The 138,233-nt window shown below is 53.8% G+C and overlaps 6 protein-coding genes and 1 long non-coding RNA gene across 33 annotated transcripts; 6 read left to right on the top strand and 1 right to left on the bottom strand.

The window, feature by feature from the left end:
• Window positions 1–29,034: 29,034 nt before the first annotated feature.
• EEIG1 (estrogen-induced osteoclastogenesis regulator 1) lies at window positions 29,035–62,485 on the top strand. Its single transcript, NM_001193094.1, has 11 exons — window positions 29,035–29,180; window positions 52,094–52,214; window positions 52,406–52,435; window positions 54,939–55,055; window positions 56,723–56,769; window positions 56,928–57,079; window positions 59,129–59,233; window positions 59,324–59,519; window positions 59,954–60,075; window positions 60,209–60,278; window positions 61,877–62,485. Exons 1-11 carry the CDS (start codon window positions 29,035–29,037, stop codon window positions 61,920–61,922), a joined length of 1,152 nt encoding a protein of 383 aa, NP_001180023.1. The 3' UTR covers window positions 61,923–62,485.
• Window positions 62,486–64,559: 2,074 nt separating this feature from the next.
• Window positions 64,560–68,041, bottom strand: LOC132346636 (uncharacterized). Its single transcript, XR_009496555.1, has 2 exons — window positions 67,676–68,041; window positions 64,560–66,479 (listed from the first exon to the last, which is right to left on the bottom strand). It is a non-coding gene; the product is annotated as an uncharacterized lncRNA (long non-coding RNA).
• Window positions 68,042–68,154: 113 nt separating this feature from the next.
• DPM2 (dolichyl-phosphate mannosyltransferase subunit 2, regulatory) lies at window positions 68,155–71,209 on the top strand. The gene is given in 4 exon segments (NM_001046268.2): window positions 68,155–68,178; window positions 68,467–68,556; window positions 69,340–69,442; window positions 70,587–71,209. Coding segments are annotated over 4 exon segments (255 nt in total). The 5' UTR covers window positions 68,155–68,175; the 3' UTR covers window positions 70,646–71,209.
• A 2,603-nt stretch (window positions 71,210–73,812) lies between these two features.
• On the top strand, window positions 73,813–82,983 carry PIP5KL1 (phosphatidylinositol-4-phosphate 5-kinase like 1). Its single transcript, NM_001075847.2, has 10 exons — window positions 73,813–73,901; window positions 74,726–74,929; window positions 76,090–76,140; window positions 76,344–76,498; window positions 76,716–76,840; window positions 77,820–77,854; window positions 77,944–77,999; window positions 79,230–79,342; window positions 79,639–79,792; window positions 82,379–82,983. The coding sequence occupies exons 1-10, from the start codon at window positions 73,872–73,874 to the stop codon at window positions 82,644–82,646; spliced, it is 1,191 nt and encodes a 396-aa protein (NP_001069315.2). The 5' UTR covers window positions 73,813–73,871; the 3' UTR covers window positions 82,647–82,983.
• Window positions 82,984–89,036: 6,053 nt separating this feature from the next.
• On the top strand, window positions 89,037–98,207 carry ST6GALNAC4 (ST6 N-acetylgalactosaminide alpha-2,6-sialyltransferase 4). 6 transcript variants are annotated; one of them, XM_015473600.3, is made up of 7 exons: window positions 89,037–89,171; window positions 89,551–89,684; window positions 91,241–91,426; window positions 93,770–94,182; window positions 96,245–96,352; window positions 97,197–97,289; window positions 97,499–97,589. In XM_015473600.3, the coding sequence occupies exons 1-6, from the start codon at window positions 89,135–89,137 to the stop codon at window positions 97,267–97,269; spliced, it is 951 nt and encodes a 316-aa protein (XP_015329086.1). In that variant the 5' UTR covers window positions 89,037–89,134; the 3' UTR covers window positions 97,270–97,289; window positions 97,499–97,589.
• A 106-nt stretch (window positions 98,208–98,313) lies between these two features.
• On the top strand, window positions 98,314–116,518 carry ST6GALNAC6 (ST6 N-acetylgalactosaminide alpha-2,6-sialyltransferase 6). Of its 18 annotated transcripts, XM_059891055.1 has the most exons (10): window positions 103,486–103,610; window positions 104,781–104,835; window positions 105,193–105,227; window positions 106,447–106,534; window positions 106,663–106,812; window positions 108,092–108,276; window positions 108,565–108,744; window positions 111,199–111,605; window positions 114,138–114,245; window positions 115,039–116,518. In XM_059891055.1, exons 6-10 carry the CDS (start codon window positions 108,274–108,276, stop codon window positions 115,226–115,228), a joined length of 888 nt encoding a protein of 295 aa, XP_059747038.1. In that variant the 5' UTR covers window positions 103,486–103,610; window positions 104,781–104,835; window positions 105,193–105,227; window positions 106,447–106,534; window positions 106,663–106,812; window positions 108,092–108,273; the 3' UTR covers window positions 115,229–116,518.
• A 5,743-nt stretch (window positions 116,519–122,261) lies between these two features.
• On the top strand, window positions 122,262–131,884 carry AK1 (adenylate kinase 1). 5 transcript variants are annotated; one of them, XM_059890997.1, is made up of 7 exons: window positions 122,262–122,477; window positions 125,511–125,549; window positions 127,088–127,123; window positions 127,306–127,469; window positions 128,284–128,400; window positions 131,205–131,396; window positions 131,646–131,884. In XM_059890997.1, exons 2-7 carry the CDS (start codon window positions 125,543–125,545, stop codon window positions 131,712–131,714), a joined length of 585 nt encoding a protein of 194 aa, XP_059746980.1. In that variant the 5' UTR covers window positions 122,262–122,477; window positions 125,511–125,542; the 3' UTR covers window positions 131,715–131,884.
• Window positions 131,885–138,233: the final 6,349 nt, after the last annotated feature.

Below are 138,233 nucleotides of genomic sequence, written 5' to 3'. Positions count from 1 at the left end.
ATATTGCTGTGTTGACTTTGGGCAGGTTGCTTCCTCTTTCTGGGTCTCAGTTCTTCCATCTGTGAAATGGGCACTGGGTTCTTATGAGGGTGGGTACCAGACTGTATCACAACACACCCTCCCCTAGCCCACTGATGGGCTGGGAGAATCTGTCTGCTGGTTGACAGGACAATCTGGCATAATGTATTACATCCTTAACACTGTTCCTAACCTTCAACTCAGCAGTTCCTTTTTTCAAAACTTATCCTGAGATGATAATTTAGGACTTGTGAAAATATTTGGCTCAAAGGATGTTCATTAGAATGTTGCCTGCAATGGCAGAAAAATTAGAAACGGCCTAAATGTCCAGCATTAGGGAAGTGGGCATGACACTATTAAAAGTTGTGCTGAAAATTTTCATCTAATGACATGCAAAGGTTTCCACTTCATTACAAAAAATTTTTACTGCAAAATAGCACATCTCACTTTTAAAACATTCAGATCCTAAAGAAAATTATAAAGTAAAACCTGAAGATTCCCCTTCTACCCACCAATTTCTACTCTTGAAAGTTAACCACTTTTAATAGCTTTTTAAATTGTCTTCCAGACTTAGATCGACAGGTATACAAATATATAAACATATATACATACCTATGTGTGTTAAATATCACATACGTAAGATGGTATTTCTTTTTAAGAACATGCATGGTTTTTCTTTCTTTTTTTTCTTTTCTGAGCCTAATACAAGATCTTAATTCCCCTACCAGGGATTGAACCCATGACCCCCTGCAGTGGAAGGACAGAGTCCCAACCACTGGACCACCAGGAAAGTCCCAAGAACATGCATAGTTTCCTAATAAAATACTATCTAATTGCATATACTGTGTTAGATCATTATTGTAGTGGCCCCCAAAGCATCTTGCCTCCCTCCGTCTGTACCTTAGGGTGGGCCCTTCTCATGTTGAATTTGGACCTGATCGTGTCACTTGCCTTGGACAAGGGGGCATTAACTAGCCAGATACAAGGAAGGGCTTAATAAGAGCTTGCACGCTGAGGTGTGTTCTTTTGAAATCCTCACTCTTGGGATCCAGCCACCACGCTACAAGGAAGCTCAGGTTAGATTGCAGAAGGATAGGCAGCCACGTGGAGACAGGCCCTGGAGGATGAGAGGCCACCTTGGAAGTTCCACCCCAGCTTAGCTCCCAGGTGAAGGCAACCACATGAGTGAGCCCTGCTTATGCCTGTTCTGGAGTGGTTTGTTACTGAGAAATAGATGATAGAAACACGGATTGTTCGCAATGGTTTGAAAAATCTTAACAATGCATACATATATTATGAATATCCTTCTAGGTCAGTTCATATAAATCAGCTCATTCTTTTTAATGGCTGCATAGTTTTCCATGGGATCACTGAAGCATAATTTACTCACCTGCTTCATAGTGATGGGCGTTAGGTGGCTGATTCTTTGCCAGGACAAACAACACTACCTGCTTGTCTGGACTGCTGTTGTTGTTCAGTCGCTAAGTCGTGTCTGACTCTTTGTGACCCCATGGACGGCAGCATGCCAGGCTTCCCTGTCCACCACTATCTCCCAGAGTTTGCTCAAATTCCATTGAGTCAGTAACGCTAACCAACCAGCTCATCCTCTGTCACCCCTTTCTCCTTTTGCCCTCAATCTTTCCCTGCATCAAGGTCTTTTCCAATGAGTCAGCTCTTTGCATCAGGTGGCCAAAGTATTGGAGCTTCAGCATCATTCCTTCCAATGAATATTCAGGGTTGATTTCCTTTAGGATTGACTGGCTTGATCTCCTTGCAGTCCAAGGGACTCTCAAGAGCCTTTTCCAGCAGCACAATTTCAAAGCATCAATTCTTCAGCACTCAGCTTTCTTCATGGTCCAACTCTCACATCTGTACATGACTACTGGCAAAACCATAGCTTTGACTATACAGACCTTTGTTGGTAAAGTGATGTCTCTGCCTTTTAATATGCTGTCTAGGTGTGTCATAGCTTTCCTTCCAAGGGGCAAGTGTCTTTTAATTTCCTGGCTGCAGTCACCATCTGTAGTGATTTTGGAGCCCAAGAAAATAAAATCTGTCACTGTTTCCACGTTTTCCCCCTTTCTATCAATATTTGCCATGAAGTGATGGGACTGGATGCCATGATCTTAGTGTTTTGAATGCTGAGTTTTAAGTCCGATTTTTCATTCTCCTCTTTCACCTTGTGTGGATATCTTTGCCAACTGACACTAGAGTGTCTTTAGGATAAATTCCCAGAAGCAGAATTGCTGAGTCAAACGGCATCACTTGAAAACTTTTCGTGGATGTGGTCCAATTACTTCTCCAGAATGCTTGTGCCAGTCGGTGTCCCTACCCGCAGTGGGTAAGCAGGCCAGGCTCTTAAGCCTTCTCTAAGCTTGAAAAAACACTTAAACAGCAATAGGAGGCAGTGTGAGTGTGTGAAAGTGTCACAGAAGTGACTGTGGTGGGGTGAGGCCCGGGACCGTGGGGAAGACTCTGCTGCAGCTGCAGGGAGCAGGGTCTGGGGCCCCAGCCCGACCCCGCCTGGTTCCTTCCTCTTCTGCCAGAGCAGCTGTGCTCAGCACATCCTCTTTCAGTGCAACCCTTGAAGGCGCTTCCCCAGCAGACCTGCCTCGAGGGGAGGTTCAAGTTCCTCCAACCTCAACCCCTGCTCACAGTGACCCTCTAGCTAGGATAAGCCCCGGCCCCAGCCCCCATCTCCTGCAAAGACAGGAGCTCTCCAGATTCAGCTGCGACTCTAGATGAACCTCTGAACTTCTCAGAGCCCATAACTGTTTTGAAAAAATGTTGGATGATAACCATATCAACCTTTGGGTGCTGTTGTGTATTTCTCCAGTAAACATCTCTCTGTATCTATCTATTGCTTCTGCAAGCTTCCTAAAGAAGCATCCTGGCCTCTTGGCTCCCATGGTCTGTCTAGTGGGGGCAGAGATGGAAGTATCTACTGCTGTGTACTGACATGTGGGGGAAGTGTCATCTGAAATCGAGAGCAAGTCCACAGGAATCTGATTTAGCTGGAAGGTGGGCAACTGGACAGGGATTGAGTTGAGGCCATAGAATGAAGATGTTAAGAGGGTGAAAAGCAGAGTAACTGCATTCCTGGTGGGTGGAATGGCTTGTATAAAGGCCCTGAGGTGGGAGGGCCATGTCACAATCACTTCTGATACTGAAAGAATCTGAATACAGACAGCGAAGGGGAGAGAGGACTGAGATAAACTGGAGGGCTTAACAGCATCACACTGGCCTTATCAACCAGGGTTGACCACTGAACTAAGAACCCAAAGGAGCCATTGATCTTGTACATTTCTTTACCTGTAGTTAGGGTTCAACAAGTGTTGTTATTATTATTAGTTTTAAATTTCCTCACCCTCTGGGGTATAAGGCCAGAGAATTCCCTTTGATCCCAAAATGCCCTGACTAGTCTGGGTCAGCTGTGACCCTTGACTGGCAAGGACCCCAGAAATAGCCCTCCTGTTTTGATAAATTAGAGTCCAAAGCTAGGGAGCTTCAGTAACTAGCCCCCAAAGTCACCCAGGGAGACAAGCCTGGGAACCCAGTTCTCCCTTGGTCTTGCTGTTCTCACCATCTTCCCACCCTGCTTGAAACCCCCAAGGGTTCCCCACTGTCTCCAGAATGCACAGTCTGGCACTCGATCTTCTGCTCAAGGTTGTCTCTCTCTGGCATGATTTCACACCAAAGTGAAGGGCACTGTTCAGTGTCGCCCAGAGGCTGCCAGAGAGCCTGCCACCCCACATTCATCAGGTGCTGTCCCCCAACCAGGAAATCGGGGAATGGGGGCACTCCAGTCTCTTCCATGGTTATTCTTGCAGCTCATGGGGCCCAGCTGTCCCCCTATATTAATTTCCTATGACTGTTGTAATAAATGACCACTTAGTAGCTTAAAATAGGCCTCCCTAGAAGGCAATGGCACCCCACTCCAGTACTCTTGCCTGGAAAATCCTATGGACGGAGGAGCCTGGTAGGCTGCAGTCCATGGGGTCGCTAAGAGTCGGACATGACTAAGCGACTTCACTCTTACTTTTCACTTTTCTGCATTGGAGAAGGAAATGGCAACCCACTCCAGTATTCTTGCCTGGAGAATCCCGGGACGGGGGAGCCTCATGGGCTGCTGTCTACGGGGTCACACAGAGTCGGACACGAGTGAAGTGACTTAGCAGCAGCAGCAGCAGTGGCTCAGCAGTGAAGAATCCGCCTGCCTATGCAGGAAATGCAGGTTCAATCCCTGGGTTGGGAAAATCCCCTGGAGAAGGAAGGGTGACCAGCTCCAGTATTCTTGCCTGGAGAATCCCATGGACAGAGGAAGCTGGCAGGCAACGGTCCGTGGGGTCCCAAAGAGTCGGACACGACCTGGCGACTAAACAACAACAGAAAGCTTAAAACAACTCACATGTATTACCTTACAGTTATAGATCCTAGAAGTCCGAAACGGGCTAAAATGAAGGTGGCAGCCTCACTGAATTCCTTCTGGAGACTCTAGGAGAGAACTCCAGCTTCTAGATGTTCCCTGCATTTCTTGGTTCATAGCCTCTTCCAACCATCTTCCAAGTCAGCCCTGCAGGGCTGAGGCCTTCTCACACAGCCATCTCTCTGTTTTTCCTTCAGTCTCTCTCTTTCACATTGAAGGATACTTGTAATTACATTGGATGTAGTCACACTCAGATAATCCAGAATAATCTCCCTATTTTAAGGTCAGCTGATGAGCAACTTCAATTCAGTCTGCAACCTGAACTCCACTTTGCCAGGTAGCCTAATGTACTCACACTAATCCCAGGATTAGAATGGGGACATCTTGGGAATTCCTTGGTGGTCCAGGAGTTAAGACTCAGCGCTTTCATTGCTGTGGCCCCAGCTTGACTCCTGGTTTGGAAAGGACGAACCCGTAAGCCACACGGTACAGCCAAATTAAAAAAAAAAAGATAAAGGCCTTCCCTGGTGGCTCAGTGGTAAAGAATCTACCTGCCGATATAGGAGACACGGGTTCGATCCCTGATCCATGAAGATCCCACAAGCCACAGAGCGACTAAGCCTGAGCACCACAACTACTGAGCCTGTGCTCTAGAGCCCAGAAGCCACAACTACTGAGCCCATGTGCCGCAACTACTGAAGCCCACAGGCCCTAGAGCCTGTGCTCCACAACGAGAGAAGCTACCGCAGTGAGAAGGCCATGCACTGCAACTGAGAGGAGCCCCCGCGTGCCGCAACTAGAGCAAAGCCTGTGCAGCAAGGAAGACCCGGCACAGCCGATAAATAAATAAATATTTTTTAATGATGTTATCCACATCAAAGTATCTGTTCAAAAATAACTACAAAAAAGAGAATATGAACATCTTCGGGGGGCACTATTCTGCCAGCTACCCCTCCCCTCCCAGGCTCCCGGTCCTGCCCTTGTTAACTGTCCTCACCAGGCAGTTGCCCCCAGGGAATAACCTGGGAGGGAATGGGTGTTCTTTGTGGCCTGTATTTAAGTTTGTAATGAGCTTTCACATACTTGGGGGCTAGTAGTATTCGCTCTGCTCCACTTCTGAGAAGTTTGTGGTTGGAAAGTTTAAGTGGCTGGCCCAAGGTCACAGGTCAGAGATGAACATTGCTGGGCTCACCCCCAGGCCTGACCCCAGCTCGACCTTTCTCTCCTAACCCCCTCCCCAGCCAAAATGGTCTCCCCCTCCCCAAACCATCTTAATGATTTTCCAAGGCCACTCTAAGGGAGTTCTGTGGCCAATTTGCCCTTATTTCTGGCTGCTGCCCAAAAGTCATGGGGTCATACTTGAAAGACTTCCTCAAACCTTGCAAGCCCTGGCTCTGGAGATTTCTGCCTGAATTGGAAGCAGGCCTATTTCCTATACCCTGCCAACCGGACTTTAACCAGGGCAGGTTTCCAGGGGAGCTGTCTGTCAATGTGTTTCGAAAGCGTTAAAAATGTGCAATTTATATGATTTCCAGTGACTCTACATCTTTGCCAATCTTTGAAAGGGTCAGTCTTTTTTTTTTAAAAACTATAGCTTCTTTGGACATTATTTTTATAATTGTATTTATTTATTTATTTTTGACTGTGCTGGGTCTTCGTTGCTGTGCATGGGCTTTCTCTAATTGGGATGACCAGGGGCTACTCTCTGGTTGCGATGTGCAAACTCCTCATTGTGGTAGCTTCTCCTGTTGTAGAACACAGGGTCTAGGGTGAGCTGGCCCCAGTAGCTGTGGCTCCTGGACTCTAGAGCACAAGCTCATAAATGTGATGCACAAACGTGGTTGCTCCGTGGCATGTGGGATCCTCTCAGATGAGGGATCAAACCCATGTCTCCTGCATTGGCAGGCAGATTCTTTACCACTGAGCCACCAGGGAAGCACATTGATATAGTCAATCTTTTTAATTTTAGCTATTCTAATAGGTGTGCCGGGAGAAATCTCAATCACCTCAGATATGCAGATGACACCTCCCTTATGGCAGAAAGTGAAGAGGAACTAAAAAGCCTCTTGATGAAAGTGAAAGAGGAGACTGAAAAAGTTGGCTTAAAGCTCAACATTCAGAAAACAAAGATCATGGCATCTGGTCCCATCACTTCATGGCAAATAGATGGGAAAACAGTGGAGAAACAGTGTCAGACTTTATTTTTGGGGGCTCCAAGATCACTGCAGATGGTGATTGCAGCCATGAAATTATGAAATTAAAAGACGCTTACTCCTTGGAAGAAAAGTTATGACCAACCTAGATAGCATATTGAAAAGCAGAGACATTACATTGCCTACAAAGGTCCATCTAGTCAAGGCTATGGTTTTTCCAGTGGTCATGTATGGATGTGAGAGTTGGACTGTGAAGAAAGCTGAGCGCCAAAGAATTGATGCTTTCGAACTGTGGTGTTGGAGAAGACTCTTGAGAGTCCCTTGGACTGCAAGGAGATGCAACCAGTCCATTCTAAAGGAGATCAGCCCTGGGTGTTCTTTGGAAGGAATGATGCTAAAGCTGAAACTCCAGTACTTTGGCCACTTCATGCGAAGAGTTGACTCATTGGAAAAGACTCTGATGCTGGGAGGGATTGGGGGCAGGAGGAGAAGGGGACGACAGAGGATGAGATGGCTGGATGGCATCACTGACTCGATGGATGTGAGTTTGAGTGAACTCTGGGAGATGGTGATGGACAGGGAGGCCTGGTGTGCTGCAATTCATGGGGTCGCAAAGAGTCGGACACAACTGAGCAACTGAACTGAACTGAACTGAATAGGTGTGTAGTAGTATAGTAGTATAGTGTATCTAATCATGTATAGTAGTATCTAATCATGGCTTTAATTTGTGTTTCCTTGCTGACTATGGAGTAGAGCATCTTTTCATGTGCTTATGTGAGGCCATCTTTGTATGCCTATGTTGTCATTACCCCCTTTTATTATTAAACTTTATTACAATAAAGTTTAATGAAACAGAAAGGTCACCTGGCCTTGATTGTCATTTTGAATCACCCTGTGATTAGTCACTGTCTGGGACTACAACATCGGATCCATTCTTTTGCTTCTTTCAGACCCTGTTGATGGACATCTAGGTTGGCTTTGATTTCTTGCTGTTCTCCCTAATGCTGTGATGTATGTGCTTTGCTGCATATTTGTCCATTTCCTTGATGTGACATCAGTGAATAAAAGGGATGCACATTGTTTTGCTTTGGCCACACTGTGGGGCTTGTGGGATGTCAGTTAGCCAAGCAGAGATCAAATCCATGCCCCCTGCAGTGGAAGTCTGAAGTCTTAACCACTGGGCTGCCAGGGAAGTCTCAGTGCAGTTTTAAATAAGCACTAGGGATATAACACACAACATGATAAACATAATTAATTCTGCTGTATGTTATATATGAAAGTTGTTAAGAAAGGAAATCCTAAGAGAAAAAAATTTTTTTTAAATTTTGTAACTATATGAGATGCTGGATGTTCACTAAATTTATTGTGATAATTCTTTCATAATGTATGTAAGTCATATCATTATGCTGTACATAAATTTATACAGTTCTGTAGGTCAAGTGGAAGCACCACCAGGGAAGTCCAAAAGGTGTGTTCTTGATACACTGCTTTTTTTTTTTTTTTTTTAAGGCTGGTTCCAAATGTATACATGGTCTGATGTTCTTTCTGGGGGGGGGGGGGGCGGGGGGGAAGGTGTTCGAGTGTGTGTATATTTCCTGGGTGATGGGATGGAGGTGAAGTACTTTTTTCTCTAAACTTTTCTGCATGTGCAGTAACGCTTTTTAACAATCACACGTTTGCCTTTTTATTGTACAACAAATAAAGCAACTTGAATTTTGCAAAAGGAAAACCAAGCAGGGTCTAGCCCCGCCCACCCATCGGAGGCTCCACCCCCTGCTCGTCCGGAGCTAGGGGCGTGAGCTGACCCAGTCTCAAAGGCTTCCTGAGAACTGGTTCCTGTGCGCAGCGGCCCTCGGGGCAGTGACGAGAGCCGCCCCGCAGATGCTTCCCGGAAAGCCCGAGGGTCAGCTGGACTAGACCAGTAAATCACCCCAGGAAGGGGCCTGAGCATTTCCTCTGCAGAGGGAGGGCCACCGAGGCGGGGAAATGCTTGCAAATTTTGGATGAGTAGAGAGCCCCCACTTTTGCTAGGGTGAGGGATTAAAAGAGGAGGCAGTGCAGCCAAGCTCCCAAGGAACCAAAACAGGGCCCTGCAAAACCAGCAGGACCTTCCTGAATTCTCAGTGCCAGGGGCTCCCCGCTTCAGTCTCTGCCTCCCTGAGCACGTGTCTACCCCTGGTGGGTAGTTCGGCTGCCAGCCAAGACTAGTTGAGAGCCAATTTCCCAAGATAGAATCTGATTGGCCTACCTTGGTCACGTGGCACCTATTGATCCGGCCAATGGGGAGGAATCCAGAACACCAAGATGCCTGCTAAGGGGATCTGAGGGAAGGGGCAGGCGTGGGCTGGGTCTCTCCCCAAAGGCTGCGCTGTAGGGTTCCACAAGCAGAGAAAAATCTGACGGGGTGGTTTAGCCTCCGGCCAGCATGGTGCCTCCCTGTGTGGCAGCTGTCCTGAGGGGCCCAAGTATTAGAAAGACAGCCGGGGCCAAGCCCCCTCCCATGGACTGGATCCCCACCCAGGTCTGTGCCATAGCACGACCTTGGTGACAGCTGCTAAGTCGCCTGCCCCAGGGGAGCAATGGCAAAGTCCTCTGAGGAATCTGAACGAGGCTGTGCGGGGAAAGGTCAGCTGTGTCGCTAGGAACAGGGATGAAGAGATAGGCACTGAGCAGGCAGAGGAGTGATGGTGACAGCTTTTGACCAGAGCAGCAGTACCACAACCACCACAAGCCACGGGAAATCGTATTTCTGACAGGCGTAGCAGTTCGCGTGCAGGAGAACCCTGAATAGGAAGACACACAGACGCTCAGAGGCCCTTGTCTAACCGCTAGTGGGGTTTTCTGTTGTTTTCAGTTGTTGTTTTTTTTAAATACGGCTGTGCTTGGTCTTAGTTGTGGCATGCGTGTGTGCTCAGTCGTTCAGTCGTGTCTGACTCTTTGCAACTTCATGGACTGTAGCCCTCCAGGCTCCTCTGTCCATAGCGTTTGCCAGGCAAGAATACTGGAGAGGATTGCCATTTCCTTCTCCAGGGGATCTCCCCCACCCAGGGATTGAACCCATGTCTCCTGTGTCTCCTGCATTGGCAGGCATATCCTTTACCACTAGCGCCACTTGGGAAGCCCTTCAGTTTCAGCACTCGGGATCTTTGATCTTCATCGCAGCATTCAGGCTCTTCAGCTGTGACATGTGGGATCTAGTTCCCTGACCTAGACCACCAGGGAAGTCACCAGCACTAGTGTTGAATGCTAACATTCGCACTGATCCAGCACCTTCTACAGCGGAGGCACTGTTTCTAAGCACCTCACATACAGCCCTTCATGCAACCCTCCTAACAATTCGAAGAGGCAGGTACTGTTACCCCCATTTTACAGATGGGAAGACTAAGGCACAAAGAGGTACAATAACTTGAGGTGGTTCACAGGGGTAGGATTCCAACCTGGAGAACCTGGCTTTGGTGCCATGCTGGTAGCCACTGCCTCCTCCTCAGTCACTGGCAGGTGCCTGACACTGAGATGCAGACCAAGACACACATCCTACTTGTGGGTCTGGGGAAGATGACCCGGATGTTAACAATGACCCACATCAGGAGCTGTCACTGTTGTTTTTTATCACTGTCGTTTTAAGAGCTATAAGCTCTTGTTGTTGTTTAGTCACTGAGTCATGTCCAACTTTTTTGTGACCCCCATGGACTGTAACCCACCAGGCTCCTCTGTCCATGGGATTTCCCAGGCCAGGATACTGGAGTGGGTTGCCATTTCCTCCTCCAGGAGATCGTCCCAACTCAGGGATCGAAGCTGCATCTCCTGCATTGACAGGCAGACTCTTTACCACTGAGCCACCAGGGAAGCCCGAAAGTTTGGTACCCTAAGAGAATCTAAAAAGGGACCAACGTGGCCTAGAGGAGTCAGGGAGGGCTGCCCTGCAGCACTGATGCTGAGGACCACAGAGTTACAAGGAGCAGGCAGGCAAGGCAGGGAGGACAGAGTCTATGGTAGGAAGAGTCTGGGTGAGAGGCCGCACACCCTAGATGAGGTAAGTGCTGCAAGTCACCCCGGACAAAGGTGAGAAAGACCGCACCCTGGGCTCCAGGTGACTGGCCTGCCCCTCTGTGACCTTGCGCCACTTCCCCACTGGCAGTCACAGTTACACTGAAATGCCCGTGGCTGTCTGAGGAGACAGCAGGACCAATCCGTGGATGTGTTCGATCACTGTTTGCTACTAAATGGCCTGGAAGGACGCTAATCACTTTAGTGCCCCTTTTGTGGGAGTCATGATGATTCAGGGAAAAAGCCACTCACTGGCTTCTGGAAGGGAATTCAGCCAATCCAGCTATCCAAGCAGAGAGATGCTATTCAGAGGCCAGCCTGGGCACTAGTCACCTCAAGAGCAGGGCCCTGGCAGTCTGTGGAGCAGCCCTTGGCCTTTTTCCAAGGGCTTACTGTAGGCACTGCTAGCTTTGCTGTATGAGTTTAAGAGCAAACGATGGGGTTTTTGAGAAGAGCTTCAGCCTCAGGATCAGATGATATTCTCAAAGAGAACAGTCAATTTCTGGACCCCGGCAGCAACAGAGGGAATGTCATCACAAGAGGCTGGGTCACTCTTGAGGGTCAGGCACTGCTCAGCAGGGCGAGACAGTGGTTTGGGCTCATACTGACCAGCTGGGCAGAGGTGGCAGCAAAGAGGTGAGGGCAGAGAACTCACCGTCTCCTGGCCTTCAGGCAGAGCTGGTTTTGCCTTCCTGAAGGGAAGGTTTAAAATGCTCTTGAGGGACTTCCCTCATGGTCCAGTGGCTAAGACTCTGAGCTCCCAGTGCAGGGGGCTGAGTTTGAGCTCTGGTTAGGGAACTAGATCCCACATGCCACAACAACAGCAACAAGAAAAAGATCATGGATGCCACAACTAAGACCCAACACAGCTAAATAAATAAATATAAAATAAAATGCTCTTGACCTTTGGCCCAGAGAGTCCACTTCTGGAAATTATCCCCCTGAGATCTTCTACCAGCACACAAGGAGCATTTACAATGGTGCTCACTGCAGTGGCTTGAAGTAGTTAAAAACCACAAGCACTGCAGGCATGTCCTCATGTGGGCTTCCCTGGTGGCTCAGACAGTAAAGAATCCACCTGCAATGCAGGAGATGTGGGTTCAGTCCCTGGGTCCAGAAGATCCCATGGAGAAGGAAATGGCAACCCACTCCAGTGTTCTTGCCTGGAGAATCCCAGGGACGGGGGAGCCTGGTGGGCTGCCGTCTTTAGGGTCGCATAGAGTCGGACACGACTGAAGCGACTTAGCAGCAGCATCAGCAGCTAGTGTTCTTGCCTGGAGAATCCCATGGACAGAGAAGCCTGGATGGAACTGGCTAAATCTGGTATGGATGTCCTCCCTAGAGACAGCTGTAGCCCCTGAAGAGAATATTCCAGCAAGAGGCAGCCTCTAAGAGTCACTTTTAGGTAAAACAAAACAAAACAACTTGGAAATGACAAAACAATGTGTATTGAATTATTCCTTTTTTTTTTTTTTAAGATGCACGAATGACAAATTTCAATAAAGCTCCCTGAACAGAGTTAGAGAGTGTCTGAACAGAGGTCACCTCTGGGAAGGGGGACTGTCATTCTTTAAACTTTCGCTTTCTAGAGCATAAAATTATGCAATGCTTGAATTTTTCAACGATGAGTGTGCTACTTTTGTTTTGAGATCTTTTTTCATGGTTTTGTCCACGTGGTCTGCGGGATCCTAGTTCCCCAATCAGGGATCGAACCTGGGCCCCTGCAGTAGAAACACCCAGCCCTAACCACTGGACCACGAGGGAACTCCCTGAGATCTTTCTTTCTTTGCTTCTTTCTTTTTAATTTATTCATTTATATATTTAATTTTGGCTGTGTTGGGTCTTCGTTGCTGCGCACAGACTTTCTCTACTTGCGGTGCGAAGGCTGCTCATTGCGGTAGCTTCTCTTGTTGCAGAGCACAGTCTCTAGGGTACACAGGCTTTAGTAGTCGTGGAAGCCTGCAGCGTGTGGAAACTTTCTGGACCAGGGGCGGAACCCATGCTCTTTGCACTAGTAGGTGGATCCCTAACCCCCTGGGCCGCCAGGGAAGTCCTAGATCTTTCTTTTTTAATGTAAGAATTGACTGCTGTAACTTTCTCTCTTAGTACTGCTTTTGTTGCATGCCGTCCCATAAATTTTGGTAGGTTGTTTTTGTTTTCATTTGTTCTCAAGATAGTTTCTCGTTTCCCTTGAGATTTCTTCTTTGACTCATTGAGTGCTTAAGAGTGTGTTGTTTAATTTCCACGTACTTGTGAATTTTCTAGTTTTCCTTCTGCCATCAATTTCTAGTTTCAATCTGTTGCAGAGCATGTGCTACATTTGAAATCAGCAGAACAGTGATTAAAAGAGAAAGAGAAAGTTTGGATAGCACAGTGGTGAAGAGCTGAGGCCCAGGGTCCAGACTGCCTGGATTTGAAGTCAGCTCCATCATAGATTATCCATGTGACCCTGGGCATGATGTTACCTATCTGTGCCTCAGTTTCTTCACCTGTGAAATGGGACATACCTCATGGGACTGTGAAGATTGAGAGAGTCCATATGCTGAAGACTTAGATCAGTGCTTGGGGCACATACTAACGTTTGGGGAAGTTTCAGCTGTGATGATGCGGAGGAGGACGGGCCAGGATCAGAGGCACCGTCTGGAGGGTGTTCCTGCTGAGCCCTGTATGGTGACCACAAGCACGTACGATGGAGTTCCCCGCAAAAGGGCGCCTGAGCCCTGTTGTGATGCTTGCCCCTGAAAGGATTACTGTCAGTAGTGGCCTTTTTTCTTACCTATTTTTATTTATTTACTTCTCTGACAGCACCAGGTCTTAGTTGCAGCACGTGGGATCTTTAGTTGCAGTGCTCAAATTCTTCGTTGCAGCATGTGGGATCTAGTTTCCTGACCAGGGATGGAACCCAGGCCCCCTGTGTTGGGAGTGCAGAGTCTTAGCCATTGGACCCCCTGGGAAGACCCCTTCTTTCCTTTGACACTCATTCACTGGCCTCCTGTTATGTGCTTGGCCCAGGAGGGAGAATGGACAGAAACTCTTTCCTGAAATGGGAATAATGACTGTTTGTTCTTGTTGTTCTAACAAAATATCACAGACCTGGTGGTTTACAAACAACGGAAATTTATTTCTCACAGTTCTGAAGGCAGGCAAGCCCAAGCTCAAGGTACTGGCAGATTCTGTGTCTGTTGAGGGCCTGTCTTCTCACTGTGTCCTCACATAGCATGGATGGGGTAGGGGAGCTCTCTAGGGTCTCTTTTATAAGGGCACTAATCCTTTTTATGGGGACTCCACCCTCATGACCCAATTACTTCCAAAAGCCCTACTGTCAAATACCATCATGCTGGGGGTTAGGATTTCAACACATTAATTTAGGTGCAGGGATACAAACATTTGGTCTATAGCAATGATGGAACTCCGTGCGGCCTATTGGCTTAGGAGCACAGGGCTTAGCCCCAGGCATGTTCCCCCAGGGTGAGGTCAATACCTAGGAGCTGTTATTTAGACAAAGAGAAATGACAGCATCAGAGTATCATGGCCTCCTTGAAAGCCAACCCCCTTGCCAGAGAAGGGTCAACACTGCCCTGCCTTGGGGCTGTGTCACTGGGGATACATCACTGCGTTGATTTCAACCCTCCCTGCCAACAAAACCCCACTGAGATCATGACTCTTGTCTGATAGTTCACACTTGTGCTTACATCAGTGAATGGCACAGAAGGACACTCGGGTTTTGATCTAGTTGAATAGGTACTATTCTAAGCACTTTACAAAAATCTACTCATTCATTACTAATAACATCCCTGGTAAATAAATAGGTAATTTATTTCCATTTTAGAGGTCAGGAAACAGACACACACAGAGGTTACATAACTTGTCTAAGGTTACATAGCCAACTAGTGACAGAGTTGGAATTTGAACCCTGGGAGGTATTTGTTGAAGGAAGGAAGGAAGGGAAAGGTGAGGGGTGGGGCCTGGGGGCTGTAGTTCTGAAATGCAGGATCAGAGAACAGGGTCCACCCTACTCCCCTGTTGTTCTACAAGTGGGAAGTGGGGACCAAGGTCTGGGAGGGTGGGGCCCTAAATCCAACCAGGAGAAAAAAATTCAGGATTCCCAATTCCCGGTTAGAAGTTTGGGATGCATCAGAAAATTCCAAGCATTGAATTCCTCACTGTCCCTGGAAAGACTTTCACAGTGAGTTGAGTAGAAGGGACAGGTTACAAAATGGTGTGATGTTAATATTTGGTGATATTTCATAACATCTTATGAAAAACTCAAGAACTTTTTGGCTACTCTAACAGCTAATATTTGACTAGTGCTTCCCTTCTGCCAGGTAATTTGTGTACATTACTATCTTGTAGAATCCTCAAAAGAATTTCCTGAGGTAAATATGGAAATGAGCTGAACCCATTTTACAGCTCTAAAAGCTGAGGTTCAGAGTTTTCAAGCAACTGGCTCCAGGTCACAGAGCTATCGAGTGAAGGAGTCCTGAATTCACACCATGGTCCCTACTGAAGCCCCTGTCCCTCTCTGATCCCCCAGTGCCTCATCATTAAATTATATGACTGATGATCTTCACATTTAAAAGTAATAGCTAGCTAGTGGGAACCTGCTGTATAGCACAGGGAGCTCAGTTTGGTGCTCTGTCCTGACCTAAATGGGTGGGACAGAGGTGGGGTGGAAGGGAGGTCCAAGAGGGAGGGGAGATATATATATATATATATATATATATATATATATATATATATATATATATATATATACACATACATACATATAGCTAATTTACTTTGCTGTACAGCAGAAACTAACAGGACACTGTAAAGAAATTATATTCCAATAAAAAAAATAATAGCTATCATTATGTATTGAATGGATAAATAACAAAGTCCCACTTTAGAGCACAGGGAACTATATTCAGTTTCCTATGATAAACCATAATGAACATATAGAAAAGAATCAGTTCACTTCAATAGCTCAGTCGTGTTCAATTCTTTGCGACCCCATGGACTGCAGCATGGCAGGCCTCCCTGTCCATCAACAACTTCCGGAGCTTACTCAAACTCATGTCCATCGAGTCAGTGATGCCATCCAACCATCTCATCCTCTGTCATCCACTTCTCCTCCTGCCTTCAATCTTTCCCAGCATCAGGGTCTTTTCCAAGGAGTCAGCTCTTTGCATCCGGTGGCCAAAGTTTTGGAGTTTCAGCTTCAACTTCTCCTCCTGCCTTCAATCTTTCCCAGCATCAGGGTCTTTTCCAAGGAGTCAGCTCTTTGCATCCGGTGGCCAAAGTTTTGGAGTTTCAGCTTCAACATCAGTCCTTCCAATGAATATTCAGGACTGATTTCCTTGAGGATTGACTGGTTGGATCGCCTGGCAGTCCAAGGGACTCTCAAGAGTTTTCTCCAACACCACAGTTCAAAAGCATCAATTCTTTGGCACTCAGCTTTCTTTATAGTCCAACTCTCACATCCACACATGACTACTGGAAAGACCATAGCTTTGACTAGACGGACCTTTGTTGGCAAAGTAATGTCTCTGTTTTTAATATGTTGTCTAGGTTTGTCATAGCTTTTCTTCCAAGGAGCAAACATCTTTTAATTTCATGGCTGCAATCACCATCTGCAGTGATTTTGGAGCCCAAAGAAATAAAGTCTGTCACTCTTTCCATTGTTTTCCCATCTATTTGCCATGAAGTGATGGGATCGGATGCCATGGTCATAGTTTTTTGAATGTTCAGCTTTAAGCCAACTTTTTCACTCTCCTCTTTCACTTTCACCAAGAGGCTCTTTAGTTCTTCTTCACTTTCTTGCCATAAGGATGGTGTCATTTGAGTATCTGAGGTTATTGATATTTCTCCTGGCAATCTAGATTCCAGCTTGTGCTTCATCCAGCCTGGCATTTTGCATGATGTACTCTGCATAGAAGTTAAATAAGCAGGGTGACAATATACAGGCTTGATGTACTCCTTTCCCAATTTGGAACCAGTCTGTTGTTCCCTGTCCACTTCTAACTGCTGCTTCTTGACCTGCATACAGATTTCTCAGGAGGTAGGTAAGGTGGTCTGGTATTCCCATCTCTTGAAGAATTTTCCATTTTCAGTTTGTTCTGATCTGCACAGTCAAAGGCTTCAGTGTAATCAATGAAACAGAAGTAGATGTTTTTCTGGTATTCTCCTGCTTTTTCTATGATCCAGCAGATGTTGGCAATTTGATCTCTGGTTCCTCTGCCTTTTCTAAATCCAGCTTGAACATCTAGAAGTTCACAGTTCACTTGCTGTTGAAGCCTGGCTTGAAGAATTTTGAGCATTACTGTGAGATGAGTGCAATTGTGTGGTAGTTTGAACATTCTTTGGCATTGCCTTTCTTTGGGACTGGAATGAAAACTGACCTTTTCCAGTCCTGTGGCCACTGCTGAGTTTTCCAAATTTGCTGGCATATTGAGTGCAGCACTTTGACAGCACCATCTTTTAGGATTTGAAATAGCTCAACTGGAATTCCATCACCTCCACTAGCTTTGTTTGTAGTTATGCTCCCTAAGGTCCACTTGACTTCACATTCTAGGATGTCTGGCTCTAGGTGAGTGATCACACCATCATGGTTATCTGGGTCATGAAGATCTTTTTTGTATAGTTCTTCTGTATAGTCTTGCCACTTCTTCTTAATATCTTCTGCTTCTATTAGGTCCATATCATTTCTGTCCTTTATTGTGCCCATCTTTGCATGAAATGTTTCCTTGGTATCTCTAATTTTCTTGAAGAGATCTCTAGATATCATTCTATAGAAAAGAATATATATATATATATATATATATATATATATAAAACTGAATCACTTTGCTGTACAGCAGAAATTAACACAACATTGTAAGTCAACTATATTTTCATTTTTAAAAATAGTTTGTTGGGCTTCCCTGGTGGCTCAGTGGTAAAGAATCTGCCTGCCAATGTAGGAGACATGGGTTTGGTCCTTGGTCAAGGAAGATCCCGCAATGCCTTGGAGCCACTAAGCCTGAGAACTGCAACTAGGAAAGGCTGCGTGCCCTAGAGCCCGTGCTCCCCAAAAAGAGAAGCCACCACAATGAGAAGCCCAGAGCACCTGAGCACTGAAACCAGAGAGTGGACTCTACTTGCCACAACTAGAGAAAAGCCCACACAGCAATGAAGACCCAGCCCAGCCAAAAACACATAATAAATAAAATTATATGAATAAAATAAAAAATAGCTGTTGCTGACAGTAGCATCAAGCACTGTGACTAAGAAATCAGAAAAGAAGCAGAGTTCAGCAAGGGCGAAAGGGCTGTGCACATCCCCAAGACGCACCTAAGAGGCCGGGGAACTGACCTGGGAACACCTCTTCTCAGTAAACACGCCCCGTCACCGGGTGAGAGGTGCTGGACTCTTGACCGGTTATGTAAGCTCAGGATCCACCTGCTGATGCCTGGCCTGCTGGCTGGGGGTCTGAAAAGGCTCAGAAGACAAAATCTAGCTCCAGAGTTCCCCTTTGAGGTCACCTAGCACATGGTCAGTCTTCCTGAGAAAGGCCTTGGCGACACAGCCCAGAAATGGGACTTCTGCCCTTCAGGAAACCCCCAGAGGCCCCGTCTGTGGCTTCGACTTGACTTTGCACAGAAGGAATTCAACTGGACTCCATTTCCGGGGTGGCTCTGTGCCACACACTTTCCCTTCATGGTTTGTGTAACTGTGCAAAGGTGTCATTATCTCTGTTTTATGGGTGAGGACACTGAAAATGGTTAATAACTTACTGGAAGCAATAGGGCTGGGATTTGAACCCAGGTCACTTAAAACAAAAGGAAGGCCCCAGGAACTGTGTGCTCAGGACGCATCTTGAGATACCTGTGGCAAGGAGAGAAGGAAAAGTTAAAGAGGCTAAATTCCTTTCTTTCTTTTTTTTTTTTTTCCAGCTCTGCCCCTTGCAGGATCTTAGTTCCCCGACGAGGGATTGAATTCAGGCCCTTGGCAGTGAAAGCATGGAGTCCTAACACTGGACCACCAAGAAATTTCCCAAATTCCTGAATCTTACGGTCCATGTGGGGAACTGGCGTGGAATAATCACATCATCCTCTCTCTAAAATCTTCTAGGCTCCCCATTACCTTTAGCATAAAGCACAATACAACATCATTAACATGGCCTGCAGGGTCTTCCTGCATAGCTTTCTGGCCCTCCCCTTGCCTCTCATTGATCCTGGGTGCCTATCTCAGTTTACAATTTCCTCTCCACCAACTCTCCTCTGCTCTGGCTGACTTCTATCCATTGCTTGGACTCAGGCTTACACGCCATTTCCTTATGAAAGTCTGCCCTGACCACACGTACCAGGTTGGGCCCCTCTGGGTTCTCACTGCTCCCTCGACTCCTCCTGACCCCAGGTGTACCACAGCTCTCATTGCTTGGACCACAGTCACAGAGCAGATGGTGTGATAAATATCTGTGAATGAAAAATGAATCAACCAAGTGCTTGGCAGACCTTGGAAGACTGGGGCCGGGGGCAGACAGAGGGCGAAGGTGGCAAGGCTGTTGGCTTGACCTGCAGGTTGTATTAATGACATTACTGCAAGGGCAGGGCCAGTGCCCAGAGCTGGGAACATAGGCTGAAGTTTGGACTCTGTCCCATCAGCGATCTAGAATCCTGGGCTGAGGGCTGATAGGAGCTGAAGTCCTGGTTTAAGAATATAAGCCTGGTCGTGAAGCTGTAGGGGAAGATGGGAAGCTCTGGGGAAGACCACTCATGGGTCTCTGAACACAGTGGAAATGAGGCCCAGCTGCTGGGAAGGCTCTCACATTTCAACCTGGGAATGTGGCCTGACTTTCCACAGTGTCAGGTCAGTCACTGGGCCTTGGCCTTCACACACTCACTAATCAAATCTGCCCAAAAACCCCAGGAGGCAGGGACTGCTCTGGCCCCACTGGACAGATGGGAAAACCGAGACTTAGAGATGTTGAGTGACCTGCCCCAAGTCACACAAGGACTCGTTACTGCTACCTTAATTAAGCTGCTATATTACAGCTTCAGTTAAGTTCAGTCGCTCAGTCATGTCCAACTCTTTGTGACCCCATGGACTGCAGCATGCCAGGCCTCCCTGTCCATCACCAGCTCCTGAAGCTTGCTAAAACTCATGTCCATCGAGTTGGTGATGCCATCCAGCCATATCATCCTCTGTCATCCCCTTCTCCTCCTGCCTTCAATCTTTCCCAGCATCAGAGTCTTTTCCAAGGAGTCAGTTCTTCGCATCAGGTGCCAAAGTACTGAAGTTTAAGCTTCAGCATCAGTCCTTCCAATGAATATTCAGGACTGATTTCCTTTAGGATTGACTGGTTGGATCTCCTTGCAGCCCAAGGGACTCTCAAGAGTCTTCTCCAACATCACAGTATTACAGCTTACTCAGGGGCTTCTCCCATGGCTCAGATGGCAAAGAATCTGCCTGCAATGCAGGAAACCCAGGTTCAGTCCCTGGGTCGGGAAGATCCCCTGGAGAAGGGAATGGCAGCCTGCTCCAAAATTCTTGCCTGGAGAATTCAATGGACAGAGGAGCCTGGCAGGCTACAGTCCATGAAGTCACAAAGAGTTGGATACCACTACGTGACTAACGCACACACACACAGCTTACTCAGAGGTGGAGGACCTAAACCATCCAGAATTGTACCGTGTAATATGGTAGTCACTAGCCACCTGCGGCTGTTTAAATATTTAACTTAAATAGAGTTTAAAACTCAATTTCTCAGTCACATTAGCCACATTTTTAAGTGCTCAGTAGCCACATGTGCCTAGTGGTTAGCATACTGAATAGAGACAGAACATTTTCATCATTGCAGAAAATTCTATTAATAGTGCTTGTCTAGACCATGGAGGGGCTTCCTAGATGGCACAGTAGTAAAGAATCCATCTGTAATGCAGGAAATGCAAGAGACATGGGTTAGATCTCTGGGTGGGGAAGCTCCCCTGGGGTAGGAAATGGCAATCTGTCTTGCCTGGAAAATTTCACGGACAGAGGAGCCTGGAATGTTACAGTCCATGGGGTCAGACATTACTGAGCACACACAGCACAGACTGTGGAGGTGGATGGATCTACAGAGACCACTTAAATCAAGGCTCTTATTTAGCAGATAGTGAAAGAGGGGTCAGGGACTCGTTCAAAGTCATACAGTGAATCAGTGACAGAGGTGGAACTCAAAACCGGGCTCCTGACTCCTAATTCAGTGCTCTCTCCACTGAAGTAGGTTGATTCTTATCTCTTAACTGGGATTTGGTAAGAGCTGCTGTGAGACAGACACCACAAAGTCCAACGACCACTGATGAAGTGGAGGTAATACTTTAACATATATAAAAGAGGTTGATGTCCATAATACGTAATAAGCTATTACAAATAAATAATGAAAAAATGACTCAAATTTTAAAAAATGGACAAAGGACATAGGCAATTTATAGAAATTCAAAGTGAAAAAAAAAGGAAAAGATGCTAATGAAAGAAAGGCAAGCACAGTAGTAGAGGGTTTTTTGTTTTGTTTTCCAAACAGATTGGTAAAGATGGAGAAAGTATGAATGGGCACTGTCTTATACCACTGATGAGAGTATATATGGGCCCAGCCTTTTTGGCCGTTTGGCAGCATCTCTCAACAGCAAATATGCAAATACCCTTTGACTCAGTAATCCTTGGGGTGGAACCCAGGGCCGCCTGACTCCAGATCTCATGTTCTGAACCATGACTACTCTCCGTGACTGATGGTCAGGCTTGGTTTGGGAAGGACAGAGTTGGCTGATCAACAGGGGGGGATTTGTGGACTTGGACGTGGGAGGTTTAAGTCGGACAGATCACCATGGGTGACTTCTCTGGGGCCTTTATCTTTTTCTGTGACTGGCTCAGATATTAGCAAGGAGCGTAACATGAATCGATACACCCTTGGTCAGCTGCTGGGGTGGCTCAGCTGCCATTCCAGTTCTGCAAATAATTGGAGCCCAGTCACCGGTGAATCAGCACCGACTGCCCTTGGCAAGCAGCGCTGGGAAAATGGCTTGGCGTGGCACTCCATGCTGGCTGTCAGGTGACCGAGAGAGCAAGCCAGCTGGGCAGATGCCCTCAGGGTGATTTGGGCAAGTGACATTTTCCACCTCGACCTCAGTTTCCCCTTTCTTTTCTTCCTTTTATCTTCTCTTCTTTTCTTTCGCTCCTTACTTTTTTCCTCCTGCCCTCCCAGCTCCCTTTCAATGAGTGCCAAGTAGGCACCAGTTGTTGTGATGCAAAACAGAAGGCAGAGCCCTCATTTTCTCTGTATACAGGTTGGTAACTTGGGGGCACAGAGAAGGGAGAGAGTACTGTGCCTGATGTGGGGGAATGGGGTGGGAGAGGAGGCTTGAGTTGAAACCTGACACTTATTAATATTAGCTGTCACCAGTTGGGGAAGAGAACAAGGTCAGGAACTTTGGGCAGAGCTACAGGGGCTGAGGGGGGCAGGCAGGGAAAGGCTGAGCAGTTGATTCCAGAGGGGCCTGAATGCCTGGCTAAGAAATTTTATTTTTTTCTAAGAACCTTTGACTTTATCCAGACCGTGATGGAGAAGCATGGAAGGCCTTCTGTTAATATCCTTATAAAAACTAATATCCTTATAATTATACAGTACTAAATTATAAAATAAATCTATCCTATTACAAAAAACAAACAATATCCCAGAATATTCATTAAAATAAACATTTTCCCCCAAACACTCGCCTTAGTTGGAAGCTTCTGATAACAATTCAGTGTATCCTTTGAGATTCTTTTCCTTGCTGTGGTCAGTCGCTCAGTTGTGTCTGACTCTATGCGACACCGTGGACTATAGCCCACCAGGTCCTCTGTCTATGGGATCCTCCAGGTAAGGATACTGGAGTGGGTTGCCATGCCCTCCTCCAGGGCATCTTCCCGACCCAGAGACTGAACCCTTGTCTCCTGGGTCACCTGTGTTGTAGGCAGATCCTTTACCTGCTGACTCATTGGGGAAGGCCCATTCTTTTCTAGCACACATAAAAAACAAGGTGCTTGCTCAGTCATGTCCAACTCTTATTGACCCCATGGACTATAACCCACCAGGCTCCTCTGTCCATGGAATTTTCCAGGCAAGAGTATTTAAGTTGGTTGTCATTTCCTACCCCAGGGGATCTTCCTGACCCAGGGATCGAACCCATTCTCTTGCACCTCCTGCATTGGCAGGTGGATTCTTTACCACTGCACCACCTGGAAAGCTCCATAAATATGTCCATTTTTCTTGACAAAAGTAAGCTGATCCCTTACATAGCTTTACAAACACATCCTCTGTGTTTGCTTTGCCACAACAGAGTGGATATCTCCTCCTCGGCACACACATCTCCTTCTCAACAGCTGAGAGCATCTCATCGATGATGCTTCCCTTCATTCCATAAATATGTATGTATTTAACACTACTGTGTACCAGGCATTGTCCCAGAAGCTGAGGATGGAGCAAAACACAAAACACATTACCTTCCCTCAAGGCCTCCCTCTTCCTACTGCCAGACATCAGGTTGCTTCCAATATTTTCGAGTAATATATAAGGGTGCAAACCCATCTTACACATCTAATTGAATGCATGTGTGAGTATTGCTTTGGGTAACTTAATTTTTTTAATATTTATTTTTATTTATTTATTTGAGTGTGCTGGGTCTTAGTCATGGCACTTGGGATCTTTAGTTGCAGCATGTGATATCTTGTTTCCTGACCAGGGATAGAACCCAGGCACCCTGCAATAGGAGCTTGGAGTCTTAGCCACTGGACCACCAAGGAAATCCCTGGGCAACTTACTGAAAATGGACTTGTGCATATTGGATTTTGATAGTTATTGACGACACTGAGGAGTTTAAAGTATGAGGTGACAAGGTTAAATCTTCAGTCATCCATCTACTCATCTATCCATGTAGCTATCCATTCATATATGGGGCTTCCTAGGTGGCTGGGTGGTAAAGAATCCACCTGCCAATGTAGGAGACTCAAGAGACATGGGTTTGATCCCTGGGTAGGGAAGATTCCCTGAAATAGGAAATGATGATTCACTCCAGTACTCTTGCCTGGAAAATCCCATGGACAGAGGAGCCTGGTGGGCTGCAGTCCATGGGGTCGAAAAAGAGTCAGACACAGCTAAGCAACTGAACATGCGCATCCATCCAAATATACACACATACATCACGTATATATGCATCTGTCTATGCATAAATTCCTTAGACAACCCTTTCCTGAGTGTCTATCATGTGACAGGCCATGAACTGGATGTGGGGACACCATGAGTGAGGTGTCTGACCCTTGAGGCTCATGCTGTAATGAGAGAGAAGAAAAATACCATCACAAGAGTTTGTCCAGTGTCAGATAAAGGTAGGGATTCTCTAAGGGCACACCTCTTTCTCCAGCTGTGTTTCTGTTCTACAGGCCGATGCCCAGGCAATTCTTCCCATTCCCCTGTATTCCTTCTTCACTCCTATCCCAGTGCTCATGCTCACTTGCTGTTGTTCAGTCTATCAGTCATGTCTGATTCTTTTGCAACCCCATGCTGTAGCCCGCCAGGCTCCTCTGTCCATGGGATTTTGCAGGCAAGAGTACTGGAGTGGGTTGCCATTTCCTACTCCAGGGGATCTTCCCAACCCAGAGATTAAACCCGCATCTCCTGTGTTACCTGTGTTGCCAGCAGAATCTTTACTCGCTGAGCCACCGGGGAAGCCCCGTTCTTTTCTATGCACACATAAAAAAAAGATGCATGTTCAGTCATGTCTGACTCTTTGTGACCCCCCCTGGACTGTAGCCTGCCAGGCTGCTGTGTCAATGGAAATTTCCAGGCAAGAGTACTGGAGAGGGTTGTCATTTCCTACTCCCAGGGATCTTTCTGACCCAGGGATCAAACCTGCATCTCTTGCGTCTCCTGCATCGGCAGGCGGATTCTTTACTGCTGAGCCACCAGGGAAGTGCATATGCTCACATAACTCCTGCCTTAAAGAACCTGGTGGCATTCAGTCAAATTCAAAATCCTGGGAATATTAAAAAGTTCTAGTGGGTAACTTTTATCTCCACTTCACTGGAGTTCCCTCTCTCTTCCTGTTGTTTTGGCTTCACCCTGGTCTGAGCCACCAGTTTCCCGTCGGAATGGCTGTTAACAGCCTCCTCACCTGCCTGCCTGCCTCTGTTCTTGCCTGCTGACGTTCAATCTGTTCTCCAAAAAATGGAAAAAACTGGCAAGAACTTGCAAAAAGGTATTTGGATCTTGTCACCCACCTGCTTATATCTACCAATGGTATCCTTTGGGGCTTAGAATGGAGTCTAAACTCCTTCCAGGCCCACAGGTCTCAAGTGAGCTGATTCCTGCCTGACTCCATACCTCTCTCTCCTCCGTCTATGCGCTCCCCTCTGGGCTCCTCTGTCCATGGGATTCTCCAGGCAAGAATCCTGGAGCGGGTAGCCATTTTCTTCTCCAGGGCATCTTCCTGACCCAGGAATCGAACCTGGGTCTCCCACATTCCAGGCAGATTCTTTACCATCTGAGCCACCAGGGAAGCCCTCCAGGCACATAGAGTCCTGGAAGCATGCCGGCTCTGCCTCTGCTCCCAGAACTTCCTGTGCTTGGGGTCTGGGCTGAGATAACGCCTCACAGAGGCTTTCCTTGACCACTGCATCTAAATCAGGACGACTCCCAATCCATGTATCCTCTCTCACAGTGCCCTGAGAGCCCCTCTCCAAACCACTTTTGTTTGTTTTAATGTTTATTTATCTGTTTATTTTATTACTTTGGCTGCTCTGGGTCTTTGCTGCTGTGTGGGCTTTCTCTAGTTGCAGCCCCGGGGGCTACTTTCCACTGCGGTGGTTTCTCGTCTTGCAGAGCACAGGCTCTAGGCACGTGGTCTCAGTAGTTGTGGGTTCTTATCCACTGCACCACCAGGGAAGTCCTCCAGACCACTTACTTGTCTGAATTATCTTGTTAGGTACTGGTTTCCTTATATATCCGGCCAGGGCCTCAGGGAGGAAGTACAGGTTCTACTTGGGAATTTGGGGGGCTGGAGAAGCGAGGAAGTGCCGGCCTGGAGCTCCCTGCTGACTGCTCACTCAGAGCCCCACATCCTTCCAGGGCTGAGCCTTTTGCAGGCACAGCCTCTTGAAGTCCTCACAACATTCTGGAAAGGTTGGTATTCTTATTCCCAGTTTATAGGTAAAGAAACTGTGGCTCAGTGATGGGAAAGTTTAAAGTGTCTCCTTCAGGGTTCCTTCCTGTGCACAGAAAACTACACCCAAAGTGTATGTGACGCTGGTGGTCAATGTTGTGTCGGCCAGATTTCAGCCCCTGCTCTGCTGGCACCAGGGCAAGCGGTCCTAGCCAGACCATACTGAATTCCCTCTCTATTCAGAGCCCCTGAGCTCAGATGTCTGAAACCAAAGCCATACTACTAATATGCATCAGGGCCAGGACACTAACTCAGGCTCGTCTCAGCCCAAACATGGCATCCTGCCCTGGCGCCTAGCTCTGTCCCAGGACCCATCTGGGAAATGAGGGAAAGGAAACTTCCTGGGTTCCCAGCCTTGACGCGGCAGAGAGATAAATACCCTACCGGAGCTAAGTCTGGCAGCCAGACCCACCCCGCTTCCTGTTGAAGTCCGGGGTTACTCGCGGTCACAGCTGAGAAGTCAGCCAGGGACATCCTTCACTAGCTCTCCTCTGAAATCTCCTCTTGGGATCAGGTAACCACAGGTCCTTCCCCTGTGAAAGGGGCCCAGCCAGGATTAGTGAAGAAACTCCCACCTCATCACAGTCAGCACAGTTTAGCACTCTAGAGTCTGTGCTCTGGGGTCAAGACCCAAGTCAAGTAATTTAAACTCTCCATATCTCAACTTCCCTGGCTGTAAATAGGGGCACATAATAGTACTGGGAGCTGCTATTATCATTTTTCTCCTATCTGGCTAGCAGTGTTTTTGAAATTACAGGATAAACTGGAAAAAAGTAGAGGCTGCCCACTATGCTATGCCTGGGAATCAGGAAGAAATCAGAAATCTGAGTCCTGAGATACATTTCCCAACCAAACTCATCCCCAAGTCCACTTGACTCTGTCTCTTGAATGCCTCTCAGACCCTGGTTTTCCCTCAGTGCTGTGGTTCATTGTCATCACCTCTTGCCTGGATCGCCACAAGCCCCTTATCCCTGTTTCCCATCATCTCTCTTCCACACTCTCTATAGTCAGAGCAAACTTCTTGCGACAAAAAGTAAATCTGTCTGGGTCACTTAAAACGTGTGTGTGGCTCCCCTCCTTATACAAGACTCTGCTAGATCCAACCTCTACAGGCCTTCCAGCCCCACCTCTTGTCCCCTGCCTCCCTCAAAGAGCCACAGTGGAGCAGCATGCAGGTACCCACAGCTTTCTGCAGGCACTGGACTCTCTGGCTGCCAGGCCTCTTGAGGCTCCATCTGCCTGGACCCTGCCTCACCTAGGGAATGCATCCTGCCAGTGGCTAGGATAACTTTGTGAGGCCTTCTCTCTGAGTCCCCTTCCTCTCCACTCCTGCCAGCACTGAGCTTCCCCAGTTCCCTCTGTGTCCCCGATCACTGCCTTCATTCACCAGATTTGTCTCTGCCTGGGTCCCTGTCCGCTTCTCCATCTGATCTTGAGCTTGGGAAGGTTGGAGATGGCGGGTCCACCAGGCTCACTCCTAAATGCCAGCCTGGCACACAGCAGATTGCCCCTGAACATTTGGGGACTGAATCAATGAACTGCAGTGTGGAAGGCCTGGAACCTAAAAAGCTCCCGAAGTGAGTGGTCTCTGCGTCCAGGGTAGTTAATGCAGTCAGGGAGATCAGCCATACTGGGTAAGATGCTAAGCAACAACTAAATGCTTAGATAGTAGCTTGGGACGGGAGAACCTGGTTCTATCACCGGTTGCGTGATGAACTGCTTCAATTCACCCCCTTGGCGAAGGCTTTGCAGGCATTTCCCTCCTGGGTGCTGAGAACTAGGGATGTGAAGCCAAAGAGCTGCTCATGGTCTAGTTCCGGCCACCTCTCTGGGTGTGTTTTCTGAAAAATGAGACTCTGCCTTCCGGGCCTAATCTAGTGGTCAACGAATTCAAGTCTGGGAGGACACTGGAGGGCCACTTCAGTCCTGGGGCTCATTTTATTTCTTCTCTTCATTGTTTCTCCTTTTTTATTTGCTCACGCCCTCCTAGCTTGCATGCCTGTCCCGGCTTCCCGCCCCACGACCTCCCACCGCCTTCCCAGGGCCCCTCTCCCCGTCCCTCCGCTCCGCCCTGATCGAGGAGGCGGGCCCAGATGGGCGACGGACCAATCCGAGCGCCAAGAGGTGCCTCGGCCTCCCGCGAGTCCCGCCCCACGCCGCCATCCGCCAATCACTCCCCGCGGCCGCCCCACCGGGCGGCCCAATCGTGGGCGGGCTGAGCCACCGGCGCCCCGCCCCTCCCGCGCTCGGCAGAGGCTCCGCGGGCGGCCGCACGGGGGTCTCGGCATTCTCCCAGCGGCTCCGCGCAGCGTCGGGCTCGGGAGGCCGCGTCGGGAGCGCGGGCGGCAGCGCTCCTGTTCGTGGGGTGCGGGCCAGAGGCGGCGGGTGAGGCGGGCGCCACCGGCCGGCCGGAAGGGCGCCTCAGCTCCGCCAGGGACCGCGGCGCGGGACCCAGGACCAAAGAGGAGGCGGCGCCCCTGCTGCCTGGAGCCCGGCCGGCTGCCCACCGGGAGGGGGCCGTGGCCGGACGTTCCCGGCCCAGAGCTCCCCGAAGCACCTCCCGGAGAGAGGGGGCCTCCCCGCCCCCCGCAGCGCTCTCGACCGCCCCCTGGGGGTGCCCTCGGCCTCCCCGGACTCACCTGCGCCGCTGCCTGGCACCCAGGTGCGGGGGCGTGGGCGCGGCGTGGGCGCCACCCCCGGCCGCCAGCGGGGCGGGGGCGGGGCCGCCCTCGGCCCTCAACCCTCAACCGGGCCGCCCGTCGCCTTCAGTCTCACCGGTCCGCCCGCCGCGCCTGGTCGCGCGGCGTGAGCTCTCCGGAGACCGCAGCTCTCGGGATGCTGTCCGCCAGCACGGCCGCTCGCGCGCCGCCCGCCATCCCTGCCCTTGACTCCTGGACCATGCCCCAATGTTTACATGGCCGGTGAAGCCCCCGGCCACTCGGAACCCGTCCAAGCCCCAGCTCCCTGAGGGTGAAGCCTGCCGGCCTGCGAACTGGACTGATCGTTCGGACCCGGGGCTTCCGGACTCAGCTCCCCATCAGCTCTGCTGCCTCAACCACCATCTGGGCGGGATCCGGCTCCGGTGTTTTGAGGAGGGGGTGTGGTGGTAGGGAAAAGAACCCTGGGGATTTCTGGTTCCCCCTGCTTTTTTTTTTTTTTTTTGGCCTTCGGGTCTTCAGACTCAGGGAACTCGCTCATGGCTTTCTTGATGAAGAAGAAGAAATTCAAATTCCAAACCACTTTCACCCTGGAGGAGCTGACTGCAGTCCCCTTCGTGAATGGGGTTCTCTTTTGCAAGGTCCGGCTGCTGGATGGCGGGGACTTTGTCAGTTTGTCATCAAGGTAGGAGCTGGGGCAGTCTTGCCTGCATGCGGGGTGGGCGCAAAGAGGGGTGCAAAGCGGGGTTTGAGGAGCTAAATCTAGCCACTTGGCAGGTGTGGAAGTGCCCCTTGGGGCCCACAGGAGTCCTGGAGATTATGCGTGTCTGGGGCAGATTTGCACAAGGCAGGACTGAGTGATCTGGGAGGTCTGGGCCTGAGGGACTGGCAGGGTGCGGGGCACCCACCTGCAGGTGACCAGATGGATACCTGGTTGGGGGTGGGTGTCTGTTCTTTGAGCCCCTGCTCGGGGCCTTGCACACATACAGCCCACAGTAGGCCCATTCTGCAGACTTGCAGGCAGAGCCCAGCGGAGTTTGGCCTTGAAGGGCTGAGAAGGGGAGAGTATTCCAGGGCATCTTGCACCCAGCTGGCCGCTCAGGCTGTCATATGATTTAGAGCCCTTGCCAGCCACAGGTTCCCTGGCACTCCCTGACGCCCGGGAAGGTCCGGCCCCCGGGCACTCCGTGTCTGGCTGGAGGGTGGGGGCTGGATTTTGACCCGTCCAGCCCCCTCCGAGTGACCGTCCTCTTCTGGCTGGAGCTGGACTGCTTTGCATTGCAAATGCCCTTGTCACGGAGGCTGCTGCCCTCGCTGAAAGAAAGAAGCTCGGTCAAGTTTAGTTTTGTGTTCTTCCCAGTCCTGCAGTCCCAGCTGCCCAGCTTGTTGCTGAGAGTGGCCCGAGTTCCCAAGCTGTGCCCACTGCCCGGCACCCCCCCGCTCCGTGGGTCACATCGTCCTGGAGTGTGACAGATGGAGTTGGAGTCTCAGCTCGGCCACTTTCTGGGCCCAGTTACAGGTCTCTCGGTCCCAGTTGTGGAGAAGTTTCAGCAGAGAGAACGTGGTCCAGGGCCTGTGATTCATTGGTTGGGCTGCCCCTTCGCTCCTCAGGCCTCCTTGTGAGCACAATTAGCTGGGGCTGCCCCATAGTTGTGAGAGGGGGTTGCCTGTTACAGGTGGAGAAACTGAGGCCCCAAAAAGAGGAAGTAAGTGGTCTGCCAGGGACCCCACAGGAGGCAGTTGTCGACTAAACTCGGCCTGTTTGGAGACCTATTGGATGAATCTGGTGGTCCAATGTTCCGCTGGGAGGAGAGAGAGGAGGCCTATAGCCTAACCCAGATTTAGGAACCTCCGGTGTGGAACGGGGCGGAGCGCGCCTTCTCTGTGCACTTGGGCCCGCTCGCTGGGGCTGGGAGCTGCTTATCTGAGGAATTCAGACAAGGGCTGCCCTTTGCTGTGGGGGTGGGAGCCTGTGATCCCGCCGGCCACACACACAGCAGCCCAACCTTTCTGGTAAAGAGAATGCTCAGAGCTGGGGCCTGGGGTGTCGGCCCCTCACTGGCTGGGTGACCTAGGGCAAGTTACCTAACCTCTCTGATTCCAGAGACCAGCAAGTTAAGTTATTGGTCCTTTGTACCCTATTTTACTAGTACCTCTCACTTAACCCTTTGATTATGCCATGGAGCAGAGTGGAGGTTGGTTGGTGGGGGGTGCCCTGTAAGATTATTCCCATTTTATAGAGGTGGAAACCGAGGCTCGGAGAAGGAGTAATTTGCCTGTGTTATGGCAGCAGAGGCCAGATTCAAACTCAGGATGCGCTTTTAGCCACTACCGTGTTCTACCTTTGCGCCTTAAGTTTCTTTTTCTGTGAAATGGGAGGTCATACCCACTACTACAGTTGTGACGGGGAATGGATAATGTATGTACCACGTCTGGCCAGGCAAATCGTTGCAGCCGCTGCAGTTACTATGGTAGAGGGGTCCAGACCCCAGGCCCCTCCTCCATCTTGGGGGTACCAGCTGGAGTCAGCAGTGGGGGGCTCTCATCTGAGCTGAGGGTTGCGGGCACAGTCTTGGATTCTACTGAGAAGTCAGTATTCAGCCCCAGGCTAAAGTCTCAGCTGGGCTTCCCAGGCCCTGGGGCCCCTGCCACCCTACCTGTCAGCCTTTCCATTGCCCCAAACCTGCCCCCTCATGTGGGAAAGTCTGAAAAATTCCAGATCTCAGCCTGCAGCATCTGGATTTCTCCTCTCTCTCCCCTTCTTCCCTCTTGGCCACGGGCCATGGATTCCCTAAACCCGGCTGAGTCTCGACAGCCTTTGCCAACCCTCACCCTGGATGAAAGCTGAGTGGGATGAGGAGGGAAGAGCTGGCACTGAACCCCATACAGCTAGGCACGAAGTGGGCTCTGGGTACCTGTTCGCTGCTGGGCAGGTGTGGCTGGAGGGAACAGACATGTTGGGACCTGAGGCTGCTTAGAGACGCTTTGGCGTTTTCTCAGGAGATGAGGGCTCCTAGGTTCCTACCCCATCCACTCCCCTTCCACTCACCCTGGTCTGCAGCCTGGGAGCCCCTCCTCACAGCGCCCCCCACTCTGCCCAGAGGGCCAAAGCCCCATTGTTTTGGAGTTGGGGTGGGGTCAGGGGTATGAGACCTGCTTAGGTGGTCGGTGTACTGCCCCAACCTCAGGGATCCCTGATGTGGTCCAGAAAGCAGGGGTAGTGGCAGCATGGGAGGTGTCTGAGTGAAGCAGGCCTGAGGCCCCACTCCTGCAGCAACCACACTTCTAGCTTAGAGTGTTTCCCTGTGTGTTGGGTGCCATGGCAACAGCCGGGTACACAGCTCCAGCCTGACCCAATTTGAGCAGGTAGAACAGGTGGTTCATTGCACTGTTTCCCCAGCCTCACCTCTCTGAGGCCTCCTTACGAACCGTGATCCTCATGGTTACCAGGTTCTGTGCTGCGTGCCACGCCGAGTGTTTCTGCACACAGAGTGTCTGTTAATCCTCTCGGCCATCCGGAGGCGTCACCTGGCTAGAAATGCAATTGCAAAAATAACCATTTTATCATTAGGGTTTAAGCTGCCTTCGATTGGGCACTGTGAGACGTCAGGGACCCACTAAACACCTAGAATGTGTGATCTGCTGAGTCCTTAAACCCCACCCGTGAGCTGATGAGGAAATTGGGATCAAGAGACCTAAAGTGGTATACCCGCATCACCTCCCTGGGGCCTGGCAGAGCTGTGATCTAGACTTGGTGGCGGAGGGCCAGAAGCAGCTGCAGGCCCGTGTGATGTCCCCAGACCTTGGAAGGAGGTTCTTTCCCCTGGGCTGGGTGCAACAGGGAAATCCAGATTGGGATCGCTTCGAGGCACTGGGCTCGATCTGGTGAGATCTGAGGAAAAGGGGCCTCGGGGCTGCAGGTGGGTATGGGGCCGACGTCGTTGCTGTGAACTCAGTGCCAGGCGTGGGCTGGCACTGGGGCACAGTGGGCATTTGCCAAGGTCTCTGCCCAGAGGCCTTCTAAGCAGATGCATCCGAATGGCATCTGGGAGGCTTTCCCAGGGGTCCCAGGAGGGACGCATCCCAGCCAAGACTTGTGAGCCGGGAAGCTGTGGGCCAGGTCGTGGTCTCCCCAGGGCAGGCCAGGCGCAGGCTTCCAGCCTTGAGCCAATCTGTCTTTCAGGCTGGAGGAATCCCAAACATCCTGAGAGGTCTGTGCGCCCGGCTGGCACCGGGCCTGCGGCCTGCCCCGTGCACGTGTCTGGTGGTGGGAGGGAACGAGAGGGAGGCGCGGATCTACCGGACAGCAAGGCCTCTGTGGAGGGGACAGGCAGAGCGAGCCTCCTGGGCCAGTGAAGTTACTACTCGTTCAGGGTCACCTCGTAGGAGGAGCTCATGGCACACTCTGGTTGGCCCTAACCTCTTCCCGGGTGCCCTCAGAGCCCCTCTTTGCATGAAGGGGCAGGCTGGGCCAGGGAGAGACCAGGGGCTCTTCCTGCTCTGGACCTGGGGCCAGGCTGTCTACAAACAGACACGTGACTTGGGTGGGCTCCCACCCTGTACTTTCTTCTGTGACCGCTTTCAGTTTTCAGTGATTTCTTCAGTGGGGTTTTCACCGGGGCAACCTTTTGAAAGGGGGCACGGCTGCTCACAAGACGGACGCTGCCTTCCTTCCGCGGGCCTGGCCATGAGCAGGCCGGGATGGAAGCCCTCTGAGGGTTGCTTGGTATTTGGAGAGGTCTGAAGAAGAGTCTTGGACAGGTCAGCTCTGCAGCTGGAGGCCGCGGGCCCGGGGAAGCCAGGCCTTTTACACATACACCTCGGGCTTGGTGGGGCCTCGCCCTTCCTCCATGGAAAAGGCTGCAGACGCCTCTCGAACCTGCTGGCCCGCACGGCAGGCTCTCCCGCACATCTTGGTCTGGAGATGGACTCACGGTTCTGTCTCTTGGGCCCAAGGGGACAGGGATGTGGGGGTGCAATGGGACCCCGAGGTAGGCGGGGCCACCACTTCCTTTCACAGACCGGGCGGGGAGGGCAGAGGAGGAGGCCGGCAGGCCCGGGTCCCTACTCCGCATTTACTGAGCACCCTCTTGGACCCGGGCTTCAAGAAGTGACCGGGAGCAGAGAGCCCGGCTCCCGGGGGGTTCCCCATGGCAGGGGCGTGGGGGACAGTGCGTCTGCGGGCCTCACAGACTTCACAGCCAGGCACACCTGGGAAGGGTCCTCCCAGGACCAACTCTGGAAGCCTTTCTATTCGGTCATCTGTCTGCTTGACAGATGTCAACTGGGCACCCACCCCAGGCTGGACATGGTCCTTGCCCTCATGGATCTTATGCTGGGGTTTTGTTGCCCTGTACAGGGGTCTAACAGGTTTTGACAGCATAAAAAGGAAAAAAAATCTTTTAAATCAGTGCATCTGGTGACCGTGTCACGTGACAGCGTCTGGCCCAAGCTGCCTCTTCCGTGGGCTGCCTGCTCTGGGCTCCTCCTGACCCCTCCTCACACCCTTGGGTCCCTGGTGGTGATCTGCCTGGTCCCCAGGGCCCCTGTGGGAGGCCTTCCATGGGCAAGCTGGGGCCTGAGGAGGCGGGCACTGGTAGTGAGACGTCTTGCTGGCACCCGGGTAGTGGCTTCAGGCCAGTTGTGGGCTCCCCTGGGGTCAGACTGCGGCTGGTGCGCTTGATGAGGCCTGAAGCCGTCCAGCCTGTTGCCTGGCCTTGGTGTCTGCTCCCGGGGCCCGGCCTCTGCCGCCAGCTGGCCGCACCATTGGCAGGTGCCACCCTGGCAACCCCGGCCACATGCCTGCCTGCCAGCCTGGCAGTGGCAGAGCCCTGACCTGAGGTGATAGGGCCCCATGGAGCTGGGGCTGTTCTCCGAGGCCTGTGCCTCACATGGAGCTCAGTTCTGGGAAGCTCTCTGGCCCGGGATTTGCAGCAGCGTCCACACCGTGTGTCTGAGGGCCTGGAGAGGCTTTAAACTCTGCTTGCTCAGTACTTGGAAGTCCTGACTTGCATTCTGGAAGCCCTGTCTGGGCTGCTGGCGTATCTGCCCATGGATCCTGGGAGCTTGGGGACTTGGTGTGTGCAGTCTGGTGACCCTGCAGTCGCTAGCCTGCTGCTGAAATGAGCAGTATATCACCCATGGCAACCAATATAGATTTATCCTCATCTCATCGCACAGCCCCGGAAGGTCTGAGCAGGGGAGAGATGTCAGATTCACTTAGAACGAGACCTGGAAGTGATGTGGGCCGCGGACAACGGCTTTCACTCTTCATTATCCACCTGGCCTGGCAAGTGCTAGGGCTTCTGGGGACACCAGACCTGCCCCCAGGGCCTCAGTGTGCTCTGTGACCCCAGGGCTGTCCCCCTGCCCCCAGGCCTTCCAGCTCTCCGTGGGGTTGCACACTGTGCCGTTGGTGGCCTTGGTGAGGCCTAAAGTCACCCAGCCCATGGCCCGGCCTTGGTGTCTGCTTGGGGCAGTCGTTGCAAACCCTCAGCCTCTGCTCTGAGCTGCTTTTGGTGCCCAGGCTTGGAATAGACAGTTCTCAGATGCAGGCCTGGAACCATCGGCCCCTCCATCTGCCCAAATGTCAGTGGGGAGTGGCCAGCCTACGGTTGGGAGAAAGGTGCCCTGCTGGAGGACGCACTTCCTGTTTGGTCCGGCTGGAGGCTTGTCCCCCCAACAGGCCCGGGGAGGACATACCCGTCCTCCTCTGCTTCTTGTCGCCTGTTCGACCCTGGGCATGGGCCTCAGCCCCCCAGCCTCGGGAGCTGCCTGCAGTGTTCTTGGGAGGACGCGGTGAGATAATGACCATCAGAGGTCCAGCTCTTCCCCAGCTGAGTCAAGGCGGTGGGCTGGATGGAGCCACCTTCAGTTGTCCCTCTGGCCGGGGAACTGCCCCAGGGGCCAGGACTGCCTGGGGTGCTGTCTCCGTCTCAGGATTCTAGGGATGGTGTGGGGAAGAGTTCCTTCCGGAGGGCTGGGAGCAGGTGGGCTCCCAAGTGTCTAAGAAGCTGGGCCTCACACTGGAATTCAGGGTCCCCAGTGTGGGGTCTCTGCACTTTCTCGCCTTTGCTGGCTTGAACCTGCTCTGTCTTGCGGGGCTTGGCTCCAAGCCAGGGAGAGCTGGAGTGCTCCCCTGGGTTGGGCTGGGCTAGTGGGGTGTGGGGGCTTCTCCACAGGAAGTGCAGAAGGAGGGAGGGGGCCTTCCGCACAGTCAGTTGTGTGACCCTCGCTGGGAGACAGAAGATTGCTCCCCGCCCGAAGTAGAGGGCAGACTCTGTCGGGGCCGGGGGAGCAGGGGGCGATGCCAAGGTCCCTGGGAGGCCTCCGGGCTGCCTGACTTCACCCCACCTTACTCCTCTAGCTGTTTGCTTCTGCAGCTGCCCTGTCCTCAGACTCCATTTCCCCGCTTTACGTGGCCAAACTCCTGCTCAGCCCAAGAGCCCCCTCCCCTGCAAGGCCTTCCCTGGCCCCACTTTTGGCCTTGTGCACCCTGGTGGACCATGCCTCTTAGCTCCAGCCCCAGACTTGGCGTGGCCTCTGTTGCATTTTAGTCCTGGGGCCTTGTGCCAAGGGCAGGCACTGGCGTGGGCCTGGGACGTTTCTCCCTTGGCCCTGAACCAGCGTGGGCGCTGATGGTGATGGACCAAGTGCCAGTCACCGCCAGCTGCCTGAACCCAGGCCCTCCCCACCCTGGTGCCAGGGGTATCAGCATGTGTCAGGAGCAGCCCTCGCCGCCTACCAGGCAGCTGGGCACTGCCTTGGGGCTCAGAGGCTGCAATTGAGAGGCAGCTGGGGGCACCGGTGGGTTGTGTTGGGTGTGGAGACGGGGGCTGCTCCTCGCGGGGTGGGGAGGAGGTAGAGGCTGGTCCCTGCCCCGGCGTCTGCCCTTGGACCTTGGCAACTACCCTCTGACTCTGTAACCACAGCCAACAGCCTTGTCCGCCTTGTCTGCTCTGGGCTTCCTCATCCATCCAGCAGGGCAGAGGGTGCTCAGGAAGGGGGTAGGAGGGCTTTCTAGATCAGGGCTTACCTGCCTAGCACAGGGCCAGGCACGGGGCAGCTGAAACCAGACTAAACCTGCCAAGAGGGTTGGCGGTGCATGCCTGGCACCTGGGAGGCCGCCGGGGAAGGCAGAAGTCTGGATCCTTCTCGCACGCAAAGGCACCCTTACCTCCCACCACTTCCTCTGCGAGAGCACCCCCACCCCCAGTCCCCCAGGACGAGTTCCTGAGCACCTTCTGGGTGTGGGGGGGCCCGTGCTGCCTCCTGGGGTTACTGCCCTGCCCCCCTGCTGTGTCCCGCCCCAGGCAGAATGCTGGGCTTGGGAGTTTGGGGAGCCATGGGCAAGGGGCCATGAAAAGACGTGAATCAGAGCTGTATTGTAGAACCCCCAGGGGCAGCCATGGGCTTGATCGCTTGGGACTCCAGGTGGCAGGAGGTGAGGTGGCATCAGCTGATAGGAGCGGTTTCCCACCTCTGTCATCATGGAATGATTAAAAACCAAACTCCCAGCCAGCCACGCAGCAGCCGTTGCCACTCACAACAAGTATAGTGCGGCAAACAACACTGAGGGAAGGAAGCCAGACCCAAGAGCATGCCGTGCCGGGCCAGTTATATAAAGTTCAAAAGCATTCTGATTAAAGCCACCCATCCTGATAGGAGTCAGGATAATGCTGGCTTGGGTTGTGGGGGGGAGGTCAGACTGTCTGGAGAAGACTTCTGGGACCTGTGAGGTCCTGCTTCTTAGGTGGCTGGTTACTCAGGATTGCTGTGAGAGCCTGCCAGCTGTGCCCCGGCGTGTGCACGTGTCTGTGTTGAGAAGCGGCCTGGGCATGCCCACCCTTTTGATCAGGCCGGGCACCTGTGAGCCTGGTGGGGGGGCTGGGGGGGATCCTCTGGTCTTTCCAGGGTCTTTTTGGCTGGGCGGCCTGAACCATCCCTGCCTGAGCCCAATAAGCATCAGTTATGAGCCATAACTCCTCCTGGCAGCTGCCAACAGTCTTCTCTGGCTGGGGATTTTTCCTTCCGCCTCTTGAAACCCTGGCAGGGTCGGCTGGGTGTGGGCCTTGGCGGTTCAGATGGAGGGTGGGCTCCCAAGGCTGCCAGACCACCGGATCTCTCTGAGCCTTGCTTTCCTCTTCTGTGAAATGGGGCGATGAGCTCCTTCCTGGTGCTTGGATTAAGTGGGTCACCCACCCTCCCCTGTCCCCATTACGTACGCAGCAGAAACCCTGGCACCGAGTCAGGGCCCTGGAAAGGCTGGCAGTGGTGGCTGTCAGTCCAGGGCTGTTATTGGAGGGGATCCAGGGGTGGGAGCAGGAAGGAAGGGTTCACCTTGCTCCCTCTCTCCCCTTAATTGTTTCTCTTTCTCTCTTCCTGTGCTTCACCCCCTTCAGCAAACATTTGCGATTAGAGCCAGGCTCCTGCCCTGGGCACTGGGCCCAGCAGTGGCGGAGACAGCCATGGCCCCTGACCCAGCGCCCCTGAGCTAGGGGAGGACCATTGGATACATCAGCTCTCCCGGAAGTGCTGAGCACGGGGCGAGAGGGGTGGCATCAGCCACTCCCGCCCGCTCTGGCCCTGACCCTTGTCTTCTCTGGGGGTGGGTCTTTGACTGGGTATTGCCCCTGCATGCAAGAGGAGGCCTGACCCAGGGACCAGGAGCAGTGGGACCACCTGGGGGCAGATCCAGAGGTGGTGATGACCTCTCACTCCTCGAAGACCACCGAAAGCTAGAGTACATGTCCTGACCACAGCTGGAGGCCACTTTCCTGGAGGTGGAAATCTCAGCGCAAGAAGGGTCTAGGGCTCCTTATTGGGAGCCGGACTGTGGATGTCACTGATCTAGTCATCAGAGACCTACTGAGTGCCTCCCTGCGCCATCCTTAGGATGTGAGAAGCATCAGTGAGTGAAACAGAGGCCCTGCCTCCAAGATGCCTGCACTCTGGGATATAGAAGCTTCCTTCCGTTTTCTTTTTTTTTTTTTGATCACAGTGTGCAGCATGTGGGATCTTAGTTCCCTGAGCAGGGATTGAACCCGTGTCCCCTGCGTTGGAAGTGTAGGGTCTTGACCACTGGGACTACCAGGGAAGTCCTTCGTTTTCACCATACGTAGACCCAGAAGGGGAAGTAATGTGTCTGTAGTAGTTTTGAGGAGGGTGCTTTCAGGAAAGGCTCTGGGGCTGGGTAGAGGCTCAGAGGACAGGGACATCCCTGTGACTCACTCGAGTCCAGCTCTTCACGGAACTGAACTCCAGAGTTGGGGATTCCTCCCTCCTGTTTCTTCCCTTCCGTGGGTGACTCAGTCTCCACCCAGGTGTGAGTCAGCCAGGAGCGGCCTGAGCATGCCTGGGCTACCTGCTAGTCCGCCTTCCGGGATGTCCAAGCCAGGTTCAAAGTCTGGGGAAATGTCCTGGAGCATACATGTCCTGGGGTGGGGAAGCAGGGCCTCCATCAGGGGCCCTGCACGCCTGGTCTTCTTGTGGACCGTCTGTCTCAGTTACTTCTGATGGTAATGGACATGTCCCCTTTTGTGTGTGTGAACTCTGGTGTGTGCCAGGCCCTGCTCTCTCATTCAGCCTCTTAGCAAACCTGTGAGACAGGGCAGTGACTGAGGTCCAGAGAGGTCACATGTCCAGTGGGGGGGCAGATCCAGGCCTTGGGCCCCAGTCTGTCTGCTTCCTGCACCCTTGTCTTGTGAACGGTCCTGCTGGGGATCTCAGGGGCTCAGGAAGGGAACCCCCCCCCCACCGCCCACACATAGCTGACCCTTTCAGTCAGTTCAGTTCAGTTGTTCAGTAGTGTCCGACTCTTTGCGACCCCATGAATCATAGCACACCAGGCCTCCCTGTCCATCACCAACTCCTGGAGTTCAGTCAAACTCATGTCCATTGAGTCAGTGATGCCATCCAGCCATCTCATCCTCTGTCGTCCCCTTCTCCTCCTGCCCCCAGTCCCTCCCAGCATCAGAGTCTTTTCCAGTGAGTCAACTCTTCGCATGAGGTGGCCAAAGTATTAGAGTTTCAGCTTCAGCATCAGTCCTTCCAATGAACACCCAGGACTGATATCCTTTAGGATGGACTGGTTGCATCTCCTTGCAGTCCAAGGGACTCTCAAGAGTCTTCTCCAACACCACACTTCAAAAGCATCAATTCTTCAGCGCTCAGCTTTCTTCACAGTCCAACTCTCACATCCATACATGACCACAGGAAAAACGATAGCCTTGACTAGACGGACCTTTGTTGGCAAAGTAATATCTCTGCTTTTCAATATGCTATCTAGGTTGGTCATAACTTTCCTTTAAAGGAGTAAGCGTCTTTTAATTTCATGGCTGCAGTCACCATCTGCAGTGAATTTGGAGCCCCCAAAAATAAAGTCTGACACTGTTTCCACTGTTTACCCATCTATTTCCTATGAAATGATGGGACCAGATGCCACGATCTTCGTTTTCTGAATGTTGAGCTTTAAGCCAACTTTTTCACTCTCCTCTTTCACTTTCATCAAGAGGCTTTTTAGTTCCTCTTCACTTTCTGCCATAAGGGTGGTGTCATCTGCATATCTGAGGTTATTGATATTTCTCCCGGCAATCTTGATTCCAGCTTGTGCTTCTTCAAGCCCAACGTTTCTCATGATGTACTCTGCATAGAAGTTAAATAAGCTGACCCCTTAGCTCTGTTTTTTTACAGTTGAGGGTTCTGAGGGAGGGAAAGTTGCTACTCTAGCCCAGCTGTGGATTCTTGCTTTGAATTTCGAGGGCCTGGGCCTGGTTTGAGATTCCAAGATGAGACAGTTGTGGGTTCAGACCAGATCTCCCGGCCACACCTGGGGTAGGTGGCTTCTGTGCCTTGAATCTCAGTTTCCCTGCCTGTGATGTGGGGATGATGGTTCCTACCTCCCAGGCTTAGGGTGTGGACTCCAGGAGGTCAGGCAGGGAGAGCTGTCAGTTCAGCGCCCGATAAGTAGACAGGAAGCTGACATGAACTCCTCCAGGAACATTTCCCCACTCTCCCTTCCACCCTGGATTGACGAGGTTTGGTCCCCAACACCAGCAGGTCTTGCTTAATAGGTTTGGCCCAGGGTCATGCCCCACTGACCATGCATTCTGACCTCGTGTGACCACACCTCCTTTAGGGTAAGACTGGTCTCAAGACTGCCTCTTCTCTAGTATTGAGATTCATGAAGGGTCAGCCCGCAAAGCTCAGGAATGTTGACGATGCTCCTGAGAACAGCTCTTCTGTCTGGGAGCATTTTCCCAGCAATCCTGCATGGCAGGGGATAGGGGTGGGCTCCTGAGGTAGGGCTTGGGGGTGCAGTTCATCCCTCACCTCTTGAGTGACCTGTGGACTCCCTGAGTGTACGTTTGCTCATCTGTGAAGTGGGTGGTGTCTGTGCCTGCAGAGGGTTCATGCTTGAGCAGCCCCTGGCACGAGGCAGAGTACCCCGGAAACGAGCTGGGCTGGGCCACACTTAGTCGGGGGGGCACCTTCACCCAGGTGCCTGTGTTTGGACCATTCCTGGGTCAAAGCCAGCAAGTTTACTTTGGATCCCTTCCAACAGCCTGCTGTCCTCTTGGGCTCTAAGAGCAAGAGGGAGTGGCCTGTTGCGTCTGCTGAGAATCGCATCCCTGCATGTTCACCTGGGAGCTGCCGAGCTGCCTGCAGAGCCTGCCTCCGGGTACGGGCAAGTCTGGAGGGCAAAGCTGGGAGGCAGTGTGCCCGTGTCTGTAAAATGGAGAGGCCAGCACCTGCCCACTTTGTTTTATAAATTGTTTTAATTATTTGGTTGCGTCAGGTCATGTGGGCTTCCCAGTTGGCGTGGATTCGATCCCTGGGTCGGGAAGATCCTCCTGGAGTAGGAAATGGCAACCCAACTCTGGTATTCTGCCTGGAAAATCCCATGAACTGAGGAGCCTGGCGAACTCCAGTCCAGGGTAGCAAAGAATCAGACATGACTGAGCACACACGCACACTGGGTCATGTAGGATCTTTCGTTGTGGTGCTTGGGCTTAGTTGCTCCACAGCATGTGAGATCTTAGTTCCCAGATCAGGGATTGAACCCACATCCCCTGCTTTGCTAGGCGGATTCTTAACCACGGGACCACCAGGGAAGTCTCCACTTTGGGTTTTTTTGATCCAGCTCAAGGTTTCCGGGCTGGTGAGCGGCAGGATTCAAGGCCAGGGGCATCCGCCTGCAGAATCTCTTTCCTCCTGACCCTAATGCTTTCTCACCGCGCCAGAGTGGCCCGACTTCTAGGAACTTCTTGCTGCCTCGTTGCATCCCAGGAGGAGGGGCTGGCCGTGTCAGAACCACAACCAGCTGCTTCCCCCGCACAAGGCCCTGAATTCCTGGCAGGAGCGAGATGCTGCCTGGCTGCCGCGTGGGCCACGTCACTGGAATGGAGGCTCCACCGCCCTGCAGCCCCTGGACGGCCGCCTTGTCTGCTCCCCCGGGGTGGGCCCCTCCCCAGGCGACTGGACTCGCTGCTCTTCAGGGAAGCAAAGGCAGATGTTGTCGATTTAAATCATTTCCTTATGATTCTCTCGCCTCCCCTGGCCCCAGTCTGGGCTTCAACAGCCGGGAACCTTGATTGCATCACTGCGACCACTTGAAACCAGCCAAGGACAGGAGATCACAGAGCCTGAGTGGCTGGGAGTGCAGGCGGGATGCCGTGACTGCCTGGGGTGGGGGTGGGGGTGGGGGCGAGGGATTCACGTGATGGAGCCTTGCTCTGCTTATCTCTCCTCCTAGGGGCAGAAAGGGAGGGACCAGCCCTCCCAGGAACACAGGAGTACAGTGGGGCTGGGAGCCCGCAGGGTCCCACTCTGTGCTCACTGACGTGCGCTCTCTTAGCCGGGTGCCCAACTCCTGCCTCGGAATTAACCTGGGAGCTTTTCAAAAAGTCCAGTCCAGGGTCTGCAGCAGTGGTTCTCAACCCGGGATGTCTTTGCCTCCAGACAGTTGACAGTATCTGGGGACATATTTGGTTGTCACAGCTGGACTTGTGCTCGTGGTAGGATGCTGCTAAATGTCCTGTGATGCACAGGAGCCGCTCGGCTCTCTGCTGGGCACAAGACAGACAAATGCTTGCAGCCAGCCTGGGAAGGTGAGGGACTGAGGCTGGGTCAGGCTGGAGCCCTTCTATGGCCCCACCCCCACCCCCACTGAGACCCTCTCAACTTTCCTGTGGTCTGTGCTGTGCCTTCACCCCAGATGGCCCCGCTTTGGTCCCTATCTGCAAGGACCCTGTAGATGCGACAGCCTGTGGGCTGTAGCCAGCCTGAGGCCAGGAGGTAGCCCCCATGGCACTGACCCCTTGTCAGCTGCTTGATGGAGACTGGGGGCAGTGCTAAGGCTCTGCTGCTGCTACTGCTAAGTCACTTCAGTCCTGTCCGACTCTGTGCGACCCCATAGACGGCAGCCCATCAGGCTCCACCATCCCTGGGATTCTCCAGGCAAGAAAACTGGAGTGGGTTGCCATTTCCTTCTCCAATGCATGAAAGTGAAAAGTGAAAGTGAAGTCGCTCAGTCGTGTCCGACTCTTAGCGACCCCATCGATTGCAGCCTAACAGGCTCCTCCATCCATGGGATTTTCCAAGCAAGAGTACTGCAGTGGGGTGCCATTGCCTTCTCCGGTTAGTTGCCTAGTCGCGTCCAACTCTTTGCAATCCCATAGATACTAGGCTCCTCCATCCATGGGATTTTTCCAGGCAAGAGTACTGGAGTGAATTGCCATTGCTAAGGCTCTGGGATCTTACATTTTCTGGGCAGTGAGGCTGGTCTGGGCCAGGAGCTAGGGATGTGCCAGTGAGCCACCCTTGGGGAACCACGGAACCCCAACTCTGGGGGTAGGGGGCTCTCGCTGGGAGCCCCATATTTCTCCATCTGAAAGGCTAAGAATGGTGGCTCGCTTCCTGGCCTTTCAGTTGCTGGGAGCCTGGGAAGAAACATTTGCTCCACCCAGGTGTCCACTTTCCTTCCTGCTTTTGAGGGGCAACAGCATGGGGAAGAAGTGAAGGGGTGGCCTTGGGTCAGCCTCTGACCCTGTTCTGTCCCGCCTTGGTTGGGCTTGTTCTGCCCCTCCCTGGATCTCAGTTTCTTCATCTGTGAAATGGGGCCAACACTGGCACATGCCTCCTAGGATTGTGGTCGAAGACCATGCCCGTGTATACAAAACATGTGTTCTGTGGAACAGGCTCAGTGAGAGGGCTGGGTTTTACTGCTGGTTAAAGATGAGCCTGGAGGCAGGAGGACATTCTCGAACAAGAGTCCTGCTCTGTGCAGCTCTTGTTGTGAGCTCCGGGGAGGCAGTGCTGGCCGAGAGATGCCCTGTGCCCCATCTGTGTGGGGCTGCAAAGGTGGTCGGCTGCCTTTCTCTTGGCCCCTGATACACGGTGGGCCGGATGCTAGGATGACAGAGTCACCACACCCCCGCACCCCAGATTGGCAGAACTCTTTGTATCCCCCTTGGGCTGAGCAGAGGAGAAGGGAGCTGGACACAGCCCAGTGGGTCACCAGACAGCCCCACATGGTGGGTGGGATCACCCTTTCATAGATGCAGTCCCGGCTCCCAGTGACGGGCCTCCGGGTCACTCATGCACCTCGCCCTCACCTGCCTGGTCCCGCCCCCCCGGCCTCCTTCCTTCCAGGTGGTCCTGGGCTCTTCCCACCGCCTGGCCCGTCTCCCTGTGTCTTCGTCCAGCCAGCCCCAGCATTGAAGTCCCAGGTGTGGGGTCACTGCCCCCGACCCAGTCAGGCCCCTGATCTCTCCAGCTCGTTTGCAGCCCTTTCCCTTCCTAGGATGCTGGCAACACTTGTCAAGTCACTTTTTGTGTAATTGGGCTTTCCTTGTGGCTCAACTGGTAAAGAATCTGTCTGCAGTGCCGGAGACCTGGGTTGGTTGGGAAGATCCCTGGAGAAGGGAAAGGCTGCCCACTCCAGTGTTCTGGCCTGGAGAAGTCCATGGACTCTATAGTCCGTGGGGTCGCAAAGAGTCGGACACGACTGACTTGCACTTGACTTTTGTGTAAGTGTGTCTCCCCACTGAGCTGGGGGCTCCTGAGGGTGTCTGCTCTGGTTGTGTACCCCCTGCCCGCGTGGGCCTGGCACCGAGCTGGCGCCCACAGGGAGGCTTTGTGGATGCGTAAGAGAGGCCCTGGTCAGGATCTGGGGCCAGGGGAGCTCTGAGGGAAACACCAGCCTGGTAGGGTGCTCTGCTCTATTTCAGGACAGCCCAGAAATAGCTGAATTCTGTCACTGCGAGGGCCACCGGCAGGCTGCGGTGGGTGGAGAGGCCTCGCCCTGCCTCTCTGGGGTTTGGATGTCTAATTGTATATCTTAAAGCTAAAAACGAAACTCCCCTGCAAACCCAGTCTCTGTAATTACCTGTCCCTGGCAGCGTGGACTCAAACCCTGAAACCTCAGGCTAGGGAGGTTCGGGGCCATCTTTGTCTCTTACAAGGGGCTGCCCAGTCCTGCCAGGAGGACGAGTGTTGGCCCAGGCCTTGAATCAGGTAGGTGGGCATCAAATCCTTTAGGCTTTTGACCAGCCCTTCTAACCTCACAGGGCTTCCCTGGTGGCTCAGACATGGTAAGGTATCTGCCTGCAATGTAGGAGACCCACGTTCAATCCCTGGGTTGGGAAGATCCCCTGGAGAAGGGAATGGCTACCCACTCCAGTATTCTTGCCTGGGAAATCCCATGGACAGAGGAACCTGGCGGGCTGTAGTCCATGGGGTCACAGAGGTGGACACAACTGAATGACTAACACTTTCACTGTTTTTCTAACCTCAGACACTTTTCTCATTTTTCAATTTCAAGTTCAATTACAGAAACAATTCTCAGAGAGACATGAAGACAGTGGCCCTGCAGTCCCTCACTCCACATTAGCCAAACCCGGCCCGAGCTCCCTCCTTCCTGCAGCCACTGTCCCTTCCTGCCCCTTTGCAGGTGGAGCGGGCCGCTCAGTTTGGGAACCCACGGCCTAGGGCTCTCGATGGTGTCCTCTTTGGGTTTGGCTCCGTCATCTTTACATTCCAGTCCTCAGCCCGTTCTAAGCCACGTTAGCAGGGGAAGCAGGGTGGGTGAGAGGATGCACAGTCCTGTGAGTGTGTTATTTTTTTCCTTTTAAAAATTTATTTGACTGCACTGGATCTTAGTCACGGCCCTTAAACTCTTAGTCGCGGCACATGGGATCTAGTTCTTTGACTAGGGATCGAACCCAGGCCCCTGCATTGAGAGTATGGAGTCTTAGCCACCAGACACCAGGGAAGCCTCCCAGCCCTGTGTGTTCTTAATGAGCATCTTCTGGATGATTTTTCGTCATAGAAGCTCACTTGTAATTTTTTCATGCTCTCCCTGTTCCCCCACGTCCTGCTCACCGCACCTGGGGAGTCGGGAATGTGTGCAGAGATCCACATTGCCCGCAGAGGCCCCATCCCCGCCCCCGCCCCTTGGGCCACAGTCCATCGACTCATGGCTGGTGTCAGGCGGTGCTCAGCTTTCAGCATCCTGGTTACCTTCAGGGCCCTTGGCAGCCCCGAAGAGGGGCCCTTGCTATTCCTGGGGCCGTGGTGCCTTCTTGGCCCATGGCCTCCCTAAACGTGCCAGGCAGATTCCCACCTCAGGGCCTTTGCACTGACTGTCCCTCATTCCTGGATTCTTCCCTCAGGTGTCTGCATCGTCGTCACTGTCTCACCTCCTTCAGCTTTTTTGCTCAGGTGTCCCCTTCCCATCAACACCTTTCCTGGCCGTCTTGCCCTCAGGCTCCTTCCTCCACAGCACTTCCCACCGTCTGCTGTGTTTTTGCCTCATTTCGTCTGCCTCCTACCTACTGCCAAACTGTAAGCCCCTTGAAGGCAGAATTTTTTTGTTTTGTTCACTGTTTATGTTCTTAGGTCCTTCAGGAGTACCTGACACCTAGTAAGTGCTTCATGAGAGTTTCTTCTTCAGTGAATCAAGCCCTGAGATTTCCTTAAACCTGGCTAAACTCAGCTCCCACCTAGGGCTCCTGGTCCTCTGCTTGGCATCTTAATTCCTGCTTTTTTTTTTTAATGAATGCCCCCATCCCCACCCTGAGTCTATATTCATCTCCCCCCATTATCCCTGGCTGTGCCGTCCCTGGTTCTGGACACAGATGGGCCCCGAGTCAGGACCGAGCTCTGCTCCTCACTGCTCTGTGACTGGGTTTCTCAGCCTTTCTGAGCCTCATTTTCCTCATCTCTGAAGTGGGCCATTGTAACAGCCAGTGCTGAAGAGTTCTGGGCAGCACACAGTAGGCCCTCAGGGAGTGGCTGCTGCTGGGGTGCTTGTTTTATCCTTGCCATGACCTCCCGGGGTGCACCAGGGCGAGGCCCCGCGCTGCTTCCGTGGGAGTGGCGGGACTTAATAGTGTGTGTTTAGAGCCCTGTGGAAACACGAGGGAGGCGCGGGACTGATCCCGTGAGCCCTGCCCCGGCCCACCTTCCCACAGCGGGAGAGGAAGCCGCCTGTCACCCGAGCCTGGGAGGGGTCCCCGAGGCTTTCTCTGGCCAGGCCTGCGGGAACTACGGTCAGGGAGGCTTCCTGGCCCGGCGTTCCCATGGCAGACTCACAAAAGGGAAGGGAGAGAACGCACAATTCGATACCGGCTTTCATTCCCAGACACTAATCCTGATTCCTCTGGGTGTTTCAACACGCCCGGCACTGTGAGCTTCCTCTTCAGACTGCAGCAGCTGCTGCCACTCCTGGGCTGGCTCAGGCTAGTGGAAGGGCTGGCGGGGGTTGAGGGTCTGCTCTGGCACCCTGGCTGCCCCCTAGCTTTCCCTGCTTTCAGGCTTGGGGCCTCTGCCTGATGGGAAGCGGTCTGGTCTTTGTGCCCCTCCACCCACCTCCTCCGGGCTGCCCTCAGCCCGGAATCCATCGTGGCAAGACCGAGGCACCGTCAGGGGGAAGGCTCAAGCGTTCTCACCACGGTCCAGCATGACCTAACCCTGCTCCCTCCACTGCCTCATCCCCTCTGCTCCCCTCCCCAGTCCCATTCAGCCCCTGAACCCCCACGCCGCTTCTCCAAGTTTGTTTCTACCTCAGGGCCTTTGCACTTGCTGTTCATGCGTCAGGACGGCTTTTCCCCCAGCCTTTGCTCAGCCCACACCCTCACTTCACTGCAGACCTTGATCAGACATCACTGCCACAGGGCTTATACCCCCTGCCCAGAGGAGCAGCTTCCCGCTTCTCATCTCAGTCCAGTACTCCCCACCCACCTTCCCTGTTCTCTGTGCCCCATTTTCCTCTCTACTTGAACTACCATGCTTTTGTTTTGGTTTCGGTAACTTGTTCTTTGAGCTGCAATTCACAAACCACACAGTTCACCCATTTAAAGTTTTTAGTATATTCACAGAGTTGTGGCTGTCACCACAGTCAAGTTTAGACTGTTTTCATCACCCTGAAAAGAAACTCCATACCCATTAGCAGTTATTCCCATTTTTTCCCCCAACTCCCCCATCTGGCGGTCATCAGTCTTTCTGTCTCTTATGAGTCTGCCTCTTCTGGACATTTCTTAGAGACTGAATCATGCAGTGTATGCTCTTTGGGACTGGCTTCTCTCACTAAGCAGAATGTTTTCAAGGGTGGTTCACACTGCAGCGTGTTTAGGCGCTCCTTGGACTGCTGAATAGCCTTCCGCTGTTTGGATGTATCACACTTTATGTATCCATTCACCAGTTGCTGGACATCTGGTTTGCTTTCACTTTTTTGAATAATGCTGCTGTGTACATCTGTGTACAAATTTTCGTATGGACATATGTTTCATTTCTCTTGGCTTTATACCTAGGAGTAGAATTGCTGAGTCATATGGTAATTGTAGTTTAACCACTTGAGGAACTGCCAGACTGTCTTCCAAAGTAGCTGCACCATTTTACACTCCTGCCAGCAGTGCACGAGTGTTCCAGTCTCCCCACATCCTCATCGGCACTGGCTGTTACCCACCTTGATTACAGCTGTTCTGGTCAGTGTGAAGTGGTCGCTTGTTAGAGTTTTGACTTGTGTTTCTCTGATAGTTACTGATGTTGAGCATCTTCTCCTGTGTTTATTGGCCATTTGTATATCTTCTTTGGAGAAATGTCTATCTGCCTATTTTTAAATTGGGTTATCTGTCTTTATTTTTGAGTTGTAAGAGCTCTTTATATACTCAGGTCCTTTATATACATGATTTGCAAATATTTTCTCTTGTTCTGTGGGTGTCTTTGCACTGTTTTGATGGTGTTCTTTGAATCACAGAGTTTTTTAATTTTTGTGAAGTTCGGTATATCTATATTTTTATCTTACTGTTTGCACTTTTGGTGTCATAGCTAAGAAAATGTTGGCTCATCACAGATCATGAAGCATTACCCCTATGTTTTCTTCTAAGAATTTTATAGTTTTTTGCTCTTCAACTTAGGCCTTTGATTCATTTTGAGTTAATTGTTGTACGTGGGGTGAAAAATGGGTCCTACTTCATTCTTTTGAATGTGAATATCAGTTGTCCCAGCAACTTTTGTTAAAAAGGCTATTCTCTCTCCCATTTGTACCTTTGTTAAAATTAATTTACCATAAATGTGAAGATTTATTTCTGGACTCGCAATTCTATTCCTTGAATCTTTGTATCCATCCTTACACCAGAACCACACTTTCTTAATTATTGTAGCTTTGTAGAATTTTTGCAGTCAAGACATGTGAATACTTTACTTATGTTCAAGATTGTTTTGATTATTCTGGTCCCTTGAGTTTCTAAGGTTTAGGATCAACTTTTCAATTTTCGGTGGCAAAGTCATCTGAGATTTTGATAGGGATTGTATTGAATTTTTAGACCAATTTGGGAGTACTGTCATCTTAACAAGATTAAATCTTTCTGTCCACGACTATGGGATGTCTTTCCATTTACTTAGATATTCTCGAATGTCTTTCAGTAAGGTATTGATAGTTTGTAGTTTTGCAGAGCATATGTTTTATACTTCTTTTGTTAAATTTATTCTTTTTGATACTGTTGTAAATGAAACTCTTTCATTTCATTGTGGATGTCCACTAGTATACAGGAGGTCATTGATTTTTGTATATTGACCTTGTATTCTGCAACCTGGCTGAACTCATGTATTCTAATAGGTAGAGGCTTCCTTCGGATTTTCTGCATAGCAGATCAAGTCACCTGCCAGTAGAGGTAGTTTTTGTTCTTCCTTCCAGCAAAATGTAAGCTGGTCACTGCTGCGGTCCCAGTGCACAGAGCGGGCTGACACGCAGTCGGTGACAATTATGTGATGAATGAAGGAGGAGGGCTGCCATGGTGGATGCTCTGGCCTGGGGCCCCCACTTCTCCTGGGGCACCTGCTTCCTGCCCTTTGTCCACCAGGGGTTTGGGAACTCTCCCTTCCTCTCCCCCTCCTCTCGAGCCCTGACCTTTTCTATCTGTCCCCAGTCTGCTGGGGTTGCTGGAGCTCACCTTCTTAACAAGGTCAGAGCATCTTGGTGATTGAGTGCCCCTAGACTCCAGCGTCTTCATCAGACAAGACGTGTCTCAGGGGGCCTCCCTAGGCCTGGCCCTTGCTGGGCACACCTCCCTGAATGCTCTCAGGTGCCTGCGATGAGTGGCTCCTGTGCCTGTTTCACCGATGCCGATGCTGAGGTTGGGCCCAGCCTGAGCTGCACAGTGTGAGGTTGTGAGCCCGGGTCTGCCTGGCTGAGTTGTGTTGCTTCCATCACAGCCCTGGCAGGACGTGGGGAAGCCTTGGTCCCATCCTCAAAGCCTCGTGTGGCCAGAAGGGAGCTCCTCATAGAGGCTTGGCTCGGGGGCCTTCATTGGCTAAGAACCCAAGAGTATGTTCGTTTCCCACTCATGCAGTTCCCTCTGCTGGGAACTGTCTCCCCCACCGGCTACTCCCCTTCTCTGCATTCGGGTCTGCGCCTGAATGCCGTCTCTGCAGCTAGTAACCTTCCTAGCTGACTCACCCTTTCCCCCACCCTGTCCTGGTGACACTGAGTCATCACTGGGGTGACTGTCAAATGTCAAGTCTGTGAATCCAGTCCACTGCAGTGTCCAGCACCGGCACATACTTGGGACTCAGAGACCCAGATAGATGCCTCGGGGACCAAGCATGTTGCAGCTGGCCCCACGACCCTCGTGGGTTCCACGTGCCAGCCTCTCCCAAGCCGCTGACCCGTGAACCAAGACGATGGCTGGGCACTCTGACCCTGTAATTGGCCAGCCCTAAGCTCGGATCCTGCTTTGCCCGTCTCTGGGGGGAGCCTCAGTGCCCTCAACTGTACAGAATGGGTGGCACAGAGTCTGTCTCCTTCCAGAGTTGCCGGGGGAAGCAAGTGTTCAGGAGATGCTCAACCTGTGCTGACCCTATGCCCTCGGGCCCCAATCTGGCCGCTAACCCGAGCCCCTCCAGTCTCCAGGGGGTGGAGCGGTCACTTCCTCAGCTGTCTGCTCAGCCGTTCCTGTTAGGTGGGATGAGGCTGGAGATAATGTCTCTCACGTGGGCCCCTCCCTTCCTGAGCACATCCTGCCCTGTGAGGGGGTGGGGGGACCTCAGCTCCTTCACGGGAGAAGTCACCACTACTTGCACCAGCCCCCGCCCCGATCTCCACCTCCAGGGCCGCCGCAGCTGGAGAGGCTGGGGGCACCGCTCCTGCTGGCCCCGCTCACCACCCCCCCCACCCCCGGCACAAGGCACCTCCCCAGTGGCGGGGGCGGGGGTGCGGAACTGGCGGGAGGGTGCTTGGTCATGCTCCCCAGGCCCAGGAGGAGCTCCAGGAGCTGGAAAGCCAGCTTGTCCCCCCCTACCCCCGACCCAGTGGGGAGGACACGCCTGTGGCACAGAGCCAGGCGGCTTGGGTTCAAGTCCCTGTTCTGCTCTGCTCGTGGTGGGCCTTGGGCTGAAGTCTTAGCCCCAGAGGTCCCGTTTTCTTTGAATGTGGGCTTGGACTACTGACGGTAGCTGCTGCAGACAGTTGCTGGGAGGGTTAGCGTGACCGTGGATCGCCAGCGCTTGGAGCAGGCTCCAGTGGCTTTGGACGGTGCCTGGCACGTAGGAAGTGTGCTGAGTTTGCTATTGTTGCTGTTGTTACTCTTATCGTCGCTGTTACTGCTGGTGAAGAAGGGGGCTCTGGAGCCAGGCAGCACTGGGCTGAGGGCACAGCTGCTTCCTGGCTGGGTGATGCTGCGCAGTTTATCTAGCCTCAGTTTCTTCATCTGTGAAAAGGGCTGGCAGTCCATCCCGGGAACACCTTTGTGAGGCTCACTCGAGATGGCCAGCGGCAGTCCAGTGGGAGGGGGGACATGGCAGCCAAAGGAGGCCTCAGAACAAGGTGGGGGCTGGGGGGCAGGCAGTGCTGGAAACACACAGCTGCCCCCTCCCCGCCGGCCGCCCAGCCTGCTCTCACCCTCGCTTGCCTTGTGGGGTTTTTTTCCCCCTTTTTATCTTGTTTTTGTTGTTTTTATCACACTTCCACAAGCAGATTCTTGTTACGAAAATGCAGTCACTTTGTGATACAAAGTGAAAAGTGAGAGCTCCCCACCCATCCCCGCAGGAGGCAGGGCCCTCACCTCCCTGAACGTGGACCCCCACCCCTTGTGCCCGCAGGGAGGAGGTGCAGGAGAACTGCGTGCGGTGGCGGAAGAGGTTCACCTTCGTGTGTAAGATGAGCGCCAACCCGGCCACCGGCCTGCTCGACCCCTGCATCTTCCGTGTGTCTGTGCGCAAGGTGAGGCCGGCGGGGGCTGCCAGGACCACCTGGCTGGTGCCTCCAGGCCCATCCCCTGAGTCAGGCTACCTCATTTCCTGTCCTCCTCCCCTGCGGGTCAGGTGGGGAGGGGGGCGGAGAGGATTGGGAAGACCCGTGAGGTCACTGGGATTCCCTAGCCATCCTCATCCCCGTGTCTGTTTCCCTTGCAGGAGCTGAAAGGTGGAAAGGCTTATTCCAAGGTAAGCTGGGCCAGGTGAAGGGGCAGCGGGGTGGGACAGGATGGGACAGGCATGAGAGAAGCTCTAAGAAAACAGAAGATGCCCTGCCATCTATGAGATGTATTGGTTTTTGGAAATATCTTTATTGACAGCCTCTGCATTTAATGTAAAGGCAGCAGATGCTCATTGCAGCACAGATGGTAGAGGGCTTCCCACCATGTGCCTCCTCCTCACACCCTTCCAGACCTCTTAAGAAAACAAAAATGCCTGAAGCGGGGGACTTCCCTGGTGGTCCAGTGGCTAAGACTCCACACTCCCAGTGCAAGGGGCCCAGGTTCGATCCCTGGTCAGGGAACTAGATCCCACATGCCTCAACTAAGATCCAGTAAAGCCAAATCAATCAATAAATACTTTTAAAAAGAAGCAGCAGAAGAAAAATGCATGAACTATCTCATACAGAGCAGTGAATAAAACACGTGCACGTGGTTTAGAGGATCATGCGAGGAGCCCCACGGGGGTACCTGAGCACACGCGGGTGAATGTGGTTTAGAGGATCATGCGAGGAGCCCCATGGGGGTACCTGAGCACACGCGGGTGAATGTGGTTTAGAGGGTCATACGAGGAGCCCCCATGGGGGTACCTGAGCACACGCAGGTGATGGGATTTTTTAATTCACTAGAGGGACTTGTCCTACAGATTCTGAAACCTTTTTTTTTTAACTACCCAGTACAGCGCGGGCATGTTTTTGTGTCATCACAAGTTTCCTTTTGCTTTCTAACAGTGGAGGGTCCCCTTGTCTGGCTGGGTGAAGGGGGCTCAGTCACCCCCGTGGCTGCACGTCTGTGTGGTGGGCAGGTTTCCCCTCGCCCACAGACACTTTAGGCCTTCCATTTAAAGCCTTTTCCACTGGGGAAAGTGGGGGAAGATGGCTCTGGAAGGGTTACCTCTGGCTTTGAGTCAGCCTGCTCTGCCCTGAGCCCTCCTTCTTGTGGGGCCTCTCGCCCACCCTCTGGGGCCCGGGGAGGCACCCAGCAGCAGGGAGGTGGGCTCAGTCAGTCCAGAGGAGACATGCCTTTGTCTCACCTCACCCTGCATGAAGAGCCTGAGGCAGGCAATAAGCGGGGTGAGTCCCTTCCTACCGACCAGAGCTCAGGAAGTTCAGTGGACATGGCTGTGCCCTGCGCCCTGTCCCGGGTGCCAACACCCTGCCCAGAAGCAGAGGGCAGGGTGGCTAGAACCGGGCTGCAGAAGGTGCTCTTAGAGTGGGGATTTCTCCTCCTGGTGGCGCACATGGGAGAAGGACAGCCAGGGAAGAAAAGGCCAGCAAACGGCAGGAGCACCCACCTCCCTCCCCCTTCCCCCCCAAACCTGCTGTGTCACCTGTCAGGCCTCCCAGGCCCTTCCCTTCCGTCACAGGCTCGTGTGTGTGTGCTAAGTCATTTTAGTCATGTCCTACTCTGCAGCCCCACGGACTGTAGCCCACCAGGGTTCTCTGTCCATGGGTTTCTCCAGGCAAGCATAATACTGGAGTGGGTTGCCATGCCCTCCTCCAGGGGATCCTCCCCACCCAGGGACTGAACTTGTGTCTCTTAGGTCTCTTGCATTGAAAGGTGGGTTCTTTACCACTGGACCACCTGGGAAGTCCCACCACAGGCTCAGGTCCCTTTAATCAGAGGAAGAAACTGAGGCCCAGAAAGGTGGGGAGATCTGACACTAATCAGGCCTCATTTCAGTCCTGGCTCTGCCGGATAAGGTGTGTGAGCCCCTGAACAGGTCACTTGCCTGCTCTGAGCCTTAGTTTCTGGGTCTGAAGCATGCACCCTCCATTCTACAGTAGAGACTTGCGTGCAGCAGGTGCTCAATGAATGTCCCCGCTTAGCTTGATTTGTCCTCCAGGTCCCTAAACCCAGCACCCACCCCCCGCACCCCAGCCTCCAGGTCTGGCAGATGTGGCTTCCGTCCAGGAGGCCTTCTTAGCTCATCCACCCTGTTCTTCCACTTTCTTACTTCCCTCCCCACCCCGGGCTCCCCTCTGCATCTCGTGACAGCTCGAGGTTCCCACTGGCCCTTGGCTCCCACCCTCACCAGGGTCTCCCGCCCGCCCAGCAGAATGCCCTCCACCCATCCATCCACCCACCCCAGCGCCAAGTTCCCACGGGCCTGGCCTCCCCTCCTGCCTGCTGGCTCGGCGGCTCCCACAGCACGGCCTTGTTTCCCCGGGAACACTGCGTCTGTGTCGCAGACAACAATGTCCTTTCATCTCGGGCGCTGCCCTGGTGCACGCCGGGACGCGGCACAAAGGGTGCTTTGTGCAGCCCGGGGATGTGAGCTCCTGGCTTTGCCACGTGGAGCCTCCAGCCGGGGCCCATGTCCTTGGGTGCTGGTTATGCAACAGTCCGTCGGGGCTGCGGGGCGGGTCCAGGGCTCCAGCCCCCACCGCCGCCGGCCCAGCTCACCCTTGGGCCACCAGCGCTGCTCTCACACTCCCCTCAGCCTCCCACCCTCTCCTCTGTCCCCCGCTTAGCTGGGCTTCGCGGACTTGAACCTGGCGGAGTTTGCAGGCTCGGGCTCCACGGTGCGCTGCTGCCTGCTGGAGGGCTACGACACGAAGAACACTCGACAGGACAACTCCATCCTCAAGGTACGGGGGGCTCTGGGCCTTGTCTGCCCCTCCCACCCAGGGGCAGGGGAAGGGCGGACCACCTCCCTGTCAGAGTCCCCTGGGGAGTTGCGAAGAACACAGGTTCTCATCCCAGATGGGCAGCGAGAGACGCTGGGAAGACGTGGGCCCTGGGGTCAGGAAACCCCCCTTGGAGGCCTGACTCAGCCACTGGCCTCAGTTTTGCCCTCCATAATTGGGCCTCAGGGAGTGGACCCCGACAGTCTCTTGCAGTGAGACCAGCACCCCTTATCTCGTGGTGCCCGACCACAGCCTGGCAGGGAGTGGTGTCTCTTCCTGACCCCACTTTTGCACAGGGCTCCACCTTCGGGTGGTCATCCACCCAAAGACACAGCAAAGCTGGCACCTGACCCTGCAGCCCAGCTCCTAACCACTGCCGTGCATGATGCGAGGCCACCTGAGCTCCAGAGCACCGGGGTGTGGACGGACCTGCCGTCCCTGCACCTGGCAGACCTGGGCAGCTGCCCCGAGGGCCCAGCCATGTGAAGGTTTCCAGTGGCCAGCGCAGCACCCTCCCCCCGGGCAGCTGCCTCCTGAACTCCTGGGGACAGAGATATCGGGGCATCCGCTGCCAGCGCACCTCTCTTCCTTGTCTCCACACTCTTCCACCTGGCTGAGAAAACAGTCTTGTCTTAACCACAGCCCTGTGAGCTGACCCAGTGGGAGCGTGCTGCGTCTGGCAGAGCTGGGTAGGAGGTGGTAGGCAAGGGCGCTGGGGCCTCTTGGACCTTTTGCAGAAGCCAGAGGCTCCTGGAAAGGTCCAGGCTAGCTCTTGTGAGAGCCAGGGCCTCAGTGCATCCTCAGACCAGATCAAGGGGGCCTCGGGTCCAAGGCCAGCTCCCCCACTCCTGTCTGCAGGACCTTGGACAGTCATTTATTTCCCCTGATTCTGAGTCTCAGTTCCTGTGTCTACAGCCTGAGGCCACCACATACGTGGCAGGTTGCTATCACAGCCAAATGAAATAACCCATTAAAAATCTCAGCCTCACCCCATTGTTGTCGGAAGTGTCCCTAGGATTCTCTTTCTCACCCCATCACCTGTCACTTTATCCTAGCCCCGATTCGGGGACCCAAATCTTGCCTTGTTTGAACCATTGCCGAACTCTTTGCCTAAGTGGATGTTAAACATTTCTAATGACTTCTTGCTTTGCTTTATTCAACAAACTTTCACACACCCCTGCCCTCTGTGTTGGACTCTAGGAACCCCTATGCTGTGTGAGGCTGGGTGGGCCCCTCCCTACCGGGTAGGCCTCAAGAGCTCCTCTTCCACCTGCCTCGCCCGCTCTGGGGGCCGTGAGGATGGAGAGTGTCTGCAGCCTCGCCCTTGAGGGTCCCACAGTCTAGTCGCTGTTCTGAAATGACAGTAGCTGACTCATTGCTCACTCACTCCATGCCAGGCGCCCCAGGCATCCTCTGCCATCCCACGAGGCAGCTGTTAGGATCAGTTTTGTCCTCTGCACGAGAAAACTGGGCTTCAGTGAAGTTTGGTGGTGTCACCAGGGCCAGCAAGTGACAGAGATGGGATTAGAGTCCAAGCTCATCTGAAGCCAGAGCATGGGGTCCAGGCACCTGTGGGGGAGCTGGGAGGGTTGAACGGGGCGTGGCTCATCTCCCTGGCTTTTGCACAGGTCACCATTGGAATGTTCCTGCTCTCGGGAGACCCCTGCTTCAAGACGTGAGTGCTGGTGCAGGCTGCCTGAGGGGTGGGGGCTGTCCTGGACATTGTGGGGGGAGGGGCAGGGGCTCTTCCCTCCTCCAGGCTCGTGGGGTCCCCTGTCTTCTCCTGACCCCAAGCTGGGGCACCCCAGTCACACCTCTCTCTGTTTTCCCAAGGCCGCCGTCCACCGCCAAGTCCATCTCCATTCCAGGCCAGGATTCCTCCCTGCAGCTGACGTGTAAGGGTGGCGGGACCAGCCGTGGTGGCAGCAGCAACTCCCTGACAGGGTCCCGGCCCCCCAAGGCCCGGCCCACCATCCTCAGCTCAGGTACCGTTCCCCACCTGCCCTCCGCACCCCTCCTGGGACGAAGGCTTTCACCTCCCCCGGTCCCTAGGTCCCAATGGGGGACACTTGCTGAGAAGAGAAAGCCAGTGCGGTGGTATTCACCTACCCTTGCTTCCGTCGGGTGGGCATCTGCGCCCCTCCCATGACCCAGGCTCTGCCTGGCCCCAGAATCACAGCAGCACCCTGGACCAAGACGGATCAGGTCACTGGCCTCGTGGCTCTCCGGGTCGAGCAGGAGAGACAGGGGTCAGTGAACAATAAATACATCAAACGTTTGTCCGCCTAGAACTGTGATGAGAGCTGGGAGAGAGATGTAGAAGGTGTCCGCCTCGGGACGACCAGGGAAAGCTTCCTGAAGGGATTTCATTTGAGCTGAATCTGGGGTGTATTGTGCTGTGTTCCTGGCAGAGGGACCTGCTAGGAGCTCTTGTTCTGCTCCTTGCTGTGTGACCCTGACCGGCTGTTTTACCTCTCAGGCCTTAGCATCATCCTCTGCAAAGGGGGATCAGCAGTAGTAACCACATCCGGGTTGCTCTGGGGATGAACTGAGAAAACGTGTGTGCCTTTCCTGGCACCTGGGTCGTCCTCTCTATTTCCCAGCACGTTTCCATTAAATTATCATTATTACTAATGTTATGAAAAATGCAAATGAGCCTGAATCCCTAGAGGATTGGGTGTGGCAATTAAGAGGGAAAGGAGCCCAGTGCTGTAAGGGATGAAGTAGGCCCTCTCCCGACAAAGCTTGAGCCTTGGCTCCTACACCCCGTCCCTGGGGGTGAGCTCAGAGCTGGGAGGTGGACAACCACCAAGCCGATCAGTAAGCAGGGTGGCACATGGTGGCCCTAACCTGTGCCACAAGAGCAGTGAGGGCACGGGGCCTCAGACCCTGTTTTCTGGGTGATTCTGCCCCCAGGGCTAGGAGCCGAGAGGGACCCTCTGACCCTGAGGGCCAGCTTTCCTGCCCTCCCCTTTTTTCCTGCACACCAGCCAGGTGGGACCCAGAGCAGAAATCTGGGCTTCTCCCCTGCCTCAGCCGGAGGGCTGCATGCAGGAATGGGGGCTCCCCAGCTCCACTGCCCTCTCCAGCTTCAGGGTGGGGGTCCTCCGAGGAGCGATCTGGGGACCAGGGCACCCCAGCACATGTGGTGCCTTTTGTGTGAGAAGAGAGATGCTTCTCCCGCATAGGGTGGGAATTTGAGGTCTACAAGCCTCTCTCTTCCCGCAGCCCCTCAGAGGCAGAGAACCTGTCGGGACTTGAAAAGTCTTGTGGCTTTGGGTGGGGACACAGGCAGGCCTAGGGTCCAGGCTGTGACCTGGGTGTGCTCATATCAGAAGAGGATGGAAGAGTCATTGCTTCCCACGTGGACCAGAAGGACTGGTCGGTGGCTGGGTGTTCTCTGAGCCCTAGGCAGACCCTGCTTGGTTCCCTGTATTTCCTGCTGCCAGTGCCTAAAAGTGTGTTCCCCACCCTTATTTACTACACTCCAGTTACACAGACTCCAGCTCACTGAAGCCTCAGGGCCTTTGCCGATGCTGGTCCCTGGGTCTAGAAGGCCTTTTTTCTGATGCCTTACCTAGCCTGCTCCCTGCCAAACATTCTGAAGGTCACTCATTAAGGCCACCTCCTCAGAGAAGCCTTCCCTGATTTCAGATTGGATTTCAGACCCAACCTCCCCTCATACGCTCCCTGCTGTGGGCCATTTGCCAGTTATGCTTAATCGTGGGTCCTTTTTGTCCTGTGTTCTTCCTTCCCACCACTGGGTGTCTGTGACACCCTGTCTCCTGTCCCCTGGCAACCCAGTAGAGCGCCCCCCAGATATTTGTGGAATGAAGGAATGACCCTGGGCTCAAGTGCTGACCTGTAGCTCAGGACAGGTTGCTGCCCCCTTGAACCATCTCTTAAGAGTTTTTCCATCTCTTAAGTGGAAATACATAGTGTGCCCCCCCACCCCACCCCCACCCCGCCACATTCAGTGAGAGGACTAGTGAGAAGCGAGCATACTGGTCACCCCTGCCCCCCCCGGCTTCCAGGGGTGCCGGAGGAGCCAGACCAGAGCCTGTCCAGCCCGGAGGAGGTGTTCCACTCTGGCCACTCCCGCAACTCCAGCTACGCCAGCCAGCAGTCCAAGATCTCGGGTGAGTGCCCACCCACCCTCCCGGTGCCCTTGGCCTCCCAGCCTCCCCAGCCCCACCTCCATCATGACCTGTACCCCCACCGCCCAGCAGGCTACAGCACAGAGCAGTCGCGCTCCTCCAGCCTCTCGGACCTGACACACCGCCGGAACACGTCCACCAGCAGCAGCGCCTCGGGCGGCCTCAGCATGGCCGTGGAGGGGCCTGAAGGCAGCGAACGTGAGCACCGGCCCCCCGAGAAGCCGCCGCGGCCGCCCCGGCCTCCGCATCTGTCAGACCGCTCGTTCCGGTAGGTCTCACCGTAAGTGCTGCTAGAGAGCAGAGCCCTCCGGTGGCTCCGGGAACCTCTGCTCCTCCACCTGTAACACAGGGACAACTGGGTCCTGGCGTCGTTGGGCGCGTGGCCGTCGGACCAGCTGATGCTCCACACTGGCCTGGTGCGCATGCTCAGTGGGTGGATGCTGCGGGTGGTCTAGCATACCCTGGGGCCTGCCTGCTTCCCTGCTCTGTGGCCTCTCGGAGGCTGGCACTTAACCTCCCAGGGCCTCCGCGGCCTCCTCTCTAAAACCAGGTTGCAGCAGCATCCGCACCGTAGGGTTGATGTGACGGTTCAATGAACACAGTCTGGACCAGCTTCCACGTGCACTCGGAGGGTCCTGAGTGCGGTGGACGGGGACTGGGTCCTATGGTCGTATGACTGTCCTGACTCCCGCCCCACCCCAGGAGGAAGAAGGACTCAGTGGAGAGCCACCCGACCTGGGTGGATGACACGCGCATTGATGCTGATGACATCGTAGAGAAGATCATGCAGAGCCAGGACTTCACGGAAGGGAGCAATACCGAGGGTGAGCTGCCAGCACAGGCGGGATGTGGGGGTTGGTGCCCGGGGTGAGCAGCCAGCACTGACGGGCACAGTGCCTGGGGGCTCCCTGGCTTCGCTGCCCCATTCAGCTTCTATCTTCCCCTGTGTCCCCACAGACAGCAACCTCCGGCTGTTCGTGAGCCGCGATGGCACCACCACCCTGAGTGGTATCCAGCTGGCCAACAGGTAGGCGGGGGAAGGTTCTGGGCCCCCATGGTGAGAGCATATGGCTTCTGCAGCCCACTGACCTAGCTTTGAATGCCAGCTCTTGTCCGTGTGACTTCGGGCCAGTCATGTCTGTCTGAGCCTCGGTTTCTCCGTCTGTCAAATGATGTGGATCACACCACCTCACCCGGAAACCTGGGACGAACACCCCAGGGTTGGTTTGGGAGGGTTCCGAGGAACGTTGGAAAATGCTTGGCACAGGGCTTGCCACACAGCAGGGGCTTCATACATCTTTATTTTGGATTCCACTTTTCTTTCCCTTCCTCCTGGGCCTAGGAGCTCCTAAAAAATGATGATGATGACTCATGTATCTATTAAATGAATAGTTACTGCGCACCAGCTACGTTTCATGGTTCTGAGCTAGGTGCCGGGGATACGGCAGTGAGCAACATAGATTTCTGCTTCATAATAGGCAAGCAGATGTGAGGATCAAACTTATGGCTTGAACTCTGCCAGTATATAGAGTATTCTCTAAATCATTCATTTACAGCATGCTGGTCAGTGTGTGTCAGGCTCAGTGAATGAATGAATGGAGGAGCTTACCACCTGCAGGGCTGTGCTGAAGCCTTTACTCCTGGTTCTTGTGGGCCAGATGGGAAAGTGGCCATTTAACACCTAGGCCAGAGGAGTCGGAGGCTTGGCTGGGCCACACTGGGGCCTCAGACCTGCCCTCTGGTGTTGCTCTGCTGACCCCTGCTGGCTGAGGTTCAAAATCGCAACTGCTATCTTTGCGTGGCCAAGGCAATGGCACCCCACTCCAGTACTCTTGCCTGGAAAATCCCATGGATGGAGGACCCTGGTGGGCTACAGTCCATGGGGTCACTCAGAGTCGGACACAACAGTGACTTCACTTTCACTTTTCACTCTCATGCATTGGAGAAGGAAATGGCAACCCACTCCAGTGTTCTTGCCTTGAGAATCCCAGGGACGGGGGAGCCTGGTGGGCTGCCGTCTATGGGGTCGCACAGAGTTGGACAGGACTGAAGCGACTTAGCAGCAGCAGTAGCAGGCTGTCCTTAGTGGGGTGGGCAAAAAGAAAACAGAGGGCACTTCTTAGGGCTTTGTGACATCCCTCTCCAGCCCCCTCTGAGGATGAGGAAACTGAGATTGAGCAAGGTCATTGCAGAGCTGTATACTGCGCCCCAAATGACTACAGCCCTGCCAGTGGGCCTGGCCTTGGTGGGGAGAAGAGCTGATCAAGCTTCCCGACCTCCTGCTGCACTTTCGGCAAGCCCCGTAATCTCTCTGAACTTCAGTTTCTTTATCTGTCAAGTGGGGCTTGCTGCAGATCCTCTCTGCCTGAATTGCTGTGAGGATGGGCACAGCACACCCCAGCATGTGAGCTGCTGGTACCCAGGGGGCCTTGGGCATGGTCTGTGCAAGCTCTGTGATCCCACAGGCTCAGGTATGTAACATCTGTGTTACCCTGGGCAGGTGACTCCTCTGAGACTCAATTTCTCTCTGCAAAATGGGGCCAGTTAACAGTGCTTGTGAAGTACCTCCCAGGGCTGGCCCAGAGGACCATCAGGGAGGACAAGCTGACCTGTTTCTCCCCACAGGGTCTCCTCTGGGGTCTACGAGCCAGTCGTGATTGAAAGCCATTGAGGAGCAGGTGCCCCGGCTGGAGAAGGGCCCTGCCTTCACGGGCATCCAGACCCACGTCATTCCACAAGGGACCTTCCCCTTCGGATCACCATCTGCGCTGCCTCTCATCTGTGCCTCCTCCATGCATTCCAGCCCCAAAGCATCATTCCATTGACCTCCCATCTATGCTGGGACGCTCATGGCCCACAAGGGCCCCGGGCACCACTGTGAATATTCTCCCCTGAACCACTAGAGGGCAGGACACATGGGCCCGTGAAGCAGGTGGGCAGAGACCCATGGCGGGCACTGCCCCTCTGAGACCCACCTGGGCCCTCGGCGAGGACATTCAGCAGTTCCTGCACATGCAGGGAGGCTGGTGGCCGAGGGGCCTCTTGTCCTGTGTCCCCATTCACTCCAGGAGCGCTGGCTCAGCCCTGGCAGGGCCTCGCTCCATTGCCCCCTTGTCCTTGGGGGGGCAGTTCACCCCCCGGAATCCTGCCACCATGGCCCTCTGACTGCTTAGTGCTTCAGCTGTCCCTCCCCTGCGTCCCGGGGGACCTGCTGGCGGCCTCCTCCCGGAAACCAAGACCTCAAACCCCACCCGCGCTCCAGATTGAGACCCCCCTTCCCCGCAGCGAATGTTCTCCTGCTGCCCTGGCAGCCTGCACTTTGCACATGCTTGTTTCCAGCACAGCACCCTGGCCCTTGCCTGCCCGTCCACTGAGCCCTTCCCAAGGATCCCTGGGCCCTGCCTGCCGTGCAGTCAGCAGCCCAGCCCTCACAGCCCGGCTGGAACGTGGCACTGCCCCTGCCCCTCCCTGCCCTTTCCAGTTGGCTCCAGTTCAGGCCTGAGCCCCCTGCTGAGAAAGATCTGAGCCTGAGCTGCGGTTCCCCTCTGCCCGGGGCTGGGTCCTGGGCAGCTGGCTTCCGTTAATGAAGCCAGGAAGGGTGCCTCCCAAGGCCCTGGAGGTCAGCAGCCCGGCTGGGCTGGGTTTGCCAAGCCAAGCGCCCTTTCTCTCCCCTCAGGCTCAGCTGGCCCAGGCCAGGGCCGATGCTGGAAAGGCAGATGGGCTGTAGCTGGACTGGCCCGGAGCTGGCTTCCTGGCCAGAAAAGCCTCAGCCAACCTCTGAAAACATGCCCTCTCTGGGCAAAGGAGGGTGGCGGGGGGCCGTCCATTAAGGGGGTTTTCCCGTGGGGAGCAGTCTGGCCCTGCCCCCGCCCCCACCCCTCGCTACACCCTCTGCTCTCAGCACTTTCCCCTGGCCTTGTCCTCGTTACTTGCTTGAAGGTGGGTTCTGGCTGCCCACCGGTCTCTGGACAGACTCCCCGACACTCTAATTTCCACTCATTTTGTATAAACCCAGCAGGCTGGTGTTTACGTAGCCCCATACCTTTTTCCTTTTCTTTGCTGGTTGTTTTTTTTTCTTTTCTTTTTTCTTTCCTTCCTCCCTTTCATTTTCCTTTTTTAGAGTTCACAGTTTGGTATTTTCTCCTCCCCCAGGCGAGGGGAGGTGCTTCTGTTCTCCCCCTACCCGCTGGCTGGGTCCCAGCAGGGCTGGGGATCTGGGGTGGGGGTGGGGGGTGCCCTCCCCAGGCTGGGAGGGGTCCTTGCCTTCTGCCCCACTGGCAAGAATTGGACTTGGTCTTGGAACCTCCTGGCATTGGGACCAGAGCATTTCTAGGGTTTCTGTTGTTGTTTTTAATGCCCTAACCCTTTTAGAAAATGAATGTGAGAAGGTGCCTACCGAGGCAGGATGGAGCATTTGCTCTGGCTGGGGAAGGCTCTGGTCAGCTCTGCAGGTCCCTTCCTGCCCCACAGACACCTGGCACTTTAAAAGGGAGCTGGCCGCACTGTCTGCAGTTGAAGTGACCCCTAGAAGATGGGGGAACACTGTCCTTCCCTTCTGTATCTGCATGACCTCAGCCCAGTGAGGCGATGTATTCAGGGTGTTTTTAGGTCTGAGTCAACATTCTGGGGGCTTCAGGCATAAGATAGCTGGTTTTGGTGCCGTTGGGGAGAATTCCCCATACCAGGAACCCCAGCCCCACCCTAGGCGAGGTCTGAATTTGACAGTCATCCCAGAAGGAGACAGAGCCTGCCGCACCTTCCCATGCCAGGCCCTGGGCCAGGGTAACTGGATTAACAGAATTCGGCCACAACCAAATCAATGCTGGCTGGAGCTGGAGGCCTGGAGCCCCGGACCCCCAGCCTCATTCCCACGTGGAAGCCCTTTCTTCAACCCTCTGGTCCCCTCAAGCTCAGTGAATTCCCATTAGGTGCCCACATCTCTGGACTAAAAATCCTATATTTAGAAACAGACAGAATATATTAGAGATATTTTTGGAAAGGAATTGGTCTATGCAATGGCAGTTTGGAATCTTCTTGAAAGACAGTTTAATGTTTTTACTAGGAGGTTTAAAGAAAAGTCTACAATATTTTTAGGTCGTTTTTTTTTGTTTTTTGTTTTCTGGTCACCCCACAAACTGACCGCATGGCATGATCCGCCAAGATGGAGAATGCCATGGTCTCCTCTCTTTCGGGAGGTGAGCAGGGAGATGGGGGGAGGGGAGGTCTTTTTTTTTTTTTTTTAACACCCCTCCTTTCGAACAGAATGTTACCACCACCACCCCCTGATTCAGTGGGCTGTGTTTGTATCTCCGTCCCAGCTTCTATTGTAGAAAATAACATTGTAAGGGAAAATCAGCCTAGTGTCAGTGTCTTGGTTGGGGGGGTTGGGGATTAAATGTTGCAGATTTTGTTATGGCATGTTGGTTCTTGCTTGTTTTACTGAGTTGAATCCCAGGTCACAGATGGCATCAGAAGGGAGCGAGATGACACTCTGGGGGTGGGAGAGACATCGGTGGCCAGGGTTCTTGGTTGTCCTGGCTGCAGTCATTACAATTATTATCACTGTTACTACTACACATTCATTGGGAGGAAACGTAGGCCCAGAAAGGGCAGTTTCTTGCCAACCTCACACTTAAAAGGTGGCAGCTCTGACCTCAGAGCCCAAGTTCTAACCTCCCCAGAGTTGGGTGGCCTCTAACAAGCACGCCTGAGGATCGATGACTGTGCCTCAGCTTTCGCAGCTGCAAGTGGGATTGTGGATCAAATTAGGAGGTGGGTATACAGCCCTCCCTAGGGAGCCTCACCCCCGCTGAGAGACGTTAAAAGAGTTTTCCCAGCCTCCCCAAAGCCACAGGCCAGCACTGTCTCCAGGCTTGGACCACCTCACTCCCTGCCCTTGACTCAAGTTCCTGAAGAGTTGACATGGCCACCAAGCTCTTGGGAAAGGCAAGTCACCCTGGGCCCGTCATGAGCTCAGAAATGGCAGGAATCCTCAGGGCTCTGGACAAGCTGGAAGGGACTAGACTACCAGGCCTTGTCTCGGCCCCAGCACTGCATTATCCTCGCCCATTTTCAGCGCTAATGCCTGCTCACACCCCAGAAAATCCTGGAGGCTGATTCTCAGCCCCTTCCTCGGTTTTTTGCACACCTGAGGAGGGATGAGTTGGCTCCTGGCTGAGCCCCAATTCTGAGACAGGGAAGGAATAGGGCTGTAAGGTCCAAAAAAGTTTGCTCCTTTGGAACACAGTAATGCTCAGTGGGCTTTCCTGGTGGCTCAGATGGTAAGAATCTGTTCAATCCCTAGGTCAGGAAGATCCTCTGGAGAAGCGAGTGGATTCTTGCCTGGAGAATTCCATTGACAGAGGACCCTGGTGGGCTACAGTCCAGTTCAGTTTAGTTCAGTCGCTCAGTCGTACTCTGTGACCCCATGGACTGCAGCACACCAGACACCTCCCTGTCCATTGCCAACTCCTGGAGTTTACTCAAACTCATGTCCACTGAGTCGGTGATGCCATCCAACCGTCTCATCCTCTGTCGTCCCCTTCTGCCTCAATCATTCCCAGCATCAGGGTCTTTTCTAATGAGTCAGTTCTTCGCATCAGGTGGCCAAAGTATTGGAGTTTCAGCTTCAGCATCAGTCCTTTCACTGAATATTCAGGACTGAATTCCTTTAGAATGGACTGGTTGGATCTCCTTGCAATCCAAGGGACTCCCAAGAGTCTTCTCCAACACCACACTTCAAAAGCATCAATTCTTGGGTGTCAGCTTTCTTTATAGTCCAACTCTCACATCCATACATGACCACTGGAAAAACCATAGCCTTGACTAGACGGACCTTTGTTGGCAAAGTAATGTCTCTGCTTTTTAATATGCTCTCTAGGTTGGTCATAACTTTCCTTCCAAGGAGTAAGTGTCTTTTAATTTCATGGCTGTAGTCACCATCTGCAGTGATTTTGGAGCCCCAAAAAAGTCTGTCATTGTTTCCACTGTTTCCCCATCTATTTGCGACGAAGTGATGGGACCAGATGCCATGATCTTAGTTTTCTGAATGTTGAGTTTTAAGCCAACTTTTTCACTCTCCTCTCTCACTTTCATCAAGAGGCTCTTTAGTTCTTTGCTTTCTGCCATAAGGGTGGTGTTATCTGCATATCTGAGGTTATTGATTTTCTCCCAGCAATCTTGATTCCAGCTTGTGCTTCCTCCAGCCCAGCGTTTCTCATGATGTACTCTGCATAGAAGTTAAATAAGCAGGGTGACAATATACCTACTCCTTTCACTATCTGGAACCAGTCTATGAGGTTGCAGAGAATCAGACATGACTAAGGACAACTTTCACTTTTTTTTTCCATGCTAAGTGAAAAATCAGTATATAAAATAAATGATGGGGGGAAAATGTTCCTCTCAGCTTTGCGATGGGCTCAGACAACCCAAGCAGACAGATGCTGCCAGCAGGAGCAAGCCATGACTGGTTCAGACCCCATCTTTGCATGGCCCTGCCCCCCTCCCCAGGAGAAGGCAATGGCACCCTACTCCAGTACTCTTGCCTGGAAAATCCCATGGATGGAGGAGCCTGGTGGGCTGCCGTCCATGGGGTCCTGAACAGTCAGACACGACTGAGTGACTTCACTTTCACTTTTCACTTTCATGCATTGGAGAAGGAAATGGCAACCCACTCCAGTGTTCTTGCCTGGAGAATCCCAGGGACGGGGGAGCCTGGTGGGCTGTCGTCTATGGGGTTGCACAGAGTCAGACATGACTGAAGTGACTTAGCAGCAGCAGCCCCCCTCCCCTCCAAGTGAAGACAGCGCAGGGAGAGCCTGGCATTGCCAGATGCTATTCTCTGTAGCACTGCAGAAGTCACCAAAATCTTAAAACTGGTTGACTGATTCAAAGCTCCCAGTTGTGCCAAGCCTCATTCTGGGCACTGGGGATACAGACCCTATCCTCAGGGGGCTCACAGTCAAGTGGGCCAGGTCAACAAGTAAATCAGATAATTAAAACGCAGTGATGGGGCTTCCCTGGTGGCTCACTGGTAAAGAATCCACCTGCCAGTGCAAGAGACATGGTTGGATCCCTGATCCAGGAGGCCCCCACATGCTGCGGAGCAGCTAAGCCCTGTGCACCACAAGTAGAGTCTGTGCTCATAGAACCTGCGAGTCGCAGCTACGGAAGCCCGCATGCCCCAGAGCCCGTGCTCTGCAACGAAGAAGCCACGGCAATAAAAGGCTCTGTACAGCAACTAGAGAAAAGCCCTCGCAGTAACGAAGACCCAGCGCAGCCAAAAGTAAATAAAATTTAAAAAACAGAAACGCAGTGACAAGCGTCTTCCTGGTGATGCACTTGGGGCTGTGAAGCACAGAGGAAGGGATTCCGGCTCCTCCTTCTCCTCCCACCCTAGGCCGGTCCTTGAACTTTTTACCTTACCCTCAACAGACACGTTCGGGCCTCGGGACCAGGAAGTAGCGCCCTCGGGTGCTGGAGTCAGCTATACACCACTGACTCAGACTGTGATCTGAAAAGTTCTCGCCCCTCTCTTGAGCCTCCTTTTCCCCACCTGAAACACGGGACTTCTGACCACTCACCCCTATTCTGTTCTGGCTTTAGGACTCTGGGATATTGAGATATGGGCTTTTTTTTTTTTCTCGGGCGAGTTCGACAGGACCGAGCCCACAAGGGCCAAGCCAGTCTAGGTTCCTCAATTCGATCTCACTGCCCAGAGATTCGGGAACGCGTCACAGAATGTCCTCGAGAAACTACATTTCCCGACATGCAAAGAGGAGGCGGTGCCCGCCCGTCTCCGGCGACGCGGTCCCGGTCCAGCCTGAGGACTACGACTCCCGGCGTGCCCCGCGGCCCAAGGCCGGAAGGGCCCGGATCCGGAACCAGATGGGGCTTGCGTCTCCAGTACCTGAAGCGCCAGGGAAATGGTGAGCGTGAGGCCGAATGTCGGCAAAGGGGGCGTCTGGAGGGTGGGGTCCTGCGTCTGCTCAGGAGCTGGGGCTTGAGCACTCGGAGCCGGTATCGTTCTCCTGCCGTCTCATCGTACGAGTGATAGACTTTGGCCCGGTACTCTCTCTCCCGACCTAGAAAAGATACCTAGTCAGCCACGTCACATATAGTCAGCTGAGTAAATGGACGTGATCGGGCCGCAACGACTACCCCCTCCTTCCCAAATGGAGGATCTTTTCCTCAGTTGAATCCTCCCTTTTCTGCAGGCCACGGGAACAGACCAAGTGGTGGGCCTCGGCCTCGTCGCCCTTAGCCTGATCATCTTCACTTATTACACCGCCTGGGTAATTCTCTTGGTATGTGCGCTTCCCCGCCCTCTCTTACCTCCCATCCCTGGATCTCGAAGCCAACTCCTCACATCATTTTAGCAGGCACTGTGCTAGGTGCTGTCACTGCATATCTCACGAAAGCTCCAGGACAGCACTATGAGGAAGATGGTAACAGGTGTCCCTATTTTATAGACGAGGAAGCAGAAGCTCAAGGGAAGGCTCGGGGTGGAATCCTTAACCACTCCACTGCAAAGTCCTGTCCTTGATTTGCTTTGCTTTTGATGGGAGTTCTAGTCTTGGTTATCCTGCGGGCGCTTGGGCATGACAATCCCAGTGGATTTTGTGAGAGTGTTTAGCATTTTTTTTTCCCCGTGGGAAATTTTTTTGGTTACTGCTTTAAAAGTGAAGTGTGTGTTTGGAGGGCAAAATCTTGCAGAAGTCAGTATCCTTTGGAGACAAATGTTAGTAAAGAAAACCTTGGAGTCCTGGTTGGGAATCACTCGAGGATTCCTCATGTCCGCTTTGTCCCTGCTAAGCTGTGAGGGCCTTAGGGCAAGTCCTTTGTCTTCTGTTCCCTGCCAGGTCCCTAGCCCCAACTTTGGGCGAGCACCAGTCAAGTGCCCAGTACACAACCATTAGATAACTGAAGGAAGGGAACAAACCAAGGCACCCAGAGTGCTATCATCTTAGAGAAAAGCAAATGCAGTGCTTTGATGGGGTCAACCCCTGAGATGGAGGAGGTGGGCTGTTTGGACTTGGGGAGCTGAGCAGAGCGAGGAACACTCACTAGAGCTCTGCCTTTGATGCCAGCCATTCATCGACAGTCAGCATGTCATCCACAAGTATTTCCTGCCCCGAGCCTATGCCATTGCTATCCCACTGGCCGCCGGCCTCCTGCTGCTCCTGTTTGTGGGTAAGTTCCCTCAACCCTGGACAGGGTGTCTTGTGGACTCCATGACCCCCTCCCAACCCCAAACATGCTGCTACACTTCATCACTCACTGTACATCTGCTTGAGGCTCCTTACCCCCAGCTCACGTCCTGGGGTTTCCCTGTTCATTCTTCAGGGCTGTCAGTCAGTCTTCCCAATGCCTCAGGCTCACTGGAATCTAATGGGATGTCTCCCTCTTTCTTGCTCCCTCCACCACCACCACCACCGCTCTGCTCACACCTCCATCACCTCTCACCCCCTTGTCACCCTGGTTCATGATCCCTGCATCTCTGTCTCCCAGGGTAAGCGTGTGGGCCTTATAGAGGCAGGGACTGTGGCTTTGTCATTTTTATGCCCTCACCCCAAGCACAAGCTGTGGCACTGAGTTGGTGCTCAAGAAAGTGGTTTGGATAAATCAACAATTAGGTGTCTGGAGGATGGGGTGGGTGGATGATGGATGCTGAGTAGGTGGGTGGTTAGGTAGATGGACAGGTGGTCGGGTAAGTAGGTAGATAGTTGGGTGGATCTTATTCCCTGTAGAATCAGAAACACTAAACTCAGAAAATTGCCTTTGATAGTCACTCAGCTGATGTTTCGGAGAAGGCAGTGGCACCGCACTCCAGTACTCTTACCTGGAAAATCCCACGGATGGAGGAGCCTGGTGGGCTGCAGTCCATGGGGTCACTAAAAGTCGGACACGACTGAAGTGACTTAGCAGCAGCAGCAGCAGCTGATGTTTGTTGAATGAATGCAGGCAGAAGTGTAGCTTGATGAGCGATTAGGGAAATGGCCTCCAGGGCGTGGCCTGGAGGGCGGTTGGGTAGCTGCTTGGCCCCCTGTGTGGGTCACTGCCATGCTTGGGTCCTGCTCTGGCCTCCCTGGGCTCCCCTTGTGACTCAGCTGGTAAAGAATCCGCCTGCAGTGTGGGAGACCTGGGTTCAATCCCTGGGTTGGGAAGATCCCCTGGAGAAGCACTCCAGTATTCTGGCCTGGAGAATTCCATGGACTGTGTAACCCATGGGGTCACAAAGAGTCAGACACAACTGAGCGACTTTCACTTCACTTTCTGACCTTCCAGCAGTCCTGAGCCAGGATCTTAGCTGCCTTTTTTGGTCTGTGTATTCCAGGTATATTCATCACCTACGTGATGCTGAAGAACCAGAACGATACCAAAAAGACTCAGTGAAGGCCCAGCAGGAATGAGGCTGCTGGCCCCGTCTCTGCTTCTTCTCCAGGGCAGACCCAACAAGGGTGCCCACAGGACCCATTCAGGCACTGAGGCCCCGTCAAGCCTGATTGCCCTGCAGACACCCCTGTGGGATGGAAGCTGTTCAGGACTCACCCCTGGCTGACCAGGGCCCCTGCTCCTCCTTCCAGAAGCCAGGGAGGAGAAGTACCTGGAAGTCTCCATCTCACCCCCATTCTGGCTCAGGGCCTGCAAGGTGCTGGTCCCTCTCCACATACACACACACCTCACCTTGACTCCCTCTCATTTTTCCCGCTGGGTTCTACACTTGCCTCAGTTTCCTTCTTGTCACATGATGGTGTTGGACTTGGCAGGTTCTGGGACATCACGTGACCTCTCCCCACATGTCCTGCTCCTCCACAAAGGCAACCTTCCCAGGTCTGACATAGCCCCAGACCCCACAAGGATTTCTGGACCTGGAGAGCCTAGAGGGAGGCCCAGCCCCCAGCCTCAGGGCTGGCCTGATGGGAGAGCTGAACAATAAACGTCGTTGTCTTCGTCTCAGTGCCGTCCCTGACCCGAGGTGCTCAGGGGCTGGGAGCTGGCCTCTGCATTGGTCTCAGATCAGGAGACACTGGTTTGTGCAGCGAGGGTGCCTTGGGTACCTCCTGGATTATCCCTGTGCTGGACACAGGACAAAGCAGGGGCCAGGACTGGTGTGGATCTGGCCTGGTGCAGCTCACGGCGGGGCAGTCTGGAGGCATGGCCATCTGCCAGACGTCACATCAGCCTTTACCTCGCCTCCACTGTGCCAGCCCAGCCAGTGGGCACTGGTATATTAAGGACCCTCACACCCCTAAAAGCCCAAGCCCATCATCTGTCTCGTACTCAGCAGCCCAAATTAGTGTGGCTCTGAGCAGAGGGCCACTGTGAGCCAGAGCAGGGCTGTTTCCACTGTGTTCCAGTTGACTGGTCCAGGCCTCAGCTCGAGCCCCTGGCAGTCCCACCGTGCCCCTCTGGGCAGCCAGCTCTCCCATTCACAGTGTGAGCCTCCACCCCTCACTTCCTTGGGCACTCTCTTCCTCCAGTTAGCAGAGGTGTCCCACCTGCCTCATTAGAGGAAAGAGCCCAACTGCAGGCACACCTGCCCTGTCCTTACCTATTCCCCTCCCCAACCTCCAGTCCAGGCGGAGCTGCCCTCCTGGACTCTGGGTCCTGTCCTCTCCCACCGCTGTGGCAAGAGCCTGCTATCTGATGATCCCTCTCAGGGGAACAGCCTCTGCTTCTCAACATGGTCCTCCAGTGTTAAATAAATGTGTTATAGGCTCCATATAAGGGACCCTCCATCAACTCATTAACTCCCTCTAGGTCTCTCCCTGTCTTCACAACCAAACTTCCCCAAAGGGTATCCACCTCTGCCCCCTGCGTTTCCTCTCCTCCCACTGTGCTTGGCAGCTTTCCAGGAGGGCTGCACTCAGACCACCAGTGATGTCTGGTCTACATCAGAGGCATGTTCCTTGACCTGCCACATTTGGCCAGTGACATTCCATCCCCCACCCCCACCCCGGGTACATTCTCCTACTTCTCTCTATCATATTCATGCTCCTCTCCTGCCGTGAGAGGTTAGGTTTCTCAGGACTCAGTCACAGGCCTCTTCACCCCACACTCTTAGGGGCGACCTTATCCTCACCCAGGCTTGCTTCCAGCCCAGCTTTCTCCTGAGCCCAAAGGTGTTGGATGTGTGCCAGCTGTCCCCCTGACATCTCCATCAGATGTCACAGACCTTGGCTTTCCTCTTCCACCCCACATCCACCAGACCCAAATCCTATCAATTCTTGCCATTTCCTCCCCCGCCCCAGTCACCTTCCTGATGCAAAGCCAGCATCCTCTGCCCTAAATCACCAAAAGTGTCCTCACTTCTCTCCCCACTCCCCCACAATGGCCCCCTCAAATCCAGCTGCATGACAACCAGTTACCTTTGGAAAACATTTGAGTTTCTTTTTTACTTTTCCTGAGCATCTTTCTCACACATTGCTTCTCTGGGTTCCCATCCCTCTCCTCCCATGGCTGACAAGAGCCTCCGTGCTCCCTTCTGAACTCTCCTCCAGCCATACTGGCCTTCCATTTCCTGGGAGTCACTGAGGTTCTGTGTACATCCTACTTGCACTGGTTCAGCATATACCAGTTTCTCAAACACCAGTTTGTGCCAGGTTACTGAGCCAGGAAAGGAGCCTGCCCTTCCTTGCACTCTGTGGGTGGGGGAAAGGGGGATGTAGTAAGTAAATGAACAAGACAGTCTCTGACAGTGTTAAGCATGATGAAGAAAATAAAAGTGATGTGATCATGACTGAGGGGCGGGGACACTCAGAGTAGGGCAAGGTGATAAGGAATAAAGCAAATCGGGTGTGTGTGGGGGCAGGGGCGGGGGTGGCTACTTCAGGCTGAAGGAACAGCACCTGCAAATGCCTGGAGGTTTGAAAGAGGGTTCAGAGTCCCTGTGGAAGGTGCAAGGAGAGTGAGTTGAGAGGAGTCTTAAGAGTAGGCAGACAGGCCTGGGGCCGTACTGGGAGGTTTGGACTGTTTCAGTGCCTTGGGAAGCCACTGGAGGCTTTGAGCACGACAGTGACATCATCCGATTTATGCTTTTAAAAGCTCACGCAGGCAGCTGTGTTCCTCTCACCCTAAAATCTGCCCTCCCCAGCGCCCCCGCCCCCCGCCCCACCACACACCCCGGCCTACACTGCTCCTGGCCCATAGTGAGTGTTCAAAAAACTGTTGAATGAATACATGTCCCTGACTTCCTGTGTGACCTGGAGGTAGTCACTTTTCTCACTGGACCTCAGTTTCCTTACCCGAAATACGGTCTGTGGGATTTTCATGCCAGAGTGGGTGGGCGGGACTGGATTTAGGTTATCGGCCTCCCGAACTCCCGGAGATCTGAGTCTCCCACACTCAGAAGGGAATGGGGGGTGGGGGTCTTCATGCCGCAGAGACCCTAACCAACGCGCGGCGGCCCCGCCCCGCCTGGACCGCTGTCCGAAGGATGCTGCAGCCCCGGAGGCGGGACCCGCAGGCAATCCCCGGGGCTCCCTTTCGGATTGGGTGCAGCCGTGACCGGCACCGCTCGATTGGTCGATCCAGAAGGAGGGGCGGGGCCCGGCTCATGCTGCGGGGCTACCCGGTAGCCGGGGACGCGGCCGGGGCCCGGGAAGCTGCTGCGGGGGCGATGGCCGCGCCGAGCCCGGGGCCCCGCGAGGTAGGTGCAGACCCGAGAGAGGACAGGAAAGGAAAGGGTTGGAGAGCAGGGGCCGGGTCTCCCCGCCCTGTAAGGGGCGGACACATCCCCATCCAAACCCAGAAGGGGTCCTGCACTTGGGCGGGACTGGGACACGCCCCACATGGGGCTGCTGGTCTGAAGTGGGGAGTCCAGCGGGTTTTCCACGAGAACTTGCTTGGTTTCTTCATTGTAAAATGGAGACAATAATAAAAGCGTCTCCTTCATAGGGCGGTTAGGAGGTCAAGCTCTCAGCTAGGGCTGGGCTCGTGGTGGGTGCCTACTGAGGATGGGTCAGAAGCTGTGACCTCAGCTTCGTGGAGACCTGCCGGGCCGGACTGGAGGAATTCGGAGTAGACGAATAGAATAGATGACTTAATCACTGACATCACAGCTCCTACTATAAGGAGATCCTGTGCACGGTGCTCAGACTCACCAGTAACAACAGTTAATACCAGCCCCGAAGGAGGTATTGTATGTAGTTCTCAGTTTACAGACTAGAAAGCGAGGTGCAGAAAGGTTAGGTGATTTACCTGAGGTTACACAGCTAGTGAGAGGCTGCGGAACGAATGCTCCACCCGCTGATAGTAAGAACCATCACTATGAGTGCTGACTGAATGCCAGGCACGGTCCTTTCACAACACGCCGTCGGGTGGGTACCAACCTTTTCTGCATTTTACAACTAAGGGGACTGAGGCAGAGAGATGAGGAGAGAGCTGACAGTGATGTGGGACTCAGACCAGGGTCATTCTCCTGTGGGGTGCTGGCTGCCCCATGCTGACTGCTTCTGGTGCCTCCCACCACAGATCCTGGCCCCCTCCCCAGAGGCTGGACGCAGAGCAGCTGCTTCAAGCTCTGGCCACCGTGGCCTCCTCTGGCGTCTGCGGGACAAGCAGTGTCGCCTGGGACTGTTTGAGATCGGCCCGGGGCACGAGCTGCACCAGGTGATGTGCCTGATGCAGGCGGGGCTGTGGGCTGCCACTCAAGTGTCCATGGACCACCCGCCCACGGTGAGTGGCCAGTTCTCTGCACCTCCACTAACAGCGAGACCAGGCTGATGCCCCGTCCTGCTAATAAATGCAGGGCTGGGGGTCAGAGCAGGCCAGATAGAAGGGGAGGAAGGCCAGGACTCGGTGCAGGGAAGGAGGGACATTTCTGGGCTGAGGCCAGGAAGCCAGAAAGCCCAAGGTGTGTTGAGGGTATGAGGAAGCCCTTGAACCCATGTGGTGGATGTGTGATCTAGGTGAGTGTCTGCCTCTCTTTAGGCCTCAGTGTCTCCATCTGTATAATGGGTGGGAGGGATTGTACTCCTTGGTCTCTGTTGAGAAGGGACCCCACCCCCACCCTACCAGCTCTGCCCATCCTCCCCAGAGCTCTGGCTAGGGCCAGGCTGGCTCAGCAGAAAGGGTCGCCCACTGCAAGCTCAGCACCCGGATGGCCCCGGGTGAGCATGTGTGTCGTTTGTGTGTGTGCACACATGTGCAGTGTGACCCCATCCTAGTGCAGGGACCTGGAGGTCCAGGGAGATGCAGGAGTCCTCTGAATCTCATCACCTGCTGAAAATCTTGCAGGGTTCCCCAATTCTCAGCATGGTCTCAGCGTCCTGCTGGCTCAAGCTCAAGGGCCATCTGTCCAACCTCATTCTCAGTCTACCCCTCCCTTATTCTCTTCAGTCTCGGCCTCTCCTCTTCCCAGTGGCCATCACTGCTGTTCCCCCTGCTATGAGCACCTTGCTCCCCGTCTTCACTACCCCCACATTTCATCTTAGGGGGCACCTCCTCCAGGAAGATTTCTCTGATCCTGCTCCTCCCAGGCTTAGTCTGGCAGGTCCCTAGACTTCAAGGCCACCCCCTTTTACCGGGAGGGCATCCGGCAACACTTTGGCCAGCGTGTGTCTAGGCACATGTGCCAGACTCTAACTCAGAGACTGGTGTGGGGGACTCAGCAGTGAATAAGACACACCTGGGACCTGCCCCGGCTCACTCTTCCCTCCAGCTCTGGGAGGGCTGGCCGTCTCCCTGCTCAACTCAGGCATACCCGGATTAGTCCCCAGCAGCTGGAGGAACCACAATGGGGGGAAGGGGGTGAGGCCGGGTGCCAGACCCTGGGAGACCCTGGGCTGGCAGTGCCGGCTGAGACTTGCCCTGGGCCGCTTTGCTCCTTGCTGCAGGGGCTGCCCACGGAGGAGGATTTTTCTGAAGTCCTGACCCAGGTTCATGAGGTAGGAGGCCCAAGACCGCTGCATGGGAGGGAATGTGTTCAGCTCTCCTCCTCCGTTTCCCCATCAGTTGCAGTGGGAGTCATGGCTTGACCCCCGGGTCTTGCAGAAAGGGTGTGCTTAACCCTGACCCTCCCGCGGGAGGGCCAACTGCACACCCCTGGGCGCCGGGGGACACTCTCGGGGGCTGTTCTTCCTCCTCGCAGGGCTTCGAGCTGGGCACCTTGGCTGGCCCCGTCTTCGCCCGACTGAGGCGCTCCCTGGGGCTGGCCGAGGAGGACTACCAGGCCGCGCTGGGTCCCAGTCGCCCCTACCTGCAGTTCCTCAGCACCTCCAAGAGCAAAGCCAGCTTCTTTCTCTCGTGAGCTGGTGGCAGGGGTGGGGAATGGTGGGGGGAGTGGTGTCTGGCGGTGGGTCGGGGGAGAGGTGCGCTTTAAGAGAGAGAGAATGGCCAAGTTAAGTTGGGTCAGGTCCAGATAGCGGTCCGATGGAGAGGGGTGGAGACAGGAGGCCAGACGGGCGGTGGGGAGGCGGCTCCTGACCGGCCTGGACAGTGACCTCTCCCTCCCGCCCCTCAGCCACGACCAACGCTTCTTCCTGAAGACCCTGCGGAGCCGGGAGGTGCAGGCGCTGCTCGCCCACCTGCCCCGCTACGTGCATCACCTGCAGCGACACCCACACTCACTGCTCGCACGGGTGCTGGGTACGACCTGTCCGGGACTGGGACTGCAGGGAGCGGGGAGGTGTGAGGAGAGAGGGCGAGAAGGGGATGGGTCGGAGAGTGGGAAGGTTCCAGGGTCGGGAGTAGTGGGGGGAGCGTAGGGGATCTGAGTCCGAGCAGGGTGGAGGGCACTGGGCAACAGAGAGGCTGGGGCCAAGTCCAGTGGGGAGGCGGGTCCTAGACAGCAATGTACAGAGGGGCGGGGCCGATGGGAGGGGCCAAGACCTGGGTGGGGCCCAAAGAGGGCGGGATTGGGATTGGACAGTGACAGGAGGAAGATTTGTGGGCCTGTTAGTCGCTCAGTTGGAGAAGTCAATGGCACCCCATTCCAGTAGTCTTGCCTGGAAAATCCCATGGACGGAGGAGCCTGGAAGGCTGCAGTCCATGGGGTCGCTGAGGGTCGGACACGACTGAACGACTTCACTTTCACTTTTCACTTTCATGCACTGGAGAAGGAAACGGCAACCCACTCCAGTGTTCTTGCCTGGAGAATCCCAGGGACGGGGGAGCCTGGTGGGCTGCCGTCTATGGGGTCGCGCAGAGTCGGACACGACTGAAGTGACTTAGCAGTAGTCGCTCAGTAGTGTCTCTCTGCGACCCCATGGATGGTAGCCCGTCAATCTCCTCTGTCCATGGGATTCTCCAGGCAAGAATACTGGAGTGTGTAGCCATTCCCTTCTCCAGGGGATCTTCCTGACCCACGGCTCGAACCCAAGTCCCCTGCATTGCAGGCAGATTCTTAACCATCGAGCCCCCCATTTGGGGTTAAATCTAGAAACAGGTCAAGTCGGGACACCAGCCTCAAGTTGGGGAAGGGTGGGGTCCGGGGGCGCGGCCTGGAGGCTTGGGATGCGGCAGATCTCGAAGAGGAGGCGTGGCCTGAAACTGGCACTGGACAGGACGTACCCGGGGGGGCGTATCCGAGTTTGCGCCCCTCACCTGACGCCCTCTCCCCTTCCAGGAGTGCACAGTCTGCGGGTGGCTCGGGGAAAGAAGGTGGGTGAGGCCGAGCCGAGTGGACCGGGCCGGAGGGAGGGTGGGAGGCTGAGACCCTGTCTCCTCTCACTCCGTACTCCCGTCCCTAGAAATACTTCATCGTCATGCAGAGCGTCTTCTATCCCGCCGGCCGCATCTCTGAGAGGTGAGTCGGCCTCCCAGCCCCGCCCAGAATGTACCACATGAAGCGCCCACACTCATGGGATAGACAGCGAAAGATCGATCCCAAGATTTCTTGACGGGTCCGAGACCGTGATCCCCACGACCAACGTCTCTTGAGCGCTCAAGAGGCAATGGGTGCTGTGTTGAGTCATTTGCATTCATCATCTTCCTTCCCAGAATATCTCTGAGGAGTAGGTGTCCTTATCATCCCCATTTTGTGGATGAGAAATCGAGGAGGGGAAATCTACATAGCTACTGTGCTAGATGGAGAAGGCAATGGCACACCACTCCAGTACTCTTGCCTGGAAAATCCTATGGACCGAGAAGCCTGGTAGGCTGCAATCCATGGGGTCGCTAAGAGTCGGACACAACTGAGCGACTTCACTTTCACTTTTCACTTTCATGCATTGGAGAAGGAAGTGGCAACCCACTCCAGTGTTCTTGCCTGGAGAATCCCAGGGATGGTGGAGCCTGGTGGGCTGCCGTCTCTGGGGTCACACAGAGTCGGACACGACTGAAGTGACTTAGAAGTGACTTAGCGGCAGCAGCAACTGTGCTAGAAGCAGGGATTCAAACCCAGCCTCTGATTGGACTCGGCCCTCTGAGCCTCCTAGTACCCCCTCCTCTGCCACCAGAGCTCCATATTGGTGCTCCCGCAGGGGCTGCAGACCTCCCACAGGCCCTTGTGGTTCTGCGAGTAGTGTGGGCCCACTCTGTCAGATACCCCAAGGATGACAAGGTACCAAGAGGCAGGCACAGGTAGGGGGAAAGGCTGGACTGGTGTTCAGCCTGAGTTGGAATCCCTGCTCTGCCCTTTAGTCACTGTGTGGTCTTGGGCAAATTGAAAAACCTCTCTGAGGTTTTTTCTTCATCTCTAACAAGGGAACGATAATGGACTGGGGTTGTGCTGAGAATCTGAACAGTCCCCCTGTGGCTGCTCTTGTTTCTTATTACCTTGTGAGCTTTTCCATGTGTCTCAAGTCCGTATAAAATGGAATTCTGTCTTGTAGCTCAGCTGGTAAAGAATCCACCTGCAATGCGGGAGACCTGGGTTCAATCCCTGATTTGGGAAGATCCCCTGGAGATGGGAAAGGCTACCCACTCCAGTATTCTGGCCTGGAGAATTCCATGGACAGTCCATGTGGTCGCAGAGTCAGACACGACTGAGCGACTTTCACTTTCACTTTCTGTCTCCCCAACCCCTCACCTCCAGGTATGACATCAAGGGCTGCGAGGTGAGCCGTTGGGTGGAGCCCGCCCCTGAGGGCAGCGTCCTTGTTCTGGTGCTGAAAGACCTCAACTTTCAGGGCAAGACCATCAATCTGGGTGAGCCATAGAGCAGTCACTGCCTGCTCTTCCTCTGTTTAGGGTGAAGTTAGAAGGGTGTCCTTGGCATTATCCTCTGCCCGAGTCATTAACAGCCTAGATTCTGGAGTCAAGTGGAGAATCCTAGCTCCGTGACTCTCTAGCTAGGTGACCAAGGCAAATTACAGATGAGTTTGCCCATCTGTGAATTGGGACAGTAATGTCTCCTGCCCTCCCGGGGCAGGTGCGTGTGGAGCCCGCAGCACCTTGCCCGGCACCCGATGAGCACTCAGGTTGGGGCACTGATGCTCCGGCAGGGCCCCAGAGGAGCTGGTTCCTCCGCCAGATGGAATTGGACACCGCCTTCCTCCGGGAGCTCAACGTACTGGATTACAGCCTTCTGATGGCCTTCCAGCGTCTTCATGAGGATGAGAGGGGTCCAGGCAGTAGCCTTATCTTCCGCACAGCCAGGTGGGCCCCCTAGAGGCAACAGCAAGAATGAGGTGATGAGAGCATGGAAAAGACAGATGGTGTGGTGGGAGAAACAACACAGGCAAAGGTTCAAAGACTGGAAAGTGCAGCATTTGTGTGTTTGTGTGTACGTGTGTGTGTGGGGGGGTGGGGTGGGGGGGGCGGAGGAGGGGAGTGGAGAGCTGGAGAAGCCTGGCCAGCAGGGATAGTGGGCACAGGTGGATCACAGCAGGGGAAAGACCAGGTGAGATCCAGTTGGATGAGGGCTTCAGTGTTGAAGAATCTGCCCATTTTCCAGAAGGGGATGTGGAGTCATTGACGATTTCAGACCTACTTCACTTTTGCCTTAGAAAGAGCCCTTGCCCCCTGACCTGGTCACTCCACTTCGAGGACCCTGAAGTCATCGCCTCTGGCACCATCATCATGGTGCCTTCCTCTGCATGCAATCAATCTCGCATGCTGACAATGAGGTTTTGGTTTTGAGAGGATGGGTTCATTCCCATTTTAGAGATGTGAAAACTGAGCCTCAGAGGGAGGAAATGAAGTTGTAGAATGACTTTTGAGGATTCATGTTAGTACTTGGTTAGTTACTTGGCTTTCAGTCCTCCAAGGCCCACTTTTGTAGTTGAACAGAATTACTCAGGGCTACCCTGGCAGTTCGGTGGTAAAGAATCTGCTTGCAGTGCAGGAGAGCTGGATTCAATCCCTGGCCTGGGAAGATCCCCTGGAAAAGGGCGTGGCACCCCACTCCAGTACTCTTGCCTGGAGAATCCCATGGACAAAGGAAGCTAGTAGCCTGCAGTCCATGGGGTCGAAAAGAGTCGGACACGACTGAGCTACTAACACTTTCACTTTCGCTTTTCAGAAATATTTAGGCATTAAGATAGGCCCTTCTTGGAAATAAGAAAGGAAATAAGTTCATTGATTTGTTGGGTGGACAAATGTAAAGTGATGTCCACTCACCCAGCCTCCAGCCCCACTCTTTGGAGGAAGACCTTCCAATGGGTGATCTTGGGCACAACCCAAGGTAATGGCTCCCCATGAAACCTGTGGCTTGGTGGACACATCCTGATCAGGTAGTGGAATGCCCACCATGGGATACAGATTCCCCCAAGTCTGCCTATCCAAGCTAGAGTAAACCCAAGTTTGCATACAGTGGTTGTTATTCTATTGAAGTTTTCCAAGCTGGCTGGTAAATGGCCATAGCCCCGCTTCCACCCAGTTCTGAGCCCCTCATTCAGAACCTACCATCCCCAGGTTAACCCTGCCACTGCAGAAAGTACCAGTATTCTGTCCAGGCTCCCAGACCACTCTGTTCGGATTGGTTGGTGCCTGGGGTGGAAGGGAGCTTTCTTTGATTGGCTTATTTCCCCCCAAGACCTGGGCAGGGCAGGAATAAAACCCCCAGTGACCCCCTGACCCCCTACTCTCCAAGTTGCACCATCACAAGAGGACAAAGTTAGGGAATTGAGCCTTCTCTGGCTTGGATTGTGGGCCCCCGCCAGAGGGATCTTCTGATTTGGAATACAATTTGGGGCAAAAAGACACACATCTGCAAACTTGGGTTGGACCTTTTTCTGCAGGGTTTCAACTCTGCCACTCTAAAACGTTCAGGGTTGGACGACCCCGAACAGCAGTTTTGGAAATACCTGTGTATGGTGTGGTGTGTGCACGCTCAAACTGTCTGACTCTTTGCAACCCCGTGGACTGTAGCCCGCCTGGCTCCTCTGTCCATGAAATTTTCCAGGCAAGGATACTGGAGTGGGTTACCATTTCCTTCCAGGGGATCTTCCTGACCCAGAAATCGAACCCGTATCTCCTGCATTGCAGGCAAATTCTTTACTGTTTGGGCCATCAGGGAAGCCCACCCAAATATGGGACTTACCCAAAGTGATGTGGTACTTAAATGTAGAGCCAGAGTCTGTGTGACCCAAGTGCTGGATATCAGCGCTATCCAGTAGAAAGTTAATACTAGCCACACAGGTAGTTTTAAATGTTCTAGTAGCCTCATTTTAAAGAGTAAAAAGAGGGACTTCCCTGGCAGTCCAGTGGTTAAGACTTTGCCTTCTAATTCAGGGAGTGCAGGTTCGATACCTGGTGGGGGAACTAAGATTCCACATGCCTTTAAACAAAAAGCAATAATGTAACAAATTCAACAAAGACTTTAAAAAATCTTAATAAATAAAAAGAAATAGGTAAAAATAATTTTAATAGCATATTTCCCTTACTTCATACATCCAAACTTTGATCCTTGCATCATCTAATCAATGTAAACATTTATATCTTACATTCTTTTTCTCATACTATCTTGGAAATTCAATATTTTTTTTCCTTTTTTTTCAGTATGTATTTTACACTAACCACGCATCTGGGGCCATACGTGGCTAGCTGGTGGCTGCAGAGCATGCAGCTCAGCTTTTAGCCTGTCAATTGCAATTCATTCAGCCGCCCAGTTTATCTGACATCAGGCCAGGGCACACAGGATGGGTGGGGATGACCCAGGGGCAGTCTGGCCCAGGCTGACAGGGTCCATTGACTGGGGGTCCTCGGAGGAGACAGTTACCTCACCCCCCTGTCGGCCCCCAGGTCTATACGAGGGGCGCAGAGCGCCGAGGAGTCGGGAGCCCAGAACCGGCGGCTGCTGCCCGACGCCCCCAACGCCCTACACATCGTGGACGGGCCGGAGCATCGCTATTTCCTAGGCCTGGTGGACCTCACCACGGTCTACGGGCTCCGCAAGCGGCTGGAGCAACTGTGGAAGACGCTGCGCTACCCAGGCCGGACCTTCTCAACCGTCAGCCCGGCTTGCTACGCCCGTCGCCTCTGCCAGTGGGTGGAGGCGCACACCGAGTGACCGGCGCCCAGCCGCTCTCTCCCCGTCTGGACAAATGGGACCACGCCGGGAACGCGGGTTCCAGCCTGGCCCCGGGCAGCGGGTCGGGCTCCCCTCGCCTGCCATTCCTCCGGTTGGCCTCCAGAGGGCGACATCCCCTAACTAATATTATGAACTCATTTTGCTGGGGAATGTTGTGCCTGATTGTGCCAGGGACTCCCCTAACGTGAGATTATTTAATCCTCAAAAAAAGAAAGAAAAAAAAAAGCTATTATTCTTTTTTACAGACCATGAAATGAAGGCTCAGGGGGTGAAGGGACTGAGCAAAATCATTCAGCAATAAATGCGAGAACCAGGACTCAACTATGCCTTTTGAACTCAGGAGCTGTATTCTTATTGATCAGCTCCCACAGTCCTGTCCTCACTGGGGAAGCGGGTGGCTGAAACCTCCAAGTCCAGCCTCTTCGTCGTCCAGATGGGGAAACTGAGGCCCAAAGACTTTAAGGGACTCATGCACGGGTAAGTGGATGAGTCCCAATACCCGCTCCGCCCCCAACCCAGGCTCAAGCAGGACCTACTGGCCTCCCTCTGGGGTGGGCCCCCTATATCCTGCACAGGTGGAAAGAAGTGGGGCATTGGGGGGGGGTGCTTCAGCTCTAGGTAACATTAGACTGGGGTCCATTATTGATCTTGAGTAAGTTCTGCCCTCCTCTGGGAGTCACTTTAATCACCTGTGAAATGGGAGCAGAGGTTGGTGGTCAGTCTGAGGGACCTGGACGCACAGACATCACCGGAGCAGAGAAGGAAATTGCCTGCATAGCCCCTGATCATTCCTTCTCCCTCCTCCAGGAAACTTCAGCCCTACCTCTGACCCCAGTCCAGTTCGACCATGCCCAAAGGAGCCCTTCCTCTAGAGCTTCTCTGTGGCCTGGCTGTGTGACCAGGAAAAGGTGCTAAACCTCTCTGTGCCTCAGTGGTCTAATTTTGCAAATGGAAATATTTAACTCATTAAATATTTATTGAGCACCTGCTATGTGACAGGCCCTCTGCCGGGGGAATGGGGACCTCGGGTGGAGCTAAATGCAGAGATTCTTCCTCTGAAGAACTCACAGTGTGTGTGGGGGGGAACAGTGACAAAAGCCACGTGTGTGACAAAGCCTCGTGAAGCAACATGGGGCCATGGCGCTTAGGGAAGGAGCCCCTATCTAGTTATTTGATGGGAAGGGGGGCTCTAACCTCTAAACAGAGACCAGAAGAATCAGATGCAGCTCTGGCAGTGGCAGGGGGATGGGGGTGTGTCCCAAGCTAAGGACAAAGCAAAGATCTGGGGTAAGAGAGAGCTTGGCATTTGAGAGAAAGAACTATTTCACTGCGGTCGGAGTTTGAGGGTGGGGTGACAGTGTGGTGGTGGGGGGAGCTTTGTGGGCCAATCGCTGGTCCCTGGGGCCGGATGATTCCAGACCTTGGGAAAGTCACTCAGTGACTCAACGCTGCCATTGCATTGGCCATAACAGAAAACAAGGAAAGACGGCTGGTGGGGGAAGGGAGAGGAAAAGGAAATCTTAGGCTGCAGGGCTGGAGCGGGGGCTCCTGGAATATATACGTAATTGACGTCATCCCTTGCTGTTTGGGTGACCCTGGGTGATTACTCAACTTTTCTGAGCCGGCACAAACCACGGAGCACTTCTCATTCTGGCTCAGCAGGAAGTTGAGACACAGACTGCGTTAAGGTCATCACTAGGAAGGTGGGTGGGTCGTGGAAACTCTGGTGGAAGGGCAGCACGGCAGGAAACAGGGCCTGAAAGGAAGTGGCCCGTCTAAGGTCTCACGAGGCACAGGACTCCTGGCTCTTCTAACTGGCTCAAGCAACACATTATCTAGCACTGTGTGTGTGCTGGACACGGTGCCGGTGTTGGAAATGCTCTCAGAACATGACTGGCCTGGCTGCCCACACAGAGATTAGAGGCTAGTGGGCAGGTGGACCATAAACAAGACAATGAATTAATACACAGTGTTATTTCAGAGTGTGACAAGTCCTCTGAAAAAAATGAATCCAGTTGGGACAAGAGGGATGGGGGTGTGGTATCAGAGGGGTTGACAAGGGCCTTCTAAGGAGGTGATATTTGAGCTGAATGACTAGAAAGAGCTGGCCATGTGAATACAGAAGTCCAGGTTGAGGATACACCAAGTGCAAAGGTCCTGAGGTAGGAACAAGTTCAATGCAATTGGAGATTGAAACGGCAGTCAGGGTGGGTGGACAGCGATTAGGAAGGAGGCAGGAGTTCAGAGTATGCAGGGCCTCACAGATCAGGGTGAGGAGACAGGACTTTTGCAGGGTTGAACAGAAGAGCTTCACCTGAGGCGGCAGGACTTGCCAGCGTCAGTTCCTCTGTGGATGTACGCTCCTCCTCTGCTCTGGGAGCCCAGGACCGTGGTGTGTGTCCCTGTCCCCATGCGGTCTTAGCAAGGCAGGCTATGCCTCTCTGCGGAAGGAATCGTCACTTCACCAGCCATTGTGGGTGATGAGTGAATCCATAGGAACATCTCATCATTTTCTTCCCCTTGGAGTTGGGGCCACGGAGAGAGACTGAACTTAGGTGTGCCCAGGTTAGGGGGAGGCAACACAAGGAAGGCTTGTGCTCAAAGGATGCCCTGGGAGCAGGGTCGCTTCAACATCAGCCCTTCCGATAGGATGAGGAGCAGCATGGAGGTCTAGTCACCGGCTTCGGGGAATTTGGCTTTGCATGTGGGCTTCCCAGGTAGTGCTAATGGTAAAGAACCCGCCTGCCAATGCAGAAGATGCAAGTTCAGTCCCTGGGTTGGGAAGATCCCCTGGAGGAGAGCATGGCAACCCATTCCATATCCTTGCCTGGAGAATCTCTCATGGACAGAGGAGCCTGGTGGACTACAGTTACTGGGGTCGCAAAGAATCAGACATGACTGAAGTGACTTAGCACACACACACATGGAGTGGAGAGCCCTGGAAAGTTGCTGAACTGGGTGCAGGTACCCAACACAGATACCTTGCTATTGTATCCACATCAGAACCTCTTAGAAAAAGGAAAATAGAGTTTGAGATAGGACCAGAGCAGGAGCCCAGGCTTTTACAGTGTGACTTCTTTTGTTACTGTGTTTCCTCCTCATCTTGCATGAAACTCATAGGATTTAAACTTAGTAATTCAAGATGGAGTCACAGTGGCCAATGTGAACTTCCATATTAGTTGTTGTGAACTGTCCATTACAGGACTGTGAGTGTCTGAGTGTGATAAATTAACATTGTCGCTTTGGGGTCTTCCTTGGAGGTCCAGCAGTTAAGATTCTATGCTTTCCCTGCAGAGGGTGAAGGTTTGATCCCTGGTGGGGGAACTAAGATCCTGCATACCATGTAGTGTGGTCAAAAAAAAAAAAATAGTGTTGCTTTAGATAAGAGATTTGTTTGGTTCCTCAGAAAGACTCTACTGGCACCGAGACTGATAGAGACTAAGACTCCTTGGGGGCATAACTGTTACCCCCTAAAGGCAGATCCTTTAAAATGAGACCACAGTGCTAAGTGACTTGAAGGCTCTTTGCTGGAGGACTCCCCGCTGCTGTTCCAGATGGATGCTCTGTTGGAGCAGAAGGTGACTTCCTATCATGTCTGTCATGAGACTGGTTCAGCTGAACCAAAACCTGCTGCTCACTGGTGCTGAGATGGGATCTTCCCAGACTTCTTCTTGGACTAGTCTGTTACCCCCCTTTCTATTTTCCCTACTTTGACTAACCTGTGTTGCCTGCTTTTGTTGTTGTTTAGTCAGTAAGTCATGTCCTACTCTTTGTGACCCCATGGTTACCAGGCTTCCCTGTTCTTCATCATCTCCCGGAGTTTGCTCAAACTCATTTCCATTGAGCTGGTAATGCCATCCAACCATCTCCTCTGTCATTCCCCTTCTCCTCCTGCCTTCAATCTCTCATCATTCAGTTCACTTCAGTTCAACCGCTCAGTTGTGTCTGACTCTTTGTGACCCCATGAATTGCAGCACGCCAGGCCTCCCTGTCCATCACCAACTCCCGGAGTTTGCTCAAACTCATGTCCATCGAGTCGGTGATGCCATCCAGACATCTCATTCTCTGTCATCCCCTTCTCCTCCTGCCCCCAATCCCTCCCAGCATCAGAGTCTTTTCCAATGAGTCAACTCTTTGCATGAGATGGCCAAAATACTGGAGTTTCGGCTTTAGCATCATTCCTTCCAAAGAACACCCAGGACTGATCTCCTTTAGGATGGACTGGTAGGATCTCCTTGCAGTCCAAGGGACTCTCAAGAGTCTTCTCCAACACCACACTTCAAAAGCATCAATTCTTCGGCAATCAGCTTTCTTCACAGTCCAACTCTCACATCCATACATGACCACTGGAAAAACCATAGCCTTGACTAGACAGACCTTTGTTGGCAAAGTAATGTCTCTGCTTTTCAATATGCTATCTAGGTTGGTCATAACTTTCCTTCCAAGGAGTAAGCGTCTTTTAATTTCATGGCTGCAGTCACCATCGGCAGTGATTTTGGAGCCCCCCAAAATAAAGTCTGACACTGTTTCCACTGTTTCCCCATCTATTTCCCATGAAGTGATGGGACCGGATGCCATGATCTTCGTTTTCTGAATATTGAGCTTTAAGCCAACTTTTTCACTTTCCACTTTCACTTTCATCAAGAGGCTTTTAGTTCCTCTTCACTTTCTGCCATAAGGGTGGTGTCATCTGCATATCTGAGGTTATTGAGATTTCTCCCGGCAATCTTGATTCCAGCTTGTGCTTCTTCCAGCCCAGCGTTTCTCATGATGTACTCTGCATAGAAGTTAAATAAGCAGGGTGACAATATGCAGCCTTGACGAACTCCTTTTCCTATTTGGAACCAGTCTGTTGTTCCATGTCCAGTTCTAACTGTTGCTTCCTGACCTGCATATAGGTTTCTCAAGAGGCAGGTCAGGTGGTCTGGTATTCCCATCTCTTTCAGAATTTTCCACAGTTTATTGTGATCCACACAGTCAAAGGCTTTGGCATAGTCAATAAAGCAGAAATAGATGTTTTTTTGGAACTCTCTTGCTTTTTCCATGATCCAGTGGATGTTGGCAATTTAATCCCAGCATCATGGTCTTTTCCAGTGAGTCAGCTCTTCACATCAGGTGGCCAAAGTACTGGAGCTTTAGCGTCTGCATCAGTCCTTCCAATGAATATTCAGGGTTGATCTCCTTTAAGATTGACTGGTTTGATCTCCTTGCCGTCCAAGGGACTCTCAAGAGCCTTCTCTAGCACCACAGTTGGACAGCATCAATTCTTCAGTGGTCAGCCCTCTTTATAGTCCAACTCTTTGCCTGCTAATTGTGTACAATAAACCAAGTGACTCATGAATTGAATACTGGTTATGTTTTGTATATCCCCAGTCCTGTGATTCTAGCCTGGTCTTACCGCTGGACCCTGCAAAAAAACAGGGGCATTTGGGAGTTGAAAGTAGGTGGTCAGAGCCCTGGCTTTGCAGTGACTGCCCAGTTCAAATCCTGCTTCTGCCACAAGATGCCCCTGCACTTTGAGGTAGCTTCTATCATCAACCTCCCTCCACAGAGGAGAAAAACAGGCTCATCTGAGGTAGTCCAGGTAAGGATGCCAGAAAGAGTCGGACATGACTGAGCGACTAACACACAGTTACACTGGACTTTCAGATTTCTAACGTAATTAGTGGCTGCTTTCCTGCGTAGTTCAACCGGTTAAGAATCTGCCTGCACTGCTGGAGACCTGGGTTCGATACTTGGGTCGGGAAGATCCCCTGGAGAAAGAAATGGCAACCCACTCCAGTATTCTTGCCTGCAGAATCCCATGAACAGAGGAGCCTGGCGGGCTACAGTCCACAGGGTTGCAAGAGTCGGACGCGACTTAGCGCTATCTTTCTTTCTTTTCTGAAGTTCCAATATACGTGGGCATCCGGTATTTTACTTGGCGAAATCCGGCAACCCTACCAAGCTTGAAATCTGGAGCTGCCTGAGCCTAAAACCCCACTTGATTATCCCTGAAGCTCCCCACCCCCAAACTTCAGGAATGGAGAAATTCCAATCCGGACCACAAGAGAGCGACAAGGCACACAAGGCACCCTCTAGGTCTTTCCTCTGGGGGGGCCGCCCACCCCACCACCCGCAGGAGCTTGGGAGATGAGCTGAAAGGCGGAAGGGAAGAGATGCCGGAGCTGAGACTCCGCCCCCAGCTGCTGAGGCCGGGTCCTCAGACCCTGCGGCCTCACCGCCCCCGCCCACGCCCACCGCGCACGCCCCACCCGAGGCGCGCTCGTAGGTCCCGCCCCAGCCCCGCCCCCGGCGCCTGTCTCCTCCTCCCCGTCCTAGCAAACCCCGCCCCCACCGGCGGCGGCGCACAATGAGTTTCCAGCCTCCAGAAGCTGAGGCGACGGCGACGGCGACGCCTCAGCGCCGGGGCTCCGGCTTCCTGCCCCGTCCGTCCCGCCCGCGGGCCATGGAGCTCCGAGTAACGGATGGGGAGCAGCCGGCGCATCCCCGCCTGCCCTCCAGGTTAGCGCCCCAGCGGGTGAGGGGTCGGTGGGATCTGGCAGTGGGGTGGAGAGCCCTTGTCCCCTCCAGCCCCAGGCCTCTCTGTTAGTGAGTTGGGCGGAGATGGGAGTCAAGGCTCCAGGCTCCTGGTGCTTATCTGACCCAGAGTGGATGGGGTGGCCTTGAGCCCTGGGCTTCTCATGTCTACCTCTCCTTCCCCGTGTGTGCAATGGGGACTGGGTTGGCGGGAGGTTTCAGCTCCTTTAGGAAGAGATTACAGCTCCTTTAGGATGGGGACAGTGCTTGCCCCGTGTTTGGGGACTTAAGGGCGTATGATTCCCAGAAGCCGTCTGCCCTGACCCAGGCCTGTACCCTCCCCTCTCTCGGTATCCCTGGGCAGTTTCCTCGGAAGCCTGGGACCCAGCTCTGAGTGTCTGGGTCTTGGCAGGTCCCTGGCTCCCATCCCTTCCCAGCCTGATCCCTGGAGGCAGCAGCCACGGGCTACTGAGCGGCAGTGACAGCATGAAGGCTCCGGTAAGTGGCAGAAGGAGGAAGGCTCACAGTGGAGGTGGCTTCCGGCCCAGTAGCCTCTCCCCCAACCCCAGAGCTGACTGTCACTTCTGATTCCACTGCTCCTGAGCTGAAGGAGACGGGGAGACCAGCCTCAAAGTCCAGCCCTGATCTGGCAGGTTGTGTGGCCCCAGGCAAGTGGCATTCCCTCTCTGGTTTCAGTACTTTGCTCCTCTTCTATGTATAACGGAGATAATAGTACTGCCTCCTGTGAGCATCCAGGGGTCACCCAGGTGAGGCATCTACCTGGGAGCAGGGTATGTTGTGAAAGTTCAGTTTAGCGGAGTCTTGAGTTTATTCAGGAGCCCCTGGCGAGAGCCTTGAATGTTGTGGGAAGTCAGCCATGGCTGCCTGAATCAAGGTCTCTGGGTCCCTGCGGGCAGGGAACCAGGTGCCAAGCACAGCTTGAGGCCTCAGGGGCTGAACCCCCTCCTCCGCACAGCTGGTCTCACAGAGATTTATTTTTAGGAGCTGAAGTGGCTTGTGGGCAGAAAAGGGAGGGCCTCTGGCAGGATATGCCCAAGGAGGGGACTGGTGGGGGCTACTTTTTCACCTCTGATTTTCAGAGAGCCCCAGCCAGCTGCCAGTTGGTTCCTGAGGCAGAGGGACCTGTGTCTTAGGCAGGCTGGGAGACCGATTAGAGCCCAGAGAGACACAGGTGGTGACCGAGGTGGCCCAGCACACAATGGCAGGCCAGAGTTATGTCCCCCCACCAGGCAGCCCCTCCTTGAAGGCTCGGTGGAGGTATTCACTACATCCGCCAGCCGGGCAGGGGGCCAGGAGGGCTTCCTGGTTCACGTGGCCTCTGGGGACGTGGTTTCTGGAGGAGGACGCTTCAAGGCTGCAGCTCTCAGTTCTTGAAACCATTTGCTGAGTGACGCTTCCCAATATCCCCTTCTACTGTCTCTTTACTCACAGGGTCTGCTGACCCAGGTCATGATCATCGGCTGGGGGAGGGGACGGCTCTGGGTGTGCGGGACAGCCTGAGCCTGGGGTCTGAAGGGAACTGGTGGCCCTTCTTCTGGGCCATGCCTGACCTCATGTGCACAGCACTTTATGGTAGCCCTTTGGCCGCTGTCCTCAGAGTGAGTTCCCACTGTGGGTAGTATCAGTTTCATAGAGGAAGCAGGCCCAGAGACGTAGACAGTTATACCCAAGGCTGCACAGGGCACCTCAGCTTTCTGGTTAAGAGGACGGTTTCTGATTTGGAGACCCCACCCTGCTGCTTTCTTACTGTGTGGCCTTAAGTTACCTACCCATTTTCACCCCAAATTGGTTTCCTTATCTAGAATATTGGGATAATAGGGCTTATCTCAGTCATGCATGTGCTCCGAACCTGACAGCCCAGAGACAGCCCCAGCCCTGGCTAACAGAGACTGTGGCCTCTGCTGATGTGCTGGGAACTACTGAGCTGGGATTTGGACCCATGAGGCTGGGGATCCTAGAGGCAGCTTCTAGGAGCTCCAGCGACACTGGCCCCCCACCCCTAACTCACACCCCATGACTGCGGTCTCCCCCAGTGTCGGCTCCTGCTCATCGTCCTCTGCTCTGTGGGCTTCTCGGCTGTCTATATCCTGCTGTGCTACTGGGCCTGCCTGCCCTTCTGCCCAGCCTTCTGCCTGGACCCCCACCTCTCTATCAAGTCCAGGCCCACCGTGCCAGGGCCTCTGCACTTCAGTGGCTACAGCAGCGTGCCAGATGGGAAGGTGAGTTTGCTGGGCAGCGTGTCAGGGGCTGGGGGGTAGGCCCAGCCAAGGTTGCCAGGGTTCTCCCCAGACTCTCTGGGGACTGTGAGAACTGGGCTTATGTCAGGCCAGCCTGGATCCTGGACTTGGCTCCTCTGCTCAAGCTGACCAGTCCCTTTACCTCTCTGAGCTTCAAATTCTAGGAGGAAATTTTTTTTTTTTTTCAATTGTGGCTGCACTGCATGGCTTGCAGGATCTTAGTTCCCCGATTAGGGCTTGAATCCAGGCCACAGCAGTGAAAGCGCTGAGTCCTAACTACTGGACCACCAGGGTATTCCTAAATGTCTTTTTTTTTTTTTTTAATTCAACGAACATTGCCTGACTGCTCTCAGCTGGGCACTGGGGATAAAAAAGATGGGTTAGGCAGGGTGGCCACCTGAAACTCCTGGTCCATCCTGGAAGCCAGACAGCATCACATCATGGTGGTACATGCAGCTTTAAATTTATTAAAAACTGTCCACGCACAACCCATCTGTTTAGCAAGTGTGTATTTGGTGCCTTAGATGTGCTCTGCCTTGTGCTGATACCTGCTGGGGATACAGATCTGCCCCAGAGCTGGCCCTCTACAGGAGACAGGGACAGTGGAGCCCAAGGGTGACAAGGCAGCTGAGGCCCCTGCCCCATGGCGTGCACCTCCCCATGCTTGTTTTGCCAGGCGAGGTTCAGAAGGCTTTACACCGCTCACCCTGATTTCAGCAGCCCCAGCTGGTAGGTTTCTTCTCAAAGGCATCTGCCAATGACACCCGGTGCAGGAAGGTCCGAGCTCGGAGTCTGCCAGCTCTCTGAGTGTTGGTCAGAGGGAGGAGGGCTCAGGGACCTTGCGCTGGAGATCTATTTCAGGTCTTCATCCCTCTGAGTCGCAGTTACCTTATCTATAAAAGGCAATCATTGTGGTTCCTACCTTGGTAGGGTTGCTCTGCAGGTCCAACTGCATGATTCATGGATAGTGTTTAGAATGGGTGCTGTATAAATCTTTGATCAAGATGCAAAAACAGCTGAGTTGGGAGGGACAAACTCAAGTGCCACCAGGTTTGGCTGAGAGGGACAAGCGGCGAGGTAGGCTGGGTAGACGCCGTCCCAGCTTCCGTGGTCACAGCTAGTGTTCATTTCAGATGCTCAGAGCTCATGAGGACGTGGCCCCAGGATGGCCAGATCCTCTGAGTTTGTTAACAGAGCAGAAAATCTTAGAATGTCGAAAGGGCTGATTTCTGTAAAGGATTCATTGTCTTAAAGATCCTGCAAAACAGAACAAGCAGAACACCTTCTGAGGCAGATGGTGACTTTGGATCTGAACAGACGACAGTTGTCAGCTCAGGCTTAAACTGAGGGCAGAATAAGGAAGTCTTGTTCTTTATTGCCAGGGCATGGAAAATGGGGCTAAAAGTCCTTAAATAAACACTGTGTCAGACATAAACTGTCCCTGAGTGGGCTACAACTGTGTGTCTTTTATCGACTAGATTGAATATTCCCATATCCTTTACAGGCCTCCATAAACCTGTGTTCCCAAAGGGGCATGGAGGCCTGGGGTAGGCAGCAAGTCTTCTCTCCAGTGACAGTTTGCAGACTTGTTGGATTGGCTCCTGCCTCTTATGAGATGATGAGGTGGGGTAGGAGGGCAGCTTACTGTGCCCTCAGTCTGTGCTGATCACTCTCTAGGCATTTTGAATTGAATCCTTAAAACCTGATCAAGCAGATGCTATTTTCATCCCCTTTTTATAGATAAGGAAATTGAGGCTCAGAGAGACAAAGTAACTTGCCTTAAGCACACACAGCTAGGATGGGGCAGAGCCAGGATTCAGGCTCAGAACCAGAGGTTCCCAATGTTGTGATGGGCTTTTACTTATAAACTGGGACAAGGAAAATGGGACTTGGGCAGAGGAGAAAGTGACCTAAAAGAAATTCTGAAGAGCTGAGGTTCATATTTACCTAACGAACATATAACTGACTCCTAGTCTGTGCCAGGAACTGCTCTGAGTGCTTTATAAATATTGACTTATATAACCCTAACAAGAAAGTGCAATGTAGGGCCTCATAGGGCCTTAGCAACAGAAACCAGGGCCAGAAATGTGGCTGATGGGAAAGCAGAGGCCTTGAGCATAGAATCTCAGCTCTGCCACGTGTCACTGGAATGACCTTTAGAAAGCCATTCCAACTGCCTAGCCTCTGTTTCCTCATCTGCAAAAAGGGTTGATGAAGTCCTTGGAGCTGATACAGGTGGTCAGGGGTATTCCTGGGTGGAGGAGAAGGCAGGGTGGAAGCTACGTGCCCAGGACTTCCTTTCTTTCTCTCTTCCTCCCCCTGCAGCCTCTGGTCCGAGAGCTGTGCCGCAGCTGCGCCGTGGTGTCCAGCTCAGGCCAGATGCTGGGCTCGGGCCTGGGCGCCGAGATTGACAGCGCTGAGTGCGTACTGCGCATGAACCAGGCGCCCACCGTGGGCTTCGAGGCAGACGTGGGCCAGCGGAGCACCCTGCGGGTCATCTCCCACACGAGCGTGCCTCTGTTGCTGCGAAACTATTCCCACTATTTCCAGCAGGCCCGGGACACACTCTATGTGGTGTGGGGCCAGGGGAAGCACATGGACCGGGCGCTGGGTGGCCGCACCTACCGTGCGCTGCTGCAGCTCACCAGGATGTACCCCGGCCTGCAGGTGTACACATTCACCGAGCGCATGATGGCCTACTGTGACCAGGTCTTCCAGGACGAGACGGGCAAGAACCGGTGAGCATGAGCCGGGGAGCTGGCCTGCTGGGGATCTCCCTGGCAGCTGGCGGCCTGCCTTCTCCAGGAGCCTCTGGTGCACTAAGGGTCTGCTCTGTCTGGCACTGGGGCTCAGCAGTGATAGAAGCAGGCATGGTCCTGCCCTCTGATGGGGACAGGAATCAGAGAGACTGTCATCATCGAATGACCATATAGATGTTCCACACGGCGGTGAAGGGCGTTCGGCCTCACCAGTATACACTGTGGCGGGGTGGTGGCGGGGGATGGTGGTGGTGGTGACCAGTATGGGGCCATGGCAGGGAGCTCTTCTCTTTGGAGGGGATGTTCTAAGACCTGAATTGGTTTCTGATGTCCCTTCCAGAAAATGAAAGTAACAGTGGCAGTTCTAACAGCCCTTTTTGTGCACCAGGTACTGAGCTAAGTACTCTTGCTTTCAAGATCTCATTTTATCCAACACCCAAGAGAGCACTTGAACTCCTATGGCTTCCTTATCTGCACACTGGTTTCTCCCCCACCTCTCTAGCTCAGAAAATACAGCCACCAGCCTCCAGTTTTTTAGTCAAACACTTGACTTTGCCCTTGACTCCCCTTGTTTCATCACCTGCCACATAGGATGGGCTCTCGAATCTCCTTCCTTGTCCATGGGTACCTCCTTGACCAAAGCCACCATCCTTCTCTGTTTTTTGGTAATATTTTATTTTTTTATTTATTTGACTGTGCCTGGTCTTAGTTGTAGTACACGGGATCTTTGTTGTGGCATGCCAGATCTTTAGTTGTGGCATGCAGACTCTTAGCTGCAGAATGTGGGATCTAGTTTCCTGACCAGGGATCGAACCTGGGCCCTCTGCACTGAGAGCACAGAGTCTGAGCCACTGGACCACAGGGAAGTCCCCACACTCCCCTGCACTTGCAGCACCCCCTGCAGTCTGATCTCTAAGTGCCCCAGTGAGTTCATCCCACCAGTCACCTGGCCTCACCCTACAGCAGCTTTGCATCACGTGGAAAATAAAGTCCAGACTCCCACCTCCTCCCCTGCCCAGGCCTTCGTGCCCTTGCATGGTCTGCCCCTGCCTGCTTCTGTGGCCTCATCGTCCGTCGCTTACCCTGCTCCAGCCGCACTGGCCGTGGACATCCACACTGCTCTCACCTGCAGGCCTTTGCACATGCCGTTCCTCCCCCAGATCCTCCCTTGTGTTCAATACAGATGGAGTTTCTCCTTGGCCCCATCTGAAGGGACACCTCCTACCTGACGTCCTTCATACCATTCTTTTGTTTCCTTGTCTTCTCAGCAGGTCTCTTCCAGCTGCCCACTTCCTTGAGAATGGTAGCGCTGGGTGGGGCCACTTCATGGCCAGCTCAGGGCTTGGGAGGTGTTAGGTTTGAATGGCTGAACCACCCCACAGCCCTTCAGTAGAGCCCAAGATGAATGGCCATCGACTGGGAAAGTAATCAGTACTGGTGCTTTTGGAGAGAGGCGAAGCCAGGTCCGGCTCCAGGGTCCCGTGCTCTGAGTTGGGGGTTGGGGCTTGAGGGAGGAGCTGGGCTGACCGTGTTCCCTTTCTATCACCACCTATAGTTATCCCCCTGTCACCCATAGGTCACTGAGGCTCAGAGAGGTTCATAAGCAAATCGGATGCCCCGGAGCAAATTCAGGGTTCAAGCTGAAGACTGCTTGACTCTAGAAAACCCTCTTCCCCGCTTTCAATGGCTGTGTTTCTGCTGCTTTCTGCTGTCTCTGCAAGCTTGGTCCCTGAGATGTGGAGAGGGTGTGACCAGGGCTGATGCATCATCATTATTGGGGGCGTGGTTTGCTCAAGTTCTGTGTGGATGGGTAGAAGATGCACAGACCTGGGTTGGCACCCGCCCACCTCTTGCCCACTGCTGGCCTTGGGCCGGATCTTCCGGCTCCCCAGTGCTCCCACAGAGCCTCTCTGTGGGGGTTAAGATGAGAAGCCCTTGACTGGGAGGGGAACCAGTGCTGTGTGGTGAGCCTGGGGCCACCTTCCTTCCAAGTTGAGCTGGGGGACGTGGCCAGCTGACTGTGCGTCCCTCCCCCGGCCAGGAGGCAGTCCGGGTCCTTCCTCAGCACCGGCTGGTTCACTATGATTCTCGCCCTGGAGCTGTGTGAGGAGATCGTGGTCTACGGGATGGTCAGCGACAGCTACTGCAGGTCAGGCCAGCCAGGAGCCAGGTGGTTGGGGGGGACACCATGTTCGGGCCCTATGCTGAGGGTGTGTGGGCTTCCGCGTGAGTAGCCAAGGCACAGACAGCCCTTGGGCCTGGTACCCGGTGGGAAGGAGCCCAACCTGTAGAACAGGCTGGGTTTCCCACCTCCACTCTGCCCAAGTGGCCTTGGGCCCAGCCGCCACCTCCCAGGGCAACCATTTTGTTAGGTCAAAGAGAGCAAATGACCACACTGTCCTCAGAAGCTTGTGGAGAGGTTTAGCAAGAGAATGATCTACTGAAGTCCTCGCCCCAGCCTCAGGGCTGCTGTGTGTGTCTGTGATCAGCTGTTACGCCTAAGCTTTGACTTGTGATATTGTTCTAGTTCAACACTGTCATGGCTCCCATCACTGAACTGAAGGGGCCCCGTGTTTTCATCCTCTGTTTTTTTGGGGAACTTCTTTGCTGAGCACGTGGGCAAGATGAAAGTAGCCCCTCTCTACCAGGACGCCTGGCTAGACTGCCTGTGAGTAGGTGGGTATGCAGGCCTGGCAGTTACATGCTGCGGGGACCCAGCGGTCCCTCAACCATGAGCCCGGCACCAGGCACTTTGCAATTTTTGACCTGTGGTTTTAGCTTCCCTGGTGGCTCAGACGGTAAAGCATCTGCCTGCAATGTGGGATGACCCAGGTTTGATCACTGGGTCGGGAAGATCCCCTGGAGAAGGAAATGGCAACCCACTCCAGTACTCTTGGCCTGGAAAATTCCATGGATGGAGGAGCCTGGTAGGCTACAGTCCATGCGGTCACAAAGAGTCGGACACGACTGAGCCACTTCACTTTCACTTTCAGCCAAGAAAGTAGATGTCACCATCCCCATTTTACAGATGGGTTATTGAGGCTCAGGGTGTTTGTCTTGGCCTAGAGTCAACCAGCTCGCAAGAGGTACAGCCAGGGCTTGAACCCCTTGGCCTTTAGAATCCTCGGGGGCTGCCCTGTTCTTCCTTTATCTGTCTTGGCCTCCCTTGGGACCTGGCCTGTGGGACTCTGTGGTCCGTAGGGCTGGGGGAGGGATGGTCCTGGCAGGTGGCGGGGTCTGGCGGGAGGCAGACCAGGTGGGCTGCCTCACACCTGTCCCTCTTCCCCACCCACAGGGAAGAGCATCACCCCTCAGTGCCTTACCACTACTTCGAGAAGGGCCGGCTGGACGAGTGTCAAATGTACCTGGCGCATGAGCGGGCGCCCCGCAGCGCCCACCGCTTCATCACCGAGAAGGCCGTGTTCTCTCGCTGGGCCAAGAAGAGGCCCATCGTCTTTGCCCACCCATCCTGGAGGACGCAGTGGTCCCATCGCCACAGCACCATCACCAGGCCTCTGTTGCAGCCACACTCAGCCAAAAACACTTAATTTATGGATCCTGCCTCCTGCCACATGCCGAGCGGACCTGAGTTCCCTTCCAGCCATACCCTTGGGGACACTTGGAGCCATCTCAGGCTTCTAGACTTGGGGAGAGAGGAGGAGGCCTCTGGTGACCTTTGCAGCCTCCTCCCCACCCCTGCTCCCTGAGTAATCTGAGTCTTCGTTTTTAAGTTCTTCCCACCTCTGAGTCTGTCCAGTGGCCTTCGCCCTGGGGGCTGGTGGCCCCCAGTCACCAGCACTATGAATTTCAACCGAGCACCAGCCCTGGTCCTTCCTCTCTGCACTCCCTCTCCACCTGCCTTTGGTGCCACACTTCCCAGGCTGGTTGCCCTCAGCGGGGCAGCCTAGAGCTTGGGGTTCGTTGGGTGAAGTGGGGGGCCTTTGAACTGTGACTGCCAGGGCCACCTCTGGAGCGTACGGGTAAATGTGTTTTCTGGAAGCCTGTCCCGGCTATTGTCATGTGTCTGAGGGTGGGGACTGGAGCTTCTCTGCTCACCACAATCCCATGATCTGTTGCCTTGAGGGGAGACCTCCAGCCAGCTGGCCTCTGGCCATCTAATCTGCCTGCCTGTTTCTTCCTCAAGAGCCTATCTTCTTCCCCACCAGCTCAGGGTGTGTGGCCCATGGCAGCACATAGCCCAGGAAATGCCTTCCGTGGGATTCCCACCCTGCACTGGGAGAGGAGTCAGGGTGGGAGGAAATCCCCCCACATCACGTTCCCTTCCTGGTTCAGGGTCAGATTCCAAGGGCCTGGCCAGTTCAATTCCCAGTTAACTCTGGAGTTCGTTACACTACCAGAAAGGAAACAGGGGGCAGGCCAGGGGCCTGCCTTCTCTGAGTAGCAGTTCGGTCACCGGTAAAGTGGAAAGGCAGACCCACCATAGAACAGGGGATGGATGGTGTGCAGCCACCCTGGGGTGGGGTTAGAGTTAACCCAGTTCACAGACGACACGAAGCCACCGGGTTGAGCCAGGATGCAACCCCAGGTCTGAGAGCTGCAGCTGAGTGTCTGGGCCCCCTGCACCTGGTGGTTGGAAAGAGGGCTTCACTCCCCCTCCCTTCTTCCTAACTTCCTCTCTTTTCCCCATTTCTGGAGACCAGGAGACTAATGGTGGGCCAGGACCCCAAGGTCTCAGCTGGGATGGAGCCCTTGGGTTCTAGCTTGCAGCTCCAGGGCTCAGCCAGTTCACTGATGGGTGACCTGTGCAGTTACCTTGGGCACCAGGCTTAATGTTCTGCAGTTTCCATTTGACACTTTTTTTTTTTTTTTTAATTAACAAGGGGCTACACCTTTTCATTTGGCGCTGGACCTACCAATCACATGTAGCCGGAACGTTCCCCTCCCACGCCTAACCTTGTCAGGAGAGTCTGGAGACCTGGCATTTGGCCCATAGGCCTTTTGTGCCCTGCCTCCCCTTACCCAGGGCCCGGTGGCCCCAGAAGTCTCTGCAGGCATGGGAGGAGAGCCCTGAGATGGGGAGGCAGGGAGCCATGCTGTGGGAGGCAGCAGGCTGGCGGCCAAGCCACAACTGCTGGCTTGGCAGTGGTGAGTGTTTCTAAGCTGGTGTTGGGCAGAGGTAGGGGGCAATGTGACCTCGCAGATGGGGGCGGGGGTTGGTGGGGGAACTTCCAGGCTCAGAGAGAGGACTCTGGAGTCAGACTTGGCTTCATTCTGGCTCTACTTCCTGCTGCAGGACCCTGGTAAGTTAGTGCCTCCCTCCTGGCCTCAGTTTCCTCACCTGTAAAAGGCACAGGGGTAGGCACAGGGAGTAGTCATACAACTCACGGGAGAGAGATGGCACCCATGAAGTGGGGTGCCATCATTTTCAGTGGGGTCTCCTTTGCTCACCCAGCCCTGCCTGCCCTGGTGGTGAGGTATGGGCAGGAAGACCTCCCACCGCCATCAGCCGTGTCTGCTCATAGCATCACCCTCCGTCTCCCAGGCCCAGGGTCTGCTGGGTTTGATCGGACTACAACTCCAGCCGGTCCCAGGAGGTTGCCTCCCCTTCCTGTTCCATTACTCGGGAAACGCAGGCCCAACCCTTGGTGTCCAGTGTACAGAGGAACCTTTGTCGGCCCTGCCCTTGGGTGGGTTGGAGGTTTATTGCTTTGTTGACCCAAATGTCTTTCTGGAGTGGTAACCTGGCAGCTGCGATCCACCAGCCAGTTCCTCCAGGCAGACGAAGATGACTGGAGATTGGATCTGGGCCTGCTGACATTCTCTGGACCCCCTTCTCTGCCACTGCAGTTCCTGCAGTTTCCCGGAGGTGAGTCGGGGGGAGTGGGAGCCTGAGGGATGTGGTGGGGGTCACCTTGGTGGGCAGCCACTCTGGGCCCCTGTTTTCACATCACACCCAGGCTCTTTTGTCTCCTCTGTGGGCCTGCTGGGGACCCACTGCTTCCTCCTAGAAACCAAGGGAAGCTGGGTGAATCTCAGCCTGGAGGTATCTCACGTAGCCTCTTCTCAGAAGGAACTTGGGGCCAGGCAGGAACGCACACTCACACAGTTAGCCCAGGTGAGGAAAGGAGCCTGGGTTCTAGGTACTGGTGGGCACCCACGTCCAGTGTCACCTGGGCCAGTCTGATGGCTCCAGCCTCTGTCTGCAAATGACCAGGGACTTCTTAATTCCAGACCCACTGCCGAGAGGCCCGTGAAGGCTTTTTCCAGTATCCCATGGTGGGGAAAAAAATCCTAACAGTGCAAAGATTGCTAAGGGGTGAGAAGGGCCTGAGGGTGACACGCAACCAGGATCCCCACCCTGGGGCAGGAAGGGCTGAAGCAGAGGCTACTGCCATCAGACTGTGGTGGGGGCGGGCACGGGCTGCCCAGCTGTGGGCAGGGTCGGGGAGTAGCACCAGGACTGGCCACAGCTTCTCAGACATGAAGATCCTGGCACGTGTGCAGAGCAGGCTTGGGGCTTTAGCGGCAGAAATGCTCAGTCACTCAGTCATGTTCAACTCTTTGCAACCCGTGGACTGCAGCCCGCCAATCTCCTCTGTCCGTGGGATTTCCCAGGCAAGAATACTGCAGTGGGTTGCTATTTCCTTCTCCAAGGGATCTTCCTGACCCAGGGATCAAACCTGCATCTCCTGCGTTGCCAGCGAATTCTTTACAGCTGAGCCACTGGGGAAACACTTGTGGGCAGAAAGGCTTGTGACTATTTAGCGTACAGGCCTGGGGCAATCCCAGCTGGAACACCTGTGTACTCTCGAGCCTCACTTTCTCCCTCTGGGAAGCAGGAGTAACAGCAGTGTCCACGTTATAGATTGTGCTAAGGATTCAGCGAGTTATGTTCGCAAAGTGCTTGTTATTAATAGCACAGGAGAAACCCCTGACCCACAGGGAGCTGTGTAGGCTTCCGTGTCCTTGTTATTATTGAAGTGGTTGTTACTCTTCTTGGGGGCTCTGGAAAGGGAAGCTAGCCCTAGAGCAGAGCCTCCTGGAGTAAGCCTGGCCCCAGGGACACGGCAGGCCTGATGGGGGAGCTCCAGCCCCGGATTTGGTCCTGGAGCTGGGCTGCAGCACCCTTTTATTTCCAGAGTCCCGGTCATTGGCCGGGGCTGGGAGAAGGGCTGGCCTCTAACCTGCCCGTGACCTCAAGCAAGAGATTCCCCTTCTGTGAGCTCCCAGCAGTCCTGGTCATCAGGCGCCCTGCCCCCGGCTCTGTGGTTTTCTGGCCAGTAGGGCAGGTCAGGCGCTGAGGAGGGCTGGGGTGAGGGTGGGGCCGAGGCTCAGGAAGCGGATGGAGCAGGACACCAGAGGGGCAGGAAGCCTTGCCTGTGCCCACAGCCATTTGTACTGCCCCCAGTGCCTGGAGGGCAGTGTCTCTACAGCCTGGAGGCTGGACCTTGGGGGCCCATTAACTTGTTTTAATTAAAAACAAGTTAAAAGTGGTATTAATGTCCTAAATTAGTCCAATGGATACCACTTGGAAGTTTATAAAGCAAAAGGTGAAAATAGCACCCAGTCCACTCTCCCCACGTCCACTCTCCCCACGTCCACTCTCCAGGGTTAACTACTGCCTGTAGTCCCTTCATGGATTCTTCCGAAGCAGTTTGTGTGCGCTTACAAACCCATGTGCATAGATAGTTGGATAAAAAAAGGAATTATGCTATATATGCAGTTCATTTTTTATATTAAAAATAAATTTTAAAATATAAAAAACACAATGTGACCATTATCTTAAAAAATTTGGAAAATACAGTGAAGCCAAAAGAAGACATCAGCCCATAATCTTATCATTCCAGAAATAACCACTATTGACCCTTCAATCACTGTGATAGACAAAAAATCTCTATTTTCATTTATATTCTTTTTTTTTCACCTTTTAAAATATACCTGAATGACGGCATGAGTTATACTTGTGAATAATAAAACAATATAATGAACTTCTGGAATTCATATCCCACTAAAAGACCAGACTTTGATACTATAACTTGCACACCCCTGCCTTTTTTCCCTTCTCCCACACCCATCTCCCAACACGCAAGACTGCTGTGTTCTTGATTTTTGCTTTTAAAACTTTAATCACTTTGATAGGCAAAGCTGTCGCCTGTCCTGTGAGAGGCGGCCTACTGCCTGCTGTGTGCTTAAACAGTATATTGTGTAGTCCCATTTGTCTTCCAGAACTTGGCTTTTTCACTCCTCCTGTCTGTAAGATCCATCCATGTCATTTCCCCCTGCTCTACAGTATTTCACCATGTGAATGTATCATAATGTAAAAAGATTCCATTCTCCTTGATAGCTATATGAACTATTTCCAGTTTGATTTCAAGCACTGCTGCTCTGAACTTCATTACGTGCATTTGCAAGACTTTCTCCAGGGTATATATCTAGGTGGTGGTGGTTTAGTCGCTCAGTCATGTCCAACTCTTGCGACCCCATGGACTGTAGCCCGTCAGGTTCCTCTGTCCATGGGATTCTCCAGGCAAGAAGACTGGAGTGGGTTGCCATTTCCTTCTCCAATATATCTAGGAGCATGGTGCAAAATTTTCCAACTTCGTTTTCCAAAGTAGTATAGAGATGCATTTTTAACACTTGCTTTCTTCACTTATGACGTATTCCCGTGAACATCCTGGACATTTCTTCCTGTCGGTGTATACTGATCTGAATCTTTCATTTAGCAGGGCTGTGCCTTTGTTCATTTAACCAGGTGTCCAGCCTTCTTATTTTTCACTATCACAGAAAATGATGTAATGAATACCATGATAATTGCAAGAAGTAATGTAACGTTTTTTAATCCTTAACAACACCGCCGGAGGTTGTTCACCCCATTTTTCGAAAGCAGGGGAAGCAGCAAGTCGAGTGCCAAGGCCACACAGCTAGCAGCGCTGAACTTGCACAGTGGAACCCTGCGTTCACCCAGGGTGATTACTGGGTGCAGGGCTCTGGAGGCCCAAGGTAGGGATGCCCAGGGAGAAACTCAATTGATTCCAAGGGCAGGGTGCTCTATGACTCAGTTGCCCCATCCCGGCCGTGGGGACAGTAAAGTGAAGTGGGTGTGGGTCTGACCCACAGAAGAGGTTCTTCGGAAGGCTGTTACTGTCCTTGTCACTACAGGCTGCCTAGAGGCGTGAGCAAGGCGCCTGGGTGCCCCGTGCGGGGGGTCGCCTGCCCCTCACCCATCCCCGTCTGCACCGCCCCGGGGCGGAGCCACCCGCGGCCCCTCGAGGCTCCGCCCGCCTACCAGGCCTGGGCCGGAGATCCGGGAGCGGCGGCTCTAGGACCCGGCGGGCCGGGGCTGCGGCGGGGCCTGGGCGGCCAGAGCATCGCGGACCCGGCTCTCGGCTCCCGGCGCCATGTGAGGGGGCTCGGGGGCCGCGGGGAGCCACCGCTCCCCGGGGGAGGTGAGCAGGCCCCGCGCGGGGGCGGGCTGCGGGAGGGGGCGCCGCCTGCACCCCTGGTGGGGGTGGGGGTGGGGGTGGGAGCCGCTGGTGATGGAGGTTGATGCGGGGGCCACAGGGGGCTCCCCTAGACCCACTGTCTCTTGGCAATCTCGCCTGAAGATCCCGGTCCTCACGCCCAAGGGCTGTCGCGGGGTTCGCGGGGCCTCCCGCCGCTGACACCCCATTCGAGCTCGGGGACCCTGCCGCCGTTCTGCCTGCCTCCCTTCTTCCCAGCTGAGGCTAGAGCTCCTTACCCGCCGGAGTGCTGGAGTTCGTGGGGGGGAGGGGGGGTGGTCAGCGCAAGCGGGATGCACAGAACCCGTCGCCCCCTACCAGATGCACCCACCGTTTCGGCGTCCCCCATTTGGAATTAGGAGCCCCCTCCCCCTTCTCCCGGGAGCTCTCCTCCCACGCGACTCGTGGGGGCGTCCCGACTGTGTAGGAGGAATCCTCGAGCTGGGCAAAGCGAAACTCCCAAACAGAGGGCAGGGTGTGGCCCCCAGCCTTAGCCCACGGTTTCAGCCTTCTGACTGGGCCTCCTCAGGGCTGAGTACACTCTCCTGGCTTAGGGCTGTGGGCTGCCACCTCCCTGGCCTGAGGAAGTGGCTCCCCAGCAGGCCTGCTATCCCTGCTGAATCAGGTGCTGGGAACGCAGCCGGTGGCCTCTAGTCAGTACCAGCCCTGGGGGATCCTTGAGAGAAATCCGGTCAGGCTCAGCCCCAGGTTGCTGCCTGGAAACAAGCCTGGAAATAAGACTTCCCAGCAAATTCTGAACAGCTCTGCAAGGCACTTTGCCTCTGTGAACCTCAGTCTCCTCATCTGTGAAATGGGGATGAGAGCCCCTACTGTGTACAATTGCCAGGAAGATTCAGTGAGTGGGTGGTGCTTAGCAAGGACTCAGCATTTATTGATATTAGAGGGAAGTTGCTGGGCCAGGCATCAGAGGCAGCCTAGGGGAGAATTGTTTGGCCAGCTCCTGAAGAGGCAGGCCTTGAACAATGAATAACCACAAAACTAACAGCTGCTGGCCCCGACCAAGCACTTTCAAATCCCTGTGCTTCCCGTGCCACATCTGCTTGAATCCTTCTAACAATCTTGTGAGTTACCTACTTTTATCATTCCATTTCACAGATGAGGAAACTGAGGCTCATAGAGGTCACATGGCTTGCCCGAGGCCCCTCAGCCAGTAAGTGGAGGAACCCGGATTTGCAGTTGAACCTGAGATGCTGTACTGACCATGGCCTTCTCAGAGCAGGACTGTGACGGGGGCTGACCAAGGGGACAGTGGTCCTGGCTGAGGGCACTGCTCAGGCAAAGGTGGGAAAGTCGGGGGGCGGGTCTGGGAACAGGAGTGTTCTAGGGTGTCTGGAGCTTGGGGCATCCGAAGGAAAGCGTAGTGAGAGGGGAGGCTCAGCTCAGAGAAGCAGCTGGAATGCTAGAGGCCTCAGGGTGGATGGGGGCTACCCAGGGATCCTGGATAACTTTTGCATTAGTGGGCTGTGAGTCTAACAACAAGCCGCTCTTCCCTTCCGTTGAACCTCAGTCTCCTGATCTGTGCATCCGGCGGGACTGGACCTGGTGAGAGTCCCCATGAGTCCCGACTGGGGTGGCTTTGAAGGCCGGCTGCGGCGAAACCTGAAACACGGCTTGGGAGGAGGGGGCGCCTGCGGAGAGAAGGCGGGGTTGGGTGGTGGGCGGAGTTAGGACCCAACCAGTCAGGAGCTGAGTGGGGACACCTCCTTTGGCCTGGCTATGCCTGATAGCGGTGTAGGAGTAAACAGCTGCTAGGTCAGGGGGCGGAGATAGTGGCGGGAGCTGGGAGGCCCCTGGAGGGAAGCTTCGACCGAGCTGGGGGAGCCCCAGGGCCCCTTTCTTTGCGCACTCACTTTCCGTGTCTTCTGGCCTAATCTGCTGGAGGTGGCTGGACACAAGTACTGACTCCCTTTTGAAAGGTGGGGAAATTGAAAACTGCAGAGAAGCTGCGTCCTGCGACGATGGGGGCGGGGTGGGGGGCGTCTGTTGGAGAGTGAGGAGCAGAGTGTGTATGGTTCCCTGAGACCCTCTCCCCCCTCACCAGGGTGGAGCTGTGGTTATGCCCATTGGATAGATGAGTCTGAACCCTTAACCCCCAAGATCTTATGTAATAATGAACAAAGTCAAAACCAAGGGAAAGCAAGTTAAGAATGGAATCACTCAGTGGACCTCCTGCACATCTCCAGGGCCCTGGAGGCACAGCAGAGAATGGGAGTGAGGCCCTGGGCCAGCTGTGCCATCAGAACTCTCTGCTGGAAGGTGGCATGCAGGGGACATTCCTGGCCCACCCCAGGTGGGAGGATGAGTGGGCATGATCAGGGTTGTGCAGAGTGTTCCAGTTGGAGGGGCCAGTTTATGCAAGACCTGGAAGGGTGTGAGTGTTGAGGAGTTTGGGGACCTACAAGGAATGTTGCTTTCTTCCCAGGCTTCGGGACCATAAGGCAAGGTTTAGAGTAGAGGTACGAATAGGGCTCCTGCTAGGTGAGGAGCAGCAACCCCCCACCCCAGCCGGGAAGCCAGCCTTTGGCCTGCAAACTGCCTTTGGCACAGAGTGGGAGAGAGAACGGCAGGGAGAGAGGCAGGGCTCTGCCACCACCTGGCTGTATGACTTCTGACCAATTCCTGCCCTTTGTCGGCTTCAGTGTCTCCATCTGGAAAATGGGTACAGCCCTGAGCCTTGGGGTCATGGGTGGATAGAACTGGCGGGAGTGGGGAGGGTGTCGCTTAGGACCAGCTGGACCATAATCCTTTCTGTGGCTTGCAGGTGTGACCACACACCCCTACCTGGGCCACCTGCAGGACACTGGCCCCTGCCCCTCAGCAGACGCCGGAGAGAGATGAAGAGCAACAAAGTAAGTTACCTTTTGTTTCTTATCCCCATCTCTTTATTTCTCGTCCCCATCTCAGCTTCTTATTTCCCTTCGTGAAATGGTCGCCTTCGGACCTGCCTCACACCCAGTCTCTCTTCCCTGCTGAAAAGCTCCTGATGCGTGGGAGACCCTGGTGCAAGCCTTGCTGTAGCCACTGACCTGTGTGGTCTGGGCAAGTTCCTGCCTCTGTCTGGGCCCAGGTCCACTTCTGTCCTCCTAGGCCTGACTGGTCCATCTGTGGTCAAGGATTAGCTGAGAAGGTGACTGTGGAGTTCTGTGCAGTGGGTGGGGTTGGGGAGAGAAGGTGAATGGGAGTCTGGGAGAGGGGACAGCGGTCAGAGTCAAAAATGACATAATGTTGTGAGCATCACTCCAAGGGTGCCCGGGTTCCACGTCATCCATTCATTTATGGTTTCCTGAGCACCTATTGTGTGCCTGGCCCTGTACACCCCTTTCCTAGGATCCACTGAGCTGCGGCTTTGGCAGAGCCTGGGGGTTGGGATTGGGGTGATATAGGTGTGTCTGGGTCCAATCCGGAAAGAGAAACCACACTAATTTGAACAGAGCAAATTTAATGTAAAGAATTGTTAACTATAATTGGGCATTGGAGTAACAAAGGATTCGAACTCTACAAAATACAGGAATAGCGGGTGTAAGGAGCAGTCACCGGGAATTCTCTAATGGTCCAGTGGTTAGGAATTGATACTTTTACTGTTGGGGACAGGGTTTGATCCCTGATCAGGGAGCTAAGAGCCTGCAAGCCTTGTGATGTGGCCAAAGGAAAAGGAAAAAAAAAAAAAGGAGCTGCCCCCACAGTCAGAGCTGAGACTCAGGCCTTACTGGCCTGGAGAGGGCAAGAGCTATGGCCCAGTGGATGGCAGAGAGCTCACGGTGATGCTGTGCCATGGAAGTTGTCATAAATCCACCTGCTAGGCTACAGGGAACGCTGGTCACAGGAGGTAACTCCCAGGAGGCACGTCAAGCATCATGCAGAACTGTTCCAGGAAGCTGAAGCTTAATTTTTGTGGGTGTTGCTGGTGGTTGAGTGTGTCACATGCTTCTGGAGAAGCTGTGGTCACAGTAGGAGTCAGGGGCACTCTGCTTCAAAACTGCCGGAGGGTGGATGCTGGAGGAAGCTGCTGACCCCTGGGAGAAGCCATGTGCCCTGTAGGAGCAAGTGCCCAGAACCAGGCTTAAAGCCCCCAGAACCTGGCAGCAAACTTCCTTCCTCCTGAAATCTATGTCTAGCGCCCTCTACTAACAAAGTTTGCTAGCAAGAAAAAGTTTGTAAGGGGCCCAGATCCATTTTCACAGAGCAGGCAAAAAAGAGAAAAACCTGGTACTAAGAAGCGATACTTCAATAACCGCCTAGGGGGCTTAGCACAAAGAGTCAGGACTCCGGGGCCTCACCTAGCCTTGCAGACCCTGGGCCAGTAAGTCCCAGTGGACGTTTCAGAGATCACTTTCCTTTCTTCTGCCATAAGTTGGTGTACCGACTACCCATGCATCCTGATTCCTGACCACAACCTTTCCCTTCAGGTTTAAATGAATGATGAACATTTGTGGAGACTGTTTGGGGAAGACCTGGACCCTCTCGTTTGAAAGTCCCACCTGTCTCCAAGCATCCTTCCCGCTGCAGCTGGAGGGATCCTTGCAACCCCCACATCCAATCTGATCCAGCCACCCTTCTGTGGTCTGGGCTCCACCCTGGGAACTGAGATATGGTGGGGATCAAGGCTGACTGAGTCCCAGCCTTCAGAACTTATGGTTCCATTGAGGGGGATCTGAATGCAGTGGGATTGGTCCTGTGATGGCCGGTGCTCAGGGAGCTGGAGGAAGCCTTCCTGGGGGAGGTGGTGCCTGTGATAGGCAGTGCTCAGGGAGTTGGAGGAGGCCTCCCTGGGGGAGGTGGTACCTGAACTGGTGGAATAAAGAACAGGAATTAGCAGGCGTGGTAGGTGGTGAGGACTGTGCCGGATGGCTGGGACCTCACTGGCCTCTCCCCTCTCCAGGAGCAGCGGTCAGCAGTGTTCGTGATCCTCTTTGCCCTCATCACCATCCTCATCCTCTACAGCTCCAGCAGTGCCAATGAGGTCTTTCATTATGGCTCCCTGCGGGGCCGGACACGCCGGCCTGTCAACCTCAGGAAGTGGAGCATCACTGACGGATACATCCCCATTCTTGGCAACAAGGTAGGGCAGCCGCTCTGGGGAACTCCCTGGGAGCTGCCTGGAGACTGCCCTTCCCCATTGCCCACCATCACTGCCCCTACCTTCTTCTCCTCCTCCTCCTCTTCTCTCTACTTCCTCCATCCGTCCTAAAGAAAAGGGTGGACCCCAGGAGTCCGGTGCCTTCAGCCCCTTGTTTGCGATGTGACCTCAGACAAGCAGCCTGTCCTCTGGACCTCAGTTTTCTCCAAGGTTCCACCCTCAGTGCTAATAGCCTATAATCTCCTGAATCAGAATCCCTTTAGAAAGGTCTGTCTGGTTTTCAGATCTCAGTCTCTGCAGGGGAGTCTACATAGGATTTGGGAGCAGGACTCTAGGGTACTTGACAACACAAAAGCAATAATAAGAATGGCTGCAGTGGTCAGTTGCCCGCTGCGTGCTGGGCACTGTGATCAGCAGTAATCCTCATACCAGTGCTGTGAGTTTAGCATTATCTCCCTTGATGAGATGGGGAAATTGAGGCTCAGAGAGGCAAAATTACTTCCCCAAGACCACACAGCAAGGGAGAGGAGGAGCCCAGGTATTGCCCCAACATCTGCTGAGATACAGCTGTGTGGAGAGGCCCAGAGCCTTTCCAGGGACTTCTGTTTGTTTTGGATAGCCATGAAACTCAGGTTGTATTTCCGGAGCTCACCTTGTAGTCCTCTGAGCCCCAGTGTTTTCCTTGGGGTCAGGGAGAAAATTATTGGCCTCCAGCATGGATGCCACCTTCCAGAAGGAGGTCCCTCAGCCCCTGCCTACCTCACTCTCTTCCCTCACTAACCCTCCTAAATCTCTAGAGGTCTTTGCATATAGAGCCTGGGACCATGAGCTCATCCTCACTGGAAAAAGGCCCATTAGCATGTGTTTAGAGACAGAGGCTTCCCTGGTAGCTCAGCTGGTAAGAATCCACCTGCAATGCAGGAGACCCCAGTTCCATTCTTGGATCAGGAAGATCCCCTGGAGAAGGGATAGGTTACCCACTCCAGTATTCTTGGGCTTCCCTGGTGGCTCAGTCAGTAAAGAATGTGCCTGCAATGTGGGAGACCTGGGTTTGATCCCTGGGTTGGGAAGATTCCCTGGAGGAGAGCATGGTAACTCACTCCAGTATTCTTGCCTGGAGAATCCCCACGGACAGAGGAGCCTGGTGGGCTACAGTTCATGGGGTTGAAAAGAGTCAGACACGACTGAGTGACTAAGCACAAGAGACAGATTAAGGGCTTCCCCATTGGCTCAGTGGAAAACAATCTGTCTGCAATGCAGGAGACCTGGGTTCAATCCTTGGGTTGGGAAGATTCCCCTGGGGGAGGGTATAGCAACCTGCTCTAGTATTCTTGCCTGGAGAATTCCGTGAACAGAGGAGCCTAGTGGGCTGCAGTCCACAGGGTAGCAAAGAGTTAGACATGACTGAGCGACTGAGCACTCACACACGACATGAGAGACAGATTAACACCTAACTGAGACTTTCTCTACCCTAAGGATCCTTGAAAGAGAAATGGTAGAATCCCTGGGAGAAAGTGGAACTGCTTGAGGGTGGGTGATGTGGAAGGGAATGAGACAGCTTGGCCAGCAGCTGTTTCCAGCCTGATAGGGGAGGCCAGGATGTTAGAGCTCAGGAAAGCTGGCAAAGCCATCAGTTGAGGTATTAAACATGAGACATGTTGCTGGATCTTGGAGTAAGGCCTCAAGGAAGGCTGCCTGGAGGAGGAAGGCACCTGAACTTAGCCTTGAAGGGTGCACAGAAAATCCATGGGCAGAAAATAGGCTTCAGATAGCTTGTGGTTCCAATCTGTTTATTTCACCAATGGGAAAACAGAGGCTCAAAGCAGCTTCCACACCATTTCCTACTGACAAGTTGATGGCCTGTTTGTGGGTGATGTGGAAATGTCATGGACACATTGGGGAGGATGTCTTCTTTGAAGAGCTGGCCTGAGGGTGAAGCTGGGGCTCTGTGGCCATGTAGACCTAGGTTCACATCCTGGCCCTGCACTCCTCTGCTCTGCGACCTTGGGGACATCCCAGCATGGCTGTCCTGCATGGTTTCTTTTCATCCTTTAGGTGTTAGCTGAGAGAGGCCCCCTCAGATGACTTTTCTAGCACAGCCCTCACTCTTGCCAGCCTTGATCCTCTGCCTCTATTTTATTTCCTTCCCAGCACGTATAACTTACCACCTGGCATTATTTTACCATTTACTTGTTCACCATCTGTCTCCCCAACTGTGAATTTCTTAAAGGCAGGAGTGGGGTCTCTTGTTTATTGCTCTGTCTCTTGTACCGGCCATTAGCAAGCTTGCTATAAATATCTGTTGAATGTTGAATGAATACGGCTCAATTTCCCTGTCTTTAAAATGGGCATCATAATTCCCGCCTCCTGGAGGGATGGAGCACAGCGTCTGGCACCAAGTGGTCATAACAGTGTTGGCTTTCCTTAACCCTCCAGACGCTGCCCTCCAGGTGCGGCCAGTGTGTGATTGTCACCAGCTCCAGCCACCTGCTGGGCACCAAGCTGGGTCCTGAGATCGAACGGGCCGAGTGCACAATCCGCATGAACGACGCACCCACTACGGGCTACTCGGCCGATGTGGGCAACAAGACCACCTTCCGCGTGGTGGCCCATTCCAGCGTATTCCATGTGCTGCGGAGGCCTCAGGAGTTTGTCAACCGGACCCCTGAAACTGTGTTCATCTTCTGGGGCCCCCCAAACAAGATGCAGAAGCCCCAGGGAAGCCTGGTGCGCGTCATCCAGCGGGCAGGCCTGGTGTTCCCCAACATGGAGGCCTATGCCATCTCCCTCAGCCGCATGCGCCAGTTTGACGACCTCTTCCGGAGTGAGACAGGCAAGGACAGGTACCAACCTCCTGCCCGCTCCCTCTGGCCAGCCCTGCGCTCCCTCTCAGCGTGCTCCACCTGGAGGGCCTGTTGCTCCCAGCATGCACTGCTCTGAGGGTGTGGTCACTTCTTGCCACATTCTCTTGGTCAGGTTTCCTAGGGGAGTTCGCTTCATGTCCAGCTCTTAGCTTGTGTCATTTCCAACATGCTCTGCCTGGCTTCGTCTCCCTCGGAGGGCTTGCAGCGCTCCCAGAGGACAAGGGCTCCCGGCATGCTCTGCTCTAAGGTTGTGTCGTCACTGCTAGCGTCTTTCTAGGACAGCCCTCCCGTAGCATGCCTCAATGGAACGTGTTGACCATTCCCAGCATGTCTCTTCTAAGGATACATCACCCTCGGTGTGTGCTGCTCTGACTGGTCTCTCTAGAAAAGCTGGGCCAGTGCCGTCCAATAAAAATATCATGCGAGCCACATAGGTAATTTAAAATTTTAGAGTAGCCACGTTTAAAAAGTTAAAAGAAACAGGCGAAATTAAATTCACTTTTATTCAACTTGATATATCCAACATATAGGTCCTATACGTATCTTGTTTGATTTATACCTAAATATTTAAAATTTTTAGAACTATTGTACATAGTATTAGAATTTTGATGGGTTTCCCATTATTCATTGCTAGCTTATAGAAATATGATTGATTTTTTTGTGTTGACCTTATATCCAATAATCTTCCTAAACTTACTTATTGGTTCAAGGAGACTTTTGTAGATTCTTTGGGTTTTATGTGCAAATGATCATGATGTAACAACATGAATATAAGGACAGTTTTATTTTTTGTCTCCAATCTGTATGCCTCTTATTTCTTTTTCGTGTATTATTGCACTGCCTAGTGCTTTCAATATAACACCGAATTGTTTTAGAAGTGGTGAGAGTGGACGTCCTTGCCTTGGTCTGTCTTAGGGGAAAAGTGCTCAGTCTTTCATCAATGAATATGGTGTTGGTTGTAGGTTTTTGAAGCTATGGGTTGAAGAAGTTATCAGGTTGAGGAGGTTTCCTTCTCTTACTGGTTTGCTGAGACTTTTTTGTTTGTTTTGGTTCTTGGTGATTTTTTTTTTAAGCCATGCTATGCGGAATGTGAGATCTTGGTTTCCCAACAAGGGATGAAATCTGTGCCCCCTGTTTTGGGAGAATGGAGTCTTAACCACTAGACCACCAGGGAAGTCCTGCTAAAAGCATTTTTTTTAGTCATGACTGGGTATTGGATTTATCAAAGTTTTTATGCATCAATTGATATCACATGGTTTTTCTTAAGACTATTAATATGATGGATTATATTGATTGATTTTTATATATTGAATCAGTCTTGCATTTCTGGAATAAACTCTGCTTGGTTGTGGATGTCATTTTTTTTATATGTTGCTGGATATGATTTGCAATATTTTGTTGAGATTTTTGTATCTGTGTTCATGAGAGATATTGGTCTGTAGTTTATTTTGTACTGTCTTTGCCTCATTTTGGTATCAGAGTAATGCTGGTCTCAGAAAGTGAATTGGGAAACGTTTTCCTTCCAGAATTGGTTTTATTTCTTCTTTAAATGTTTGGTAGAATTTGCCAATGTTTGGTAGAAACTCTTGTCCTGGAGAGTTCTTTTTCAGAAGATTTTTAAATTCTTTAAGAGTTATAGGATATTTAGGTTATCTATTTCATCCTGAGTTTTGGCAGTTTGCGGTTTCAAGGAATTGGCCCATTTCATCTAAATTATCAAATTCATGTACGTTGCTTTTTACAGTTTCTGTATTATTCTTTTAATGTCTACAAGGCCTATGATGAACCCTCCTTTTTTATTCTTGATATTGGTTAATTTGTGTCTTTTCTCTCTGTCAATCTTGTAGAAGTTTATTTTTTCTTAAACTTTTTAAAGAACCCCCCACCTCAATCAAATATACCCTAAACATCTTCAGTTCAACAAGTGAACAGTGTGAAAAATTATCAGTGACATATTCTACATTCTTTTTTTCATGCTAAGGAATAAAGTGTGTATTTGACACCGACAGCACATCTTAACCACACGTCAAGTGCTCACGTGTGCCCGTGTGTGGCTGGTGGCTGTCTGGTGGGCAGCACAGCTCGCGGTTCTTGGTTGCTCGCCCCATGCCTTGCTCTGAACTTGTCACTCGTCACTCCTGGCAGGACTTCCGCTGATTAGTCTCCCCTTTGGAGTTTGCTCCTAGCGTGTGCGCAGCTGTTTCCGCCTACCATGCTTTGTGGTCACGGTCGCTCCCAGCCTGCCCGAGGGTGACCAGGCTCCCCAGGAGTTAATTCCCAGCATGTCGTGTTCCTGTGCTTCCCCTCAAAGGAGCCCTCCCTCCACCCCTCACCTCCGTTCAGACTTGCCCGCGCTCCCGCAGCAGGGCTGGACAGCGGGTGCCTGACGCGGAAGGAGAGCCCCAGGAGGGGCCGAGTGGGAGGAGTTCTGGGAAACTCTGGGTGGGTGGACCCTTCCTCCCTGCCCGCCCCACCCCCCGCCCCCTCATCATGACACCTCTCTGCCCCCAGGGAAAAGTCCCACTCGTGGTTGAGCACAGGCTGGTTCACCATGGTGATTGCAGTGGAGTTGTGTGACCATGTGCACGTCTATGGCATGGTGCCCCCCGACTACTGCAGGTGAGCACTCCCAGGGCGATGTCCAGCTGTTGGCCTCAGGATGGAGCAGGGGTCCTGGAGACCTTGGCTGGGATGCCTTTGAGGGCCTCTATTTTACAGTATTCAAACTGCTCTGCAGAGATCTAGGCTCTTCAGAGCTACCTCAGGGGCTTCCATCCCAAGCTCAGCCGGAGTCCAGAGTTTATATATTAATAACTATTTTTATTATTACTATATGAAAAGCCCAGTAGGTGACAGCTGTTTTTTTACTAAGTGCTGACAGTGTACCAAACATGGTTTTTTATTATTTCATTTACTCCTTATAGTGACCGTAAGGGATAAGAGGAGGATGTTTTGTGAAAGGCCTCAGTTCCCATGAACAGTAAGGGGTAGGGGTCAGGCTTCAGAGCCCATGGTCCTTACCACTATCCCACATTGCCACCCTCTGGGGAAAATGAAAAGTTTCCACTGCATTAAAAAAAATAAAAATTTGAGGACTTCCCTGGTGGCTCAGTAGTAAAGAATCAGCCTTGCAATGCAGGGCACATGGGGTTCACTCCCTGGTCCAGGAAGAGTCCACATAAGCTCTTTTGCCACAACTAAGACCTGATGTGGCCAAATAGATTAAAAAAAAAAAAAGTTTGAGAGTCAGACACCTAGTCTACACTATACCCATTTCACAGATGGGAAACTGAGGCCCAGGGAGGGGGCGGGGATTTCCCCCACTGAGGCGCTACAGCAGGTCAGGGGCTGGGAAGGGTAGGATCCCGCCAGTGCCTCCCTTGCCCTTACGGCCCCCTCTGCTCTGCCGCAGCCTGCGGCCCCACCTGCAGCGTATGCCCTACCACTACTATGAGCCCAAGGGGCCAGACGAATGTGTCACCTACATCCAGAACGAGAACAGCCGCAAGGGCAACCACCACCGCTTCATCACGGAGAAGAGGGTCTTCTCATCCTGGGCCCAGCTGTACGGAATCACCTTCTCCCACCCCTCCTGGACCTAGGCCACCCTGCCTGTGGGGCTCTCACGAGGGACACGGGAGAAGTGGCTCTCCGCCCAGCTGCTCGACCCGGGGCCGTCTCCTGGCCAATCAAGGCTGGTCAGGGTGTCTTCTGGAGGGTCAGGCCTTGAAGCAGGCGCAGCCTCCAGCCATCCAGGGCCTGGAGGAATCTCTTGGCCAATCAAGGATTTGGGCTTCTGTGTGGTTAATCGGGTGTTGAGGGTATTTTTTTGTTCAGTCAGGGTCTGAGCATAGTCAATCAGGGTATTTCTGAGTAATCTGAGGCTAAGGTCATGTCCTTTCCCGTGAGGCCTTGGTTCAGAACCCCAGGATGGACCCCAAATCACTTCCTATTGATGGGGATGGTGGGGTCCTGTCCCAGGAAGCCGCCTCCTCCCTTTCTAGAGCTAGAGAGAGGTTGGGTGGGGGTAGGGGGCCAGGCTGGGGCATTTGTGGGGTTGGGGGGCTCTTCAGGGTGGGAGACTGGTGTCTGGGTCTTGCCTCTACCCTGAGTGGCCTTGAACAAACCCCTTGCCCCGTCTCTGGGCCTCCTTCTGCCTGTGTCAGGTTCTAATTGTGGAGTCTGAGAACCCTCCCACCTCCCCCCACCGACCACCTTGGGTCTGTCCTCCTTTAAGACTGGGCATCTCCAGCCACCGCCCCTTGCTGGGGGGCTCAGCTTCCTGTGGGTCTGGGATTCCCTTCCTCACCTCCTCCTGGAAACTTGAGGGTATTTTTGTGCAACTTCCTCAGGCTTTAGGGAACTCTGAAAAGAATGGACAAACCTTCAGCTGTTTTCTTAGCCCCTCTGCCCAGCTGCCATTAGCCTGGCTCTTAAAGAGCCAGGCCCCTGTTTCTGCCATCCAGCCATGAGGTTTTCCACCTGCTGGAGGAGCCTTTGGGGCTGAGAGGAGGGGGGAATCCCAGCCCACCTGAGGTTTCCCGAAGCCCCTTCGTTTGCAGCTGCTGGAATAGTCAAAGGGCCTTCCCCCACCTGGGCCTGGGAAGGCTCTAGAGGCCTGGGAGCTGTCGCCTAAGTTCTGTCATCTCCCTCTACATCAGGCACTTTATTGCTGGGCCTCTGTGGGCTGGATTTACACCCCCAGCTCTTCTGGAGTCTTGAAGGGAAGAGACTGGAGGGCTTCCTGGAGGAGGCTGTGGAATGGGCAGGGTCAGGTGGGGAAGGAGGCCAGCAGTGAGTCATTGCACTTTGGGGCAAGGGGTGGGGGCCGGCGACTACCCTAGACTTGATTTTGTAATGATTTGTACAGAAATAAACGCACCTAAACTCCAGCCCCATTTCCTGTGTCTGAGTTCTAGCTCGCTCTCTGGCCCAGTACTTGGGGCCCACACCTTCCAGGCTGGGAGCCCACACTCCAGCAGAAAGGCCAGCTTCTTTGTGAGTCATGCATTTTACAGCCTGGGTGGAGACCTGGTGGCCCTGGGGGTTGGGGGATGCTCACCTGGCTCTTCCAGTCTGACCTCCCCCTGCCCTTGTGACTTTGAGCAAGTCACTCCCCCTCTCAGAACCCCAGCTCCCTCTGGGCTGAAACCAGACACTACTCTCAAGGAGGTCAGGATCAACGGAGGCGAGGGGCCCGCGACAGGCTCAGGGCAGTGAGGGCTGCACAGGGCGCTGCAGCTGTGGAGGTGACGCTCTTCCTGAGGATGGTTCCTGCAGAGGTTTGGAGGGGAAGAGCGTCCCACAGGAAGAGAAGGGGGTGGGAAAGGATGACATTTCTGTCCCAGAAGCAAGGGGGATGGGATGGAGGAGGTTGACAGGGACAGGCAGGCAGTGGGGTCAGAGGTTGGCTGTAAGCAGGGTGGGGAGGCTGGGGGGGCGGTGCCCAGGGTAGGGAGCAGGAGTATCCTGCAAGCCTGAACAGGAGGGAGTCAGGCAGGGCTGCAGCCCTGGCCAGGTGTGTGAGCTGTGAATCCCTCCAACCTCTCAGCAAAAGGACTTGTTTACTCCAGGTTGGCAGGAGGTAGGGGGTCCGTGACTCTGGGAGATTACAACCTGTTTAGTCAGATAAGATGCCCTTGGGAGCGGAGGCCTAACAAAGGGTGACTGTGAGACAAGGGCAGGTAGCCTGCCGGGGATGGAAAAGAGTTCTCCTGGGCACTGCGCCAGCGGGATGGGGACCACAGAGCTGGCGGGTGGTGAGAATGGCCCCCCCCTTTGCCTCAGTTCACATATATGTTCACTGTCGGTAGCCACGGGCCATGTGCTGTGTGAGGTGCAATTGATGAGGGAGGGGATGTCAGGAGGGAAGAAGGGCCCAAATGGAAGCCTGGCGGGGGAACCCACAGCCCCGCTCGGTAGGCAGTGGGGCAGCCAAAGAAGGGAGCAGTGGAAGATGAGACCACTAGGGACAGGGTGGCAGAAGGCCGCGAGGGCCAATCCGAGGGGCAAAGCCTCCATCCTTCCTGCTTGGAGAGGCCGTCCTTGCTCAGACAGCAGCAGGATGAGGAGGTGGCTGGGAGGCCTGGGGTCCGGGCCCAGGGTGACCAGACAGTAATGGTGGTGGTGGTGGGTGTATCCGAGGGGCGGGACTCCCGGCAAAGTCATTACATGGGGGAGCCTAGGGATCCACCCGGGAAGGGGATACAGGGACGTGACACACTTCCAGCCCCACGTAAAGGCTACTGGGAATTGGGGTCCAGGCAGAGGTTTCAGGGGGTGCGGGGGGCGGGATTTCTTCCAGGATGCTGTGGTCTCCTGTCTCCCCACCAGTGGCACAAAGGGGGCGCCAGCAGGAGGGAGTCAAGACGGGTTGGTTGCTGGGGGTGGACCCTGGGATAGCCCAGTTCAGAATCAGCAAGTAGGACTTTGATGGAAGATGTTGAGAGCAAGAGGCCTGGGGTCCAATCCTCAACCACCCCGTGCTCTTACCTCCTCAGAATAGACCCAGCCGAGACAGGGCCACTCTTGGCCAAACTTAGCTTCCTGAAGCCACCTCATCATGGCCAGCTTTGCTCTGAAACCTTCACTGGCTTCCCACCATGGTCAGGACCACGTCCACCTCCTAGTTGGGGGTTCAGGGCCCTCCCGTGAACCCTTTTACACGGGTACCCCTCCTTGGGGGAGGGGGCATCTCCCACCCGCTGCCAACCTCACATGCACTGCTTGAAGCAGCCACTCCAGCTGTTTCCTGCGGATGCTCTGCTGTCTGGCCAGGCCCGCCCGGGGCAGCTCCACACCCCAGCCCCATGTGCTGGACGCGTGGATCCAGCTGTGCACCTCAAAGAGTGGCCGCCTCAGATGTGTCCCCTGATGCCGGCGCACTGGAATTCTTTTTTAGCTAGAGTATTTTCAAATTTTTTTTTAATTGGTTTCATTCTGTATGGTTATATTTTAGGTATTTTTTTATGTTTTAAAATAACTTGACCTATACAAGCACGATGGGCTTCCCTGGTGTCTCAGATGGTAAAGAATCTGCCTGCAGTGCAGGAGGCCCAGGTTTGATCTCTGGGTCAGGAAGATACTCTGGAGAAGGAAGTGGCAACCCACTTCAGTACTGTTGCCTGGAGAAACCCACGGACACAGGAGCCTGGCAGACAATGAGGCATGATGTTGCAGAGTTGGATACAACTGAGCTACTAACACAACATACAAACACTGTAAGATAGAAAGCAAGGGGATCACCCAGTTCTGCTCCCTGGTGACAGTCTAATCTTCCAGATTTTTCTTCCATGTACCTTTTTCATTTCCCTCCTTCCCTTCCTTCCTTTTTCTCCTTCCCTCCTGCTTCCCTCCCTTCCTCCTGTCTTCTCTCTCTCTCTTTTTCTTTCTTTAGATTGTAGCTGGGAAAAAAAAAATCCTGAAACTTTAATATCTCAGCACTGGTGGAAAATCCATAGATCATATGCAAAGGAAATAATGAAAACAGGTGCCTAATATATTTTTTGTTCAGTCTGTAAGATTTCAAAAATTTTTTTATTGTGGTAAAAAAAAAAAAAACACATATGATTTACCACTTACCCTTTTTTAAGTGCACGGTTTAGTAGTAGTAAGTATATTTACATTGCGTTTTTTTCCATTGTGAAACAGACCCCAGAACTTTTTCATCTTGCATATCTGAAACTCTAAACCTATCAAACAACTGCTCTGAATTTCCCCTTCCCCTCCGCCCCTGGTAACCATCACTCTTTCTGTTTCTACGAATTTGACTGCTTGAGACCCTTTGTATAAATAGAATCATACAATATTTGTCTTTTTGTGACTGGCTTATTTCACTTAGCCTAATGTCCTCATGGAGAAGGCAATGGCACCCCACTCCAGTACTCTTGCTTGGAAAATCCCATGGACGGAGGAGCCTATTAGGCTGTAATCCATGGGGTCGCTAAGAGTCGGACATGACTGAGCGACTTCACTTTCACTTTTCACTTTCATGCATTGGAGAAGGAAATGGCAACCCACTCCAGTGTTCTTGCCTGGAGAATCCCAGGGACAGGGGAGCCTGGTGGGCTGCCGTCTCTGGGGTCGCACAGAGTCAGACACGACTGAAGTGACTTAGCATAGCATAGCAGTGTCCTCAAGGTACATCTATAGACGCTTGTTGTATTTAAGAAACGCGTTTCGAAGCCTTTAAGGCAGAAGTAAAGTCCTGCCTTCACTCAGGGGATCCCGTGCCCACCCTTGCTCTCTTTGTTTTGCTTTAGTTCATCAACTTTAAGATGCCATTGATTTGATTATAAGACAGAGCTATTTCAGGGACTTCCCTGGTGGTTACGTGTCTGAGGCTCCGCGCTCCCAGTGCAGGGGGCCCGGGTTTGATCCCTGGTCGGGAAACTAGATCCCACCTGTTGCAACTAAGGGTTTGCATGCCACAGCCAAAGAGCAAAGATCCCATGGGCTGAAAATAAGACCCAGCAAAGCCAAATAAATATTAAAGAAAAAAAGTTGAAAAAACAGATACCATTGATTCAATTATAAGACAAAACATTTCAATGACTTCCCTGGTGGTCCAGTGGCTGACTCCACACTTCCAATGCAGGGCATCCAGGGTCGATCCCTGGCCAGGGAACTAGATCTCTCTTGCCACAATTCAGAGTTCACATGCAGTAGCTAAAGACCCTGTGTGTAGGAGCAAAGACAGAAGACCCCAGGTGCCACAACTAAGACCCGGCACAGCCTAATAAATAAATATTAAACAAAACCAATTGCAGAGATGTTAAAATGGAGAAAAAAATTATAGGGCTAGATTTTATGCCACACACACACGTTTAGAATTATTTTCACTCAGGTGGGATAAGATCAATGCAGTTGGGCCCTTAGCCTCTTCCTCTTGCCCCCTAGCTGCATAGACCTCCAGCTTCCCTTCTTTCGCTGACTCTAGGGCGGTTGCCAGCTCCCCACCCTGACTGTCTGTACCATTGCCCCTCCTATCAGTTGGTCTGCACTGTACACCTTCTGTGCCCACTCGTGGGATTCCTAAGAGCAGAGAGTCACACAGATGATTGACATCAATTTGCTTTCCCCAAAGGTTGCGCCCATGCACACAACCACCTACAGCTTTTGAGAGGGCCTTTCAAACAATTTCTAGGGCAGACTCTCTGACCCACGACTCACCCCTCCCACAGACGGGGAAACTAAAATCCCAACGAGTGAGAGCCTTGTCTGATGTCACAGGTGGCAGTGTTGGGATTAGACCCAAGCCTCCTGGTATCCAGGATGCTGTTGTTGCTAAAAAGAAGCCACCCATCTAAGGTGGCCTCACTCTCCTGAGAGTCTTACCCTCTCGCTTAAACACCTTCCATGGCTCCTTAGTGCCTGCAAGACAAGTTCCAGATTCAACCCACTCTACCATCTGGGGCTGCTGCCTTCAAGGTCGTGATATGGTCTAGCAGTCAAGTGCATGACTTCTGAAGCTACGTGGTCCTAGGCTCTCATCTCTGCTCTGCTACTTCATTGAGCAACTATTGCTGTGTCCCTGTCTCATGAAAAACTCTGGGTAAATACTTCGCTCTCTACCTGGGAACCCCAGGCAAGCTCTTTTACAGCTGTGACCCTCATTTTCCTTGTGTTTAAGGACTGCAGACGTGGTCTGAGTCCAGCGCTCTGCCCAGCACTTGGTGCCCAGTGAGCCTCATTAATGGGAGCTGTTCTTTGCATCAGAACTATCAGTCCCCATTTGTGCCCACAGCATTCTTAATGTCCCACATCCTCAAGCTGGCCTCACTGGGAATTGCCTGGCAGCTGCATGGGGACAGGGCTGTTTTTGTTTTTTAAATAATCTTCTACACTACCACTGGCTCAGATGGTAAAGAATCTGCCTGCCAAGCAGGAGATGCAGGTTTGATGCCTGGGTCAGGAAGATCCCCTGGAGAGGGGAATGGCAGCCCACTCCAGTGTTCTTACCTGGAAAATCCCATGGACAGAGGAGGCTGGCGGGCTACAGTCCCTGGGGTTAGAAAGAGTTGGACATGATTGAGCATGCACACACGCACGCAGCCACTGGCTGGGAGATGGATATGTGGGTGATCTTCAGAGTTCTGGGGAGTTACAGTCCCAGAGAAGCTCTTGAGGCCCCTTCCAACAGAGGAGGAGGAATTCTGGGTGGCTGTTGGCCCAGAGACTTCAGGGCAGGATCTGAGGAGGGGCTGGGGGCTTGTCTGGACAGCAAAGCCCCCAGAACACATACCTTGGTCCCCTCCACCCCGGTTCTGGCCTCTCTCTCTGCCATGGATTTGCTGTGGGATTTTGTGCAAAGAGCCTCTCCTCTCTGGGCGTCAGCTTCCCCAGCAGTCATAGAAGAAGTCTGGTCCGGTCCCCCTGGAGTGATGCAGGTACAGTGGAAGTAACAGAGGAATGAAAACCCCTCGGGAAGCTGCACAGTGCCACCTGGGGGTGCATGGCCTGGCTTCCCACCAGGGCTCCGCTCCGGTCCAGCGCCCCCTCCCTTCCCCGTCCGTTCTCCCTGCCTCCCTCCCTCCCTCCCTCCCTCCCTCCCTCCCTGCCATCACGGAGCGCTGGCTCCCGGCATGCCGCGCGCCGCTGACAGCCTTATAAATAGTCTCCTTTGCGGCGGCTGGCGAGGACAGGGAGGGCACGCACTGGCCCCTGTGCCCACCCTCACCCTTCCCCCAGGTCAGTGTGTGCCCGTGTGTGTGCTTGTGCACGTGTGTTAGGGCGGGGGGCGCCCCTGCCGGGAGTGGGGAAGCTACACGCACCTGGGGGAATTGTGTGTCTGTGCGTGTCGGGGTCTCCTCAGGCTTCGTAAGGCTGTGTTCGTATCCCAGCTTGTGATCTGTAAGTATCTGCCTGGCGGTATTCCCCAGGCTCTGCACTAGATGTCTGTGCCACACTGTGTGTGTCCTGGAGATGGGTGTGTGTGTGTGTGTGTTGCTGTCCCTCCTGGCCTCCGTGACAGTCACCCCTTTGTCCCGCTGGCACTCCTGGGGCTCCAGGTCCCTGCCCTTGGCCCGTCTCAGCTGGGGACCTGGGAGGAGAGCTGTGACTGGGCTCCCTACCCTAGGACCTGGGAAGGGTTAGCCTAGGTGTTGGGAGGAGCTATCCTGGCATGTCATTTTGAGTGCTGGGGGGACAGGAAGCCCCCTGGATGTTTGGCCCCCTGCCCCAGCCTCCTGAAAGGGCAGGGGCTCAGAGGGACCCCTGAGCCAGTCCGTGGGGCCTTTCCTGAGTGCCATTCAGCTACCTACCTGGGACCCTCCAGCAGCAGCTGGACTAGGCTTGGGGACTCTCGCCCAGAGAGGGGACCCCAGCTGCCCAAGGTCACACAGCTGAGTGATAAGAGTTGGGACTTGAACCCTAGCCAGTTGCCAACCACTGAGAAGGCTGCTTCTGGTCAGGAGCTGGGAGGCCTGGCTCTTGCCCTAGTCTTGCCTTGTGATTGAGGTGAAGTCGCGGTCCCTTTGGGCCTCGGCCTTCTGGGCCCCTCAGCAGGCCACCCAGTCATGTGAGGAGTTGCCGTGGTCCTGACCTGGGGGCCTTATAAGGCCTGGGTGCTGAGGCCGTAACCCAACTCTGCCCTGGACCCTTGGCCTCTGTGAGGACTCCTCACAACCCAAGTTATTTTGGACCAAGAAGCGGCAGGTGCCAGCAGGGCAGAGGGGCTTAGGTTACCAGGAGGGGGTGGGGCGGGGTGGGGTCGGGGTCCAGGCCACTCCTCAGGGCGTCACCACAGGCTGTCCCTGGCCGGGAGGACCCTCTCCCTCCCCCACCAGCAGCGGAGGGCCACTGGCAGCTCTTAGCGTTCCTTCAGCACACTCAGCAGGAAAGAGGCTATAGCTCATACCCCATGGCGGGCAGGACGGTCAGAAAGCTGCTGAAGGACCTAGCAGATGCCAGGCTCAGGGCAGCAGAGAACATCGCCCCCAGTGTGACCCCAGCCAGGCCCTGGAGCAGATCTCTCCTCCTCCCCAAGCCTCACTTCCCTCCCAAGACGGCTGTGAGGATGGAGTGAGGCCCCAGCCCCATGCTCAGCCAGGGCCAGGCCCGGAGGCGTGGGACACAGGCCTGCAGTACAGCAGAGAGGCCCAGTACAGCGTGGTGTGTGCGATGCTGGAGGCCGGTCACCTGCCAGTGTGCGAGTGGAGGGCAGAGTCCAGGAAGGCTTCCTGAAGGAGGTGGGACCTGAACTGAGTCCTCAACAATAGCTCCTTGGGGGAGGGCATTCAGGTGTTGGGTGGAACATTAGCTGGGACCTGCAGGTGGGACACGATCGTGGTGAGTGAGGGAGCTTCAAGCAGCTCAAGCAGTGGCCCCCAGGGGAGAGTTCCCAAGGGGGCCAGATTGCTGGGCTCGGTCAGCTACGTTATGGTTTATTTGGGGGACGGAGGGGGCCTCAGGTGGAAGTCTTTCAAGCAGGCAAGGATGTGGTTTGATGCTTGTCAGAGAAAATCCTGCAGGTTGCCTGGTGGGGTGTGGAGGTGGGGAGGCCCACGGGAGGCCGGGCAGTGGCCAGTTTCCCTGCTTGGAACAAGGAAGTGGCTGTGAGGACACAGACTGGAGGGAAGTTCTGGAGCGAGAGGGCTGGGACGTGCTTGTGTGGGGTGGAGGTGGGTGGGGAGAAGGGCGTTCATGCTGACCGGGGCCTCTGGCTGGGTGATAGAGTACGTGGCTTCGGATGATGTAAGGGCTGTTTAGAGGCTGGGGGTCTCTGGGCCTGTCCAGGGGCTGTGTTTTTGGGAGGCTGGGGAGAGAGGCCTGGGCTGGCTGGGCAGAGATGAGGGTCCAGGGCACCTGAGGCCAACAGTGAGAGGGCAGAGTAGGGGCACCGGGCAGGGGTCCCTGGCAGAAGGAATGCTGGCCCAGGCTTCGGGGTCAAAGGTTAAGGCAAAAAAGTCTGTGGTGGTTGCTGGGAGACTTGGGGAGGGCTGGGGGGTGAGGAGTGAAGAAGTGGGAGCCAAAGATGTGTCATGGCAACTCCAGAGAGACTGATGGGAAGGGGAGAGGGAGGGAGACCTCTGAACTGTGGCTGCAGAGGGGTGTGGTCCCAAGAGGCACTGGGCTTGATTGACAAGCTGAGGGGAAAATGGGGTGCAAGGTCCTCAGGCAGGGAGGGGGCAGGGGCCATGTCGGGGTGGAAGGCAGGCCTTCCACCCAACTCTGCTGCAGTACAGCAGAGAGGCCCAGTATAGCGTGGTGTGTGCGATGCTGGAGGCCGGTCACCTGCCAGTGTGGGAGCGGAGGCAGAGTCCAGAAAGGCTTCCTGAAGGAGGTGGGACCTGAACTGAGTCCTCAACAATAGCTTCTTGGGGAAGGGCATTCAGGTATTGGGTGCAACATTACAGGGGCGGGAGCCGGGGAACTCGCTCAGTTGAGAACTGTGCAGGTGTGGACCAAGTACAGACCCGCAGCTCTCTCCCCTCGGGCCTCTGTGTCCCTTTGAGCATCCTGGTCCAAACCCCTCCTAGATGAGGACACCTTCCCACCTCCCGGGCTTTCATCCTGCTCTGGGGAGCGTTGTCAAGGTGTTGGGCAGACGCAAACCCAGGGCCTGTTTTCCGGGACTTGGGAGGGAAACAGTTCAGCAGTTGCAGGAGCCGCTGTTTACGCCTCTGGCTGTCACCCTCACTGTTGGGTGGGCGGAAGGGGCTGCTGCCTGCCCTGCGTGAGACAGGTGAGGCAGTGGAGGCACCCCAAGGAAAGGTGACTTCGGTAATATCTCCCAGCCTCCCAGGCCTCCCCTGCCCCCAGCGGCCCCTCCATCCCCAGAAGACCAGGCCAGGGCCTGGCCCCCACCTTGGGAGGCTGCCGGGGTCAGAGGCTGGATGTCCAAGAAATCCCCCTCACTTGGCTGCCTGTGCCCTTGTCTTGCAGAGCGCTGACTCGGCTGCCCGGATCACAGCAGGATGGAAGGTATGGAAGCGCCTCTCCTTGCCCACTCACAGCCTGGGCCTCAGTGTGCCCATCTGTTAAAGGGGTGTGCTTTGGGGAGACATGCAGGGACGGTTTGGAGGTAGCTCTGGAGCTGCCAGAAGGACCTGTCTGGGGGCCTCCAGCATCTTTCTCAGGCCTCTTGGGCCTCTCGCTTGATGTACCAGCTCCAAGATTAATTTTAGAAGGAATGAGGCTTCCTTGAGGCTTCTCAGGGCCCCATAGCTCACCTCCTACACTGGTATTTATAGAGCTGAATCTCTGGCTCTTTCTGGAGGGGGGGCACAGCGCTAGTGAGGGAAGGCCTGCCCTGCGGAGAGGCCCCAAGTGTGCAAATGCCAAGGCAAACAAGGACACGCTCCTGCCCCTCTCCCGGACCGGTGGAGTTGAGTCTTCAGGGTGTCTTGGGCTCTCCTGGCTCCTGCGGGCTGGGTCCTGCAGGGAGACGTGGGCAGAGCGCCCGGCTGGCCCGCCTCCTGGCGACACCACCCATCCCATCCCTAGCACTGGGTCCTGGCCCAGGCGGCTCTTAAAGGAGCCCAGTGGGCCTGGCTGCTGCTGGCGCCTGAAGCTGGCAGTCATCCTTCTACCCCCAGGGCTCTGAACATAGGTGCCGCTGGGCTGTGTGGGCACACCGCCCCCCCACCGCCACTCCCAGGCTTGTACCCTTTCACACGGCCACAGACGATGGAAGCCCATGGAAGTCATTCTAGCAGCTCCTCAAGACCCCTGGGAGCTTGCCAAGCTCACCTCCCCATTGGCACACAGAGCTCCTACTTCCCTGAGAAACGGAGAAGCCCGGGCAGCTTGGAAAGAGGCCCCCCCCGCCCCCCGCCCAGTCCCAGCAGGCGCCTGCCTCCAGGCCTCAGTCCCTTCTGTATGGTGGGGCTGCGGTCTGGTGGAGTTCTGAGGCAGAGGTTGAAACGCAAGCTCCCTCCCGCCCTCTCTAAGCAAGGGTTCCATGTGCCCACCGCAGCCCTCTTCCCCAGCAACCGTCTCCAGGGCAACATATGTTGTGGTTGCCAACTCCACACTGGTACTGCCTAGGGGAGGCAGGCGATGGGCAGGCCCAGAGCCTGAGGGGGGAAGGCTGGGGGACACAGCAGACCGGGACCATGGGGGCCTGCTGCTCGGGGACAGACCCCCGCATCATGGAAGACTCTAGAGCCAGAGGTGACCCAGCGCCTTGGTCCAGCTGCCCACAGGGAGGGGCCGTGAGGGTGGGCGTCTGAGCCCCTGAGCGTCACCCTCACGGCCTGTGCGGAGCCCGTGACTTCCAGGCCTTGGTCCCTGCGGGTCTCTCCGCCTGGATCAGCCTCACCTCCCCGGCCTGTCCCGGTCTCTGCGTTTCCCTCGCCCCGTATCCCTCGCTCTGGGCTGACTCATTTGCCTCCCTGACGTGAACATGAGCGGTGTCCGTCCCTCTGCCTGGGGCTCAGCACAGGCCTGGGACCTCAGAGGTGCCTCTGGCTCCTTGTCCAGTGACTCACCAAGCTCCGCTCCCCTCTTCTCTCCCACAGAGAAGCTGAAGAAAACCAAGATCATCTTTGTGGTGGGTGAGTCCAAGGCAGGCGGGTGAGGCAGTGAGAAGGGCGCGGCTTCAAAGGCCTCCCGGTGGGAGTCTGGGCCTGGGGGGCACCCTGGGCTCTGCCCCCACCTCTCTGGGTGGCCCGGGCAGACACCCCGTCCCTGCAGGGGTCCCGTTTCTTGGGGCTTCTGAATGGGTGGGCGCTTGCAGGCGGGCCCGGCTCGGGGAAGGGCACCCAGTGTGAGAAGATTGTGCAGAAGTACGGCTACACCCACCTCTCCACCGGAGACCTCCTGCGGGCCGAGGTCAGCTCGGGCTCGGCTAGGGGCAAGATGCTGTCAGAAATCATGGAGAAGGGGCAGCTGGTGCCACTGGTGAGTGGGCCCTGGCGGGGTGAGGGTTGGCGGGGGTGGTGGTGGCCCTGCGTGGACGCCAGCCAGCAAAGCCCATGACACACCGGCAGGGCTGACCATGACCTTCCCTGGCCCTGAACCCTCCCGAGAGTCCTCATTGCCGTTGGCATAAAATTCCTTCCAGAAGCTCCCAAGAGCCTCCAGGACCTGCCTGCCGACCCCCTTCAGCGCCCCTCCCCACACCCCCTAGTCTTTACCCCCGGCCCCAGCTCTCCACCCTCCTTGCACCCTGGCCTTTCTATCCCCTCACATTCATCACACTCCTTCCTGCCTGGAATGTTCCTTCTTCCTCAGCTTTCAGACTTTGCTGACTCCCTCAGATTTGGGCCAAGACCCGCCCCCCACTTTAGACTCCCACCCCCCACTTTAGACTCCCGCCCCTGCTTCTTTGCCAGTATATAGCCCATGTCATTCTTGGAAACTATAAATGAACTGTGTATTGGTCTGTCCCCTCAGCAGACTGTGAGTGTGCTGAGGACAGGGAAGGTCTACTTTGTTCAGAGCTGTGTCCTCAGGGCTCAGACAGGAGGCTGGAAGGAGGGGCCCAATCATATTATTGAGTGAATGAAGAAATGAATGGATGAATGAATGAATGGCCTGATCAATCAGTTAAGTATTCGCAATTCAGAGAAGGCTTCCTGGAGAGGGCAGCTTGTTTGGGAAATCTGTGTTAGGGCAGAGAGCATTTCTAACTGTGGGCTGGCTTGTGCAGAGGCTCGAGCGGAGCCTGGAGAAGAGGGGCTCATGACCCCCTCTTCTTTTGCTGCACCCCCAGGAGACAGTGCTGGACATGCTCCGAGACGCCATGGTGGCCAAGGTAGATACTTCCAAAGGCTTTCTGATCGACGGCTACCCCCGGGAGGTGCAGCAGGGGGAGGAGTTTGAGCGGAGGGTAAGTGCAACCTGGGGGTGCTGTGACACAGAGCGGGCAGGCAGGAGCTGCCGTGATGGGCAGTTTTGAGACGAGGGAGAGATAGACTGACCATCGGAGGGTGGCAGGGTGGGCAAGGAGGAAGCCCAGGATGACTCTTTGGAGGCCTTTCTGAAGTCTAGAGGAAAATGAGTAGAAGAGGAGGCAGCAGGCTGGGGAGTTCACAAACCTGGCCAAGGGTTCCCATTCAGCTGTTTGAGGCCTTGGGCCAATCATTCTGCCTGTGAACCTCCGTGTCTCCAACTGCAAAATGGGGACAGACAGTATCCTTGAAAAGTAGCATGGGGGTTAGAGAGAATGCACCTTCAAAAGTGGGGCTTGGCACCCCGTGAACACACAGTCAGAGGGGCAGGAAGCAGCATGGAAGGTCAGGGGGTGTGGGGAGAACAGAGTCTGTGGAGCAGGGCAACTCGGAGTACCGTGGGGAGGGAGGTGCAGGCCTGGCTGAGGTCTTGAATGCCATGGGGGGAGTCTAGTCCCCTTCCAGGCACCACAGGAAGTCTGGCTGGACAGAGACAGCCTTGAAGAGGAGGGCTCTGGGCTGCCTGGCATGAGTGCCCTCCAGGAGGATCTTCTCCAGGGTGGGAACACCTCACCCAAACACACACATGTACAGGTAGGTGACCACAGGTACATACAAGCACAGGTTCATGTACACACAAGTACCGACAGACACATGAGCACAAGGCAGAGGCGTGTGTACACACGTACAAATACACACAGATGTACTCAGGTATACACAGAGATTGTACACATGTACACACACACAGATGTACACACATACACACGCCTCTGATGTATGCCAGTATCTCTGACGTCACAGGCCATATGGGGAAACAGAGGAAACTGCGAGTTCTCAGGAGGAGGGCGAGGTCAGCAAGGGTGGATGGGGACTCAGGGGCGGTTGTCAGCAGCAGGGCCATATATGGGGAGGACCTGACATCTTAGGGGGCTGGGGTAGGACAGACTTCCATCTCCAGTGCCCATCTCTGTGAGACTGGGCCATCTTTGGGCTTCCACAGCTTTGAGCCTCACCCAGTAGGAATATACCATATTTCTTAAAAAAATTTTTTTTGGCTGCTCTAGGTCTTAGTTGCAACACACGGGATCTTTAACTGCAGCATTTGGGCTTTTATTTGCAGCTTATGGGTTCTAGTTCCCTGATCGGGGATCAAACCTGAGCCCCCTGCATCAGGAGTAAGGAGTCTTAGCCATTGGACCACCAGGAGTGTCCCAACACTGTATTTCTCGACCTCTAAGAGGCTGAAGGAGCTCAAGAAAGTGTCTATCCTGGCCTGGGACTCAGTTTCCCTATCTGTGAGATGGGGATTGGCTGGGCTTCCTTCGAGCTAGGAGGCCATGGATCCTGAAGTCCGATGCCAGGCAGCCCTGAGCATGTCCCGATGTACCAGCTTTGTGATGTCACTTCAGGCCGTGACAATCATGTCTAGAAAATGTGGTCAATGAAAGACCCCATCCTTTCTGGGGCTGTTGTGGGTGATATTGTGGGCGCTGGACTTGGCACAGGGCCCAGCTCCACTGTGTCCTCCAGCCTCTGGCCACCAGGGGGCGCCTGGGCCTCACTGGAGGAGGACTGGTCGACCTGGTCCTTCCAAACCTCCGCAGATGAAATGCTTGTTCCAATGACAGTGACCTTGTTGAGAACCCCCAGAGCTAAGCAGCCCCTCGCCCCTTCACTCAGCCCTTGTTCCTTTGTCAGGTTCGGTCAGCCCTGCAGATATAAGATGCATCTACCTGCCCTCAGGGGCTCCAGGCCTGCCCGGGAGAGGGATGTTAAGTAAATAACCAGAGGCAAGCCTTCCCAGGTAGCTCCATGGCTCTGCCTGCCAATGCAGGAGCTGCAAGAGATGAGGGTTCCATCCCTGGGTTGGGAAGATCCCTTGAAGGAGGCAATGACAACCCAACCCACTCCAGTATTCTTCCTGGGATCATCCCATGGACAGAGGAGCCTGGTAGGCTACAGTCCATGTGATTGCAGAGTCTGAAGCAACTGAGCACTCACGCACACACTCCTGAGACAAGCTCAAGGCAGAAGTAACGGGGACTGATTGCAAGAAAGTGAAAGAGCGTGTTAGTCGCTCAGTCTTGTCCAACTCTTTGAGACCCCATGGACTATATAGCTCGCCAAGCTCCTCTGTCCATGGGATTCTCCAGGCAAGAATACTGGAGTGAGTTGCCATTTCCTTTTCCAGGGGATCTTCCCTACCCAGGGATCGAACCCGAGTCTCCTGCATTGCAGGCAGATTCTTTACTGTCTGAGCCACCAGGGAGAGCATCCCAGAGAGCTGGGGTCGTAGTTGGGGTGGGGGAGGGAGCATCTGAGAAGACTGCCCTAGAGGAATGAGATTTTAGCTCAAATCGGAAGGCGAGCCCTTGGTGTTGAGGGAAAGGGTTTCTGACTGAGGTTCCCAGAACGAGCAGAGACCTGGCGAGGAGGGGATGAGAGCCCGACCACAGCTAGTCATGTGGCCAAAGCCAGGACAGCAAAGGCATGAGGAGCATGAGATGAGGAGGGCAGGTCAGGTGAGCAGTTAGGACTTTCTCCTGAGGGCACTGGGGAGCCATGGAAGAAGTGTGAGCAGGGGAGAGGCAGGGCAGATCGGTTTGAGCAAGCTTCCGCAGGCTGCCTTGGGGAAGGGCTGGAAGGAATGGGTGGGTTTCAGGTGGGCCTCAGAAGTGGAAAGTGGAGGAGAAGGTGGCCCCAGGGGGCAGGAATGGACCTGTAAACAGCACCCTGCCCGCAGATCGCACAGCCCACACTACTGCTGTATGTGGACGCCGGCCCTGAGACCATGACCAAGCGGCTCCTGAAGCGCGGAGAGACCAGCGGACGTGTGGACGACAACGAAGAGACCATCAAGAAGCGTCTGGAAACCTACTACAAGGCCACAGAGCCCGTCATCGCCTTCTACGAGAAACGCGGCATTGTTCGCAAGGTGCGGGTCTGAGAGAAAACCTGGGTCTTTGCCTGGCGTGGCCTCCAATTGCTGTCACCTTGGGACAGCCCTCCTGACTGGGCCTTGGTTTCCCTCACTGGTTGGACAAGAGGCTGCTGTCCACTGTGGCTGGGCTTGGGGAGCCTGGCTTGGCCTCTCAGGGGGGTCAGCCCCCTGCCTTGTGGGGTCCACCCAGCCCCCTCACCAAGCCCCGTAGGCCTCCTGCCCTCATGGCCCGTCTCCCTACAGGTCAACGCTGAAGGCTCTGTGGACAATGTCTTCTCCCAGGTCTGCACCCACCTGGACGCCCTCAAGTAGCCAAGCTGGAGCCCCCTCCCCAGCGAGAGCCCCGCCCCACCCTCGTCCTGACTCGAGGCCTTCCTGGCCTGAGCTCAGCGCCTCCACCCTGCCCGGCTGAGCACAGGCAGAGGAAGCCACTTTATCCTGTTTTCATGGACAGCCGAGCACTAAAGGAGTTTCCAAGGACATTCAGTTTTATTCCTTTTTCTTTGCTTCCATCAGGGTTGATTCACAGGGCGTGGACGCCCCAGCCTTGAGTCCCCAGCCCCTCCCCCTCTGGTTCCTTGTCGGGGCCCCTCTCAACCCACTTCAGCTGGCGCCCCTCTCCTTGCTCCAGTGGAAAATCCCCCTCACACAGGGGTGTGCTGGGCATGGGCTGTGCCAAGCCGGGGGACGCTGGGTGATGGAGGTGGGGTCCTGGTTCTCAGGGGCTCATGGTCAGGCAGAGCTGGGCCCTGGCCTGGCTTCCCCTGTATCCTTGCTGTGTGACCTTGGTCCTGAGCCCCTTAGCTCTGAGCATGTTTTCTGTTCCAAACCGTCACGGGGGACAGGGCTGGAGCAGGCAGCATGGTCATGGGCTGGGGGTAGGGGTAGGGGCTCCCCGGGCAGGGAGGGCAGAACACATCAGCTGGCTGGGTGGGCAGTGAATTGGCCTTCTTGGCGCGAGATACTCTGAGGGTCTGGACAGAGCACTGGGAATGAAGGGGGGTCATGGTCAAGGGTGCCTCCCTGGAGGTGAGACCTGCAGGATGTCCCACCATGCAGCCCTGGACAGGTCACAACATTCCCTCCCCGAGCCCGTTTCCAAATCTGAATTAGGCTCAGTGCTCCTCCCTCTACCCCCCAACCAAGGTTAGGACAAGAACACACCGAGCCAGGGGTGTGAGTGGTCAGTACCACAGCCTGTGGAACCACAGACCAGAGCAGCCTTGGCAGGATGCTTTGGGAATGCCTCAGAATCCCCGAGTATCCCCCGGGAGAACTATCTTCCCTCTTCTGTTCTCTTTCACGCCTTGACCTCATCACGGAGAGCGTCTCCCTTGGTGCTCACTTGTCCCTAACACCTGTCCCAAGCCCAGCTGGCTCCTTTTAAAGCCAAGACAATCTCCAGCAGGGCACCCCCAGCTGGGACGGAATCCTGGGTGGGGTGAGGGTCACCCGCGTGTGTGTCCCCTTCTATTTATGGCACGTGTGGCTGGTTTTCCATTTACAGTCATTATTTAAACTTTCCTTTAAAATAAACATATTTAAGTTATAAAAAGTGAGTCTATTGAAAGAACATGAAATCGGTACATAATAGTATAGGAGAGATAGGTTCTAGAAGGCCTGCACCATGAGGCCCTGGGTGGGGTGCAGATTGGTCTTCTGCGGCTGGTTAGTCTGTGAGCCATGCCAACCAGGGCACGCAAAGGACTCCCTACTCGTTCTGTGACCTCTAACCTCGGGGTCTCCTTGTTGCATCTGTCAAAAGGAAAGTGAAAGTGTAGTCATTCAGTCAGGTCCGACTCTCTGAGACACCATGGACTGTAGCCTGCCAGACTTCTCTGTCCATGGAATTCTGCAGGCAAGAATACTGGAATGGGTTGTCATTCCCTTCTCCAGGGGATCTTCCTGACTCAGGGATTGAACCCAGGTCTCCATTGCAGGCAGATTCTTTACTGTCTGAGCATCTGTCAAACTGGGATAAAACACACACAGGCGTGCACGCACCTCCTCTGTTGAGGTTGTCATGATCAGTGTGAGGGTAAGTGGAAAAACACGCCCCAAATGATACAAAGCTAAGAGGAATCTACCTGACAAAATCATCTTCGTTACCTTTATTTTTTAAGTACAGCTTCATTAATTCAGATATGTCTTTAGTTTATGAAAACCTAAGCTGACCCCAACTATTCACCATGGAATCACTTTATTAATAAAAAACAAAACAAAAAACCCTTGAGAATTTGAAAAAAAAACCACAAACTTTTTAACAGCTCCACCCATCCTTGCCACCACAAACCTCCCTGTGAGGGTTTCCTTCGTTCACGTTTGTTCATTCTACTTTCCAGAGCAACTGCTATGCTCGGAAGACGGGGTCACAAACCCCCTGGTCCATGTGCAGTGGCTCTAGGAACAAGGGCGGCCATAATCACAAAATTCCACCCGAGCTACTCCACCCAGGCCAGAGGGGGCCCGGGTGGCGGGAGTTTCCTTGAGCTGGAGCTCTGGAGTGGGGCCTTGAAGGAAACCAGGAGTATGTTTCATTAGGAAGGGCAGAGGGGACAGCTCTGCAGAGCCTCAGAGGTGGAGACGGCCCATTGAGTGTGGGGAGGGCTGAAACCTTAGAGGGACAGAAGTACATAATTTGATTCATATATATTCTATTTAATTAATATATTTTAATAGTTATGTATTTGCTGTGTTGGGTCTTAGATGTGGCACGCAGGATCTCCGTTGCAGCATGTGGGACCTTAGTTCTCTGACCGGGGACTGAACCCGTGTCCCTTGCGTTATAAGGCGGGTTCTTAACCACTGGACCACCAGGGAAGTCCCAGAGCTTAACTTTTTAATGAACATTTTCAAGCAAACTGAAAACTGGAGGAAATAATGTGATGAACCTCCATACATCCATCACCAACATTTAGTAATTGGTGCTATTTTTCCATACCTCATTGTTTTACTTTTGCCAAACCACTTTTAAGTAAATTACAGATATGAAAACATTTCACCCCTAAAGTCTGACTTCAGTATGACTTTACAATAAGGACCCTTTCCTATATAACCACAACTCATCAGTCCAAGAACACTGGGTTAATAGTAACACTGTGATAGATAATAATCAGACTACATGCACTTTTCCCCAATGGTCCCCAAAACATGTCTGTGGTCAAACCAGGATGCAACCCAGGACCACACACCGCATTTGGTTGTGATTCCATGAAACCTCTTTTAACCTCGAAGGCCTTCCTGCTCTCTGACGCTGACTGTGAAGGGACTGGTTGTCCTACAGAAAATTCCTTTTTCCATATTCTTCTGTCACTTTCTCGTGGTGGTGTTTCACCCGCTACCCCACCCCTTGAACTTCTTGTAAACTGGAAGTTAGCTGTAGAGGCTTCGTAGATTTAAGAGAAGTCTTTGGGGCAGGAATACCTAATAGACTAAACTCACGAAGGTTTGTTTGTTTGTTGGCCACACTGCGAAGCATGTGGGATGTTAGTTCCTCAACCAGGGATTGAACCCGTGCTCCCTGCTTTGAGAGCATGGAGTCTTAACCACTGGCTCGCTGGGGGAAGTCCCAGGAAGAGTTTTTAAACCAGGAAGGACAGTGAGTCCTGCAGCGCTTCCAGTTGTAACCTGCACACGCATCTCCCTGGGGTCTTAGAAAAGCTGACTCTGCTTCAGCAGGTCTGCTTTGGGCAGGAGGCCCCAGCTGCTGGTCTACAGCCCCCTACTTTGGGGAGCTCAGAGAGGAGCTGCCCTGTGGAGGTGGGAGCCCAGGGAAGGCGTGGGAAGAGGGGGCATCTCTAGAGTCAGTGTGTGCTCAGCGCCTAGTGGCGGGCTGAGAGGGCAGCGTGATGGCCAATCTGAGACTGTAGAAACGGTCACTCTTCAGGTCTCTGGGGACCCTCCCAAGATGCAGGAACATTTTAACCATGCAGCCTCTCTGTAACCTCAGGGTCTCAGAGAGGAAGCGCTCTCAGGTAGGGAGGTATCCTCAGATGCCCCCGCCCCTGTGGACTGCGCCCCTAAGTCTTGGCCTCGGGGGCCCTGAGGGCCTGGCCGGAGGCACTGAAGTGGGAGAGGAAGGAAGCAGGGAGCGGAGGAGGCCAAGGCTGTCGCCTCCCAGCCGAGAGAGGGGCCTCGAGTAAACAGGAAGGCCTGGCGGCTCCACGGTGGGGGGGCTTCAGAGGGGGGTGCAGAGACCCACTGGACATGCGCAGCTGGCCAACACAGGGCTTCCTCTTTGGCAAGCAGACCCAGAGAGGTTGTGCGACTTGCCCCAGATCACACAGCAGGGCAGGGGCACCCTCACCTTGCTCTATAGCTTCTGCCCCTTCTGGGGGTTGTGGTGAAGGGTCTCCCGCCTCTGTTGCCCACCATGGTTCATGGGGTGTTGGAGAGTCTCATCTCTTCTTGGACCTCAGTTTCCCTTTCTATGAACTTGGAGTCCCTACAACACAGAGGTGCTAGAATCCCAGCCCAGTAGAATCCTTCTGCCTCTTAGATTGTCGTCACGGGCATGGTCATCTAGACCTTGGGCCTGGTCAGGTTTTATCAAGAAGGTCAGCATCACCCAGGAGGCAGCATGTACCAGGACCATTTCCCGGGGAAAGAGAGGGAGATATAGATTCCACTATTTTAGAATAGAGTCTGGCAGGACCTCTGAACCTGGTCACCTCCCTCTACCCTTGGGAGTCATTTGCCCTCTTCAGAGAACCCCCCATCCCCGGGTTCAGAATGCCCCCAACACACACACCCTGGAAACCCAGAATCACACCCCATGAGACCCCAGGTTGTGTAGCCCGGGGGTTAAGTTTGTTCATTTATTACACGAACACTTAATGAACACCTGTCATGGGCTAGGCGCTATTCTAAGCGATGGGGATTTAGCAGCAAAGCTTAGGCCCTTACCCTTATGAAACTCTTGTTCTAAAGAGGGAAACAGACCAAATAAACAGTATATGATATGTCAGAGGGTTTCCCAGGTGGCACTAGTGGTACAGAACCCGCCGGCCAATGCGGGAGACATAAGAGATGTGGGTTTGATCCCTTGGAGGAGGGCATGGAAACCCACTCCAGTATTCCTGTCTGGAGAATCCTATGGACAGAGGAGCCTGTCAGGCTACAGTCCGCAGGGCTGCAAAGAATTGGACACAACTGAAGCAACTTAGCACACACACAATATTGTCAGAGGTTGATATGTACCCAGGGGGCCAATTGCTGGTGTGGGGAGAGAGAGGGCTGCTTAAAGTGTAATGGGACAAGCCCTAGAGCCCGTGCTCCACGATAAGAGAAACCACTGCAATGAGAAGCCCACACACCGCAGCTAGAGTGTAGCCCTCTCTCTCCGCAACTGGATGCAGCAACGAAGACCCAGCACAACCAAAAGCAAATAAATAAATAAAACTATTTTCAAAAATGCGATGGGAAGCCTTCATTGACCATGTGACATTTGATCAGCAACTTAAAGCATGAGGAGCAAGCCCAGTGGTTATCTAGGGGGACAGAGTTTCAGGGACAGAGCATGGCAGGTGCAAAGGCCCTGAGGTGGGCACGTGCTTGGTGCATTCCAGGAACAGCGAGGAGGCCAGCTGGGGTGGATTGAGTGAATGGGGGAAGAGCAGAAGTCAGAGAGGGGCAGGGGAGCCTCAGGGGCCATTTGAGGGGCTCTGCCTTTCACACTGAGCGAGATGGTTATCTGCAGAGGGCACTGAGCGGAGCAGGGATGGAACCTGACTTTGTTTTAACAGATTCTCTTTACAGTGTGCAGAGTGGGCTGGGAGCACGGGTGGGAGTAAGGAGGGCCAGTGACTGTTATATTCCATGAGGTGCTTGTGGTGGCCAGGGCGGTAGCTGTGGTGTGGTGGGAGCCCCACAGACAATGGAAATTTATCTGGGGAGGAGGAGCCGAAGGATGTGCTTATAGGTTGGATGAATGATGTAGCAGAGTCAAGGTCATCCTTAAGTCTTGAGCAATGAGAGGAGGGAGCTGTCATGGTCTGAGACGGGGAGACGAAGGCAGGAATAGTTGGCAGAGAATGAATAGAGCCCAGTTTTGGACTCATGAAGTCTGAGGCGCTTATCAGGGGCCTGGAGCCTGAGGGAAGAGTTCTGGCTGGAGACACAAAGCTGGGAGCTGCCAATGTATGGATGGTCTTTAAAGCTATCTGGATGAGGGCACCCAGAACAGTCCTTCCCAAACTGGAATGTGCACGTGAATGTCCTGAGGATATCAATTAAACGCAGCTTCTGATTCAGCAGGTCTGGGGCAGAGCCTGAGAGAAGCTCCCAGGAGACGCTAAGACTACATTTTGAGTGGCGAGCATCTAGGGCATTATATTCTATGCCCAAGACCCACAGTGGGCAATGATATCAATAGGGTGTCTAGTGATCAGTATTTGAAAGAAAATGGAACAGGGTGAATGCTCATCCTAAGGATATATATATATATATATATATAGGTTCACAAAATGTTCGTTTTAATTATTGGAGTCTGAGTCCCTGGGTTTGTTCTGGGACATGACATCATGGTCGCAAAGACTTGAGAAAATCGGACTTGAGAGTGAGAATAAACAGAGAAGGGAAGAGACCCAGGGTCCAAGTAAGGAAGGATGGGGAGGTACCAGAGAAGAGGCAGATAAGGCAACCAGGGAGGTGGGAGGAAAACCAGGATGGAATGTTCTGGAAGTCAAGGGAGGAAGGACAGGCCCAGATTAGAATTAGCCTCTGCCCCTCCTCCTCAGCCCTGTTGTCCTGCGCACTTGAGCCTCAGTTTCCTCCACTGTAAAATGGAGATGCAACAGTCTCAGCCCGTTAAAGTGGCCGGGAGGTGGCACT

Source organism: Bos taurus, chromosome 11 (assembly GCF_002263795.3).
Source record: "Bos taurus isolate L1 Dominette 01449 registration number 42190680 breed Hereford chromosome 11, ARS-UCD2.0, whole genome shotgun sequence".
NCBI lineage: Eukaryota > Metazoa > Chordata > Mammalia > Artiodactyla > Bovidae > Bos > Bos taurus.
This window is presented reverse-complemented; position numbering and strand designations above follow the sequence as displayed.

Bases quoted from the DNA above. Each gene is read 5' to 3' on its own strand.
- EEIG1 (NM_001193094.1), top strand. From the start codon at position 29,035: ATGGCTTTCTTGATGAAGAAGAAGAAATTCAAATTCCAAACCACTTTC. The intron at 29,181-52,093 runs GTAGGAGCTGGG...TTGTGCCCGCAG, and splicing joins TTTGTCAGTTTGTCATCAAG to GGAGGAGGTGCAGGAGAACT. The intron at 59,520-59,953 runs GTAGGTCTCACC...GCCCCACCCCAG, and splicing joins CTGTCAGACCGCTCGTTCCG to GAGGAAGAAGGACTCAGTGG.
- PIP5KL1 (NM_001075847.2), top strand. From the start codon at position 73,872: ATGGCCGCGCCGAGCCCGGGGCCCCGCGAG. The intron at 78,000-79,229 runs GTGAGTCGGCCT...CCTCACCTCCAG, and splicing joins GCCGGCCGCATCTCTGAGAG to GTATGACATCAAGGGCTGCG. The intron at 79,793-82,378 runs GTGGGCCCCCTA...GTCGGCCCCCAG, and splicing joins CTTATCTTCCGCACAGCCAG to GTCTATACGAGGGGCGCAGA.
- ST6GALNAC4 (XM_005213177.4), top strand. From the start codon at position 89,135: ATGGGGAGCAGCCGGCGCATCCCCGCCTGCCCTCCAG. The intron at 89,685-91,240 runs GTAAGTGGCAGA...GGTCTCCCCCAG, and splicing joins GTGACAGCATGAAGGCTCCG to TGTCGGCTCCTGCTCATCGT. The intron at 96,353-97,498 runs GTCAGGCCAGCC...CCCCACCCACAG, and splicing joins GTCAGCGACAGCTACTGCAG to GGAAGAGCATCACCCCTCAG.
- ST6GALNAC6 (XM_010810388.4), top strand. From the start codon at position 99,237: ATGGGGAGGCAGGGAGCCATGCTGTGGGAGGCAGCAGGCTGGCGGCCA. The intron at 108,745-111,198 runs GTAGGGCAGCCG...TTAACCCTCCAG, and splicing joins TCCCCATTCTTGGCAACAAG to ACGCTGCCCTCCAGGTGCGG. The intron at 114,246-115,038 runs GTGAGCACTCCC...GCTCTGCCGCAG, and splicing joins GTGCCCCCCGACTACTGCAG to CCTGCGGCCCCACCTGCAGC.
- AK1 (XM_015473595.3), top strand. From the start codon at position 126,578: ATGTTGTGGTTGCCAACTCCACACTGGTACTGCCTAGGGGAGGCAGGC. The intron at 126,741-127,087 runs GTGACCCAGCGC...TCTCTCCCACAG, and splicing joins GGAAGACTCTAGAGCCAGAG to AGAAGCTGAAGAAAACCAAG. The intron at 128,401-131,204 runs GTAAGTGCAACC...CCCTGCCCGCAG, and splicing joins GGGAGGAGTTTGAGCGGAGG to ATCGCACAGCCCACACTACT.